General features: G+C 41.4%; 3 protein-coding genes and 2 pseudogenes across 7 annotated transcripts; 4 read left to right on the top strand and 1 right to left on the bottom strand.

Moving 5' to 3' along the window:
* The first annotated feature begins 2,658 nt into the window (after positions 1–2,658).
* On the top strand, positions 2,659–39,930 carry TCEA3 (transcription elongation factor A3). Of its 2 annotated transcripts, none has more exons than XM_063104517.1 (11): positions 2,659–2,886; positions 7,721–7,783; positions 8,523–8,628; positions 9,150–9,294; positions 15,882–15,944; positions 26,447–26,610; positions 26,781–26,842; positions 29,745–29,894; positions 34,654–34,800; positions 36,778–36,849; positions 39,804–39,930. In XM_063104517.1, the coding sequence occupies exons 1-11, from the start codon at positions 2,818–2,820 to the stop codon at positions 39,810–39,812; spliced, it is 1,050 nt and encodes a 349-aa protein (XP_062960587.1). In that variant the 5' UTR covers positions 2,659–2,817; the 3' UTR covers positions 39,813–39,930. The 2 variants fall into 2 exon arrangements, with proteins under 2 accessions (XP_062960587.1, XP_062960589.1); XM_063104519.1 differs by having other exon boundaries at positions 2,798–2,886; positions 7,656–7,783.
* Positions 39,931–47,720: 7,790 nt separating this feature from the next.
* On the top strand, positions 47,721–56,809 carry ZNF436 (zinc finger protein 436). Of its 2 annotated transcripts, none has more exons than XM_063105085.1 (4): positions 47,721–48,184; positions 49,464–49,556; positions 50,355–50,481; positions 52,905–56,809. In XM_063105085.1, the coding sequence occupies exons 2-4, from the start codon at positions 49,524–49,526 to the stop codon at positions 54,155–54,157; spliced, it is 1,413 nt and encodes a 470-aa protein (XP_062961155.1). In that variant the 5' UTR covers positions 47,721–48,184; positions 49,464–49,523; the 3' UTR covers positions 54,158–56,809. The 2 variants fall into 2 exon arrangements, with proteins under 2 accessions (XP_062961155.1, XP_062961156.1); XM_063105086.1 differs by lacking the exon at positions 47,721–48,184 and adding an exon at positions 48,739–48,804.
* Positions 56,810–58,477: 1,668 nt separating this feature from the next.
* On the bottom strand, positions 58,478–58,596 carry LOC134385435 (5S ribosomal RNA; annotated as a pseudogene).
* A 10,926-nt stretch (positions 58,597–69,522) lies between these two features.
* Positions 69,523–101,032, top strand: HNRNPR (heterogeneous nuclear ribonucleoprotein R). Of its 3 annotated transcripts, none has more exons than XM_063105184.1 (11): positions 69,527–69,615; positions 72,819–72,984; positions 75,254–75,372; positions 76,131–76,238; positions 78,318–78,431; positions 87,605–87,781; positions 89,392–89,527; positions 92,044–92,249; positions 96,297–96,446; positions 99,367–99,488; positions 99,752–101,032. In XM_063105184.1, exons 2-11 carry the CDS (start codon positions 72,828–72,830, stop codon positions 100,362–100,364), a joined length of 1,902 nt encoding a protein of 633 aa, XP_062961254.1. In that variant the 5' UTR covers positions 69,527–69,615; positions 72,819–72,827; the 3' UTR covers positions 100,365–101,032. The 3 variants fall into 3 exon arrangements, with proteins under 3 accessions (XP_062961255.1, XP_062961254.1, XP_062961253.1); XM_063105183.1 differs by having other exon boundaries at positions 72,816–72,984; XM_063105185.1 differs by lacking the exon at positions 72,819–72,984 and having other exon boundaries at positions 69,523–69,615.
* On the top strand, positions 98,889–99,002 carry LOC134385418 (U6atac minor spliceosomal RNA; annotated as a pseudogene).
* Positions 101,033–121,657: the final 20,625 nt, after the last annotated feature.

The following is a 121,657-nucleotide window of genomic DNA, read 5'->3' as shown; positions in this document are numbered from 1 at the left end:
TGAAAAAGAGGAGGTCAAAAAGCCATAAAGGATTCGTTAATGCGAGGTTACCACTATGGGCAACAAAGGCTTAGTCTTGTTCGGGACATTTGAGAGATGGTATTGATTAGAACATGCCTTCAAGTTGTTCCATCGAGAGTAAAAAAAATGGGGTACTTACCATGAACTCTGGTCCCATTGGCAGGGGGGCGGTCCTTTCTGGGGGTATCAATTCCCTGACTGCCCCAAAGCTCTTAGAGTGATGTGGGAAGCTGACAGGCATGTCCATGAATTGTCTGCAGGTGGACAGGTAGGTGGAAGGATATGGGGGGTACCAATAGGATCTGATATAGTCAAGTATCGCAACCCTGAGTGTCACCCTCTCTGGGCCCCAGTCTTCCCATCTGTACAATAAAGGGATTGGACTCAATGTTTTCTTTGGGTCCTTCAAGACCTGATGATGGAGTTTTGGCTTCTTTTGACATCACAAAGCTTAGGATGGGGACTGGATGGAAGTTTGAGGAAAACCAAATCTGTTTTTTTTTTTAAAGAAAGTAGTCCTAAGTAACCACAAGCAGAGGCGCTTGGTTGGTGGTTGGCTAAGAGGCCTTCCAGAATCCCAAACCAATGCAGAGTAACCTCATAAATGTGTCCTACAACTCTGTGTGGTCAGGTCCCACCCACCACTTCTCACTCTGTGCTGTGGCCACACTGATTTTTTGATTCCTCCAACACTGACATGCCAAGCACCCTCCCATCCCTAAAGTTTGTACATTCAGAACTCCAGGAAGACTGTTTCATTCCTCTCTGGATGCTCAGTGCTAGAACTGCCTGGCACATAGTAGGTGCTCAATAAATATATGTTGAATAAATGAATGCTTCCTCCTCTCTGTATTAGTCCATTTCTGTGGCTTATAACAGAATACCTGAAACTAGGTAATTTATACATGAATGAAATTTATTTTTTACAGTTTCAGAGGCTGGGAAATCCAAAGTCCAGGGGACACATCTGGTGAGGGCCTTCTGGGTGGGAAATCTCTACAGCCACACAGGGTATCACATGTTGAGAATGAGCTGAGCAAGAGAGAACTAAACTTCTCACTTGTTCTCCTTATAAAGCCATCAGAACCACTCCCATGACCACCCATTACTCCATGAATGGGTCAATCCATTCACCAGGGCACAGTCCTCTCAATCCAGTCACCTCTTAAAAGACCCAGTTTTTCAATTACCATAATAGGATTTCCCACTCTCTTAACTCTTACAATGGAGGTCGTCTCCAATACATGAACTTTTGGGGGACACATTTGACCCATAGCACTCTCTTACATAAACACTCGCTTCGTTTTCCCCCAACTCTCACTCTGCACTTTAGCCCAGTTTGGACCTCGTTACATCAGTGAAGATGATACCCTAACTGGTACAGAGCCCCTCAAATGTGTCTTTAAGGTGTCCTCCACTTCTTACTGAGCCTCACCCCAGCTGTGATAAATACAGTCATTGATCATACCCGTATTTGCTTAAGGTTTCTCTTGCCCATAGACTGAGTCTCAAGCTTGCTGGGACTGAGTCTGTCTTGTTCATTGCTTGGACACTCAATGCATATTTGTTGAATGAATGAAGAAAACCCACCCCGTCCTACCTTGATCCCAGTCACACAGCAGTTAGAAGACAGGAGTCCACTCCAGGCTGTTTCTGTGACCCAGGCTGGGATGGAGTTCTCTCAGGAAAGGCTGGAGTTTTCCCTGGACACCCTAAGCTACAGCTCCTCAAACCGCACACACTGTGGACCATTTTTCTTGAGTCCCCACTCCCCTCACATGTAGATCATTTTCTGTCCATTAAACTCACTCCTTTAGGAAGGGAACTGGGTCTGCAAGGGATACTTAGAAGGTCCTTCCACAGGAAGGCAGTTGTGTGCACAGCTGGGGGAAGTGAGCACAATTGTGTTTCCTCCCCTCCAAACCCAAGTCCATTGGGGAGGCGGTGGCCTGACCCTGAATAAATAAAGGACACCCGAGCACATGAATCAGTATTTTTCAAAGTTTGATGCACTTAAGAAAGTCTCAGGCCCTCATTACTCTGAGTATAGTCCTGGGAGCCGCAGCACCCCCAGCACTTTGGAGCTTGTTAGAAATGAAAAAACCCCACTGCAACAAACAGCGAGCAAGCCGTGAGCTCCGGGGTATACAGACCGAAACAGAGCCTGGATGCACGCGTATGCACAGACCGTGTGCACGAAGGAGTGAACAGAAGTTAGAGCAGAACTGAATTTAATGATCTTCACAAAAATGTCATTCCAGTACACCAAGTTGCCTCCGCTTGGGCATAGGCACGGAGCTGGGTCATCCCGCTTTGAGCTGCAACGCTGCAGAGACGCGGGAGCCCAGAACTCTTCCTGGAGCTCCTAGGGCACCCTCAGGCGTCCTCCGCGCCGCGACTGCCTTTTGTGGCACAGGACAACTGCCACCCCGCTCGTCGGAGAGCCTGCTCTCCAAATCTCCCTCCAGCCTCCACCGCCCGCCGCACCCCTGGAAGGGCCGGAGGTGACGGGCCCCCTCTTGCAGCCTCGTCCCTCCCGTGAGGCCCAAGCAGCCGGCGCGGGCAATCTTCGCCCGGGCGAGTCCTTGAAGTCTATATTTAGTGCACGTCACCCTCCCCCCCACTGTTGGGAGGCGGGCCGGGAGGGGGTGGGGGGAGCGCCCCGCCCCTGCCAGGCGTGCGTGTCGTGTGTTTGGGGCCCGGGCGGGTTGCGCGCCCTCCGCCTTGGCGCCCGCTGCCCCCGAGGCCCGGCTGCTGTCCCGGTGCCCCTCGCCCCGCCGGGCGTCGCGGGCCACCATGGGCCAGGAAGAAGAGCTGCTGAGGATCGCCAAAAAGCTGGAGAAGATGGTAGCCAGGAAGCACACGGTGAGGCTGCAGAGTCTCGGCCAGGGCCCCCGCCCCGGGAGGTGCGGCGCGAGTGGGCCCCGGAGCCTGGGGGCGCGTGCTGGCTGGACGCCGGGCAGGCACGTGCGGGACTCAGGGACCTGAGGGAGGCGCGGCTGGGGCAGGGCCCGGGCCCCCTTTGGGACACTTGCTGGGCACTTCAGGGTGGGCGTGTGCCTGGCCCAGGGCGCCGGAGGGGTCGTGCGGGCTCCGGAGGCGCCGCCTGTGCCCTTCCCTCTGGACGGGAGCGTTCACCCCTGGGCAGCTTGTGCAGCGCCGGGGAAAGCCAGCGACGAGACCTGGACGTGGGAAAGGACTTTTGGAGTCCAGGCACCCACGGCGTGTGCAAAGCCCGGGGAGCGGCGGCGACGGCCAGATCTCGGGTGGGCCGAGAAGGGGCAGAGAATCGGGTGGGAAGAGGTGCTGAGCCGCGCTGGGGTGGACCTGCGGGAGAGGAGACAAGGGCCACGGATCCCGAAACCCCAGAGCGCGGGCCGCCAGGGGCGGTTCTGTTTGCAACTTTCCCTTTCCTTGGCGGCGGGGAGGGGCCCGGCCGGCGCGGGCCGAACAGGTGCTGGGGCCCGGCCGGCGGGGGAAGGGGGCCGGGGCCGATGCCTGGGCTGCGGGGGCGGGGGGAGGAGCAGGCCTCGGAGCTCCGTGGGAATCAGGGCCCACAGCCCTACCTGAGGGTCTTGGGAACCCGGAGTGCAGGCCCGCCTGGAAGTTAATGTTTGATCCTTCCTGTGATCTTTGCCTCAGGCTGGTGGCTACACAGTCGGTTGGTCGGTCGCCTGGCCAGAGTAAATTTGGCCTTGAGTCCAAGATAAGGGAGGGGAACCCGGTGGGTTTGCCCCTTCCCTCTGCCCTGCCCCAGGGTTCTCTTCCTCCCCCTATCCATAGCCATGTGCTGCAGCAGGACTTGCATTTCCAGTACTTTCTGCCACCCTAAGAGTTTGGGAAAGGAAGAGACCCTAAGGGAGGTGTTAAAGCCAGTAAGAGTGGCCAAAGCCAGAGGGAGGGGCCACTGGAACCATGGAGTGTCAGGAAGCCCTAAAGTAGACACTTGGCAGTAAAGAGTTGGTGTTCACATAGGGGCGAGAGCCTCAGCTTTTTTATCTGTAAGGAAATGAGATTACCTGCCTTGGGGGGAAGGGCGTGGTGAGGATTGAAGAGATGAGATAGGTGTGTGTGGTAGAAGCTAGTGCAAGGGCCCTGCTTCTGCAGAGTCAGGTGAAACACAGGAAGGTACGGGGGACACCTGCAGAGTACTGGGAGCTTCTCACCTTCACATCATTCCCAGCCTCCCTCCGCCCCATTCCAGCTTCCTCCAAGATCCTCAGGAAGGGTGAGCCTCAGGTTATGTGGGGCACTATCCCAGCTGGGGGTGCAGAGCCCAGCCAGGTATTCTGAGCTGAACTCCATTTCCAGTAGACAGGTTATCCTAGCCCAGCCCTTTGCTGACCCAGGCTTGCGCCAGGAAGGAAATTCTGGGCCTTTGGGTGAGAGGGGTGGGGTGGGGAAGCTTAGGAAATCTGGGGAAAGGCAGCTGGGTTGGGGTAGGGCTCTGGCTAAAGAGGAAGGGACCTGCCCTGGCCTCCCCCTCACTCCTTTTATGGCTTAGGCAAGCCACTTTACAATCCCTCTCCGGGCCTCTGTTTCCTTTTCTGTGAAATGGGAAGAGGAAATGGTATCCATTGGGATGAGTTCCTGTGGAAGTACCTGGAACTGTCTCCAGGAAGGATACAAGTCTGGCCGCAGGATCCCTGTATTGTGGAGCCAGTTCACAGCCACGTCTGTGCCTGGGCTCTGGCAGCATATGGGTGGGCACAGAGCTCTGGGCATCTGACCCAGAAAGGTGGGGCCTGCTCTGGGAATGAAAGAGGGCCCGCCCAGCGGTGGTTAGGCTGAGGAGGACACACTTCCTGTAATAAGACGGATCCTCCACGTTGCAGCTCATGCCCAGGGTTTACTGCCAATTGCTGAAGTCTCAGTACCTTAGGGCTTTGTCAGATGCTGTGAGTGTGCACCAACTGTACAGGTTCAAACATACAGCCAAGCACCAACAGTCACAGCTACACAAGCACATACTTACACATCGACAGACAGCTACACACACACAGCCACACACAACAGTAGCTAAACAAGCAACTACAGACCTAACTGCCTATGAGACATGCTGCTGACACTGACATGACACACACCATTCTAGTTACAGAAAGATACACAAAGATAGCTACACACATGTATGCACACAACACAGCTACACCCAGACATGCAAAGCTAGACTTAGCAAACAGCCACATTTACAAGTCAGACATTATAACAGCATCATCCCACAAAAACAAATAGACACAGTTGTGCCTCAAGTTGCAAACTCACACCTCCACACCTGGACCAGAGGGACTGCCAGCTCCACATCCCATATGTGCATCAGAGAGACACCCCTGGCAATGTTTGTACAAAGTTTTGTGAATCCAGCTGCAACCCAGGCCTATGGCTATTCTTCAATATGACCCAGTTATACAGCTGTGACATAGAGGCACACACCCAGTGGTGAGCTGGAACTGGCTTAACACCGATTGTTGAATTTTCAGGATTTTTGCAAGCTTGTTGTTAAACACAGCCATTATAAAAAAATTAAATTATCTGCTTACAATTAAGTGTATTATATTTAAAACAAAGGTAATAAATACTGCACAATCACCACTTCATAATTATTTTGTTACATTTTTCTATTATCTACGGCTTAGAGGTAACTTCTATTATAGCTATATGGTGGAAATATGAGTATTATATGATGGTAGGGTACTGCACATCTCTTCCCACTTCCTCTTTCAGTTCAGTGACAGCATGTTGGTAGCTTGAAATTGACCATGGGAGGAGTATTCACACCACGGAAATTGGCAAACACTACAAATCGGTTTTTTTTCCTTGAGAACTGGTTGTTAATTGTTGACCAGCACGCCACTGCACTTACCCATGCTGATATTCCATACTATACATGTCTAGACAGACGTATGCTCGTACCTACACAGTTTGTATAGCCCCAGCGGCCTGAGTTTGAATCCCAGCTCATCTCCTTACAAAGTGTGTAACCTTTGGCAAATTATTTCACCTGTTTCTTGCATTCCCTTCTGTGAAAATGGGATAATAATTCTGTAAAAATGGGCATAATAAATAGGACCTACCTCATAGGGTCATTGTGATAGTTAAATGTGATAATGCAAGTAAAATACTTAGAGTGCCCAGCACATAGTAAGCCTTTAATTAATGTTACACATGGAGTTGTATGCCCACAAGTTCATTTACACACACATCCGCAGGTCACGCCTCTGGAAACATACTGTGAACCCAAGTTGTAAGGGAGGCTGAGGACTGACAGAGGGCAGCCCCTGGGATGTGGTCCAGGTCCGGGCAGGGTGGAGGATGACACTGGAACCAAACAGTGAAGGCCAAGGGAAGGGACGTACAGGACATTGTCAGCTGGTGTCCCCAGTGAATCCATCTCAGGACAGGAGGCCAATGCTGGCTTCTAAGAAGAGAATGGGAGGAAGGGGAAGGCTGAAATGAATCAGGGGGTATTCAGGGCCTGGAAGCCAGCAAATTTTCAAATTTGAGCCTCCATTTTCCCTCTCCCGCTTTCTGCTTTCTGCTTTATTCATTCAAGATTTCCTGCACTTGGGGCACTGGGCCCTATGCCAAGCCCTAAGATTTCAGAGATTAAAACAGTTCTCCTTACCCTAGAGAAATGAAAGTATCTGTCCACACAAAGACCTGAACATGAATGTTCATAGCTTTATGTGTAGTAGCCCCAGAAGTTTCTCCCAAACTGGAAACTACCCAAAAGTCCCATCGACAGGTAAATGGATAAACAAATTGTGATACATACATGCAATGGAAAACTACTCAGCAATAAAAAGGAACTATGGATTGAATCTCAAAATAATTATGCTGAGTGAAAGAAGCAAGATTTTAAAAAAAGAGTTCATCCCATACTCTTCATATAAAATCTTTAAAAACACAAGGTCACCTATAGTGACAGAATTGTGTCTGCCTGGGATTGGGTGTGGAGGGCTGTGTGGATTGCAAAGGGGCACAAGAAAACTTTTAGGGATGTGGTTGTGTTCCTGTCTTGACTGTGGTGATGGTTTCATGGGTGTATCGAAACTCATCAAATCATGCACAACAATATGTGCAGTTTCTAGTATGTCATCTGTACCTCAATAAAACCGCTTTTTTTTTTTTAAGAGATGACCGGTAAGGGGATCTTAACCCTTGACTTGGTGTTGTCAGCACCACGCTCAGCCAGTGAGCAAACCGGCCATCCCTACATGAGATCCGAACCCGTGGCCTTGGTGTTATCAGCACCACACTCTCCCAAGTGAGCCACAGGTCGGCCCAATAAAACTGCTTTTTAAAGAAAGCCCACAGTCCTCACCCTGCAGAAGCTTATGGTTGGGAAGCGAGAGGAGACTACAGGCACACAAGCAGTAACAATAAGCCAGGAACTAATTCATTCTGGAGGAAGAGCTGGGGAAAGGGGAGGGCACGCTTGGAGAAGGCAGAGCAGAACCCAAGGGTGGAGGTCAGGGTGAATAGTTGGGGCTGGAGCCTGGCTCAGAGGGGTTTGGACCCAGCTGGGTGATAGGAGATAAAGCTGGAGAGTTGGTCTGAGACAGATCTTTCCCTTCTCTCTCCTTCCTGCCTGTCCTTCCACCACTTGTCTGCATCTTCTTGTCCCCCACCCCCAGACCCCACAGTAGTCAAAGAGAGGCTCTGGCCCAGGCCTCACTTGTGACCTTGTGGCCTCCCACAGGAAGGGGCCCTGGACCTGCTGAAGAAGTTGAACAGCTGTCAGATGTCCATCCAGCTCCTGCAGGTGGGCTGGGGGTGGTAAGCCCTTGGGGGAGTGCCTCTGGGAGTAGACCTTGTGGAGGAGGGAAAGATCCCAGTGGGGGAGACTCCCAATGGTAGGGTCTGGGAGGAATTTCCAAGGGGAGGCCTGGGAGAGGGGGATCTTGAGGTACAGACCTCTGAGGGTAGGGACTGAGGAAGACACTGAGGCATCTTGTGGGGGGCAGGATACCTTCCAGGCTCAGGGGGTCCTTGAGCTTTCCTTGAATAACCCAAGTCCCAGGCTCTGAGCCTGTAGGATCCTAGAGTCCAGTGATCCAGGGAAAGGAAAAAGTCCTCCCCTTTTTAAATCCTCTCTGCATTGCCCACATAGCCCCCAAACTTTATCAGAAACTCCTGGCTCTGAAAAATTAGTGCAGACCCAAGATGTAATAGCCAGAGCTGTGTCTGAGTTGAAACTTGAGCTCAAAGACAAGCCAGGTCTGGGAATAGGGAGAGATCTTCATCATCAGCCACAGCCCCACCTCAGCTTTTCACCAAAGCCACGGTTATCCATCAGTGTAGGGACTGAGCCTTGGGCACTGGACCCCACGCAGGGTGGCAAGTCAGGGCTTCAGTTATACAGCCTGGCTTCTTACCTCAGCCATGGGTCAGGGCTAGGACTCTGGCGGTGGGATGTTTGAGCTTGGGAAGGTCCTGCCAAGAAGGGCAGCCAAACCTGCGTATCCATTCCGAGACCAGCCCTTAACCCTCTCACTTTGCAGACCACCAGGATTGGAGTTGCTGTTAATGGGGTCCGAAAGCACTGCTCAGACAAGGAGGTGGTGTCCTTGGCCAAAGTCCTCATCAAAAACTGGAAACGGCTGCTGGGTGAGAGGGAGCAAGGTTGACCTGAGCCACGTTTTTCTCCTAGCACCTGGGATAGGACAGTGTCTGGCTCATAACAAGCACTCATTGTGTTTGCTGAGTGACTTAATTAATGACAGATGTCCTCTGAGTCAGGGAGTTAGTGGAGAGTGCCAGTATTTGTGTACACAAATGTGAGATTTGTACATGTGTAAGTTTTTCTGCACATGTGCATATGTATTTCTGTTTGTGTGCTCATGTGTTTGTATATATAGGACATGTCTATATATGCACATTTGTATGAATATGTGCAGAGATGTGTGTGCTGATGTATTTATGTCCCTGTGTGAGAATGCGTATTTGCACACACATGTGCCATGCTGTATGTGCATTTGTGTGTAAATGTATATTTTTGTGTGTGCATATTTCAGGGGTGTGTGCAGCGGTACAAGTCAAGCCCTTTGCTCCTTCCTCCCAAAGGTCATGCTGGGTTCTGCTGAGATAGAGCTGAGTTGAGAGAGTCAGTGACACACTTTTGTTTCCAGACTCCCCTGGACCGCCCAGAGGAGAAAAAGGAGAGGAAAGAGAAAAAGCAAAGAAGAAGGAAAAAGGACTTGACTGTTCATATTGGAAGTCAGGAGAAGGCCTTTCGCCACCAAGGAAAAAACGAGGAGAAGACTCCAAAAACAGGTATTTTATTCTGGGATGGAGAAAAGTGGGCTGACACTGTCACATTCTCTGCCAGAAGCTCAGTTTATATTATTTCATTCAAGCCTCGCAACCCCAGGGGTAGATGTTGTTATCACCTCATTCAGTGCCCCCTCTGGGGGTCTTCTTTGGCTCAACCCGACACTCACAAGACCCAAATGGTGGCTCTGGCCTCACTAAGAAGGAAGCAGGGACAGGAAACGCTGTGTCAGTGGAGCAGCATCAGGCATTTCCCATCAGTGAAAGTTCTCATAGGAGACCACACAGCGGTCCAGAGCTGGTCTCTGGTTCACCCAGGTGACTCCCCAGGTGCAGGAAAACAAGACCATGATGGGTGAGAACCCCATGGCTTAGAAGTCGCGTGTCCCAAATCTTGTAACAGCCCCATAGACAAAGCTTCTGGGATCCCAGCCAGGGCTGTGCCCACTACAAGATTCACTGCACTCAGGGCAGCCCAAAGACTGTGGTTTTCCACTAATTATTTATAGTTCATACATAGATAGCCTTTCCTAGACACAATTTACCCATCAGGTATCATTTGCACTATATGCAATGTTGCCTAGTTGTACAGCTGACATTCCACCTTCGTCAGGTTTCTAGGGTAAAAGGGGCTAGGAAATTTTTGTCTGTAGAGAAGTGTTTTTTGTTAACTCTTTTTTTCTTTTTTTTCCTTTTTGGCGGCCGGCCAGTATAGGGATCAAACCCTGGATCTTGGTGTTATCAACACCATGTTCTAACCAACTGAATAACTGGCCAGTCTGTTTTGTTAACTCTTTACTCAACATTCGCATTTAGTGATGAGAAAGTCAAAAGTCAGGGAACAGAGACTTTCTCAAGATCCCACAGCTATTACTTGATAGGGTGGGATTCAGATCTTCGTCAGGCCTCCACACCTCTGCTGAGAGGAATGCAACAGCTGTTTGTCTCAAGTGTGTGTCCATTCCTCTTTGCCTACCCCAGCCAGGGTGTTCCCCAAATTACATGAGTCTCAGATAGACCCCAAATGCCTTATCCACCATGGTAGATAAAAGCCTTCATGGATGTATAAATAAGTCCACCTATTCCCTATGGAGATAGAAGTTCACTTAACTTCTTGGGGGGTCTCCATTTGTTCATCTAGTAGACAAAGGATGGTACCAGATAATACGGAAGACACCATCCGTGAGATATCCACATTTTTAACGTACATGCCTTTTGACCCAATGTATCCACTACAAGGAATTCATTTTAAGAAATCCATCAGATTACAAAACAAATATTATATATAATATAATAATTTTCTGCTGGTGTTTCTGAGACATTTTTGAACTCTGAATCCTTTTTTAATGAATGTCTATTATAATTGTGTAGAGAAAGTGCTTTGCAGAAAACTCTTTAGGAAATGAGGCTGTAAGAGGAGTATTTCTTGGGCCGAGCCTGTGGCGCACACGGGAGAGTGCGGCGCTGGGAGCGCCGTGACGCTCCTGCCGCGGGTTCGGATCCTATATAGGAATGGCCGGTGCACTCACTGGCTGAGTGCCGGTCACGAAAAAGACAAAAAAAAAAAAAAAAAAAAGAGGAGTATTTCTTCACCAGGAGGGAGATATACCTCCACTGCCGCAATCCCATTTTGGGTTGTAAAAAAAAAAAAAATAACTGTAGGGACAGAGCTGCTAAATATCCTTCAGTGATCAGAATCGTCCCACACATTGAAGAACTATTTATTAAGTTCAAAATGCCAATACGGCCCCATGGAGAAGCACTGCAGGATAGAAAAATATTTAACGACACGGGGAAATGTTCACTAAGTATTAAGAGAAGCTTTGTACGATATATATAGTATGATCCTATTTTTATAAATATTAAATAAGTGAAGTTTATGTATATGCATAGGAAAAAAGACTAGAAAGTTAATAGTAATTATTACTGGGTGATAGGATTGAGAGGTTTCTTTTTTTCCCTCTTTTTGCAAATTTCTGTCTTTCTATGTTTTCCTGATAAATATGTACTAATCTTGAAATAAAAAATGAAACTATTTTTTGAAAAACAAAGATACATTTGTGCAATTATAATTGAGAAGATCTTCACATTCTGTATTATACAATAACATTTTAAAATCTGTATTGTTGGGGGGTTTTCCACAATGATCCTGTATTGCTTTTGAAATCAGAACAAATAATAGCACTTTTAAAAAATAAACAAGTAAGAGTGATAAAACCCTGTTGTAGAAATAACGGAAAATACAGAAAAGTAAAAAAAAAAAAAATCACCCCCCTTCCCGCCACCCAAAGACAATCACTCTTAATATTTTGGTATATGAGGTTTTTTCTAAACTTACCACCAATTTTATAGTCTGCTTTTTAAAATATAATACTTGTCAAATGGTTCTGTAACATTTTCTATGTTCATGCCTTTCATTTTGCAATCGTATCCCACTCAGAAAACTCCTACTTGGCATTTAATTTTCCACATGGATATGTTTTCTTTCCTCTCTTTTTTGGGGGGGAGGGCGGAGGCTGGTCAGTGCAGGGATCGAACCCTGGATCTTGGTATTATCAGCACCACGCTGTAACCAGCTGAGCTAACCGGCCCACATGAGTATGTTTTGTTTCCCCAAAGAGGTTAGAAGGTTGGCTGGAAGGGACCCCTGACTGTCTCCACAGTGCCAAGCACAGAGTGAACCTTTACTGCATATGGCCAGACCCAGTCGTACCGTTGCAGTCCCCTGTAGACTCCCTACTGTTCATGCTCTGGCTGGTCTGGCCATGTCTGGAGCACATGTTTGATTCTAAGCACCTTGGCAAATGAAGGGACAGGATGGGGAGGGGTCTTGTGAGATGAAGTTGAAAGACTAGAGACTGAAATATTAATAGAGGAGACCACATGGGATATGGGACTAGTCTATAGAATGGGAAGTGTAGACATCCGAGTAAAGATGGCAGCTTGAACACATGCATTTTCTTTGCTGCATCCCCAAACTCTACTAAGTGGTCCGTAAAAAGTATTTCTTTAAAGGCCTGCAAGGACAGCAGGTGTGGGAGGGAAGACAATTAACTGGAAAGCAGAAAGCCAGGCTCGATCACTTACTCTCACCCGTAGTCTCTGACACTGGTATTGTGGCCTGAAAAATGGACATCATTGTCTCAACTATTTTGTATTATATTTATCTTATCATACAAGTAATTACTTACATGCTCATTGTAGAAAGTTGACAAAATACAAATAGGAAAATAAAAAATTATTCATTATCGGGAGACAAGCACTCATATATGCCTATAATTATTGTGTTTATATATAAATTACATATAAATCATATATATACATCTAGACTTTTTTCTATGTGTCACTACCCATAAAGTACTTATTTTAATAAAATGGAATTTTACTCTGTATACTATTTGGTAGCCTTTTCACATACATATATTTATTTCAAAGTAAGTCATGTTTAGTGTAAAAAGTTTAGAAAATCAAACACAAAAAGAAAGTAATAGAAATAGCCACTGTTAGCATTTCGATGTATATCTTTCTGGTCTTTTAAGAAAATGTATGTATACATGTATATTTTCTTAATAAAATTGGAAGCGCACTATATATACTGTTTTGTAATCAGCATTTTGCATTTAACAGCATCTTGAATGTTTTCCTGGGATGCTGAATTGTTTCACAGCCATGAAGCTCTGAAAGGAAGCTGTCCCCAGGGCTGAGCAGAGGGTGGGGACGTATCTCCCCATCCTGCTGAGAGAAGCAAGTTGGCAGGGGTCCTATTTCAGCTCACTCGATGAACTTCCTTTTTCATTTTCCTCATGATAATTCATTATCATTATTTATTATACAAACACGATAACCACTTAGTGAAATTTAAAATAAAAAAGGAGAAATATTTGAACACAGCGTACCACCTCTGACAAATGAAGCAGCTTTTCTCTTCTTTTCTCTTCCCTCCCAGTCCTGGTCTACCTACCTACATACATAATTTTTCTATTCTTGTAGGCAGCGTGTACAAACAATTACATCTCCTTTTTATTTATCTTGCCGTTCTAAGCATTTTTTCATGTTCCTGAATAGTTTTCATAACAATCATTTGCAATAACTGCAGAATATTTTTGATTTGTTCTAAAAAGAAAAGCAATGAGGCAAAGCCAGAAAGTGGTGGGTCTCTGGGATGGAGGCTCACGTCTTCCCTCCCCTCTCCCGCTGGAGGAATTCCAGCTTCCTGCTCAGGCCTGCACCTGCTTATCCTCAAGGGGCATTCAGGGAGGAACCCCACAGGGGAACAACCAGGGCCCGGGATGGGAGTGGAGGGGCATGTGAAGGAGGGTCTCTCTTTCCATCTCCCCCTCTGCTGCCTCACCCCTGTGTTTAAGCTGGGGTGAGGGTCTGGAGCTGGACGGCTCTGGTCCACAGGACAAGTAGGGCCCCTGAGGCTGCCTCACTCACTGTCTCCAAGACCATCCGGAGGATGAGGTAGAAGCTAGAAATCCATGCAGGAACATTGCACAATCTGGAGAACAAGATCGTCTGGGCAAGCTGGAGATCACATGTGTAGGGTTATGAAGCACTGAGGACTTCTTGGTGCTGGGAACCGCTCTAGGGACATACATGATCTAATGTCTTCTTCCCAGCCAGCCCCGAAGATATAGATCATTTCCTCCCCATTTGACAGGTGAAGGTACCAATGCTCAGGGAAGAAATCCTGCCCAGGGGTAGGGCTGGGATTACAACTCAGGTCACTGACTCCGTTTTTAGAATTATAATGTTAGATATATTTTTGTATGAGTGTAGAAAAAGTCCTGGTAGGAAAGGCTCAAACTTAATAGCTGTTAAGTTTTGCCACCTTTTTACTTTTTATATTTCTTTTTCCACCTTTTTTCCTTTTTATATTCCTGTACTGTTTGACTTCACAGCATTCGGCAACAAATATTTATAGAGGTCCTCCTCCGTGCCCGGCACTATTCTATGTGCTTGGGATAAGTCATTGAATATATCAGATTGGTTTCTCCAGAAGTAGACCCTGACACATGGATTCAAGTGCAAGTGGTTTATTTGGGAACTGATTCAGGAAATGCAGATGGAGAAACAGGGAAGTGAGACGGGGAGGGAAGGAAGCCAGCCCAGGGTGTGTTTGTGAGCAGCTTACTGCTGTGGGCAACCAGGGCTTATATCCTGTTGGGAAACTCTGGGTGACAATGGAGAGGACACCTCAAGTTGACCCACTTGAGGGTCGAGGAAGCTGGGGTATTTATCCACCAATTCCCATGTGTCTGATTGAGGGCTGCTCCGGGGTTAACTCCCCAGCACTTGCAGCCTGCCTGGCTGGCAGAGGCCAGGGGAACTTGCAGGAGGCCCTTGGGTCCTGGGGCACTGAGAGAGGAAGTGCCCAAGGGAAAATGGGCTCAGTACAGGCACTGTCTACCACAGTGAAGAAAACCTGCCAAACCCTGCTCTTGTGGAATTTACATGGGGGGAGGGGGGCAGACAATAAATATGATAAGTGAATTATAGAGTATGTTAGAAGGTGACACGCTGTGGAATTAAAAGGAGAGTAGAGAGGGTTGGCCGGCTATGTTGTAACACCAAGGTTAAGGGTTTGAATTCCCATATCAGCCAGCCACCAAAAGACAAACAAACAAAAACCTAAGTGAGATGGCGAGTGAGAGTTGCAATTTGCAAACAGATTTAATTTTATAACACTAATCAAAAGAAAAACTACATTGTATATCTTTTTTTTTTTTAAAAGATGACCGGTAAGGGGATCTTAACCCTTGACTTGGTGTTGTCAGCACCGAGCTCACCCAGTGAGCGAACCAGCCATCCCTATATGGGATCCGAACCCGTGGCCTTGGTGTTATCAGCACCACACTCTCCCGAGTGAGCCACGGGCCGGCCCTACATTGTACATCTTAAAGAGAACATTGCTATGTACATTTTGGAAAATGAAAAAAAGATTTTTTTTCACTTTTAATTCCATTACCCCAACGTAACAGTGGTTAGCATTTGGTGAATTTTCTCTCAATCTTTTTTTTGCTCTAGGGCATTGGTTTTCTTGCATGACTTTAGGCTCAGCCTACATCTAATTTTGTCCTCTGCTTTTTCACTTGCCGTTTGAAGTGTGCCAGCTCTTCTGTCTCCAAGGCCCATGTGCTTTTCCTCTCCTCTTCCTAATGTGCCCTGCAGGGGAAGCTGACACTGATCTCGGTTTCTCTGGCTCCAAATGAATAGAGGCCATTCCCAGGAATCCAATCTCCATGAACTTCAGCTAGCCAACGCCTGCCTAACAGCAAGGAGGAGAGGGGCCTGCTGAGAACTAGTTATTAATAATTAGTAATTACATGACATAACACATGTGACGTATCTGGCACATATTAGGTACTTGGCAGATATTGGTTTTCTCCCCTTGATGGAGGATAGGTCAGGGTGACCAACCAGTGCCACCTGGAGCTCCCTCTCCCAGGCAGCTGTTGTCAGGTGGGCTCCCTTATCTTCAGCCCAGCAGTCTCCTGTCCAGGATGCTTTCTCTCCAGCCTCTTTTGGGGGATCAGTACTGATGCTAGCTTACAAGAGAGTCTCATCTCCAATTTTTCTTCTTTCAGGAGAGACTCTATGGACTCAAAGTCTTCTGCAACCTCCTCTCCAAAAAGGCCATCGATGGAAAGGTAACGAAGCCACAGATTTCTCCCTCCCAATGGTCCTGTTCAGCAGGTGTCCTGCTTTATGTTATAATGGAAGAAGCCCAAGGCAGGGGAAAGGAGGAAACATATAATATGTTGCCTCCAAATTCTAGGACCCACACAGTAAGACCGAATGGGCCCCTGAATCAGAGTGTGGCTCCTTCACTGGGGTGACTGACCAGTTACTGTTGTGCCAGGCATTGGCCGGGGAACATTTTCAAGGTCAAGTTGAACCCAGTGAGGACAGAGATCTTGAAAGCCTGTACGTATGTGGAGTGGGATTTCTGGATTTGGGTTGAACTGGTTATGGTGTCTACCCCTGTTTTAGTCCATTTTATGTTGCTATAACAGAAATACCTGAGACTGGGTAATTTATAAGGAAAAGAGGTTTATTTGGCTTACAATTCTGGGACAGCTGCATCTGGCATGGGCCTCAGACTGCTTCTACTCGTGGCGGAAAGTGGCAGGCAGCCGGCGGGTACAAGCAGATCACGTGGCAAGAAGAAGCAAGAGAGAGAGAGAGAGAAAGTGCCAGGGCCTTTTTAAGCAACGAGCTCTCGCGGGAACTAATAGAGCGAGAACTCACATGACTCAATCAGTTTCCAACACTGCAGCATTGGAGATCAAATTTCCACATGAGTTTTGGAGGAGACAACACATCCAAACTCCATCAACCCCAAAGTAGAATAAATCATCAAGTCATTCATTCATCAGATATTTATTGAGGGCCTACTATGTGCCAGCAACTGTTCTAAGTGCCAGGGATACAGAAATGAACAAAAGAAACAAAAATACCTGTGCTCATGGGGCCTGTATTTTAGTGGGGGAGACAGGAAATACATATAATAAGTAAATTATACAGTGGTTTAGAAGGTCACAAGTGCTGTGGAAAACAATAGAGGAGAAGAGGGGGATGGGAGAAGGATGTTCCTCAGGGTGGTCAGAAAAAGCCTCATCCAGGAGGTGACCTTTGAGCAAAAGCTTGAAAGAGGAAAGGGAGTTAGCCATGCAGATGTTGGGATCATTCCAAGCCAGGGCCCCGAGACGAGAGTGTGCCCGACAGAGTCCAAGAACACTGAGCCGATGGCTCTGCGGCAGATCAAGTGATGGGGGAAGGTTGAGGCAGTGGGTGGAACCAGAGCCCCTGGAGGGTATTGAGCACAGGAATTATATCACTGCATTTATCAGGGTCGCGCAGGCTGCTGTGCTGGGAATGGATCATTGGGGCAGGGGCAGAAACAGACCAGCCAGGAGGCTGTTGCAATCATTCAGATAAGACATGAGAGAGGCTTGGGTCAGGGTGGTAGGTGGGGAGAAGTGGTGGATTCGGGATATATTTTGAAGGGAGAGTTGACAGAATTTCCTGACAGATTGAATGTTGGGTATGAGAGAAAAAAAGGAGTCAAGAATGATTCCAAGATTTTTTGCTTGAGCATCTGCAAGGATGGAGTTGCCATTAATTGGTATGGGGAAGACTGTGTATAAGTCAGGCCCGGGGTGGAATATCCAGAGTTCAGGTTTAGATATGCTGGATTTGAGGTGTGTGTTAGTCATTCAAGTGGAGAAGTCAAATAATCAGTTGGATTATATGAGGCTGGGATTCAGGAAGAAAGTCTGGGCTGGAAATATGCATTTCAGAGTCATGAGTGTGTAGCTGGCATTTACAGCCACAAACCTGGATGGGATCACCAAGAGAGATTGTGGAAAAGGAGTAAGTGTGAGCTGTGGTCCAAGAGGGTGGTCAGAGGTCAGAGCAGGAGAAGCAGGGCCCAGGCGAGAGTGGCGTAGGCAAGGAAGTGGCTTAGACGTGAATCAAGGTGAATGATTACGGTCTAGGGGCCATACTGGATTCTGAGGTGACCTGGTGGGACAGTAAGGGTGTTGGTTCTGGGACAGTGTGTGTGGGAGCTTCACAGTTATTTTAAGCCTAATGTGCCAGTAACACTGCCACTGGAAAGAAGAGTAAAGGCACAAAACTTAGGTCATTTAGGAGCTTGTGAAAATGAAACAGACCTGAGGTGCTGATGGGGCTGCTGCGTTGCACAACTCCAACGTGGCAGCCGAGCACCAGCTCCAGCTGATGAGTGGAGGCTCCCCGGAGTGCTGGTTGCAGAGGGAGTCTGGCTGTATCCTGCCTCTGCAGGAAAGAGTTCTGCAGTCAGTTAGTGATGGCTGCTGTGGGTGAGGCCTGGGAGTGGAGGCTCCAGTGTCATCCTGGTTCTACACCGGTGGTCCTCAACAGGGGTCATTTAGAAATTTGTGGAGGCATTTTTGATTGTCACCATGACTAAGGCCAGGTTGGGGGGTGTCTAAGTGGGCAGACACTACTGGCATTTAGGAGGCAGGGGCCAGAGATGCTAAGTGTCCAGAATGTGAAGCATAGCCCTATGTAACAGAGAGTTGTCCTATCCCAAAATGAAACACTGACCACTAATCCATTTCTGGGCTTGATGCTGTAATAGAAACATTCAACATTTGTGTGAGGATTTAAACCTCCAGACTGCTCTCCTGGTTTTGCCTTCATGACCTTGAAGCATCCTGGCTCCCTCCTTTAGTGCATTCTTTTTCTGAAGGTCAGTCAAGCAGAAGATTTTTTTTTTTTAAAGATGACCGGTAAGGGGATCTCAACCCTTGACTTGGTGTTGTCAGCACCACGCTCAGCCAGTGAGCGAACCGGCCATCCCTATATGGGATCCGAACCCAGGGCCTTGGTGTTATTAGCACCGCACTCTCCCGAGTGAGCCACGGGCCGGCCCAGAAGATTTTTTTTTTTTAAAGATGACCGGTAAGGGGATCTTAACCCTTGACTTGGTGTTGTCAGCACCACACTCACCCATGGAGCTAACCAGCCATCCCTATATGGGATCTGAACCCGTGGCCTTGGTGTTGTCAGCACCACACGCTCCCGAGTGAGCCACAGGCCGGCCCAAGCAGAAGATATTGTCCTTCCAGCAGTTGTGCCATTTCTTGCTGTATTGTTCAGTATTGGGGGTGGGCAACCAAAACGGACACAAGCAAGTCTTGTATAGTCATGTTATCTTCTAATCAGACTGTTTCCTCTCTACCTCTCTATTTTATCTTTCTCTTTTATTCATTCATTTATTTGACAAGCACATTTGTCAAGCACCTCCTTGCAAACTTAACATCCTCCAGGGGTCAAGGATATACACATATACTGGGTGACTAGTGGAGACCATGGCAAACCAGGGAGTATGTGCCTATCTGAAGGGGGCAGCCACTACCCAGCCCCACCTGATTGTTGCTTTATGGAAATTCAGATGTTCTAATTTTTTAAGAAAAGCTGGATATCTAGATTTTAATATGAAACTCCCAATTTTAAATATAGGCTACATATTCATATTTTTCTTTCTTTCTTTCTTTCTTTTTTTTTTGGCAGCTGGCCAGCACATAGATTCGAACTCTTGACCCTGGTGTTATCAGTATTACACTCTCCCAAGTGAGCTAACCAGCCAGCCCATAGTCATATTTTTCTAAGACACAATAGGGCAGACAGAACATATTTACAGCCCACCCATTTGCAACCTCTACGGCCAGGCAAAGATTGAAACTCAAGATCTATGCCTTCATGGAGCTAAGCACTAATGCAGAGGCAGATGCCCAAGTGCTTCTTTTTAGAAGGGGTAGATATAACACACAATGGGAACAGAGGGAGAGTGTATGAATATGACTTCAAAGTGAAGGGAGACTTCACGGAAGAGAGAGTATTTGAGCTGAGAACTGAAAGATGAATAGGAATTTGCCTGGTAGACAAGCCAGGAGAGGCATCCCAAGCAGAGAGAATGGCACATGCAAAAGCGTGGCAGCGTGAGTGAGCATGGTGCTCTGGGAACTGCAGCTGGAGTACCAGGAAACAGACCACGAAGGGCCCCGGGCACTGTGATCACAGGGGAAAAAGTTGCACTTCATCAGCCGCCTGGCTGTCAGGAACTGTTTGAACTTTGCGGAGCAGTCACTGCACGCTTGGTGGTGCAGTAACTGAAATGCCCTCGAGGTGGCGGGCAGAAGCAGCGAGCCGGGGCTCCGGATGCCTCTGCTTGGATCTAGGGCGGGAGGATTTTCGGAGGGTGGCGCTGGCACATCGGGGAACAGAAAGAAGCTGTTGATAAATCCAGCTCCCCAGCCACACCCCTGCTGATGATGCCCTCTCTGCAGTTTGGCACAGTTCAATCATGTGCATTGAAAGCAAAATGAGCGTGGCTGCCTGAAGTGCCACGCTGACACAAATTCCAGCCAGCCAGCCAGCTCCTAGCTGAGCAGGAGGGATGGGGCTGCATGTGTCCTGCCAGGAAGGTAGGGGAAAAATGCTCTGCAGCCCAGCTTTGCTCTCGTAAGAGACTCTGCAAAAGTCTCTTTTAGAGACACAGTGAGATGTGTTGAAATGAATTTGGAAGGCAGGCAGACCTAGGTTTATGGTCTGACTCTACCATTTACTAGTTGGATGGATGATCCTAGACAAGTCAGTTCAGCTTTATGAGTCTCAGTCTACTGATATGTAAAGTGGGGATAATTTTGATCCCCTCTCAAGATCATTGTGAGGATCAAATGAGGTAATGAAATGCCTAGCACTGTTCTCAATTCATACAAGTGCTCCATAAATGCATAATGCTGGGCTGGCCCGTGGCTCATTCGGGAGAGTGCGGTGCTAATAACACCAAGGCCCCGGGTTCGGATCCCATATACAGATGGCCGGTTCGCTCACTGGCTGAGCGTGGTGCTGACAACACCAAGTCAAGGGTTAAGATCCCCTTACCAGTCATCTTTAAAAAAAATAAAATAAAATAAAATAAAAAATAAAAAAAATAAATGCATAATGCTTAATAATAATAATATGCAATTTGGTTCTCTATGTAAATTAATTAATACTCTGTCATTGAAATTCTCTTAGGTGCTTTAATCCTTTCAACAACCCCATAAGATGGGAAGTATTGTTATTCACATTTTATACGTGAGAAAACTGAGGCACCTAGAGGTTAAGGAACTTACCTGAGGTCACATATCTGCAAAGTGGAATTTGGCTCCAGAGGCTGAGTTCTTAATAAATAAACCACTTCAGTGTAGGCATTCGAAAAATGACAACTGTTATTATTGTTTGTTATTATGCCTCCTTTAAAGCACCATGCAGGCTGGCCAGTTAGCTCCATTGGTTTGAGCGCAGCCTTATAACCTCAAGATCACAGATTCGGATCCCTATGCTGGCCAGCTGCCAAAAAAATAAAAATAAAGCAGCATGCTATAGGCTCCCCCTGGCGGCTTCCCTCTGCTGAGTCTTAGACGTTAAGGATGTGGGATGGGACACACAGGTCAGTGAGGCACCATCCCTGCTGTAGGAGATAGGGTTGGCCCAGATCATGGGAGTGGACAGATGCTAGCTCAGAGAGAGATCCTTTTCTTAAGTGGAGCCACTGACCTTCCACAGAAAACCTGCCTTATCTCTCCATCCCCAATTCAGCTCTGTCTGGACCCCCTGGATGTGCTTCTCATCTCTATGGGGTCAACTCCCTCAATTCATCAGGTATTCATTCATTCATTTATTCATTCAACAAAGATTTAGCAAGTGCCTACCTAGAGCACTGTTCCAGGTGTTGAATACAGTGTTGAATCAGCAACAGGGTCCCTATACTCTTGAACCTGTAATCTGGATGTTTATAAACACATAAACAAGTTAATTACAGACTTAGATAAGTACTATGGAAGAAAGGAATCAGGTGATGTGCTAGAGAGAGGGCAGGGACAGTCTGCCTTGGCTGGGGTGATCAGTGAAGACCTCCCTGAGGACATGACATGTGAGCTGAGACCCAGAAGAGGAAGAGCATTCGAGGAGGAGGGACCAGCAAGTGCAAAGGCACTGCGGAGGGAGCAATGGGTGTGTTTAAGGAACAGAAAGAAGCAGTGCTGCAAGGGGCTTCAGTGAACCAGGGGGCCAGCAAGGCATGAGATTAGAACAGAAGAGGGGGAGCAGGGGTCAGACGTGGAGGGTCTGGAAAGCCATGGTGAGGAGTTTGACTTTATGCTGAAAATAATTGGAAGTTGTTAGAGGGACGGAAGCAGGGGAGTGACTTGGTCAGCTGTGAATTTTTGAAACTCCCCTCTGGCTGCTGTATGGCAAATGGATTGTAAGGGGGGCAAGAAGACACAGGAAACCAGCTTTGGGGCTTCTGTGACTAAGCAGGCAAGAGTCAAGTGGCCAGGACCAGGACTGGGGCAGGGAGATCCATTTTGGTTGTAGCAATCCCTAGTCCATACCCTTCCCAGCCTTTCCTCACCCAAACCTTCCCCTCCTGCTGAAATCAAGTGGAGAACTCCAGAAAGATCCAGTTGGATCTCAACTTCCCTATCCTTCTGCCCTGCTGCCAGGACACCCAGTTGTCAGGCAGGGTTGGGTGGTATCAGGAATAAATTAATCTAGAACAATAAATTTCAAACTGCATTAAAAATAAATAAATAAGGGCCGGCCCCATGGCGCACTCGGGAGAGTGCAGCGCTTGGGAGCGCAGCAGCGCTCCCGCCGCGGGTTCAGATCCTATATAGGAATGGCCGGTGCGCTCACTGGCTGAGCGCGGTGCGGGCGACCGCACACCAAGGGTTGCGATCCCCTTACCGGTCACAAAAAGACAAATAAATAAATAAATAAATAAATAAAAAGTAAAGACTCCTTTTGGACAAATTTTTTTTTATTTTTTTTTATTTTTTTTTTTATTTTTATTTTTTTTTTCGTGACCGGCGCTCAGCCAGGGTGTGCACTGGTCATTCTTATATAGGATCCGAACCCGCGGCGGGAGCGTCGCCGCGCTGTTAGCGCAGCACGCTACCGAGTGCGCCACGGGCTCAGCCCAACAAATTTTTTTTTTTTTTTTTTTTTTAATTCAAAATGTAAACCTTATAAGAGCCAAGCCCACCATCCCCAGTCCACCTCCCCCATGTAGCTGCATGGAGACACCTTTGAAGGACCTCAGGGCTCCAGAGAACACAAAAATCCCAGTGGTCTAGGGATCTGTGATGACCGAGAGGATCCGAGGTCAGGCCGAACAGCAAGAGTTGGGGGCCAAGGAGGTCACCAGCAGAGTCCACACTGAGAGTGCTCAGGAGAATGTCAGATGGGATTCTCTCATAACCTCAGGTTTTTCATTCTGGGAAGCCTGGGCTACTCTGTCAGCCTCACTTTCAGATACACCTCCTTAGTCCTAAAAGACCTTGTCAGAAGGGCAGCATCCTCTTCTTCCTGAAGGGAAGAAGTGCATCCATAGCCTAAAAGTGAACATGAGAAGCAGCTACGGATCCAGGCCCCAGGGCTGCCTGGTGCAGCTGCCCAGGCTGTGCACTGTGCAACTCCAGGAGGTACCCTGGTAATAGTGTGAATAGCGCCCCCTGGACTTAGAAAACACAGCAGTCCAACAACAAAAACAAAAAAGGCAGAGGCGGGGTGGGGAGTTGGTCGGTTAGCTCACTTGGTGGAGTGTGGTGCTTATAACTTCAGGGTTAAGGGTTTAGATCCCCATACTGGCCAGCCGCCAAAAAAAAAAAAAAAAAGAAAAAGAAAACACAGCAGCCCTTTGAGCCCTTCCACAAGAGTTCGGTATGGTAAGACCCTGGACTGAAAGAGGGAACTCAAATTTTTCAGCTGCGATGAATCAGTTTATCCTGAGCGAGCAGGGGGCTGGCTGGCAGGTCCAGATGGTTGCTGAAAGAGAAGATGGGAAGAGCTTCAGGGATAAAGGCAGAGACCTCCTGACTGTGTGGCCCCCCAAGAATAGTGCAGAAACACTCGGAAAGGGAGGGAGTTGGACAGCTATCACAGTCACTTCACTTGTCCAAGGCTCCATTCTCTCATATGTAAAACAGGGACGGTAACTTATGACTTCCAGGGTTACTGAGAAGAATAAATCATAAACACACGGTAAATGGTGGCTTTTGTTATTACCATCCTTAACAAGCCCCAGATCCTTTCTCTCCAACTCCTTTTCCCTCCATCAGTTCCCTCACCCTCACGCTTCAGCTACCCCTCAACATTGCCCATGCAAACCATGGACTTCCACGCTTCCACGGATCTCCGCCAAGAATGTATTATCCTGTCCCCTCCCCTGAATGGCCAACTCCTACTCGCCATCCCTTGCTGAATTTTGGGGGCAGAATTTCATTGTAGCATGACCTGTTTAGCCTTTCTTAAGCCACTGGTTATGCATGGCACCATGAAGCTGATTGGCACAGGCAACCACAGGGACATTGGGCAATGCCTCTTGCTCTATCACCAGCACCCTCTTCACCAGGACCCAAGAGGGACCAATGATATTTGGAGTCTGAGATTTGCACTGGTTTTATTGGTTGTACTTTTTTTTCTTTTTTATTGTAGGAGAATATATTTAACAAAATTAGCCATTTTAACCTTTTTTTCAGCATGAGTAAAATGAGTTACTTTATCATTTCAAGTGGATTAAGATTTGCCAAATATATACACTAGAACAAATTAGTTATTATTGTATATGTCAGGTTTCCTTGCTGCTCTTATTTATTGAACTTACTATATAGATTTTTTTCTTGTGTTAAAATATATTATATAACGTAACATTTACTCATTTTAACCATCAAGTGTATGGTCGGTTCAGTGGCATGAAGTACATGCATGTGGTTGCACAACCATCATCACCTGCCATCTCCAGAACTTTTTTCATCTTCCTGAACTGAAACTCTTTATCCATTAAACAGCTGCTCCTCATTCCCTCCTCATCCCAGCCCTTGACAACTGCCACTCTACTTTCTGTCTCTCTGAATCTGACTATTCTAGATACTTCCTATACGTGGAATCATATAATATTTGTCATTTCATGTCTGGCTTATTTCACTTATCATAATGTCTTCATAGTTCATCCATGTTGTAGTATGTGTCAGAATTTCATTCCTTTTTATGGCTGAGTGATAGACCGTTGCATGTATACGCCACATTTTGTTTATCCATTGTCAGTGGATATTTGGGTTTCTTCCACCATTTGCCAAAAACTCCTTGAGAACAGGAGGACAGGAAGCCTGTTTGACCATCAGCACAGAGCGAACACTCGTGACCATCAAATGTGAAAAAGTCTTTCTCATGACAGAAGTAGATATATTCTTCATGGAAGATTTAGAACACAAGCATAAGCAAAAGAAGAAAATGAAAATCTCCTATAATCCCATCTCAGAAAGATCATTGCTGTCAATATGGTGTTATGGACCGAATGTTTGTGACCTCCCAAAATTCATATGTTGAAGCCCCAAACCCCAATGTGACTATTTGGAGATAGGGCCTTTATGGAGGTAATTAAGGTTAAATGAAGTCATAAGTGTGGAGCCCTGATCCAATAGGATTAGTGTCCCTGTAAGAAGAGACACCAGAGAGCTTGATCCCTCTCCCCGTGTGAAGACAGCTAGAAGGTGGCCATTTGCAAGCCAGGAAGAGAGCCCTCACCAGAAACTGAATTGACTGGCACCTTGATCTTGGGCTTCCCACCCTCCAGAACTGTAAGAAATAAATTTCCGTAGTTGAAGCCACCCAGTCTGTGATATTTTGTTATGGCAGCCCAAGCTAAGACTCGTGGTAAGCCAATCATCTGCTCATAATACATACGTATTTGTGTTTTTCAAAACCCAAACCAAGATGGGATCATTGTTGGACAGTATATCATAGAGCTAAGGGCATGGGCATTGGAATCAGATAGAGCTGGGTTCAAATCTCAGTGCTGTTATAAACTTAGGCAAATCTCAATGGTGTAACTCTCTAGGTTTGTTTTCTCATCTGTAAATGGGGATGATGAGAATATCTATCTCCTGAGATTAAGTTAGGAAGTGCTTGTAAAGTGCCTGGTACAGTTCTGGCATCTTGTAAATGCCAGCCCTCTTAAATGGTGGTAGGTAGTCACTATTCACTAGACTGTAAGCTCCTTGAGGGAGGGAGCTTTTCTGATGTATCTGCTTTATCCCTTGTCCTTGGTATGGTACCTGGAGAATAGGTGCCTAATAAATATTTTTTGAATGAGTGAATAAATGGTCCATATATTTATGAGAGTTTATATAGAGAGCAGCTAGCACAGTGCACAGTAGACTGTAGCATAATCATTGGTGGTGTAACACTATTCTTTAATGAGTGGAGCGCAGTGGTTGGTTAAGAGCTAGGGCACCGGAGTTCAACTGCTTGGGTCTGAATTCTGTTTCTACTAGTTGCAGATGTGTGACCTGAGTCACGTGCATCTTCAAATGCATCTTCCTCTAAAATGCACTTTAAAATACACTCTAAAATGGGGATAAGAATAGTATCAACCTCATGGGATTGTTATGAGGATTAAATGAGTTGATCCATGTCAAGTGCCTAAAATAGTACATGCCCCATAGGGTTGTTATGAGGATTAAAGGAGATCATCTGTAAAAAGCAGAATGGTACTCAATAAATGTTTTTTTTTTTCCTTAATGTCAAAATGTCTATTACTGATTGTCATCCTCAGATCAAACAGCAGCAAATCGAAAGTGGAGACCCCCAAGACCCCCAGCAGCCCCTTGACCCCCACGTTTGCCCCCTCTATCTGCCTCCTGGCTCCCTGCTATCTCACAGGGGACTCTGTCCGGGACAAGTGTGTGGAGATGCTGTCAGCGGCCCTGAAGGCAGACGGTGAGAAGGCCTTGGCCAGGGATGGGGGAGGGAAAGGGGCTCTCAAGGGCAGGTGAGATTCAGTCTTTCCTAGCACCCTGTAACAGCACAGGACCGCAGTAGTCCCTGGCACAAGCAGACTTCACTGCCAAGGCTCTGGCTGATGTCTGTATTTCTTGAATCTCTTTTAGACGATTACAAGGACTATGGAGTTGACTGTGACAAGATGGCATCAGAAATCGAAGATCATATCCTTGAACCGTGCTGGGGCTGTAGGTGTCTGGACTGTCTAGCAGCGGGCCTCCTACATGCAAGGGACCTGGGACAGTGAGGGGGTGGGAGAAGGGCTCTGGGAACAGACCCCTGCTCTGCCCCTGAACCATAGTTCTTAATTCTAGCTAACATTTATTATTAAATTTTGCACCTGCCAGCCCCTCGTTAAGCTGTTTGCAAGTAGTACCTCATTCAGATTGAAACACCACCACAAGGTAGGTTCTCTGATTTATCCAGTTTTACAGGTGAGAGGTAACTGAGGCTCAGAGAGGTTAAGTCACTGGCCAAAGCTCATGCAACTAATAGCAGTGGCAGAGTTGGGATTTGAACCCAGGAAGTGTGACTTAGAACCTGAGGGCTCAACTTCTGTGCTAGACAGGCTGTGCCATAACATGCCTCGGTTGGTCAAGTTGTCACCTCCTGGATCAGAGCAGACAGAGAGGATGGCATTTCTCATGTTCAGCCTCCTCGCTTCCATCCTTGAAGGTAACAGCTCCCATTCGGACTCCCTCATGTGTACCAGGCACTGTGCTGGGCAGTTGGCATTTCCGTCCTCGGCTCACAACAATCTCTGTGAGGCAGGGGCTGTTGTTTCCATTTTACAGATAAGGAAACTGAGGCTCAGGAACTAGTGGATGTCAGAGCTGGACTGAAAACGTTGTTCTTTGGATTCCACATACTGAACTCTTCATATGCCCCATTCCCCCACTTCCCATCTGAAAGGGGCCTTGCGCAGACAGAGAAGGTGACCACCACTGTGATATGGGTTTATTGCACTGAAAGATTTTTGGCTTGGAGGAAAAAAATTTCTCCCCACTGTGCCCCTGCTAAATGAATGCATGGAATTTCTTTTACTGGAGACAAAAGTTTTCATGTCAAAGATAAAGGGGTGTGGAGGGAGGGGGACAGAATGAGGGGAGAGGGAGTCTAAGTGTCACACTGAGGTACAAGTGACCCTTTTGAGGCTTCCTGGGCTCTACTTGGAGAGCTTACCTGGGGGTCCATTGGGAGGGCCAGGGGCCAATCCGCAGATAACTAACTTGCCTGCTTTCATCTCCTGCCTAAGGCCCACCCTGATACTCCCCAACACATATGCTGGTAGTTTCCCTCTACCATCATTTAATGTTTAACCAGCAATACCTGAACAAGTCTTGAACCATCCAATACCTCAACAAGTATGTTTTCATAATTTCCTGTTAATTCTAGAACACAGAGCAAGAAGTATCAGGATGACTATGAACTTTATCTTCATTTTCTCTGGAATAGTTGTCCCTCCAAGCATGTTCCTTCCACCCTCAAACCCAGTTTGAAGCAAAAGTGGATGGTCCAGTGCCTATTCCCCTCCCGGCCTCCCCTCCTCATTTGCTGCCTCCACCGAACTCCCTTTCTAAAGGAGAGGAAATCAAAGCTGCAGCAAGCCCTTTAGCTCTTTCCTCTTAGCTGGTGGGAGGTCAGGGAGAGGATAAACTTGGGGGCTTGACTGCTCAGTGTCCTAAAAAAGATCTGGCCTCTTTGGAGCAACCCTAGACTTACATGGCAGCTGTGCGGCCTGCGTGTGCTCCTCCGGGGGACCAGTGACCCTGGGTCTGCTCTCCACCTCGTTCTCTCCCGAGGTCTTGGCAAATGAAGGAGTCAGGAAGAGGCTGATGAAAGTATCACCAGCAATGCTGTCCCCTCATACCAGGAATCCCAAATGGCAGATTTTTAACACATTTTTTGGCTTTCAAGTGTATTATGGCATATTCTTTTCTTTTCACACTTTTGTTATACAAACAACAACAGAAAAAAGAAATAATGCCACCTGCCCTCCCACCACTTCTAGCAAGTCAGCTGTTCCCATTTTCTCGCATTCCTCGCAGTCTCTGTCTTGCACTTGGTTTTTCCCAGCAACAGCTTTGTCTTCCTGATCCCACTTGGCTCAGGAGACCAAGAAAATGAGGCTGTGTTCCCTGAGCTCCTCCACAGGGCGGAGGGGGGTGGGAGGCCTGTCTGGGATGCAGTGTTTGGACAGAAACTCACTGTGGTCGGTGGCCAGGGGTGATTTCCTGCCGGGTGAGTGGAGAGAGCATTACTGTTAGGAGGGGGTCTGGCTTCCAGCCCTGTCTCTGCCAGGAATTTGCCCTGTGACCTTGAGCAAGGGCCCACACCCTTTCTAACCCTCAGCGTCCTCACCTATTAATGGGAGACATAGTAACTCTGACCAGCAGTTCCCAAAGTGGATTCCATGGGTTGGTAATAGGTATTAGTAGGGAAAAGGAGGGTGGGAGAGGTTCTGTGATCGAATATGTTGACAACATGAGATTAAACAAAGCTCAACGATTTCTTTATTGCAATACTTCTTAGAGCCTTAAACATCTTTTCCTCTGACAGTTGGACTCACAACCTCCAAGGGCCCTTACAGACTAGAGGTTATCTTCATCATTGTCATCATCGTCATCTTAGACCATAAATGTTGAACACTCGATATGTCCCAGACACCATGCAAGTGCATCATGTGGCTTAGCTCCTTGAATCCTTGCAACAGCCCTGTATTTTATAAGTAAGGAAACTGAGGCACAGAGAAGTCATGTGACTCACCTGAGGTGACACAAGAGGCTCAGATAAATCCAGAGTGTCTGTTCCCAGGGTCCCTGACACCATTGTGCTTGCTATGGTCTGATCTCACTTTGGAAGCTGTTTTTTGTCTTTGATACTTGGTTAACCCCAAATGCCCCAGTGAGACCCCCACTTGGAGAGTAAGAGGCCACAAATGTACCTGACCCCTGTAGCAGTCCAAGGAGAGGAAGAGATGGCCCTGGGGCTCCTCAGGCTTCAGGGTGAGGCTCACATCCTTCTGTGCCCCTCCACAAGTGGCTGGCTGGCCCTTAACCATGTCACATATCTACCAGGAGCTCAAGAGCACGGACATGAAGTACCGGAACCGCGTGCGCAGCCGGATCAGCAACCTCAAGGACCCCAGGAACCCTGGCCTGAGGCGGAACGTACTCAGCGGAGCCATCTCAGCAGGGCTCATTGCCAAGATGACAGCAGAGGTGAGGGAAGGGCCAGGCCCGTTTAGCTTTGCCCAGATCTGAGAGGCAGTGGTTTGTGACTCAGCAGAGATGAGCCAGGAGGCTTTTTCAACCGGACCCATCTCAGCCTCCCCACGGGCTTCTGGATCATCAGGACAGTTAAACACAGCTAATATGTACCAAGTGCTGTGCTAAACATTTGAAGCACACTGGCCAATTTTATCTTCACACCAAACGAGATAGAAATCCCCATTTTACAGACAAGGATACTGAGGCTCAGAGGAGTGAACTGATTTGCCTGTGCACACAGCTAGAAAGTGTTGAAGCCAGCAAGCATGCTCTCTGGCCCCAGAGGAGCTGCTCTTCGCTGCTTCATGTCTCCCTCTTCTCTTATTCAGTCCTGTATGCCAGTATCCAGCTTTGGGACTAGGCCAGAACAAGAGTCCAAGGGGGGGAAACAGACACATTTACAAATATATATAATACAGGGCTGGCCAGTTAGCTCGGCTGGTTAAAGCAGAGCCTTGTAACAATTATGAATAATACAGAGTGATAAGTGCCCTGATAAAGCCACCATACGGACTTATAGGAGGGAAGCATTGACCCAACTTAGAGGGTACAATAGGGGAAGGAAAAGGGAACACCCCTATATGAAGAATGGTACGGTAGGTGACGCTCAGGAGCTGTGCCACACTGCCTGAGTTTGAGTTTCGCCTCTGCCACTTAGCTGTGTGATCTTGGACAAGCCACTTAACCTCTCTGTGCCTCAGTTTCCTCATCTGTAAAACAGGGGTAATAATACTAGCTGTCTCGTGGAGGATTAAATGCGTTAACGTAGGTGAAGTGTAGTGAAGTGTGTAGAAGGTTGATACACATAAAGCCCTCTCCAGAATTAGTACATGACAGGCTCATTCACCGATCATTTTATGTAACCCTCATCACAATGCTATGAAAGAGGAAATACCCCCGTTTTCTAGATGAGAAGACTGAGGCCACACACAACAAGTAAGTGACAGATGAGGACTTGATCCCAGAACTGTTCATTTCAGAACCTACATCTTGGAAAGACCTTTTGCACACCCTCAGGTACGGGTGGCTCTTTACTGCCAGAACTAATTGAGGGGATTTCCTGCAAGCACCTAGAGATTGAAGAACTGAAGTGACCCAGAGAACTGGAGTGGAAATGGGTTGGGGTCCTGGAGTCCGGGTGAGCCTCGGGTGTTTGGGAACCCTCTGAAACTGTTGGCAAGGGTATGTGTGTTTGTGCTGTGTGTGTAGTGGGTGTGTGTGATGTGTGGAGTGTGTTTGGTGTTTAGTATATGTGTGTGGAGTATACGATGTGTGGAGTGTGTGTGTATGTAGTGTTGGTGATTGTGGGATGTGTTTGGTATATGGTTAGAGTATGTGTGGTGTATGTACGTATGTGTGTTATGTAGTGAGTGTATGGACATTTTTCTGAGGAGAGGGTTCACTTTTTCTCAAGTACCCAAAACAACAAAGAGACAGACTTTAGGATAAAATGGGGCACTTGGCACAGTTGGACCAATGTTATCTTTCTGTTTTTTTTTTTTTTTTTTTTTTGTCTTTTTCGTGATCGGCACTCAGCCAGTGAGTGCACCGGCCATTCCTATATAGGATCCGAACCCGCGGCAGCGGCGGGAGCGTCGCCGCGCTCCCAGCGCCGCACTCTCCCGAGTGCACCACGGGCTCGGCCCAATGTTATCTTTCTGGTTAATGTAAAAGATCTGAGCTTTTTAGGCCAATAGCAATGTATGCCCAAAGTTATATTTTCTTTTTTTTCTTTCTTTTTCTTTTGTGCCCAGAGTTATAAATTGCATCGTGGCTTTAGACTGTGTCTTAGTCAGTTCAGGCTACCATAACAAAAACACCACAGACTGGGTGGCTTATAAACAGCAGACATTTATTTCTTGGGACAGTCCAAGATCAAGGTGTCTGGCGAGGGTCTGCTTCCTCACAGACAGCCATCTTCTACTGTAACTTCACATGGTAGAAGGAGGGAGGGGTCTCTCTCAGGCCTTTTCTTATAAGGGCACTAAACCCATTCATGAGGGCAGAGTCCTCATGATCTAATTGCCTTCCAAAGACCCCACCCCCTAATACCATCACCTTGGAGGTTAGGATTTCAACATATGGATCCCAAGGAGACCTTAGTCCTGGGGTCTTTTGCCCCAGGCAGGAAGTTTCTTAAGACATATAGGACATTTTTTGCTTCAATAAGAAATGTAACAACTTGGGGATGGGCTGCCCGCTGTGCTGTGGCTCAGAAGACAGGCAGCGCCCATCAGGGAGAGCCTGGCCAGCAGATGCCCATATGGATGGACGGATGTCTCCCTAACTCCCTTTTTAAGTCTCTTTCCTTGTTCACCTGACTCCTCATTCTTCCTTTTCCTCTTTTTCCTCCCTACCCAGACATATCAAAGAATGCAATAGATTCTGAGATATCCATTAGACCTATCGAGTGGACATACTGTCCTGTCAGACCCATGAGGAGAGGGGTCTTGTCTGTTCACTGTTCACCCAGCATCGAGAACAATGTGTGGCATGTCACACGTGCTCAACAAATATCTATCGAATTCACATTTGGTGCCCTTCTATAACAGTATATACAATGTGAGGATCCACGGTCATCTCATCTCCTATACTTATCTCCCTCATTTTCAGCCTTATTTTTTATATTGTTGTATTACTCCATGTGTCTTTGATGCTGTCTCATTCTAAATGAGGCAGGGCAGAAATAGGTAAATGGGTTGGTGGGTAGATTTTTCTGTTCTCTATTTCTTAGCTGGCACCCAAGACTCCCCTTCCACAATCTGGCTTCGGCCATGTCTCACACACTCCTCAACTTGAACCCACCCCAAATACCCTTCCCCACACATGGCTATTCTTGGCCTGTGATCTTTTGTGTCTACTATCCTATTTGTCTGGAATGGGCCACCCCACCTTGGGAACTCCTGTATTTCAAGATTGGTTAAGGTATCAGCTTCTTCATGACCCAACCCTACCCCAAGCAGTTAGCTGCCAGACTCTGCTTCCCCCTGCACTTTTTGTACCTTTGCTTTAGTACTTACGTCTCATGTAAATGATTGGCTACCCTACCAGCTTAGCATTACCTGGGGGCAGGAACTAAATCCTCATATCTGAATCCTTAGAACTCAGAGATGGTGGTGTGCCAGTTTCTACCAGCTCAAGAGAGCTGATTATGTGTAGCTCTTCCCAACTCTGCATTCAGTTATATCACATTAGTAGTTGAAATTGGCCATGGTGGGAAATTTATACCATGTAAGTTGACAAATGCTATGAATCAGACACCGCCAAGGCCAAAGCCAGTTTACAAGCATGCAGATGCAGTTAAAGACATTTAATAAATTGGCATCCAATAAGTTTTGAATGAACGAATGCATTGTGCTCTGGAAAATCTCCCCCAAATTAAAGTCAGCTGCTTTTTACTTATACGGCCCTGTGTTGACTTATTTTTCTATATACTCTTGCCATTGGTTATGACCTAGCTCTTGAATTTAACACAGTAGGACTTAAACATTAGTGTGCACAAGAATAGCTTGGGGACAGTAGTAAAAATTCATATTCTTGGGCCTGCCCTTAGTGTTTCAGATTCATAGGAATCTGCATTTTATCAAGAAGCTCAAGTGGTTATCATGCAGGGTCGGCACAGTAAAATCATTTGACCTTTATGCCAACTCTGTTCTCCATGGTTTAAGGAGTCAGGATCAATAGCAATAATTAAAATGTTTAGCCACCACAAAAATCCTCATTTTTTTTTTTTTAAAGATGACCAGTAAGGGGATCTTAACCCTTGACTTGGTGTTGTCAGCACCACGCTCTCCCATGAGAGCTAACCGGCCATCCCTATAGGGGGATCCGAACCCACGGCCTTGGTGTTATCGGCACCATACTCTCCTGTGAGCCACGGGCTGGCCCACAAAATCCTCATTTTAACATTAGCTTCAAACATCTTCCTTCCCCCCAAACCAACCCTTCTTAACTAGAGCTCTCCAGTTTTAGTGTCCTCCTATCTACTCTCCTCTGGCAGAGGTTTAAGGGGGATCAAATGGCCAGGGAGATGGTTACAGAAGGGAAGAGCCTGGATAATGCAGACACTGAATGTCTTCAGTGTGCTGGTGGGAGACAGGAGACTGTTCTGCAGGAACTTAGAAAAAGGCGTTCTGCGATGCATGTTCACAGGTGAGCAGTTAGTTGTGCGAATCCAGGAGCTTTAGAGTCCTGCTGGGGTGCAGGTAGCAGCAGCAAGTCATGCATAGGTGAGCCAAGGTTCCCACTAGGCTTGGCAGTGACCACAGCTCAAACAGGCACTGGGTCAAGCCCAGATGGAAGAATAAGGGGAATATCATAGATCAAGTGTGCAGTGGTCAAGTCAGCTCACGCAGGAAGGTTGAGACCAAGGTCTTTGCAGGCAGGGTGAGCACCAGATCTGAGGAAATGTGCATAAGAGTGCTAATCCTGAGGCAGAGGCTATTTGCCTGCTGCTCTCCTGTACATGCCCGACTGACCTTGGTCCAGCCACAGTCCCCAGGTGTGACCTTCCAGCCAGGGTGGAATGGGGACTCTTTGGGTACAGTCTTTTCCCAGCTGGCGCAGGACCAGGAGTCCAGGCCTCACTCCAGCTCCTTATACTCAGTTCAGCATATTCCCTCTTGCTCTGTTCAGGCTCTCTAGAAACTGGGAGTGTGGCAGGGCCCCTTTGGACTCCCCAGCCCTGAAGGGCAGACTTGTTTCTCTCCAGGAAATGGCCAGTGATGAGCTGAGGGAGTTGAGGAATGCCATGACCCAGGAGGCCATCCGTGAGCACCAGATGGCCAAGACTGGTGGCACCACCACTGACCTCTTCCAGTGCAGCAAATGCAAGAAAAAGAACTGCACCTATAACCAGGTATGGACCGGGGTGGGGCGGATGGAGTGGAGGAGGCCACAGGGGCATAGAGGTGGAAAACCAGAGAGAAGCTTAGGGAAGAGTCAGAGGGGAGAAAAGGCTAAAAGCCTCCAGGCTTCAGAGAACGTGGTGCACCTGTGGCTTCTAGAAAATGTTCTCCTGCATATAGCATGTAGAATCACCTAGATATGTGTCTACGAAGTTTGGCCAGTGTGTTCCAGCTTGCCCTGAAGTGAGAATAAGAACCAAACTTACAGGGCACAGAACTATAGAGTCACAGATGGTTGGAAGTGAACTTAGCAATGTGAAACTCAGCTCGCTCATTATACGTATTGGAAAACTGAGGCCCAGACGGGACAAACAGGCTTTGCACCTTTGCACTGGCAAAGCGGGCCAGTGGCAGAGATAGTAACAAACCCAGATCCAGGCCTTTTTGGCTGCAGTACAGCCAACTTGGTCAATAAAGCCCTGAGTCAGATTTAGCCCTGAGTCCTAAGGGTGAAGACCACTGCCCTGGTATGGGGAGCCGTGGAAGGCCATGGAGGCCTTGTCTCTTAAAACCAGAGACTGGGTTGCACATGTGGTGCCTTGGGGCACCAATATTCTTGGATTCTTTTGTTTTGGTTTTTTCTTGCAGCTGGCTGGTATGGGGATCTGAACCCTTGACCTTGGTATTATCAGCAACATGCTCCAACCAAGTGAGCTGATCAGCCAGTGCCTGTTCTCGGATTCTGATTGGTGTCTAGTCATTCTAGAACTCTATTTATTCCTCCATCTGCTCAGCAAGCCAGATTTCTTTTTTTCTTTTTTTAAAGATGACCAGTAAGGGGATCTTAACCCTTGGCTTGGTGTTGTCGGCACCACGCTCAGCCAGTGAGCTAACCGGCCATCTCTATATAGGATCCGAACCCGTGGCCTTGGTGTTATCAGCACCACACTCTCCCGAGTGAGCCACGGGCCGGCCCCTAAGCCAGATTTTTCAAGAGCGCCTTGCCTGCGGTGCTCTGTGGCTACAGCAGAAATACAGTCAGCCTTGGCATTCGGAGGATCCCTCAGAGAATTCTGATTCAGGAATTTGGGGATGTTTGTGCAAGCTGCTGTCCCCCAAGCACATTTCCATGTGGCGTGGTGTGCTTCCTGTGCATTGCCACCCTCCAGAAGTAAACTGCCCGTTAGCACAGTTTTCTCTCCCACAGAGAAACCCTATTGTTACCCTTTCTCAGGGGTCACTACTTTCCAGTGACAAGGCTGTGTTAAGCTCTTTCCCCCGGCAGACTGCTGGGCTCACTCAGCCAGGGGATTCCTCCCACATCTAAAATTCCCAGCTGACATCATTCATAGCTAAAGGTCAGCAGAATAACAACTTGTCACGTGTCATGACCGACCAGGGTTGGCCTTAGAAAGTCAGAACAGCAACTATTAAATCTGGAAATGCCAGGGCTTTGCTGTGGAAAACCCAGTTCCCACACCTGAATGATGAGGTTAAGGGATGAGAAAGTAGAAAATATAGCATTAAGTAGTCCCAGTGATCTTCAAATCCCTTTTCTCTCTGGGCCTCAGTTTTTCCACCTATAAAATAAGGAAGATGAACTAGATGATCTTTAAAAGTACTTCCAGCTCACTCAAGTTCTGATCAGTGAGGCATGTCCAATAGGGTGTATTCAGGGATGAGTCAGGGAATACTTCCTGTAGGAGATGAGTCTTGAGGCAAGAGAAGAAAGATCAATTCAGAAGGATCAAGAGTGAAAGTGCAAAGGCCAGGTTGAGCCGGTGAGATACTGGGAGTGAGCTGATGGACTGCCAGAGGACAGCAAAGTACACATTATGGAGTTGTCAGTGATAAGGGAGTTGCCAAAGTGGGGTGGGAATATCAGTGCCAACCTCTGGGATTTGGGCCTACTCCTAAAGAAAGTGGGAGCCATGGCAGATCTTAGAGCAGGGGTGTGACTTCATGAGTGGGTCTTCTCTCTCTCTCAGGTGCAGACACGCAGCGCTGATGAACCCATGACCACCTTTGTTTTATGCAATGAATGTGGCAATCGCTGGAAGGTCTGTATGTCTGTATCTTTCTCCCTCCCCTGACATCCACAGACCCTGCCCCACATAAGGAGTAGTATACTGACAGCCCGAAGGGGCCTGGTGCATAAGGGGCTTGCCAGCCTACACAGAGTAGGCCTGCAGAGTCAGAGATAGTGGTGGGCTGTTGCTGGGGAGGTGGGGAGAGAGTGCATGTGCATGTTTTAGTTTCAGAAGGGCACCCAGCTGGGGTGGGGGCAGCAGCCCACATTTTGTCTCAGGGTGGGCAAGTCTGTCATTTCAGCACAGATGGAATTGGCTTCCTGAGATCCACAGAGGGGAGGAAAAACAATAGCACTATGCATTTGGACCACACGTCTTTGCAAAATGCTTTAACAGATGGTTTTCCTTCAAATCTGGCTGGTCACAGCTAGGGATGATAGACAGGCAGGCTGAGACCTGTCAGAGGGGAGTTGCCCCCAAATGCTCCCAAGTCATCCTCCCCTTCTAAGGCAGCTCTGAAAAAGCCTTACATTACCCAAGGCTGTAACCCAGGCTTCTCCAGCTCCTGCAAAGGCAAAGGTTTTGTATTCAGGCATGGGAGCCAAGCAAAGACTCCTCCCAGAGTGCTCCTTCCTGCCACATCTCCTGAAAGAACTGGCTGTCATGATGTGATGAATGTGTTTCCAGTGCCATCTGACTTGCACGTGTGCTGTGTGATGTCTGGGCCACCAGGCAGGCTACAGGTGCTCCAAAAGTTCTAAGGTACTTAGCAAGGAGTCTAAGACTGAACATGGAACTGGGAGTCTAGAGCCCCGGCTTCAGGTCCCATTCTGCTCTATTTACTTTGAGAATGTCACTCACCTCCCTGAGCAAAAGGGTGATGATAATGCCTTTCTCCCAGGGTTGATGTGAAGATGATGTGATGATGATGATGATGATTGGTGTCTGGCCTGTACAGGAATCCAAACCTTTGACCTTTGTGTTACAGGGCTGTGCTCTAACCAACTGAGCTAACTGGCCATCCCCTATGTGAAGATTATTTTGTTGTGAGGATTATTATTTTGTGAACAACTACAAGAAATATTCCTTTATAATATTATTCTTTTGGACTGGCTGGTTAGCTCAATTGGTTAGATCCTGGAGCTGATGACACCAAGGTCCAGGGTTCAATCCTTGTACCAGCTAGCTGCCAAAGAAAAAACAACAACAACAAAGGATAATATTCTCAGTTTCAGATGAGGAAATTGAGCTGCAGAAATAGAAGAAATAAAAACAGTGAGGGTAGGGCCGAGCCCGTGGCGCACTTGGTAGAGTGCTGCGCTGGGAGCGCGGCGACGCTCCCGCTGTGGGTTCGGATCCTATATAGGACTGACCGGTGCACTCACTGGCTGAGTGCCGGTCACGAAAAAACGACAAAAAAAAAAAAAAAAAAAAAACAGTGAGGGTAAAGTCACACAGTTCGGAGCACTGAAAGACAATGCTCCGAATTTCTGTTCAATTTATTTTTCTTACTAAAGAACTTGATAGCCCTTACTGGGGCATCATTAAAACTACCTTTGTTTTTTTTTTTTTTTTTAAAGATGACCGGTAGGGCCGGCCCCGTGGCTCACTCAGGAGAGTGCGGCGCTGGTAGCGCCAAGGCCATGGGTTCGGATCCTATATAGGGATGGCTGGTGCGCTCACTGGCTGAGCGTCGTGCAGACCACACCGTGCCGAGGGTTACGACCCCCTTACCGGTCAGAAAAAAAAATAAAAATAAAAAAAATAAAATAAAGATGACCAGTAAGGGAATCTTAACCCTTGACTTGGTGTTGTCAGCACCACGCTCTCCCAAGTGAGCCATGGGCCGGCCTAGAACTACCATATTTTTAAAGTAAAAGCCAGACAGCTATGTACTTTTCCTTTATTCACTTATGGAGCACTTAAGCATAGGGTCAGTAGAGTAGCCTAGTGGTCTAGAGCACGGGCCACTTTGCCATGAGGTTCAAATCCTAGCTTTCCCACTTACCAAGTGGCTTACCTAAGTGCTCTAGGCCTGGATTTCCTCATCTCTAAAATGCGTATATTAATATCTAGCCCATAGAACTGTTTTGAGGATTAGAGAAGGCAATACATGTTAAGTATTAACAGGGCCTCTGATAGCTCACGTGGCATCTTTGTCAAATTAGAAAAAGTTGTCCCTTCGTCTAGGCAGGCACAGCCTTGTGCCAGGGTACAGAGCAAACAGAGCATGGGTTGAGTTTCAGCTTCAACTCGTCCCTTTGACCAGGCTTTTTTGTGAAGTCAACAATTTGTACAACCATACAAAAAAAGCACATATATTCCTGGTACATAAACACCACTATTCTTACTCTTTTGAGTGTCATCTACTAGTTTTACGGGAGTTTGGGCAAATCATATAACCTTTCTGAGATGCTTCCTTACCTGTAAAAATGGGTGATACTAGTGCCTAGCTCATAAGATGATTCTAAAGGTGAAATGAGTTAATACATGTGAATACTAACTACCACAGAGTAAGTGCTCAATAAACAGTAGCTCTAGTGATTGTTACTATCCGGGAAAGGACCAGCTCCAAACCCAGCTCCTCCTCCCTGACTCCTATTACTTGGAGAGAGAGGATGCACTACAGGTGGCAGCTACATGCTTCTGACAACATTCTCAGATAGTGTCCATTGCCATGGGGGAAACCTAAAGTCTAACCAAGTGATTAGTAATAATCACAGTGATATTCTCAACCATAAATTGAGAGCCCACCCTGTGCCTCGCATTGAACTGCCATTCATTTGTTACCACACTCACCAGCATTATGATCCCATTTTACAGATGAGTGATTTGCTCTAGGGCACACAGCCAATAATGGCAGAGCTGGGGTTTGGACTCTAGTCTGTGTGGCTTCAGACCCCCCCTTCTTTTTCATGTTCCTCCATAGCCTCCTTGGATGATGCAGGGAAACCTCTCAAATTGTTGCCTTTTTGGTTTTGTAGTTCTGCTGAAGGAGCAGCTGGCCAGGATTGCAGTGAACAAGGTGAGGAAGAACAGAAAGGAAGCACTAAACTGTCTAAACTGGAGAAACAATAAAAATTAAAATGAAGAAAAATACTGAACTGTAAATGGGATGGTAGGAATTCTTTTGCAAATTAATAACAGTTGGCTAATAAGGGGGGGCCTAACTGGGGTATGATGCTAAGAATCTGTGTTGACAAACCTCTTGTACAAACTCAGAGACTTCAGAGCCTCAGACTTGAGGTGTCTTATCTTTGACAGTGGGCTAGCGGACCTTTGCTTTGAGTTCCTTCCCTCGCATTTGAACTCTCAGCCTTTCCTGAAGTGAAAAATGCCAGGTTGACACAAACTTTACCCCATCCCACCCCAGAATTCCTTGTGCACAATAGTTGATACTGTTTGGCTTCGGCAGATACAACTTGTACACCATGTAGAAAGACTTCTTTCCAACTCCCTGTTTCTTCCCAAACTCTCTGCTATTCCCTGTTCATTGATGGCTCTGGGGGCCTTTGAGGATTTGAGACCAGTTCCCTCCAGGCAGGGAACAGATCCTCTTGAGCTCAGGCTTTCTGAATGAAGATTATAAGCAGTGCCCCAACTTCCATGGCCCCTTGGAGGTCCTCAGCCTCAGAGCCCACCCAGAGCCCTAGCAATGTGTTCTTTACAGCTCCATCTGTGGTCCGAGCTTCTGAGGAAGTCTGCAGAGCACAGGGACCTTGTCATGCATCTCCCATGATGATATCAGCTTGCTTTTTATGATGATAGGAACTTTAGACAAAGATGAAAACTTCTAGAAAAGCCTTAGGGCAGCTGTAGGGGTAACTACAGCCCGAGTTCCTGATATACCCTGGGCAGCATCCACTCTGGAGTTGGTTACTGTCTTCTTCCATCCATCGAGTGCCTTCTGCTATAGGTGAAGTCTGTAAATAAACTATGTACAGGGCTGGCTGGTTAGCTCAGCTGGTTGGAGTATGGTGTTATAACACCAAGGTCAAGGGTTTGGATCCCCACACCAGCCAGCCACCAAAAATTTTTTAAAAAAATAAGCTATTTACAGAAATCTGCCACCATCTTCAGCTTTTAAACAATTAGATTTGGGATGGGTCCCTTGGAAAGACTGAAAATCCTTTCACAGAAAATACAACACACATGGCTCATAAATGGCAGAACCAGGACTGAAATCCACGTCTTCTGTTTCCTGTCATTGTGCTTAATGCTATAAGAGATCCAGAGCTATACACCATGCTCACCCCCTACCTTCTAGGAGTTCACAGCATGGCAGGGAAAGAAACCATAGGCACAGGCTTCCATACCAGATGGGATGTGATAAATGCCACAGTTGAGGTACGAATATTATCTGCAGAAGTGCAGAGGGAGGTTGCGTAGAAACCCAGGTGCTTCCTAAACTTTAATATGGGTGGGAATCCCCTGGAGATCATGCTAAAGTGCAGATTCTAATTCTATGGGTCTGGGGTGGAGCCTGAGATTTTTTATTTCTAACAAGCTCCCAGGTGATACCAATGCTGCTGGTCCACAGACCACACTCTGAGGAGTAAGGGTATAGCTATCCAGATTTTTCTCTGCACTACCTAACCCTACATCCAAATGTCTAAAAGCCCAAAGCAAAACAAAATAGCAACCAGTGTCAATTTAATAATGTCAATAAAGGTTACTTTTGGGTGAATTTTTAAAAGGTGACACCCTGGGGCAATTTTCACTAGTCACGGTCTAAATATCCATGTGTTCATGGTGTCATAGGGATTTAAAACATAGGAAAAAAAACAAAACTGAATCTCCACCCTCAATAACCTTACTGTTTTCCAAGGAGATGAGTCAGATTAAACAGCAAAAGAACAAGTCGGCTCAAGTCCACACATCTATACAGAACACGTCTGCTTCACAAAAGGACACAGAAAAGCATGAATAGTCTACAGACTGCATTAATCAGCAGGAGTCAATACCCTCCCAATGGGTCTTCCTTTGGCCACACTGACCCACCCAAATCCATGCTCTCCTCTGCAACTGACCAGAATAGGCTTTTCAGAATTGCAAATCTGGTCATATTAGTCCCCCCACTCTCCCACTCCCATCGAAAACCTTCCATTTTTTTCACTTGCCCTTGGCAGGGCCTACAAGGCCCCACGGAGCTGGCCTCTGCCTTGTCCCTGCACTTTGTGCTCCAGCCACGTTGGCCCTCCCTCAGGTCTTTGTGGCATGCTGTGTCCCTCCTTGTCACCGGATCTTTCCACATGCTGCTGGCTGGAACACATGGTTTAACCCTATCTGTTCCTTCATATTAAAGATGAAGAGGGTGTGAACTATAAGTGAGTTAGCATTAACTTTTGCCACCCAGGAAGGCTTCCTAGGGGAGGGAGATTGTTACCTTACAGGAGGAAAAAGACAAGCTTAGGTGAGGAGAAACAGAGAGGCAACGTGCTTGGCATGAAGGAGAGAAGGTCACACAGCAATGCTGTGACCAAGAGACCTTGAAAAGAAAAGTCCACTCAAGATCCTACGACCAATTTACAAGATACTTTCAAAAGGTTATAGGAGCCTAAAAGCCTATGTAGAATAAGTCTTGTTATTAGCCTCATCCAGACTGCTCTGTCTTTAGTCCTGATTTTTCTTTAGCTTAAGACTTGCATCACCACGTGCCTGTTTGGATATCTCCTCCCAAGTACTCTGCTGGCACTCAGTACAATTAATCTGAAACTGAACTCACATCTTCTCTTTCTTGAGTCTCCTCTCCTGTTTTCCCTATTTCTGTGAACTCGTTCATTCCTTAGACCCACCTGTGACTTTTTTCCTTGCCCTCTTCACTTTATCAGTTACTAATTCTACAGTCTCTCCTTTGTTCCCTTGTCCAATCTCTCTCTCCACTGCTACCAACATTAACATTGTTTTTTGGATTTTGTTTTGTTTTGTTTTTCACTTTTTTTGGCAGCGGGCATATACAGGATCGAACCCTGGACCTTCGTGTTATCATCACCAGGCTCTAACCAACTGAGCTAACTGGCTAGCCAAGGTTTTCTTTTTTCTAGGACTGGTGCAAAGGCCTTCTACTGGTCTCCCAACTCAAAACACTCCCTATCCTACCTGCATGGCTCGGAGCATCATTTCCCCCCATCATCTTCAGCAGATTTCTACCAGCTATCAAATTAAATTCAGCCTCCTTGGTTTGACTTTCAAAGCTGCCCTCCGCCTGTTTGTTTGTTTTGTTTTTTGAGGGGCTTGAAGGCTTTTATTTGTCTGACTGGTCTGGTGGACACTTGCGCCCTGCCTGTCTTTGGCGGTTCATCTTCCACCCCTGCTGTCCTTTGTGCTCAGCCTAAGGGAGGTATTTGCCCTGTTCTTGAATATGCAATGGGCCTTCCCACCTCTGACTGCTTATTTTGCTTCCTCTTCCATTCTTCAAGGCTCACCTCAGATGCACATCTTCTGTGAAGTCTCTGGTCCCCTGGCAACATGAGATGGTTCCAGAGAATTCCCACAGCACTGTAAAACCTCCCAGCACACGTTGCTTTCTACCATGGCAATGATGACTCCTTTAATATTTCTTTGACAATGTCGATTATATCTATTAATCATCGAGCATTTACTAGCTGGGTTTCTTGGGCACACTATATAACTTCTTCATGCTTCCTTTTTTCATCTGTAAAATAATGCTAATAATAGCTCCTAGCTCAAAGAGTTGTTTTGAAAATTCACTAAGTTAACACAAGGAGAGCACTTAGAATCATGCCTGACACACAGTGATGGATTACTAAATGTTAGCTATAGTTATTCAGATGAGTGTAGGAAGCACTTCACATCAATCATCTCAACTAACCCTCAGATCCCGTGAACCAGGTTACTATTATTATACTTTTTAAAAAAAGTTGTAGCAAAATATACATAACATAAACCATCTTGACTTTTTAAATTATTATTTTAATTTATCAATATACAGTATAGTTGATTTTTGTGTCCCTTTACCAATTCCTCCTTTTCCTCCCTCCCTCTCTCCCCTCCCCCCCATCAACATCATATCTGTTCACTTGTCTTAATTGTTGTGATTGTTGTGTCTTTTTCCCCGTCCCCCATCTTGACTATTTTTAAGTGTACAGTTCAGTAGGGTTAAGTGCATTCACATTATTGTGCAACCAGTCTCCAGAAATCTTCATCTTGCAAAGCTGAAACTTTACACCCATTACACAACTCCTCATTTCTCTCTCTCCCACAGCCCCTAGCATCCACTAGTCTACTTTCTGTCTATATGAATTTGTATTATTGTAGTTTTTACACACCCAGAAAACCAAGGTTCTGTGAGTACTCTGTTTCTAGAAGACAGAATCTGGATTTCAACCCAGGATCCTGGTCATGCTCCGAGCAACTTTGAAATATGGCTTCACCTCTCAGAGCATCTGTGATGTGTTTTATCTCCCCACATAAGAATGATGGCCACCGTGTGCCGAGGCCCTCCTCTGCACCATTCTCTCATTTAATCCTCACAGCAGCCCTGCAGTCCCTGTGAGGGGTGATGTCCTGTTTCCCAGCTCAGTGTCTGGCACAGAATAGGATTCAGTGAATATGGGCTTATTTGGTGTCTTGAAGTGGCTAAACAATACTAATTAAGGTTGTTGTACATTTTTAATGCAATTGTTTACACTTTTTGAAATATTGGTGCTGTTTGGAGAAAGTCAACTGAAAAGCACGAGGTCATAGAGAGCTACCCAATCCTCTCCACTCCACCCTCCTCCTGCAGTCTGCTCTTCTCACCCCAGGCCGCCCCCAGCCTGCATCTCATCTCCAGCTTTGCTGATCCACAGCCAAAGGCAGAGACAAACAGGCCAGAAGGCAAGGGGACATAAGAGACTGTCCCTGCTCTGCTTCCTCCTCCTGCTGCTCCACCCCCACACTCTGGCCATTCTTGAACATGCTCTGTCCTTTAACACCTCTGTGCCATTGCACATGCTGTTCTTGAAGACTGGAATGCTTTCCCTCCTATCTTCTCCACCTACAGAACTATTACAGTCTTTGCAAGCCAGCTCAGATGTCACCTCCTCCGTGAAGCCTCCTCCCCTCCTTCACAGCTGGGAGTCCACCCCCTCCTGGGTACTGACTAGCTCACCCCTTACCATAGCATTTGGACTACAATGACTGTTTGCAAGTCAATGTGTCCCTCATGTCCCAACTCCTTGTGCAGTAATGAGCAGACTTCAATTTTTTAAGGTTCCCAGTCTATTTGAAAAAGATGACAAATAGGATTATAAACATTGAGGTGTATTTTTATTTATTTATTTATTTTCACTGGCCAGTACAGGGATTGAACCCTGGACCCTGGTGTTATCAGCACCACATTCTAACCAAATAAACTAACCAGCCAGCTCTCAAGGAACATTTTAATTTTTTTTACAATTTATTTATTTTTAATTTTTTTAATTGATTATACATATTTTGGGGGTTCAACACTGACGTATGTTGATCAAATCAATATTATTTGCATATACATGATTACAAATCTTACTTATTCTTTATGCCCCTTTTCCAATCTCTCCCCATCCCTGTCTTCCTCCCCCCTTCCACCTCTGATAACCATAGATTTCTTCTCTCCGTCTGAAAGAGTAATGGTTACTCTACTGATTTGTTGCCTAGATGATCTGTCCAGTGCTGAAGAGGTGTGTTCAGGTCCCCCTCTATTACCATAGAGTAGATGCTTCTTCTGTCACTCTGGAATGGGCTTTGTGGAGAGAGACAAACTCTTCTTTTCTTTGGTCTCTGTTGTTTACTCTCTTTGCGTCAATGCACTTGAGTGGCTTGCAGGACATCTACACAGCGATTGTGGTGTCTAGCCACTTTTGTGGCAGCCGTGGCTATTGTGGTGGATGTGGTGGGCCCCCCCCCCCATGGAAGTGGTGTTTTTGGCATGCTCCTTGCCTGGATGCAGAAGGAGGGATCAGTCTCGGATCCATGCCTCAGCACCCCAGGTGGGCCCCGTGGCAGCAGTGAGTGGCATGTCAAGGCACATTTTTAAATATCTAACAAATTAATGCTTCTGATACAAAAAAATTACCACATAATTGTGCTGCTCACAAGATAATTATAGGATTTTAACTTGCAGTGCTCCACAGGCACGGTGGTCTGGTAATAGGACACAAGTTTTAGAATATACAGAGAGGGTCTTTGATCAAATTAACCAGTAGCTCCAATATAATGTATAATCTCATTTGGAGGTAATGTCAAAAGCCTAAATTGGAGACCCTGGCCAAATGGCTCTCCTGGGCCCTTTCCTTAGTGATAGGCTGTTCTGCTACCTCTGCATACAGAAGGTGCTCACTGTTTGCTGAATGATGGGAACAAACAATACCTTCCAAGTTCATTACTGAAAACCCACATACAATAAGTATTCCTGAGAAACACCGAAGTCCTGAACAATGGGGCAGGAAGCCACTTCCTCCTCCAGTGACCCCAGCCCTCAGAGTCCAGCTGAAGGCTGCAACAGGAAGCCCATCAGCCACTGTCTTTCCTCCCCCTTTTCCCCACTCCCCCCAGGGGCTATAAATGCAGTCATGCTTTCCATCTGCTCTCAGCCTCTCTTCTCCACCCTCTTGGAGGGTCTCAGGTGAAGAAAGAAAAGAGTACTTACAGAAGAAGGCAAGCAGCCAACCGGGCTTGGAGAGCTGTCCTGCCCCCAGGCAGGCCTGAGGAATAAAAGAAACAGTGAGAGCACAAAGAAGGGCTTACAGCACTACAGCAAGGGGAGAAAAGGGCCTAAGAAAATTTACAAAGCAGTCTGTCAGAGAAGGGATGAAAAGGGAGCTGTGCAGGGCTGAGGGCCTCAAGCCTCAAGCCCTCATCTCACCTCAGGCCCAGTTAGAAACCTGCAATTGCTCAGCCCAAAGTCTGAACCAGTCCCCCTTGTCCTTGTTCCAAGGAGTTTGGTTATTAACCCCTGACCCAGAGGTTTCAACTTGCTGGGTTTGAGGTGGGAGGCTTCATCTTGCTGGGTTTCTGGCAGCCCCAAGGACTTCTCCTCTACTAGGCTCAACACACCATTCACTTGAACCCACCACCAAACTGGCCCAACTTCCAGCTCTGTCTGAATTTCCCGCAGAAACACAATATGAGGATAAGGTCACCCACAGATCCTCACAGCTATTGAGTAACTTTGATTTCCCAGATTTTCTGAGCAATTGAATATGCCCATAGGCCTTTCTAGAAATCTCCCCTGCCACCAAAGGTAGGATTAATAACAGAGTGCTCACTCTGTGCAGAGTGCTTTATGTCACCTCACTTAGTCCTCACATCCTTAGGTATTATTATCCCCATTTTACAGAAAGGGAAATGGAGAGATTAAATGACTTTCCAAAGGATACCCAGCCTGGATTCCAACCCAGGTCCGCCTGACCTTGATGTCCACATTCTTTCTGCTACGGATACTGCCTCTTGGGAATCCTCCAGGATTCCATTTTATGTGGTGCCCAAATCAACTTTATGTGGGGTAGGATGGTACCATTTTGTGGCATCTAAAGAATTCCTAGCCCACAGCTGGGATTGGGAAGGGGAGTAGGAGTGAGAGAGTCTGCATTATGGCTGAATAGGGTCCTACTAGTTCTTCTTTTTAGACACTTGAGTAATTTAACCATAAATAACTGGGCACTGGGAACAGGATACTCACTAATAAAAGCATGGCCTGAAGTCATGCTTGAAAAAAAAAAATTCAAGTCCCTTAGTGGGTGGATGTATCTGCAAAACAAAAGAAAAGCCCCTTTCCCAGCCCAGGCAGAGAAGTCTCCTGTACAGTTAAAGACAACAGGCTTCCGGGCACGTAGCCAAGGTTCTGGGGATATTTATAACTTGAAGAGGGTGGGAGTCCCCAATAAGCTGCTATATTCTTTTTCCATCACTTCCCTCTCCAAGGCTACAGTGAGCTAGAAGCTCTTCCCCACGCAGAATGCCTGCTTTCCCTAGTGTTCGACTTCCATTGTCTAATTCCTTCACCCTGGCTGGGGAAAGGGAAGGCTGCAAGTCCTTCCGTTCAGAGGAACTCCAGCTGAATGCAGCTTAGCTGCTGGTGGTATTTCTTGGCCAGCTGCTGTGGTCTCAGGGATCTGCCTATGAGCCTGCGGTTTCTGAGCTGCCTGTGAGTCTGAGGTCTCCGGAATCTGAGAATCTTCGGGATCAGTCTACAATCTCATTTTGCCTTCAAGTCTACGGATTCGAGATCGACCTGCAGGTCTGAGATCTCCGGGACCTGCCAGTGATCTCTAGACTCTTTCCGAACGTCAGAGGTCTGAAAGGACTCTGTCTGCGGCTTTGGGATCAGTTTAAAGCCTCTCGGATCTTGGAGCCTGTGAGCTAGTGGATCATTTGCGGTCAGGAGGTATGTCTGTTCGTTCCCAACTCGGGTTTTCGGCCTCCTACCTTCAGCCGAACAGGGACAGCTAACATCCCGAGGTCCTGCCCGGCTCAGGCCCTGAGAGGTCCAGGGTCCCTTCGGCGCGGTAGGCCTGCAGGAACCCTATTAGCAGACAAGCCCTCTGGAATGAAAAGGACAGCCAGACCCCGCCCTGAGACTTGGCCATCTCCTCCTCAAGCACCCGATCCCCCATCCCGTTTCTGATTTCCCTCAGGGCTTTCGATTCCCGTCAGCTGAGCGCAGCTCAGTCCGCCTCTCAAGGGGCGCTTTCTTTAGAAGGACGCAGTCGGACACCCCTACGGGACACCGCCAGGCCCAGCCGCAGTCCACACTCGCGAGGCGGACGGGCGGCGCGGGGCCTCCTGGGAGTCGTAGTCTGCGTGGCAGGGTGCGAACGCCGCAGAGGCTACTGGGAGATGTAGTGCGTGGGCGGGGCTCAAAGTTCCGCTCGGCCTCCGAGTCTTCCCTGGGGAGTGGGCGGCTGCCGCTTTTCTCTCTGGCCTGGGCTGTCAGATGAGGGCTAATCCCAGCGGAGCTCAGCACAGGCCAGCACTTAAATTAGGACCGACATCGCGGATAATGAGGTCTGACTCAAAGGAAGCTTCTAGGGATGTGAGGAAAAGCAGGGCAATCTCCCTGACTTAAACAGGCTATGGTCTCCAAGAGCAGAAAGCGGGAGATACTCCGCCCTGGCTCGGAGGACGCGCTTCCTTCTCCGCCCTTTTGTTCTTTTCCCTCCTCGGATCTTGGCCTCTCACTGGCTTTTGTACGCCGGGGTGGAACACAAATTCCCGGCAGCCACGGGGGCAGCGCAGGCGCGATGGAGGAGCTCGGCCACGCTGCAGGAGGCGGGCCTAGGGCTCGGCATCTAATTGGCAGAGCGTTCTCCGAGCTTTGCTCGCTGATTGGCCGAGGCAGCTGCCGGAAAGGACCCAGCCTCGACATGGAAGAGCAGAGGCGTTATGTGGGCTGGGCTGAGAGCCTCCTCCCCGAGACAGCATCGGCCTGACCCCCCCGCCCCTGAGGGGCCCAGCCAGGGGGCTGTCCTAGTAGATTCCAGCATTGCCTCCACCCCGTGGTGGCGGAGACACAGAGGGCGGGTGGGGCTCGGGGGTCAGAGAGGGGAGTGACGCGTCCCGGGTTCAGGGACCTCCCCGCCCGCCTTGCGGCCAGAACTCCAGCCCTGGGGAGTGGGCAGGGCCTGTTGTACCGTGCCTCACGCCCAGCTTTTCGCCTCCTTCAGCGCTGTCTGCTGTCTGCTTTTCCTGCCCTTTCTCCCTGGAGGCGAACCCTTGTGCCCGCGATGGCAGCCACCCTGCTCATGGCTGGGTCCCAGGTAAGCTGGGGGTGGCTTCTTGGACCTTGCCTCTGCTTACCCACCTCGTCTGTCATTTGTCTGCTCTGCAAACTCCTGTGGGAAATTCTCTGGGATTAGTAATTCGTTCGCTTGAGTTTTCTGCCTCCAGGGGCCTAGTACCAGGCCATTATAGCCACATACAAGCATATACCAAACACTTGCTGTATGCATTTAAGTACTGGGGGGGGTAAAAAAAGGAGGAGACCGGCGCTACCCGCCTGCTTACAATGTGCAAGGAGAAAGACGCATCCGGTTAACCGTGACACAATGTGATAAATGCTCTATTTGCTATAGGAACAAAATGCTGTGGTGTAGGAACCAAGAAGTGGGAGTAATAAATTCCATCGGGGGCATAACAGCTAGGAGCGGAGCAGAGGGGTGGGGGGCACTGAAGAAACAGTCGGTACTGGAGCAGGACCACAAAGAATAGTAGAATTTCACTAGTCTGAGAAAGATATTTTAGGAAGAGAGTAACATTGTGAGTAAAGGTATGGAGTGATGTAAGTGCTAAAAGGGTTCTGAGAAAGGCATGCCTAGAGGATAAGGTTCCCCAAGTGGGGCAGGGATCTTTGGTTATGGGACCAGAGCAGTCAGCTCATAAATTGTTCCCTTCTTTTCCACATCTCTTTTTCATTTGTTTATTTCTTTGGATTCTGCAGATTAGACTTAATACATTTTGCCTCCTCAATATTTCTAACCATGTCTCTAATTTCAAGAAGAAAAACTGGTACTAACCTCCTAGATACCAAGTAATGAGGAAGCATTGTGTGATTTCAGGCACCTGTGACATTTGAAGATATGGCCATGTACCTCACCCGAGAAGAATGGAGACCTCTGGACCCTACGCAAAGGGACCTATACAGGGATGTTATGCAGGAGAATTATGGAAATGTTGTCTCATTAGGTAAGGATTCTACCTTTCTTCACCCCCACATTTTTGAGACTGTGTCAAAATAGCTTAGCTCTTTCGACACAGCTTAGTTGATTTTTTTAAAGCACTTAATTGGATATTGGCTTGAGTTGAGTCCTCAGGCAAATCTTTGTGGGGTTTTTTTTTTTTTTTTTTTTAAAAGATGACCGGTAAGGAGATCTTAACCCTTGACTTGGTGTTGTCAGCACCATGCTTTCCCAAGTGAGCTAACCAGCCATCCCTATATAGGGATCCGAACCCGTGGCCTTGGTGTTAACAGCATCACACTCTCCCAAGTGAGCCACGGGCTGGCCCTTCAGGCAAATCTTTGAATATGGGAATGTCCACATCATATTGTCTAAAAAGAAAAAATGTTTCTGCACGTTTCAGAAACGTTCAGATTTCTTGTTCCCTGAGTTATTTGCCATTCTCCAGCTTGTTTGTACAGATCACTGACCAAACAGGTCTGACATAATGGTGCTTGCCAGGATATAAATGCCCCTGTAAATGGTGCTTTCACTCTAGGGCACTAGAAGATGAGGGAGTTCTAACCCAGGTTCATGGGAAGGCAAAAGACAGCTTTTTGTGTTTATTTTGGCTTCAGAGCCCTAGCTTTATCTTGAGTTCTTTATCTGAGTAGGTTCTTGTCTAGATATTTTTCAGAGTTGATTATAGATTTTGAGTGTGTCAGATGTTGTCCCAGAAGAATCCTGAAATAGTGAGATCACAAATTCTATTAGAGAGGGCAACCTATTTTTTTTTTCATGGTTTGCAAAGTTGTCATGTCTCTTAGCTATACTTTGTTGTGGATGTAACTAAAACAAACAGTATATTCTCGAGCTGGAGTCTTTTGACTCACTTTGTCTCCTGTTAAGACTTGACAGAAGTTAGCAAGCTTGCATGGTTCATTAGGTCCTCTGCCACTCATTAGGACTAATACTTTTGTTGAAATCTTTATTCCATAGGTTTTCGCAGAACAAAAGATGACTCTGAGGGCTTTCCTTTTCAAATTGGACTTTCTCTGATGTCCCAAGTTTCTTGGATCCTTCCTTTAGAAAAGCAACCATAAATAAAGTTATCTACCCACATCTATTGCAGTCTATAGCCCAAGTATTCTACTCAATCCAACAAAAAACAAGAAATGAGAATTTTTTTAAATGTAAATTTATATTCCTATAGCCCAAGGAGCATTTGCAGAAGGATGGAAGCACCAGAAAACTGGTTTCTTGCCCAACCAATATTTATAAGCCTTCTTTACCTCAGGATTCCTCAAGAACCTTTACTTTTTTCTTATCAGGCATTGTGGGTTTCTAAGGAGAGGATATTGTATGCACCATTTACCAAACTAATTTATCCATGGACTCTTTTCTTCCAACATACCTACTAACATCTTTCTGAAGAGGGTACTAAGAAACCCAATTTGGACAATGCAGTGTCTGGTAGAAAGTTCCTTGTAGACAGTGGTTGTATATTTTGATTTTCATTTGAAGACTAGATATGAAATATATTTAGTCACTGTCAAGAATGTTCTGAGCCAGACATCTTCTGTACCTTCTTCAACCTTCCCACTCCTATTTTCATTAAAAGACCACTAGAAAGTAGAAAGTAGCATTCGGCAGTCTCTATTTCTGTCACCTAAAACATGACATAGATAGTTAAAAATCTGCTTTTCTCCGTACTACCGTAGTTAGGTTCTTAGTAAATCTTTTTGTTGTTGTTGTTGCTGGCCTGTAGGGGGATCCAAACCTATGACCCTCGGTGGTCGTTAGTAAATCTTTTTTTTTTTTTTTTTTTAAAGATGATTGGTAAGGAGATCTTAACACTTGATTTGGTGTTGTCAGCACCACGCTCTCCCAAGTGAGCTAACCGGCCATCCCTATATAAGGATCTGAACCCTTGGCCTTGGTGTTATCAACACCACACTCTCCCAAGTGAGCCACGGGCTGGCCCTTCATTAGTAAATCTTATATGATGATAATGATGAAAACTTGACAAGTTAAAAAAAAAAAATACACATACACATATAAAATTTCAAGGCTCTAGGCTGTTAGAGATTCTAATTTAGAGTCTCTTATGTTTTCCATTTCTGGTTGTTTTCTTCTTTCGAAATGCTAGGAATATGCAGTTTTCTTAAAGAACCATTAACTATAGTGACATAGAGCTTGACCTTTTTATCAGACACACCTGGGTTTGAAACCTGGCTCTATCATTTACTGCTTTAACCTTAGGCAAGTTATTTCACTTGTCTGGATTTTGGATTTCTCATTCATAAAATAGAGATATACTGCCTGACTCTCAGGATGGTTGTGATAATGAATAAAGTGATTCATATAAAGAATTTAGTATAGTGCCTAGCACACAGTAGATAATTGTTTTGTGCATTTACCAATCTTATTATTACTTACTGTTTCTTGCAGATTTTGAGATCAGGAGTGAGAACGAGGTGAATCCAAAGCAAGAGATTAGTGAAGATGTAGAATTTGGGACCACATCTGAAAGACCTGTTAGGAATGCTGAGGAAAATCCTGAAAGTGAAGAGGCCTTTGAAAGTGGGGATAGGTCAGAAAGACAGTGGGGAGATTTAACAGCAGAAGAGTGGGTAAGCTATCCTCTCCAGCAAGTCACTGATCTGCTTGCCCAGAAAGAAGTCCACACAGGCATCCGATATCATATATGCTCTCATTGTGGAAAGGCCTTCAGTCAGATCTCAGACCTTAATCGACATCAGAAAACCCACACTGGAGATAGACCCTATAAGTGTTATGAATGTGGAAAGGGCTTCAGTCGTAGCTCACACCTTATTCAGCATCAAAGAACACATACTGGAGAGAGACCCTATGACTGTAATGAGTGTGGGAAAAGTTTTGGAAGAAGCTCTCACCTCATTCAGCATCAGACAATCCACACTGGAGAGAAGCCTCACAAATGTAATGAGTGTGGGAAAAGTTTCTGCCGGCTCTCTCACCTCATCCAGCACCAAAGGACACATAGTGGAGAGAAACCCTATGAGTGCGAGGAGTGTGGGAAAAGTTTCAGCCGGAGCTCTCACCTAGCTCAACACCAAAGGACCCACACAGGTGAGAAGCCTTATGAGTGTAACGAATGTGGGCGAGGCTTCAGTGAGAGATCTGATCTCATCAAACACTATCGGGTCCACACAGGAGAGAGGCCCTACAAGTGTGATGAGTGTGGGAAGAATTTTAGTCAGAACTCTGACCTTGTGCGCCATCGCAGAGCCCATACGGGAGAAAAACCATACCACTGTAATGAATGTGGGGAGAATTTCAGCCGCATCTCACATTTGGTTCAGCATCAGAGAACCCACACTGGGGAGAAGCCATATGAATGCAATGCTTGTGGGAAAAGCTTCAGCCGGAGCTCTCATCTCATCACACACCAGAAAATTCACACTGGAGAAAAGCCCTATGAGTGTAATGAATGTTGGCGAAGCTTTGGTGAAAGGTCAGATCTAATTAAACACCAGAGAACCCACACAGGAGAGAAGCCCTACGAGTGTGTGCAGTGTGGAAAAGGTTTTACCCAGAGCTCCAACCTCATCACACATCAAAGAGTTCATACGGGAGAGAAGCCTTATGAATGTACTGAATGCGAAAAGAGTTTCAGCCGGAGCTCAGCTCTTATTAAACATAAGCGAGTTCATACTGACTAAGTCCTGTAATTATGATGACTGAGAAATGATTCATTTGAAGGTACAATTTTATTTGCTATCAGTGAGCTCCCTCATGACTGAGCTTCTTTTACTGTACTGACTTTCCTAGTTGTGGGCCACAATTTAAAACATCAAAGAAGACAAGCCATTTGAAATTCTCAGCACCACACTCTACCAAGTGAGCCACAGGCCGGCCTGCCATTTGAAATTCTGACCCACGGCATTGAGAACTTTATCCCTTCCTCCAAGATAGTGATTTTTCTTCACTAAATATTAAAGGATTATTTCCGCAAAATCAGCCCCACAAGTAACTGGAAATCTGAAGAACAGGGAACAAATGCTGGTAAATGCCCAGGGCTGGAAATGGAGTAAATCTTTAAAAGTTTTTTCTCCCATCCTGGCCCAAAGAACTGTGCTGGGGGACTCTAATAGGCTAGTCACAGCTGCTTTGCAAGAAGGCAACTAGAGACTCAGCCTGAGTTGCCACACCTATTTACACACCATGGTAGTTGGGCACACACCTTCCCCTCCAAAGGGCTCTTTCCTTGAGTTGCTCATACCTTTGTATCTGAGAGCAAGATTCTGCATGATGAAGGCAATGATCATAACTTTGCTTCTTCTTATTGTTTCTAATTAACTTGTTTAAAGTTTGCATCTTTGTGAAAGCTAACTGAAGATACAGTTTGAAAGGAAAAATGAGACACAGGTTTGGGGACCAAGGACCCATCAATGGTGTGACTTTAGCAAGAGATGCCCACTGTTGTTATTGCCATTAATCAGATGTATGAATTTTCTTTGGGGATTGCAATAGGGAACATTGTAGGGAAAATATCTTCAAGGAAAGATAGGACCATAAGTGATGGTGGTGAATAAGGAACAAGTGGAATTGACCCCTTCAGGGAAGGAAGCAAGGAGTCCCTTCCCAATGAATGTAGGTCATTTCTGTGTTGTTTCCCCTCTAATCTTTAAGATCAATTCTCCCTGTACTGCTAACTCTAGGATTTGATAAGAGCCACATCTTAGTGTTTATCTTAGCTTGCATAAGGGCATGTGTATGTACAGTGATATGTGTATTCCTGTGGTTTTTCTAATAGCAGAAACTGAATTCACACAGAATTAGCATGTTCTTGGGTGATATGGATCATGTGACAGAACTACAGACATAACTCCAATGTGAGAAATCTTTTTAAAAAATCATGAAAAAATTGAACACTAGTGCTATAGTATGCATCTCCCAATAAGGTCTGCCTTAGTACAGAACTAAGCACTTGTTTGTATGTGTACATCAGTTGTGGGAGATAATGACCAGACAGGTTGATTGTCCTGTTCTCAGACTGAATTATCTCCTATGGCAATGAAGAGCCCTTTGGCCTAGTCAGAAGGAATTAATAAACCCACATAGGAATGTATTTCCATCCTCCTAGCCTACAGATATAAGCAGTTAAAATGTGAGTTGACTCAATTTAAGCCCAATAGTGTCAGTTCTCCTTATCTCAGCCCAAACAGGAATGGAATTAAGAAATATCCCAGATGGGCCGAGCCCATGACGCACTCGGGAGAGTGCGGCGCTGGGAGCGCGGCGACGCTCCTGCTGCCGCGGGTTCGGATCCTATATAGGAATGGCCGGTGCACTCACTGGCTGAGTGCCGGTCACGAAAAAGACAAAAAAAAAAAAAAAAAAAAGAAATATCCCAGATGTGATGCTTATCCAAGTATGCGGGGTGGGAGGAATTGATACTGAGGAGATGGGACTGGAGTAAGGAATGTATTTTGAGAGTGCCCCTGTTTATTTCTACTGTGCTTTATAGTGAATGTTGTAACATTTAAAAAATGCTTTTGCCATAGTTCTTTGGGACTTGGTGTTAAAGGAGCCAGTGGTCTCTCTTGGGTAGTTTACTAGAATGTGTTATTGTGACCCACAGCTCTGTGGGACTGCATCACTTGCAAATGACACAACTTCAAAAGTAACACAACGAAAAACCACTTCACTGAGGGGGTTTCTTCATGTTGCCACTCCTATTTAAATACAAACTCTGGCAGAGAGCATGTTTTTTGTTCTATACAAAACCTAGCACACTGTGGATATTCATATTTTAATTTGTTAGGTGACTTATGTGTTCTTGGTAACTAAACTCAAATATGTCTTTTCCTGTATCAGTGTTGCTGATGGCTTTAATGAATATCAAAATTTTCCTGTTGCTTCTGTGAGCCACTACAGGTGTCATCTTGGGAGTGGCCATGACCTAATTGTATTTCACCCCCTTTTCCTTCTCTGCTCTTGCCCCAACCCAACCTGTTCTTGCTGCGGCTTTTGGCTTCTTAGAGGTGAAAGGCTTGAGAAAAGTCTTCTAAAGTGCCCAGCCATCTCTCCATACACGTACAATCCAGCTGGGAAGTTAAAAGGGCAAGGGCCACACCAGTTCTGTCTCCTCTTTTTCTGCCAATTGCTGCCCACTGCTGTGCTGAACTTTATGTAGAAGTTATGCATCAGCTCTATTTGCTGATGCTTTTTGCATGCCTTCTGCTCCCAAGTCCCTGGATGCTTCTGCACATACTCTGAACACTTTGTGCCTGTTTTCTATGGTTGTAGAGAGTGAATGAACCATTACGTATGTAGAGCAGTTTTCCTTATGGTATTGATCACAGTTATCCTAGTGTCTATCTACATTGTATTATTCTAACAGTCTTCTATAATTAAAAGTATAATTTTTAAAATCAAAAAAACTGAGAATTATTTTAGTAATCCAGCACCAATTCATATAACAACTTTTTATCAGATTCATGAAAATTGGGCACAATTGTCCTTACATTGATGCATTTTGTACAGATATACAGATATTTTGTACAGATGTTGTGGATATTAGGGAGAACGGTGTCTTGAGCCTTCTGTATATTGCCATAATCAGGAAAGATGCAAAAACCTGTTCAGTTTCCTATGAAGGTTATGCTGGTGGCAGAAGCAACATGGAAATATTTGGTATGAATGACTCATTAGCTTTGGAGTAGGGGAAAAAAATCTAAAAGGAAAAAAAGGCTTTGTTGTTTTAAGGAGATATTTTGGGGCATACATTAAGAATACTAAAACGATTTCTACTGCACTGGGATTGGGTTCCCAGAACAGAGATACCTCTTAGAAACAATGAAAGATTTTCTATTCGTGATATAGTTGCACAGTCTGCCCAAGGCAGGGATTTTGTATCACCAGGATGTGACCACAATTTTCAAATTACTTATAAGTAATTTTCTCTTATGAAATCTTTTCTTTAAATGGAGAGCTATCATAGGCAGAGGTAAGGGGGTAAAGTGTTTTATATTGAGGAAAATTATAAATGTGAAGGAAATTTTTGAATTAGCCCTATAGCCAAGACTCAGGGGAAAAAAATGTTTTATCAAAACACTTCTTAAGCCTCTATTTCTCCTTTCAACATGTTCAGCATTTTTGATTGCTGGGAAGGAAAGTTAAAGGAAAATTTCCCTCCCTCCCCAAAAGATGACCGGTAAGGGGATCTTAACCCTTGGCTTGGTGTTGTCAGCACCACACTCAGCCATTGAGCCAACCGGCCATCCTTATATAGGATCCGAACCCGTGGCCTTGGTGTTATCAGCACCGCACTCTCCCAAGTGAGCCATGGGCCGGCCCAAGGAAAATGTTAATTAACCTGGAGAAGTGTAGCTCAAGAGCCTCTTCTCTAAAGGTATTTGATATGTTAATCTTTTGCCATTATTACTATTATTGAGCAAATTTCTTTCTGCCTGAACTGTTTTCTGGGAGGTTAGAGGCAGGTTAAGCCTGTATCTCTATGCTGTTAGGACACCACTAAGTGCACTGAAATGATAATTTGCCAAATGGTTCCCCGGTGCTTCAGAAGTTAGTATTGCTCCCAAAGGAGTTCCTATGCCCTTGGAGAAATGAACTCTTTGGAAGCGTTTGTTAGATACCCAAGTCTGTGGGAGAGTAGCAGACTTAGGCTTATTTATAGGAAATTTCAATATAGAAAAGACTGGTAAGATCATTAGTGAAAATAACTGAGTAAAATTAATGGAAGAAAATTACCCTGTAATGACCTAAAATGGTTTTGTGGGAAATCCCATTGTATCATGTTTTCCTAAATGCTTTGTTTTCAAAGTTTGCATCATTTTCAGCTTCTTCAAAGGTGGTTTTGTTTTATTTTATTTTTCCTACTGGGAGAGATTGCGGCTGATGACACCAAAATCACACCAGCCCCCGCAACTGCTTTCTGGACAGCTCCACTTGAAAATTACCCAGGCACCTTGAAATCAAACCCCAAACCAACTCAACTTGCTACTTTTTTTCTTTAAAGCCTACAGCACCCAGTATTCCCAGGCAGTCTCACAGCTAAGTACTAACCAGGCCCAACCCTACTTAACTTCCGAGATCAGACAAGATCAGGCACATTCAGGGTGGTATGGGGATAGACTCCAATTGCCACTTTCTTCAACCACTCCCCACCTGTTTCTCCTAACTCAGTCATTGCCTAGTTATCCAAGCTAGAAACTTGCTTATCATTCTTAACTCTTGCTTCTTTAGTAACCGTCCCCAAATCAATAATGAATATTAATAGTATAAATAGCCATTCAGTCATATCTTTTCCACCTCCTAAATATTTCTTAAATCCATCTACTTCTCTCTACTGTCACCACTTACCATGTGACTTTGGGCAATTACTAAGCTTTGCTGTTCCTTGTATTCCCCAATGGGGTTAATTATATCTACTTCATAGAGTTGCAAAGAGTAAATGAGATAATGGAGCTCAAAATATTAGCAGCAATTATTCAGACCATCACTGAGCCACATCTTACTCACTGAAATGACCTCCTAATGAGTCTACTCTTTTCTACTTTGATACCCTTCAGTCTACTCTTTCTTTCTGCAGCTAGAACGATCTTTGTGAAAGGCAAATCCCTTCATGCCATTCTTCTGTGTAAAACCCTTGTATGCTTCCCATTGCTAGGAGCATGCATTGAAACTCTTTCCATGTAACTTATGAGGAGTTCATTCACGATCTGGCCTCTGCTGCCCTCCCCAGCTCTGGTTCTCTCCACTTTCACTGCACTTGCAACACTCCAAGCTACATCTCTTTCTCTCCACTCTTCTGGCCAGCTCCTACTCATCCTTCAGGTCCCAAGCTGGACTTGTTCTAGGAAACCTTTTCTGATCTCACAAGACTGGATCAGGTGTTTCTTTTCTGCTTTCCCTGGGCTTATCTCAATCAAAGCACTTTATCTCAATTTTGTAGTAGCCTGCTTACTTTCTTGTCTCCTCCATTAAACTTTGATATCCCTGAAGAAGTCACTGTGTCTTGCTCCCGATTGTATCTTCAACCCTAGCAAATGTTTGACCTAGAGTAGGCAAGCAACAAATATTTCCTGAATAAATAAGAGGAGAATATGTATAAACTTCATTCCATTCGGCAGGGCTGATAACTTTATTTCTGATTTGTCACCATACCAAGCTAGTCCTAAAAAAACTTTCTTTTCTTTTCCTTTTTTTTTTGGCAGCTGGTCAGTTTGGGGATCCGAAACCTTGACCTTGATGGTATAACACCACAATCTAGCCAACTGAGCTAACTGGCCAGCCCATTAAAAAAACAAAACCAAAAAAACCCTAAAATTCTGTCATTGGTATATCTGGTGGGGACTTATGCAAGAGGAAGAAGACTCCCAGAGGTGATGTCATCCATCTAAGACCCCTCCAGGTGAAATAAAGACAGACCTGCCCCTGGCTGCTCCTCTACTTAACCCTCCAAAGACAGCAATGATTCACTGTTACCTAGGAATAGACTTTTTCCATGGCAACTTTGAAATGTGTTGCAAGGCAGGCCCCCAATACAGAGAGCTTGGGCAGGATTATAAACTCCCTGTTCTCAGTTTGGCATTTGGTTAATCTCTGAATTCTCCAACCAAGTACATAAACCAATGGTTGTTAACATTTGGGGGAGGACCCAGATTCCTTTGAGAATCTAATGAAAGTTTTGGATCATTTGTTATTTTTATTGAGTTCTGAGAGCTCTTTGTATATTTTGGATATGAGTCCTTTATCAGATAAATAATTTACAACTATTTCTCCCACTCTTTGACCTATCTTTTCATTCTCTTAATAGTGTCTTCCAAGGAACCAAAGTCTCAAATTTTAAGTCCCATTTTCTGATAGGATTTTTACTCACAGTTTCCTTTTCTAAATCTCTGCCTCAATAGCTCTTGAGGCATAAAACTTAAATCTTTGGTTTTTAGGCAAGGGAGGCAAGAAGATGCTTTCTGAACTTCATTCTTGTTTGGTTATATCCACCCTTTATTGAAGTTGGGGTTTTGTCCCAGGTAGCACTGCCATTAGACCAGGGCAATGGAGTTGCCTCCTTGGGCTCTGATTTGGCCCTCCTCCACTTGCACCTTTCCCCATGGGACCAAGGAAACCTGCCTATGCAGAGCTTACCTTTCCCCCTCCTATATCACAAACTCCAGGTGTCCAGGACTTTAGAATTCTTTGCCCAAACAAACAGTTCACTTCCAAGCCTCTTTCCCATGTTCGTTCTCTTCAGGGCAGATCAAGATGCCTTTGTGTATCCCTAGTGTTGTCAACCAGTACCCAAGGGGAGACAATGGGGAGTTGAAGAAACACACTTATGGGATCAGGAGGGCTACACAGGCTGATGACCTGTAAAGCATCTTAGTTTATTTTATTTTATTATTATTATTATTTTTGCCATTTTTGTGACCAGCCGCACCGCGCTCAGCCAGTGAGCGCACTGGCCATCCCTACGTAGGATCCGAACCTGCGGCCGCTGCACTCCCAGCACTGGTGCCGCACTCTCCCGAGTGAGCCACAGGGTCGGCTTCTTAGTTTATTTTAGGTTCTTTATTATAAGCCAGTAAAAATAACAAATTGTACTGATTAAGTCAGTTATGTCTGGTACAAAGCTATTTATAGAACATTCACTGCTGCCACAGTGCTTGAAGGTTCATAGCTAACTGTTTATCAGCCAAATAAGAGCATAAGCTCCTCATTTACAAAGCTCTCAGGGTCCCGGGTTCAATCAAAGGTCAGACCTCAAGGAGAGGGGGAAGGGGGAAGCAGGCAAAACCGGAAGCCAGCCTTGCTGGCCTACTCCCTAGAACAGCAAGGACTCTGTCAGCTTGCTATTCAATATCCTACACCCTAGGGTATGGGGGGCATGGACAGAGCTTGGACCTGCAGGTTGGGTTGCCACATATGGGGCATGAGCATCCTCCTGGAATGGGACAGAAACAGAATAGGAAAAGAAGGGAGCTGGCTTCCATCTGTGCTCTTGCTTTAGTCCTGGTTTCTTTTTTTTTTTTTTTTTTTGGTCGTTTTTTCGTGACCGGCACTCAGCCAGTGAGTGCACTGGTCAGTCCTATATAGGATCCGAACCCGCGGCGGGAGCGTGGCTGCGCTGCCAGCGCAGCACTCTACCAAGTGCGCCACGGGCTCGGCCCTAGTCCTGGTTTCTAGGTATACTATCAAACACTTTCATGAGTGATTTATGATAAAGAGTCAGAATGTATGAAATCCAGATTTCTGAGGTAAGTAATTTGTTAGATAGACAAGTATCAGGACACACTAAAAGGGGGATTTCTGGGCTGAGGATAAAGATTACAAGTGAATTAAGTCATTTAACAAGGATTTGTTGAGCACCAACTTATGTGCCTGGCATAAGACTGAGCAAGACAGGGCCGACCCCGTGGCTCACTCGGGAGAGTGTGGCGCTGGGAGTGCAGCAGCGCTCCGGCTGCGGGTTCAGATCCTATATAGGGATGGCCAGTGCGCTCACTGGCTGAGCACAGGAGGGTTGCGATCCCCTTACTGGTCACAAAAAAAAAAAAAAAAGACTGAGCGAGACAAAGATTCAGCCCTTATTGAAGTTGTATTTTGGTGAGGGAGATGGACAGTAAACAAAGACATAAATAATGTTAGGTGATAAGAGCTCTGAAGAAAAAGAAGAGTGAATGGGGACTGCCTTTAGCTAGGGTGGTCATGGAAAACCTCTCTAAAGAGGTGACATTTCAGCAGTGTTCTGAATGAATTGTCAGGATAGCTGGGCGGGGGAAGTATTCTAGGTACTCAATTAACTGAAGAGCAAATTAAAGGTGCTGAGGCAGCAGATGGCACACTGGAGGAATGGCATGTGGGCGGTCGGTATGGGTGGGACTCAGTGAAGAAGGGATTGAGTGGTAGGAGATAAAAATCATCTTTAGATACTAGTCCTTGAATTTGAGCATACATTCATATGCCCAGCAGGCAGTTGGAAACAAGCCCAAAGCTCAGGTCCAAAAATGATACTGTAGATAAAGAAATGGGAATAGCTAATATGGAGATGGAAGTAGTAAAAATCATGTGAATGAACGAGATGACCCTGACAGAGCATGAGAACAGTGTCAAGGATGGAATCCTGGGAACACCAACGATGGGCAGAGGAGAGGACCCAGAAGGAAGTATTACAGAACCCAGAGAAGAACTAGGAGAGGAGAGTAGCAGCACCAAGGCCTTGGCGTAAGTCAAGATGTCCAAATGCAGCTAAGATGTCTAGGGAGATAATGGTATCTGAGTCTCTTTGTGAATGGAAAAGCTCTAAGTATAAGGTAGTATTGTTATTATTATCATTAGAGAGCGCTTGCCGCCTTCTTCCAATGGATATTTTAACTTAATGGTAATGATTATATATAGTCTATTAAAAACCAATTCTTACTATTTTATTGAATTTTCAAAACATACACAAGTTATACTGAGTGCTGTTATTACTCCATGGCACACTGGTGTTGGGAACAGGACTTACAATCCCTGTAGAATCTGATTTGTAGAACTGTATATTTAACTTGTGTATTTGAATATGGGTAACAATGCTTATTTTAGAATTCTATTGGATTTTAGTTAAAAGCTTACACTAACACCTCCATAAAAGATTTTTGACATATGGTTCTTCTGCCTGTCGACAGGGAAGATTTAAAATAATTAGAACTCAATAGAGTTACATACAATAGTCTCCTAGAATTTGATTTCTGGAACTTAGGTGACAGGCACTGCTGCTGCTGCCTGTGCCTGTCTCTTTTAAACAGCTGCAGAGTTCAGTGTCAGTGGATGGGTGCACCAAGGTCCTGGTGATGGATTGCCAGGGAATTCCACTGTTGTCAAGTGGAAGAATGTAGTGACCAAGTGTGTTCAGCACAATTTTTTTTTTTTTTTTTTTTTTTTTTTTTGGTGGCTGGCTGGTACAAGGATCAAACCATGGCCCTTGGTGTTATCAGCACCACACTCTAACCAACAGAGCTAACAGGCCAGCCCCTCAACACTCTTAAGCTGGATTTAACAATCCTAACTACTTAAAAGTTGATTCTTGCTTTCTTGAGTTTGATTGGAGGATTAGAAGGTTGGAAAGGAGAGCTCACTTTGCTATTTTTTTTTTTTTTTGCTTTTTCCATTATCCCTCAATAGAAACCAAGGAGCATGGAGATCTCACATGAAAAATTAAGGACTAAAAGAACTTCAAACTCAGAGCCTACATGGCTGATCTGGTGGTAGTGGGTTATTGGAACTTATTAACAATAGTTCCACTAAAGTTGGTATACAACTCCCCACTGCTAAATTTGACTGACTTAAAAAAAATCAGAGCCTACGAGCATAAGGTTTGGGAATATGAAGGCTTAAAAAGAGATGGGTTTAACTTTACTGGTTTTCGTTAATCTCTTCTGGCTGTGTAGTATAATGTGATTAAGAGAATAAAATTATAGTTACACCAGATTTTGAGTTCCAGCTCTGATTTGGGCCTTAGTCTCTTCATCTGCAAAAGGGAAATAATATTTTTGGTACTTTCCTCATGTATTATATCATTTAATGCTCAATACAATTGGCATTGTAGGTGTAACATGGTAAGTGGTTAACAAATATTAACTAGTATGAAGTTCAAAGGGTTAAACCTTTTTTATTTTCAGGGTTTTTTTTTTTTTTTATTCTTCTTAGGGTATCATCTTTATGAAACATTTTCTTTTTTCTTTCTTTTCTTTTCTGTTTTTTTTTTTTTTTTTTTTTTTTTTTTGCAGCTGGTCAGTACAGGGATTGAACCCTGGACCTTGGTGTTATCAGCACCATGCTTTAACCAACTAAGTTAACCGGCTGAGACATTTTTTTTTTCTAACAAACCTACCTAAAAGATTATTGCTCTCCAAAGTTGAGACCTTGTGAGGCCACAATTTTCTTCTTAGATACTGTCATTTATCAGAACAAGTTAAAATTGCTTTGTGAAGCCAATTTGCAAAGCATACAAAGAAAATGTTCTCATCTTATATCCCAGCAGGCTTCGGACCCTAGATAGTATTTTTTAACTCATTCATCAGATTGATCATAATATTTTTTGTTTGTTTTTGTTGTTTTTTGATCCTAAGCCTTGACTTGGTGGTGTCAGCACCACGCTCTCCCCAGTGAGCTAACCGGCCATCCCTATATAGGGATCTGAACCTGTGGCCTTGGTGTTATCAGCACCACACTCTCCAAAGTGAGCCACGGGCTGGCCCTCATAATGATTTTTTGACTGGTAAAAATATGTACCTTCTACATGTAAGGAATCTGCCAACACTGAGACTACAGGTGAAAAGTAGCTTGGTGAAGTAGCTTCCGAGTTACATAGACCTGTGTTTGAGTCTTAGTTGAGCTGTGAGGCATGGCTGTGAACAAATGTTTTAACCTCTCTGAGCCTTATTTCCTCAAAGAAATGGGATACTATTACTAAGGTTTCAGGTTTCTTATTCATCGTATCAGAAATCTTCTTTGCCAGATTCTTCTGAGCCTTCTACCACACGAGCCTTGCCTGTTCCATATAAGGATCAACAATAGCACATGTAGAACAGTTGGCAAACAAAAGAGAAAAAATAAAGAAATAAAAAAAGAACAAAGAAAAAAAAAACAAAAAAAAAAGAAAAGGATAAAAGATAAAATAGAACACGACACACAGTAGGAGCTGAAAAAAAAAAAAGGTAGTGATGATTGTTTACAATGATGTGCCACTAAGATGGAAATATACTTTCTTTCCATTTTATTTTATTTTATTTATTTTTTAAAAAGATGACCTGTAAGGGGATCTTAACCCTTCACTTGGTGTTGTCAGCACCACATTCTCCCAAGTGAGCTAACTGGCCATCCCTATATAGGGATCCAAACCCACGGCCTTGGTGTTATCAGCACCACACTCTCCCAAGTGAGCCACGGGCCGGCCCTTTTCTTTCTATTTTAAAATGGCTTTGATAGGACTGAGCCCGTGGCTCACTCGGGAGAGTGTGGCGCTGGGAGCGCCGAGGCCGCGGGTTCAGATCCCATATAGGGATGGCCGGTTTGCTCACTGGGTGAGCGTGGTGCTGACAACACCAAGTCAAGGGTTAAGATCCCCTTACCGGTCATCTTTTGAAAAAAAATAAAAATAAAAAAATAAAATGGCTTTGATAAATTTGAGAACTAGAAGGGAATTCAGTGAGCCAGCTCAAGGATAATCTTCAAAAGAAAAAAATGGTACAAAAATGATGATAAAGCAGGCATGCAACAACATCTTGGGGTAAGTCAACTACAAGCTATTGCAAATAATCCACGTGGCACTTTTTTCATTTTCATTTTTAATTTTTTTGGTGGCTGGCTGGTATAGGGATCCAAATCTGTGATTTTGGTGTTAAAAGGCTGAGCTCTAACCAACTGAGCTAGCTGGCCACTCCTGTTTTGTTTTGAAAAAGCATCATTTGGAGCCGGCCCGTGGCTCACTTGGGAGAGTGCGGTGCTGGTAACACCAAGGCCATGGGTTTGGATTCTATATAGGGATGGCCGATTAGCTCACTGAGCGTGGTGCTGACAACACCAAGCCAAGGGTTAAGATCCCCTTACCGGTCATCTTTTTTTTTTTTTAAAGGCATCATTTTAGGAGGTATAAATGAAAGACACACAGCCCTTAGCCCTTAGTCAGTCTTGGCTGGAGCACCATCATTTTGGCAAGTGACTTAAAATAATAAAACTTATTAAAGTTTAATGAAGAAAAAAAGCAGTTTTACTTGACAATGGGAGAATTCAAGGTAGAACTGACATTTTCAAGTACAGCTAGGTAGAGGATTTTTGGCACCGAAATGTCAGCAAGGGTTGGTTGTTGATGCCATTTCCACTAACACTCTACACAGTGGTCTTTATTCATTTTCCATTTCCTCATTTCTCTCTCCTCTTTCTTCTTTTCTACATTGTTTCTTTTTTCCCTTTCCCTTGCCTGTGTCTTTGAAGTGTGGCTATTTATCCCTATTAGTGGCAAATGAAAGCTTTTGAAGAGACTGAATTGATGTAATCTTGTTTGGAGTCTGAAAAATAGACTAAATGCTTCTTTTAGCATCATGAAAAGGACAAACAAGACAAAGATTAATCTGAGGATCCAGTAAGAAGGTTTGGTAACTTTAAACATTCTCTGTTACTTCAGGTCGTAAATAGTAAAAAGCAAAGCTTAACTTTGAATATTCTGGTGCCCAGTTGAATATTCAAATTGAATAAGCTTCAATTTGAATATTCAGTTGTTGTAAGAAGCAAAAGCATATTTATTGTCATATCAACTCAGATCACATATTTGGTCTGTGACAGAGAAGGGTTGTACAAGGGCCTGGCTGGACCGTTAAATAATTTCAAAAGACTAGGGATATAGCTGGATCTCCCTTAGCAAGCCATTGTTCTGTTTATACTTGTCCTACCTTGTCAGCTAGAATGTAAGCTCTTAGAGGACAAAGAGTATATTTTATTCATTTTATACTCTTTTTTTTTTTTGGTGGTTGGCTGGTATGGAGATCTGAACCCTTGATCTTGGTGTTATCAGCACCATGCTGTACCAACACAAGCTACCAATTGAGCTAACCAGCCAACCCCTATACTTTCTACTCTTAACACAATGATTTGTATATAGAGGTCATGCAATGAATATTTTTGGAATAGTGAATTCATGAATACCTATATAATTTTTTTTTTTTTTTTTTTTTTGGCGGCTGGCTGGCATATAATTTTTTTGATGACCATACTTTCTAAATAAAAAAGTCAAGATACATGGTCTGAGAAGGTGGCGTATACCTATGAGGACTGTGTGGTAGAGTGCTTGAAATAGCCCAGAAAATAGTGGGTTATAGAATCTTTTAAAATTACAGTATCTAGCCTAGGAGTTCTTATCCTGTGGCCAATGGACTTGAAGGGAGTCTCTAAATAGAATTCAGGGATCCTTCAACTTGGTTGTGAAAAAAATAACATCTTTGTTTTCATCAATGTCCAACTGAAATTTACCATTTATTTTTCTTTGTGAATGTAGGCAACAAACCACAGTAGAATTAGTGATACCTTTCACTCTCTCACCAATAGAAATCAAACATTTTCATATCACATTATAGTTGTCATGGATTTCTTGAAACATCTCATCACCTTAAAATTTCAGTAGTTATTAGAACTGCTGCAGGACCTTGATATTTAAGGTGTTAATAAAGAAAAAGATTACTATATCACCAATTTGTTTTTTAAACATATTTACTGGGCCGAGCCCGTGGCGCACCCGGTAGAGTGCTGCGCTGAGAGCGCAGCGACGCTCCCGCTGCGGGTTCGGATCCTATATAGGACTGGCCGGTGCACTCACTGGCTGAGTGCCAGTCACGAAAAAGACAAAAAAAAAAAAAAAAAAAAACATATTTACTAATTGTATTTCGATATAAAGTTTGTTTTATTTGTTTTTTTGGTAATGCTATGTATTTTTTGTATTTAAAAACCCAGATAGCTTTTACCAGACTTCCAAATGGCAGGAAAGGTTAATTTCACCTGTTTGCTTTCACTTTTTTTGTTGTTGTTGGCGACTGGCCACTTAGGGGATCTGAACCACAAAATAGGATAAGAACCCTGGGGCTAGAGGCAGATTTATGTAAAGGTGATAACGTTTAAGCTTCAGGGTCATTCCCTTTAAAAAATTTTTTTTTCTTTTTTGTGGTGGCAGGCCCGTACATGGATGGAATCCTGGACCTTGGTGTTACCAGCACCACGCTCTAACCACCAACTGAGCTAACCAGCCAGCCCAGGGTCCTTGATTTCTATAAAATCCTTCCAAAACTCTGTTCCTAAATTTGTATTTGTCATTTTTTTTCTTAAGGATCCCAGCATTTCTGTTAAGTTTCATACCCCATCCATAAAACTTAGAACCACCGGTTTAGCTCGGTACTGAGCACATAATAAGCTCTCAATAATTAAGTTTTGGTTTATAGATTCTGAGAAATTTAATGATCCTCCAGTGCATCAGGAAATCCTGCAGACCACTGCTGACCTTCTCCACTCCCTAAGGGTGAGGTTGGGGCTGGGAAAGAAGGGCTGGCTCTACAGAAAGTGAGTTTAGAGGGTTTCTGCGGGATGAGATAGGTTTGGATTAAGTTAAGGACAAGGAAGAAATCAGTAAGAGTGGAAGGTGAGAAACAGATTTAGGAATCACAAAAATTAGTCTCCTTTGGGAATTAACTGACTCTTTTGGCTTTATAGATGGATATCTCTGCCCTGCTACTTTGCGAAAATCAATTAGCTCCAAACCCTGTGGGGGGAAAAGGTCCCTATTCTGTTACTTGTGTTACACATTGCTGTTTAGTCATGTCCACTTCAGCAATTTCCCTCCCAGTCTGAGCTGAAACCAACGATGTATGGAAGAGAGGAGCCAGGGAGGGAAGGAGACAGTTTTCTGATCGTTCCAAGGGAAGATCTTCTTACAAAAGTCTCCAGCAAAACGACGAGGCGAAGCATCTTTAAACCGTGTTGTATCTACAGCCAAAAAAAATGACCTAGAGTGTCCCGGACGCGTGGCGATGGGCGTGTCTGGGGCGAACGCTGGCCGCGGACGCGCAAGGGAGGATTGGGGGGCACGGCGGCGCCGGCCACCCGACGGGAGCGCCACGGCAGAGCCGGGCAGGCGCGGACACAGGGGGCGGGGCTCCGGAGGCGGCCACGCGGCGGCAGGCCCATATAATCGGCCTCGCACGGGCAGCAAACGAGGAGGGAGGAGCTTCGGCCACCCAAGGCCTGGTGCCCCGTAGCCTCGCGGATACCTGGGGTTTCCACCGCAGACCCCTTTGTGTGCCTGCCCCCGCCCCGGAGGCGACCCAGCCACTGGCGCTGAGTACCCTCATTGGCTCAGCCGACGGCTTCATCGATTGGCTCTCGAGTCGTCCGGCGTGGTAGGCTTCGCCTCGCTACTATTGGTCGCCTGAGCTGCCTGTCAGGCTGCCTCGCGAAGTGATTGCCCGGCAGCTCGGAGTCCCTGGAAGCAGTTCCGGGAAACCCCGCGTGCTGCCGGGATCGCATCTCTGTCTGTGTGGGGGGGAGGGGGTGGCGCGCGCGCCATTTCTAGTCGTTTTCAAAGCGCCTCGCGCTGATTCTCACGGGCTCGGTCGTCAGCCTCTGCTCTGCCCTGGTGAGTCTCGCGCCGGCCCGTAGGGGGGAGAGGCCAGGAGCCCCGATCCGACCCGACTCGGCTCGGCGCCTTGCCCCTAGTTTCGTTTTCGCTCCAAAGTCCCGGGGTGGGGGTGGGGATGGGCTGGGGGCGGCTTCTGCCTCGTCCGGCCGCGCAGCTGCGGACCTCGACCCGCTGAGGCGCCTCTCCGCCCTTGCTCATCCTCTCCTGCTCCTCCAACCCCGTCCCATGGTCTGGCCCGCTGGGCACCTTCCACGCGGCCTTGCCAGGGCCGGCCGTGCTTTTCCCGCCTCCGCCCGCCGCTCCACGCGGCCCGGCCCGGCGGAGGGCCTGAGGCGCCCACGGCCCCATCGCTTCTCCCTGCCGGAGCCACTTCTCTCCCGTCTCGGCCGGCCTCGCCACGAGTAGGATGTGTTGATAATCGGCACGGGCCTGAGGGGGTGGGGTGGGCAGAAGGCGGAGTGCAAATCCCAGGGTTACCTGAGCTGGGAGAAAACTTTTGTGTGAGCAGAAGCCTAAAGGTCGATTTGTGTGGGACGCCTCCTTCCCCTCCTCCATTCTGCATGCTGCGAGCCGAGATTTGAAGGAAAAAATGACTACTAGAGGCCGTGAGACTTAGGCTTCAAGCAGCGCCTGAGACACATAATTCTGAAAATGTCATAGGCTCACTAAATTGGAAAAGGCTGGTTTTTTTCCTGTACGGTAGTAACCGTATTGCCAAAATTTAAAAATTAAAGCCGAGGGGTTCTTGAAAGGTTCAGTCCTTTCACACTACCTATTTGAGATTTTTGCTGTCCTCAAGAGGCTTGAATTTATCTCATGAGTCAGTCGTAGGATAAGGGATTGACACTCTTAAGCCATGAGATAAACGTTAGTTTTCATTTCGTTGGTTCTTTTAAAAGCCCGTCTCTTAATATGAAGAATTTGCACGAACATGTTCAGAAAAAGTCAGGGAGGAGCTAGTGTTGACTTCCCAAATCTCCCAGCAGCCCTTTTAAATCTTACTTAAATTTCTACATTTTGCAGAAAAGTTTGGATCAAATGACTCCAGTCATATTAGTATATTTGCTGCATCCAGAAATATGGTTTGGCTGTGTGGCATTGTGTTGAATTGACATGAGTTTTAAATGGTCCCGTATGACATAAAAGCCTTTTTTAAATGGGCATTTTGTATTAATCTTGAAGAGAGAGGTTTTTCCTTGATCTGAAGGTTTTATTTTTCTGGAATCCAATTATTTTGTTTTTTGTTAAAGTTTACAAACTTTTTTTGAAAATTTTAACCATTTTCAATATCAACTTGTAGAGCCTTTGCAATGAAATAGTAGTCAAATATTTCGTCTTGTGCTTAATACACAACTTGTCTTTTTACTTTACACATACTTAAAAATAAAACCCACCTTAACAGATGTTCATTGAACTTTTCTGTTAAAAATTTGCCTCTTTTCTGTGACTAATAGTATTCCCAGGAGCAATGCCGTAAGGGTCTTGTGGCACTGAGAACTTTTGAGTTCTGACGATCTTATCGTTAAGTATTTAGGGGTGGGGGAGCATGGGAACACAGAACCATATATGTTCACAAAGAGATTTTGGATTTTATGATGCATCTTGATAGAAATAGGTTGTATTAATCAGTAAACGTATTCATTTCACACGGTGTAGTTTCTTGATCAAACATTGCCAGTTTCGGATGTTTCCGTTTTTGCTGGTTCATCAAAATTTAAGGCTTGCCTTGAGAAAAATTTATCCACTCAGTTTAATTTAACCACAGTCTGCGTCTACATAGACATGAGAGGGCCATCAAGTCTTAATAATGTTTTGTAATCGTGAGAAGTCATGATATTGTTTATCTTATTTTCAGAGTAACCCTTTCTGCATTTTTCTTTCTTCCTACTCTTTATTACCACCTTCCCCTCTTGGTCTTCCTCTCTTAGATTAATTTCAACTAAATGTCAGTGGACTTTGAAATGAAAAGAAGTTGGTTTAAGCCAGAAAACTGCACCTGGTGCATTTGCACAGTGTTTGATAAGCAGTCTGGAAGTGTGGTTGTCTTAGTGCTTTTAGGAGACTTGTGTTTTCCTTATAGCTGACTAGGGATCTTGAGTTTCATCAAGAAAAGTAGGCTTTTTCTTGAGATCCACCTTCATGTCTTTTATTTCAGTATGTGTTGCAGTGTCTTTATTCTGCCTATTTATTATCTTTATCACATTATAATTTCACCACAGACGAATGCACTTTAACTTTAATTCCCTGGCTTTTGAGGCAGTATAGAGACTGGCCTGGTATGGTTTTATTATTTATTCTCTCTCTCTCTTCAGGGAATTGGTCCATTTCAGCATTACATACAGGCTGAACATACAAAATGATTTTTGGTAGGTTAATCTGAGAGATCTGACCGAAGTTTGTCCAAATTAGGTAATGTTTGTTGAAATTATTTGGAAGAAGTTAGTTGTCTATTCTTCAATGTTTTTGCATCTTTATTTTACTGACAAGAAAAATTCAACATGTACTCATGATTTTTTTTTTTTAAAGCGACTTCAACTATAGCTCACTTATGTGGATTTAAAACAATCATTTAGCTTTTAAACTTGGTCATTTTTTCTTTTAAATCTGTGAATGGGAACAGCAAATTAATTCTAGAACAAAAAATAATGTCAAGTTGCATTTTTATATTTTAAGTGAGATGGAGAAAAACCCAAACCACCAGCGTGTTGAACTAGGACAACAGGGCATTTATTTCACAGCTATATTATATTTGAAGCAGAGCTAGGAAAATGCGAAAGTACTTAAAACTTGGTTAAGTGGTCTGTGGGTGTTCATTCTGTTTTTATACCAAACTTTAAAACTGTAAAAGAATTGAGAGCTGAGAGGCTTTTAGGATTTTGTGGTGATTTGTTGATCTGCTCACCAGGACACAACAGCTGCTTTTGTTAATCAGCAATTCTGCCTTTAGTAAATTAAAGCCTTTATTTACCCTAGTGTACGTGAAGTTCCTTAAAGAGCTAATGCTTCATGTACATTTTATATGGTTTTACAGGATTATTATTGCAAATTTAGGTCAGATGCATCACAAAAGGCATAAAATACTATTTTGATAGAGGTTATTAGCAGCATGTATACAAATTAGTTTAGATAAATCATGCATTGTCCTACAAACTAGTTATTTCTGGCTTAATGTAATATAGCTCCTGAATTTTTTCCAGCAGCATAATAAAATGGCTAATCAGGTGAATGGTAATGCGGTACAGTTAAAAGAAGAGGAAGAACCAATGGATACTTCCAGTGTAACTCACACAGAACACTACAAGACACTGATAGAGGCAGGCCTCCCACAGAAGGTGGCAGAAAGACTTGATGAAATATTTCAGACAGGTATAATATGCATTTCTTGTTTCTGACTGGTTATGAAAGTGAGGGCAAACCACGTTGAATTTTATAGATTTTTAAGGTTTAATAATACTTACTGTTTCTGATCTGTGTAGAGCTGAATGTTTACTTTCCCTTCATTGAGAGCATATTGGGTTTGACTTTGATATTCTTATTTCATTATTTTGAAGACTTCTTAGTGTTGAATATGCAGTCTTAGTTGTTTCAGAACAGTACATCAATTTGTCTTAGATTTACCACTAATTAAAATGTTTCAGCACACCAAATTTTGCATTTTTCTTAATCTGAATCAGTCATCATTTTGCTTTTACTTTTCTACTGTTAGCTTCTTAAAGTGATTGTTAAATTAGCTTAGGTCTGACTAGGTGGCATAATAGGAAACGTTAGACTGTATCGTCTGAAACGATAATAAATGTCAGTCTCCTTGAGAGTTTGTGGCCTGTCTACTTTCTAATAGACAGAAATCCACACCTCTGGGTAATTTGGAAGTTTTTGGTTTGTAACAGCTGTTTTTTTTTTCCAATCCAGAAATCCCATGATCAAGTGCTTAAGCAAATTTGAACATTTTAATATGGTTGGTTGTAAGTGGTTTGAAGTTTTAAAGAGGGAGAGAAATACTTACCCTTAGGGAATGTTGTTCATAAATAAATATGTCCTCCTTTGGGGCCATAGATGGAAACTTTCTTCCTCAGTGTTTTGTGTGCTTATTCAGATTCTGAGAGAGAGAGGATTGAATTATCTCACTTACAAATGTGTCTTAAGTATGGTAGTAACAAATAGCTGTGTTTTTTTGTGTGTGTTTTTGTTTTGTTTTGTTTTTTGTCCTTAAAATTTTTTTAAATCTGGGAAGCTCAGAATAATTTTAGATACTAAAATGACTTATAAAAATAACTCCTGGGTGATGGTCCTATTTGAAAATCAGTCCTCAGGAACTTTCTGTGTCATTCTGCCATAGAAAATTGGCAGTGATCTGCTTAGAGATACTCTCTTGTAGAGTGTTTTGTTATTGATAAGAGGCTGATGGTTTGGGTGTAGGCTTGGATTGACATAATGCATTGATGGGTGGTGTCCTGAGTTGTGGCTTTGGGTGGTGGTATGGAATATTAAGTAAGGAAATCCAATTATTTAGGCATGCTCATTTTGAGCTTTTAAAACCAATCATGGCAACATCTTAAAAACTTTGCAAGTGGCATTACATTTATTTAAAATTTATTTACAGTATGGAATAAAGTTATTTTTGGCTTTACCAAACGAGTCACTTTTGATGTTAGTTCATGTGGCCTTGGGGGTTTTAATCTGCCAACTATTTCCATTTTACTTTGGATCAATTCTGAATTATATTCCTTATATATATAGAGAGAGAAATGTAACACAAACTTGACCGGTTTAAGACATTGTATTTTAAACTTAACAGATGTTCTGTGTGCAGTTAAATATAGTACATATATAGAATGCAGTGCATATATTTTCTGTGTAGTTTACTTGTGAGTCCATAAAGTCTTTATTGCTATTTGGGAAAGACTGTCATTATTGATAGTGTTGTGAATGCCATGACTTCTTTTAAGTCTCAGCTTGTCACCTCAGAAGAACAAAGAATGCTTTAAAATAATACTTTCAGAATTGATTAATCAAGCTGCACTTGCATTTGTAGAAATTAAAATTATGCCTTTCCACATTCTGACTGCAGCAAAGTAGATGCTCAGATAAACAAATGCATTTTAGTTTATCTGTGGTGCTAAGGAGGGAAAGCCTTTAACACTTTTTGGAGAGTGGAAAGAATTATTTGGTAAAGTTGGTTCTCATATTTTCCCCCACCTCTTATGTGGTTAGCAACAACTATAACAGTCCATAATTTGAAGGTTTAACCTTGGGAGATTTACAGTGTATTCCTACTGCTCTAACATAAACCAGAATTTGTTATATTGATGTTTAATTTGTAGTACAGTGTGTACATCAGATTTAACTTCCAAGACTTCCACCTTTTGGGGAGTGGGAAATGGATGTTAGGATGTTTGCTTTTTTTGGAAATGGAGATTAAAATTCATGTTTATAGATGTTGACATTTTTATTTTCAAATTTGTACTCGATCTTTCTATATAGTATTTGTATAGCTGTGTATTTATTTAACATATAGTTAAATAAAAATGTAGTTTGTTAACAATACCATTGAATGTAACAATTCTTGATTAAACATCAGTAGAACAGTTTACTCCTTTGTTGCAATAATGTTTCTCCTTTTCAATTTAATTTTTAGGATTGGTAGCTTATGTCGATCTTGATGAAAGAGCAATTGATGCTCTCAGGGAATTTAATGAAGAAGGAGCTCTGTCTGTACTTCAGCAGTTCAAGGAAAGTGACTTATCACATGTTCAGGTAAGGTCATTACTCAGAAGTATCTTCGAACGATTAAATAAATGATCTGACATTATTCTACTATTGCTTTTTTTTTTTTTCCCCTGCATAGAACTGTTTTTTGTTTGTGACTACCTCTGCTTTAAAAAATTAGTTTAAAGTAACAAAGGTTTGCTTGTGGCAAGGTTTCAGAAGGACAAGTATACAGCAGGTCTCCCCTCTACCCCTTTGTGCAGTAAGTTATTTTAAAAACTTAAAATTAAAGCCAAGTTTTGATGATGATTATTATTAGGTTTCTATATGTTTAAATTGCTCAGATTTTTAAAAACATTTTTGGGTTATCTGATCCTCTTCTGTTATCTTGGAGGGAAATGTAGGTGGTAGGAATAGTTTCAGACTTCTGGCAAAGATAGTCCAGGTGCAGGTAAATATCAACAAATGGAAGACTGTTTTCCCAGGGAAGAAGGTAAGCTCCCTGTCTTCCTGCAGTCTGTTCCAGTCTCTGGTACATTATAATCACTCAGCAAATATTCGTTGAATGAATGAATGAGTAAATATTTTGTTAAAATTCTGGTCTTCTGAAATTTAATTTTATTTATTTTTTCTTTTTTTTGCGGCTGGCTGGTATAGGGATCTGAACCCATGACCTTGGTGTTCATCAAGGCTGTGTGCTCTAACCGCCTGAGCTAACTGGCCAGCCCTAAGTTTAATTATGTATTTGATTTGACCCTTCAGAGATTCCTGGTGATTCTTTTTATTGAATTACTTGTTTGTTCTAGAACAAAAGTGCATTTTTATGTGGAGTTATGAAGACCTACAGGCAAAGAGAGAAACAGGGGAGCAAGGTGCAAGAGTCCACAAAGGGACCTGATGAAGCAAAAATCAAGGTAACACTTGACTTGGGTAGTTGTAATGAAATTAAATTTAATGGTGAGATGAAATGTTCTTTCCGTTCTATAACATTTTTTATAGTTCCTTTTTTTAAACTAGTGTTTAGAAATGAAATCATTTAGGGGAAATTGCATTACAAGAAGAATTTTGGGGGCCACCAACATTCAGTTGTATGTTTGATGTAAAGCCCTAATTCATACTCTTCCTTCAGTCCTTGTTCTTCTGGCCATGAATGACATATGTTTATCATTGCTTCTGATAATAGTTTCCTTGGATTGATCCAGTAGTGTTTCTTGGTTCAATTTCTTTCCAAGCACTTCGTTTCATTTCTTTTGGTAAAGAGGTGTTATAACTGCTTTCCTTCTTTTGAATTTTCATTTACTTACGTTTTTTTATTTGTAAAATGGGAATAGTGATACCCACACTATTGAATACCTCACAGAATTTTTGTGAGGATTAAATAAATTAACATGGGTAAAGCACTTAGAATAATGCCTGGAATATAGCAAGAACTATGTAACTATGAACCATTATTACTGTTATTGTTATTTAGGTAAATTGCTCTGAAAAGTAAATATAAGGCTTTTAAGGAAAGACCAGTGAACCTACCTTAGTCAAATGGATATTGATGTCTTGCTGCAGTGGTAGACTTTTTAATTGAAATAGTTGTTTCATGTTGAAGTTGTCAGTGTAGGTGGTTTATATTTTAGACAGGAAATACAATTTCTAGTTCCTGTCTTGTAACTAACTTATATTGAGTGCCTTTACACCATTTTTTCCTTATCTGTAAAATGGCATAATCTTATTCTTTTAAGATTTTTAAATAATTAAATATGTGAGAATTCTATTTGAGGTAAAAGTCTGTTTTTTAAAAAAATCTTTGAATCGGTCTGTATTATTTCCTTAAAGCTGGCTATTTGCTCTTGGTAATATATATATAGTATTGTATATTATGTATTATACAATCAATATGTAAATATGTAATATACATATTATGTATATATTTTATACATGTTTCTATGTTTAAAAGTAGAGAGCTTTGTTTAAGTCAAAGGTAGAAAAATGGAAGGCCCAAGGCATGAATCCCTGTGGAATCACAGGTTTTGTTGAACTTGATGTCTAAAATCTCTTATTGCTCTAACATTGTGTAATTTTAAAATCTAGAAGGGTAAAATTCTCCCCTTTCTAGATAGATTGCATTTCTTTGTTTGCCATTGTACCTTTGTTCTTTAGGCCATTCATATAAATGTTGCCTCAATTATAACACAAGCTCCATGAGGGCAAGGACATTATCTTCTTTTCTATGATTCTCCTTAATACCTAATAAAATGTTGTGAGGAAGGTTGGTAATCAGGAAACGTAAGGTTTTATTTATTTTTTTGAAACCTGAGTATACTCATTTGGTAATTGGCAAATATTTTTAGTTTATCTTATGTGAGAAATAGTCTGGTTCTTGATAGCAGGAGTACCAAACAAAAGGATCAAACAAAATAAATTTTAAATTGTGAAACTTTGAGTGCAATAGAATATCAGGGTAGGAAGAGATGGATGTGGATAATAATAAATGAGAGAAGCTGCATGAAGGAGCTTCAGAAGTTCCACTTCTGAGTTTTTAAGGATGGAGAACATTTTATTTGATAAGAATCACTGGTGGAAACAAATATGTATGTAAAGGGGACGGGTGAGGAAAGTGGACTAATTGAAGTACAGAGGGTGAAAGATGAGGACTACTATCGTACATAAGTATGAATAGGTAATACAGGGTCAGTTTATGTAGAATTTTTAATCTTTGCTCTTTTTTAAATGCTTCCATCTGTAACAGAAAAGTGAGTGGTATGTGTTTAGAGACAGTTTGCCTACAACTTTTTCCATTAGATGTGTAAAAAGGAGCAGTAAAATTAAGTGGGATCAACATGTGTAGGAGAGGAACCAGTGTGAATTTTGACTTTTTTGTTTCAACTTAACTATAAAATACCTATCCTAAGGTGTTGGGGTGCCTTTTGGAAAAAATTAATATACTGATTTGTGTGTGTGACTTAATATTCAAGTGTAAACAGATGTATAATTATCTCTAGGCCTTGCTTGAGAGGACTGGTTATACTCTGGATGTAACCACAGGACAGAGGAAATATGGTGGTCCTCCACCAGACAGTGTGTACTCTGGAGTGCAACCTGGAATTGGAACAGAAGTAAGTGTTCTTTAGCTGTTTGCCAAAATCTTTCCAGTTTATAAACTGTTCTATCTACTATATGATGGGGGAAAATATTTGATTCTTCTTAAAGTGTAGTAATTGTTGTTTTGGATATCTGTATTTTGCTGCCATTGTGAGCAAGGATAATCTTGTAACTGGTAGATATCCAAACACCTTGTAAAGGAATGTAGAGCTCTTGAAACTGGTTGCTAAACCATACTACTTGCAACACACCATTTTAGGTGCTTGGGGTGAGGTTATTAGAAAGAAGCAATTGCTTTATTTTGTTTTTTGTTTTTTGGTTTTTTGTTTGTTTGTTTGTTTAATTTTGAATAGTGTTTATTCTCCCTCCTTATCTCCCGCATCACATAGAAAGTACTTAGTATTTACTGAGAGACATTATTGATGGGAATGGGTTGTACAAGGGAAAAGATGTGGAATAAGATAAAAGGTTGAGCCCATTGGTTCATACTTAAAACAAAGAAGCAATTTCTCTACCATCTGTGCCTTCATAAAGGTTTCTCCATGTGGCTTTGGCTAACCTGTTCTAATCCTTGAAATGGAGAAAACTGTGTGCCAAAATGTAATCTCTGTTACAGCAGGGACCTTTTCTGATTTGGTGTCTCCATTTTCTATATTTAGTATCTAGCATAATGCCAGGAACATAGTAGGCACACAATATTTGATGAATGATTATGGTCTTTTTCTTTGAAAACTGAAATCGTGGCCTTGTAACTTAATATTTAAACTACATTAAATAATAATTTTATATGATTTTCTTTAAAACAAAGTGATGGGGGTAAGCTTCCTTAAATGATGATGTCAGTTCAGCATTTAGGTGGGATAAAATATACTGTGAATTTACTCTATAGATGAGCACTCATTAACAGACATTTTTGCAAAGCATTGTCATGAGATGAGAAGTATATTAGGATGATAAGTATTAATTCTGAAATGTATTTTTTTAGTGTGCCTAAACTCTCAGACCTAATCTGGTTACAGTATCTTTGTATTCTCCAGCTAGTATTATAAAATTGTTTTGGGAAGCAAGTTGTTTTAATTTGTTTCCATTAGCATAAATGTAATATCTGAGGAGTTTATGGCTATGTAATAAATTACTATTTGTTTGAAGAACATAGCGTTGATGTTCTGCAGAGTAATTAAAAGGAAATGGAAGAGTGTTCTCATTCTTTGGTTTATTAATGGAGGTGTGACAGAACCAGTGTATTTAAAAAGTATACGTATTACAACTATATGACTTTGTAGCACCTGAATTTACATGTGAAGAGAAGATGATGAGTTTGTAAAATAGCAAATTTAAATAGGAGGTGGATAATAGCAAAAACCTAGCAGATACCCAAAAGACTGTTGAGTGGCATGGTCACTTCTGTCGATTCCCTCCCCTCTCCTAGAGGACTTCCTTTGTTACTGGTGAAATAGTGGATGGATAGATTGTAGATAGCCAAAAACTTCTCCAAGCCTTGATGGCTGGTGAATAAAGAACTGTTATTTACTAGAATCTGTTGGTTCTGGAGGGGGAGGGTTACCTGAGTGCTTATTACTCTAAACAGCTCACTGGAGCCAGGATGGCTCAGAGACCAACAAGCTAATAAAAGGAAAATACTTCTGTTTCATTTTACTTAAGTAAAAATTGAGCTTAAAAACTTTAAAAGGAGCAGAGCTGAAGTAGTTTTTGAAAACTGTATTTTTTGCCTTTTGAATTCTTTTTAAGTTCTAAGTTAAATTGATCCTGAAATGAGGCCATTTCCTGTTTCTCAGATAAACCAGTATTTTCAGTGGTCTGTATCTTCATGGACCCTGGTGGTTATAATATTGGGAACTTTAACCACAGATTTGTTGATGTTTCTTTTAAAGTAAAATAATATTTGTAATAGAAAGTCTGTAAGTTGGACTTTCAACATCCAACTAATATTTAGGGTACAAGTAGCTTTTTCTTATGAATCCTTTCTGTAAACTGATTAGTCAATTCTTTAATTACTTTTCCTGAAAATATAGATATTTCACTTTAGTTTTGCTTAATGAAGCAAACCTGTCTGGTTCTAAAAATATAGGCACAAGTGTAATATAAATAGAATAATAATCTGACACATAGCTGTGTGTCAGATATATTTTCATAGTGGCACTGTGTGTGTTCTTTCTTTGCTTTACATATATTTGTAATGGCAAGGGAGAAAATATGAATGGTGAAAGATGTAATTATTAAACACAGTTGTATTACATTAATAGAAAGGATATAAAGCAGAACTTCCCAGAACAGTTTTTATTTTTTATGTTTTTTATTTTTTTATTTTTTAAAAAAGATGACCAGTAAGGGGATCTTAACCCTTGGCTTGGTGTTGTCAGCACCACGCTCAGCCAGTGAGCGAACTGGCCATCCCTATATAGGATCCGAACCCATGGCCTTGATGTTATTATCACCGCACGCTCCCGAGTGAGCCACAGGCCGGCCCCTACCAGAACAGTTTTTAAATCCTCAAATATGAATATACTCAAATATAAAAATACTTTAGGACTGGCTGGTTAAGCTCAGTTGGTTAGAGTGCAGCCTTATAACATGAGGGTCACAGGTTCAAATTCCCGTACTGGCCAGGTGCAAACAAACTAACTAGACAAGGCCAGAGAGCCAATGCACACCAAAAAATACATCTCAAAATTAATACCAATTATTCTTGTGTATTTCTTGCCTCTGGATACCTTTTATCAGAAGCTCTCTTTTAGTGCTATGACCTGTTAATGCATGCTCTTTCATAGGGTTGATATACAGGGCAGTATAGCTGAAGCTGGTAAATAATAGTCAGATTCTAGATACTGTAAAGGCAGATCTAACAGTATTTATTGGCAGGCTGGATATGGGGTTATGAGATAAAGGAGCCAAGGATGACTTCAAGGCTTTTGACCTGAGCAGTTGAAAGGGTGGAGTTGCAGTTTACTGAAATGAGGATGACTGTAGAGAAGAGCAAGTTAACAGGGTTGAAAGATAGTAGTCCAGTCCCGGACATGTTACAAGTTAGATGTCTCTTAGACATCCAGGTGGAGCCGTTGAGTGAACAGTTGCTTATATGAGCCCAGAGTTCATGGGCAAGTTCTAGCTGGAGATTATAAATGTGGGAGGTATAAGCATTTAAGTGGTATTTAAAACCTATCAGTTTGGGTGTGGTCACCAAGGAAGTGTCTGTAGGTAGAGGAAAGGTCTGAGGCTTGAGCTCCACAGCCCTCCATCACTTAGAGTTGGAGAAAATGAGGAGGAACTAGGAAAGGAAACTGAGAAGAAAGATCTAATGAGGTAAGAGAAAAACCAGAAGTGTAGGTCCCAGAAGTCAACCGAAGAAAGTTTTCACAGAAGGGGGACTGGTCAGTTATATCACAGTTTCCAGTTAAGATGAGGACTGAGAATTGACTCTTGGTTGTGGTAACAGAGGTCATTAGTCACTTTGACAAGAATGGTGGTGAAAGCCAGATTCAGAAAAGAATCGAGAGAGTGGGAGGTAAGGAATTTGAGACAGCAAGTATATATAGCTCTTTTGAGGAATTTTGCTACAAAGGGCAGCGGAGAAATGGAACAGTAGCAGAAGGGGTTATATAGTCAAGATCTATTTCTCTTTCAATTTTAATGGAGAAATTATAACATTTTTGTGTGCTGATAGGAGTGAAAGGAAAGAAAACTACTTTTCCCCAGTAGAAAAGGAAAATTGATGATAAAATTATTGCTGGAAAAAGTATCCTTGAGTAGGAAGGAGAGTAAGGATGGGATCTTGTGCAGAAGTTAAAAGTATGAGGTAAATATTTATTCATACATTCAAAGAAGAACAGGTACTATGTCCCAGTCACTGTGTTCAATGCTGGGAATAAAATAAGAAACAAGACATGGCCTCTGCTTGCACAGCAATTTAACCCTCTTGCTGATATTATTCCCAGATGAGGAAATTGAGACTCACTGATTGAGACTTGCCCAAGGTAACTAAAATGTAGATTTGAATCCAACCTAAAAACTTGCCATTTCTTACATTCTCACCACTTTTATCACTATCACCCTACTATGCCAAGCCACCGTCATCTCTTGCCTGGAGTGCCCTGTTAACCTGACTGGTCAGCCTTTTTCTCCATACAACTCATTTCCTACCCAGTTGCCAGAATGTTTATTGCAGAACATAAATTATGCCCAGTCATTTGTCTGTTTAAAACATTCTGACAGCTTTCCAACACATCCACCTGGGATAAAGTACAAACTCCTAACCATGGTTTCACTTAATCTGGTTTCTCTCTCTGCCCACCACTGTCACCGGAATGGACTTTCCATTCTAGTCATTAGGCTACTTGCTGTTCTTCAGATATGTCCAGTGTGCTCTCATCTCACAGCCTTTTGTACTTGTTCTCTCAGCTTGGAATGCTCTTTCCTCAGGTTTTTACTTAATTTTCTCAGATGTCAGCTCAAATTTACCTCCTTAGAGAGGCTCTTCTAGTTAAAACACAACTTTGTTACTTATCCCTTCCTCCTGGTGTTTTTGTTCTTATCATTGAATACATCCTGAAGTCATATTGTGTGTGTGTGTGTGTGTGTCTTTTAATTTTTCTGTCTCTATCGGTAGAATATATGCTTCATGAATGCCTAGACCTTGTCTGTGGGTGGTCTCTGTATTTCTAGAATCTAGAAAAATATATGGCAGTGAGTCCAAAGTATACATGATTACTTGTCTCATGAAAGATTTGAACAAGTTCTGTGAGTAGGGAGGGAGTCTGTATAGGCTAGGCATTATACATTGGGGCAACTTCAAACTGATAGTTAAAAGATTAATTGGATATGGATGGTAATGGGAGGGATTGAAAATATCTGATGGTTCTGTTTATGGAAGTATTTCCTCAGGTGCAAAGGGGGTGGGGAGAAGAGCAGCAGAAAATAATATTCTCCCAAAGATAAATGGGGAAAATCAGAGGAGCCAGTTAATGGGGGGTGGGTTTTAGTCATTTTGATTTTTGGAAAAAGGAAACACTTGTTACAAGCATATCTTCATCGTAGGCTGTTTAGAAAATATAATTAAGGAAGAAGTTTAAATAGAACAATTTTTTCATGCATTTATAGCCACTGTTAGCATTATTCCGATATATATTCATCCTTGTCTGTATGTACATTTATAACATCTATCTATCTATATATTTAAATATATATATAGATTCAAAAACCAAAAAATTGGCAACCATAGACTTATTGATGATTTGAGATAAAATTAGGATAACCAAGAGGAAATGTTTAAGAGGCAGTTGGAGATACAGAATTAGCTCTTAGGATGTAGATCTGGGAAATGGTTGTATAGTTGTAGATTTTGGTAATGGATGTGATCTTTAAAAGTGAAGAAAATACAGTGAAGAATAGGAGATAGAGCCATAACTCTGGGACACACACAGATTATTAGGTGGGTGGAGGAAGCACCATGGAAAGGATATAGGAGCGGTAATTACAGGTACAAAGACCAGGTTAGTGAAGTATTCTGAATACTTAAGGGAAGAGAAATTTGAGAAGGTAGCATCACCAGTATTACTGCTTGTAGAGAAGGCAAGGATGAGGGGAACTGAGGTGGGAAAAAGACTTTTGAATTTCATCATTAGAAGTCCATTAATGGGGCTTCCGGTCAAGATGGTGGAATAGACGGTCCCCAATGTCACTCTCTCCCACAAATCAAGCAATTTACAAGTATAAAAAAGCAACAGCAGCCAAGCTGGGGCCACTGGAGCTCAGGGGAAGAGGAGAGACCTACAGAGTTCATGAAGGTGGGAGAAGCAATGATGAGAGAAAGAAAAAAGCTCCAACCATTTTGTGCCACGGCCACTTTAAGGCTTGAGCTCTGAGTGCACAGAGCAGGAGCCAGCAAAAGCTGCAGCTGTGCCCCTCAGATGGAGTTGCTTGGAGGTGGCAGGGAAGAAGAGGGCCTTGGTGGCCCCCAGGCCAGCAAGACCACTAATAGGCTTCCCATGGACCCACATAGGAGTGAGGAGCCACAACAATTAAAAAGAAGAAGCCACTCAGAGGCCGATGAGTCATCGCAAGGGACCGGCACACGGCCCCTCCCATGGGAAATGTTTGTAGCACAGGTGGTGGGGGAGACAGGCCCATCAGGGAAACACTGGGGCACAGCAAGGATGGCTGATCTGTCCCCCAAGCAGCAAAGGACCAGTCAGAGGAGAATGGTCAGAAATATAGAATTGCATGGGGTGCAGTTTGATGAAAAAACTCAGTCCCACATCAGTTTTTTTTTTTTTTTGGTCCTTTTCGTGTCCGGCACCCAGCCAGTGAGTGCACCGGCCATCCCCATATATGATCCGAACCCGGGGCGGGAGCATCGCTGCGCTCCCAGCGCTGCACTCTCCCGAGTGCACCACGGGCTCGGCCCTCCCACATCAGAGTTTCTACACAACCCAGGTGCATCAGGTCTCTGGAGAGCCAGAAGTGCCTATGAAGCGAACCATTACAACCTGAGCTGCACAAAAAGCCTTCCTTAGGGAAGCAGCAATAAAGCAGCAGTGTACCTAAAACACATAGCTAAAGTACTGGTCCTCACAGGAAGTTCCTTCATTTTAAAAGTAAGCAAAGGACAAAAAATTAGTTCTGTCCCAGGCACACCGCTAGCACCTTGGGGCCCACCCGGGGACCTGAGGTATGGAGCCAGGGACCGGAGCACTTCCCCTCCCCCAACCAGGCATACCACCAGTGCCAAGGAACATGTCAAAAACATCACCTCCATGTGGGTGGCCCACCACAGCCACCACAGTAACCATGGTGGCTGCGAAAGCAGTTAGACGCCACAACTACCACGCACATGGTCCACCAGCCACTAGAGTGCATTGACACAAGGAGAGTCATCAGCAGAGAGCAAAGAAAAGAAAATTCTCTCCACAAAGCCCATTCCAGAGTGACAAAAGAAGCATCTGCTCTACATAATGTTGGGGGACCCGAACAAACCTCTCAGCATTGCGCAGATCATCTAGGCAACAGATCAACAGAGTAACCATTACTCTTTCAGTAGGAGAGAAGAAATCTAGGGTAATTAGAGGGGGGAGCGATGGGGAGAGACTAGACAAGGGGCATAAAGAATAAATATGATTTGTAACAATATATATGCTCGTAATATTGATTTGATTAACATATTAACATATCTCAACCCCCAAAATATGTATAATCAATTATGATTCAATAAAAATTTTAAAAAGTCCATTAATCATATATGGGCACACAGTTTGGAGTTAGAGGAAGAAGCCAGTTTTAGAGTGTTAAAGAGAGTATAGATGCCACATGCTTTTCAGTGAGTTTTGTTAGATAATTCTGCAAGGACATCACTGAAATCACATACACAGTATTTTGTATCTTTAATAAGATTTGTTGGGGGTTTTTTTTGGCAGCTGGCTGGTATGGGGATCCAAACCCTCTTGGATACCTAATAGGGATGATACCATAGATGTCTTATTTATACTTCTCTGTAGCTTCAAGTATTAAGCATATAGTAGATGTATTGAAAATAATAACTGCATGAGTGGGGAACAAAACAGATGTAGACCATGTGTTCAAAACAGTTAACAGTGAAAGGAAACATATATAATATAGGCTAAAGTGAGGTGGGTTTTATTGTATGTATTTTGTTTTGTTACGATAGGTTTGGATTGTTTGAAGACAGAGGAAGGAACCAGTGGGAAGAGAAGGATGTACTGAGCAAAATAGGAGAGTTGAAGGAATAAAGGTTTGCAATTATTTCCAGAAGAAGGTGGCAAGAAGAAATGGGCTTATTTGTTAGGGTTAAGGAGTTAACCTTGGAAGGAAGGTAAAATCTTCTCTCATATTTGATGGAAAGAAGTGAAAGTAGATATTGAGAGAGGTTTTTAAGGCTGAGAAGAAGGAATATGGGGAAACCAATGACTTTCATATGATCTCCTTGGAATGAGGCTTAGTGAATGAGGACTGGGGACCTTAAGAAGATAGAAGAATTGGAATAGCTGTTGAGTGAGAATAATGCTAGGGATCAAATAAACAAGTTTTACCAGATAGCATTGAGGGTGAGTCTGATCATTTTGGAAAGGATTGTCTCAAGAGAGCACAGCTGTTATAGACCTTAAATTCAGAAACTTAATATCCAGTAATAAAATTGCCTGTGGTTCAGGTCACTATTCAAAATGTGAAATATTAATGTAGGTGAGTTTCACCAGAAAATTTCTCTCATGCAAATACTAATTTACTCTTTCAGACTTTGTATGTGGATTGCAAATGTTTTAACATAAAAGATTGTTTTTAATGTTGCTGACATTGCACAGGCTTGAAGAAAATTTTAGTCTGACATTAAATACTGAGAGGGTTTTTGTTTTTATTTTATTGTTATTGTATTAATGATACAATTAAATTATATTTTAATCCTATGTACTGTATAAATTCATAATTAAAGATCACAAGTTCTTCAAATGGTGAAGAATTTTTTTTAATACCTTAAAATTTAATATCCTGATAGAGAAAGGGATAGATTTAAGGACTGGAGTTTCTGAAAAATATTGTGGTTGCTGTTCAAATAGTAAAGATTTGGGGCCGGCCCATGGCTCACTCGGGAGAGTGCGGTGCTGATAACAGCAAGGCCACGGGTTCAGATCCCATATAGGGATGGCCGGTTGGCTCACTGGGTGAGTGTGGTGCTGACAACACCAAGTCAAGGGTTAAGATCCCCTTACTGGTCATCTTTAAAAAAAAAAAAAAAAAAAAAAACAGTAAAGATTTTAGAGTTGAGGAGAAAACTTGGGGAAGGCCACATTAATCTTTCATTCAATTATTGTTTTTTTAAAAAATGCAGATATTGTATTAACATGAAGACACATGCATGCCCTTTACTTTGTTTTTATAAGAAAAAGTAATTATAAAAATTCAAAATTTATAATGATAGTATAAACTTTGCACAGTCTTATCAGTTTCCATTTTTCAATATAGAATATTGTTCTTTGTTGATAACCTAAAGTTATTATAATAAAAATCAGGGTTAGCTCTGCAAGTCAACAGCAAGATTCAAGTTGTCCTCATCCTTCCATAACCATCTTCTGCACCCACACCCTAAAAAAAGAACAGCTAGGCTTTATGGTTCTAAATTTAAATGCTTATGTTGGATTCTAATAAGGAAGTTTTATTTCAGGTCTTTGTAGGTAAAATACCAAGAGATTTGTATGAGGATGAATTGGTGCCCCTTTTTGAGAAGGCTGGTCCCATTTGGGATCTACGTCTTATGATGGATCCACTGTCTGGTCAGAACAGAGGGTATGCTTTTATCACTTTCTGTGGAAAGGAAGCTGCACAGGAGGCTGTTAAACTGGTATGTGATAAACAAATATCCACTGTCTAGCAAGTCACTATTTGAGGAAATAAACCTCAGTTAAAAAATGTTTGCAGTTAACATTGTCTTATTTTCTTTAGTCTTTGCTTTGAATGTTTTTACATTGACTGAGTTGGTATGTGACCTTTGCTTTATTTTTTCTCACTAAAGTAAAAAAGAAATGGAAATACTCAAGAAATAATGTGTTACAGAAAGTTTCCCATAATTCTAAGAAGTTATCCATCAGATTGATTAGTATCAAAAATTTCATTTGAATATTTGGCTTCTGTAGTTCTTTTTTTGGTTTTAGACAAAGAGGATGTCCATTCTTGATGTTAAACTTTAGGATAGGATTCTTAAAGTAATGAAGGCTGGGATGGGTTCTGGGGACCATAACAGTAGGTGACAGTGACTTTTAGGACTCAGTTCAGGAAATGGTTGTGAATCATTTTATTTTTGTTACTGCCTAATCATACAGTTATTTATTTTCTAAATGTATTCTTGTTCTTTTCTACATTTTTCTTTCCAGGCCTTTGAGTCCTCTCTGTCTTTAATCTCTCTCCTTTTCTACTATTTTATAGCCAATTTTCTAACAATTTCCTTTCTCTAGGTTTTTTTTTTTTTTAACCACTTTGTGCTTATTGCACAGTAACAAAGTTCTGCAAATTAAGTATATCTTCACTTCTACTGTATTAAGGCACACCTAACTCAGTATTTTAAACTAACCGTCATTTTTGGCATACATCTAAGGTCCTCACTTAGTCTAGTTCTAGCCCTTCTAGAACTAATAATCCATTTCACCAAGGCTTTTGGTTTCATTAGTGGGCTCTGAATTTGTTCCACTCCTCACTTGACCCAGCTTGTAGTTTTTATTATGGGTTTTTCCTTTAAACTTGCTTATTTAACATTAAATTTTCAAAACTTTATTTCCTTATTTTTGGTAACATATGGGTGATTTTATTTTATTTTTTTAATAATCATGTCTTATAGTAAATTAATGGGTAGGTAACGTCAAAACACAAGAAGCTAAAATATATTAAGGAAACCGTCACTATAGTGATTTACCTTTTTTTATTCCTATTTTTTCATAAAATTTTGAAAGAATTGTGTTCGATGGACAATTTAAAACTTTATGTTTACATTTAGAATTTTATGTTTTGTGTAGAATGTGAAATTCTTCTATTTCTTTTACATTGATTAAACATAGTTGTTAACTCTTTATGTACTGTTATTTTGACTATGGCTCATCTATATCTAATTTCATTCCCAAGGACCCTGAATGATTAGTCTCAGGTACTTTTTCTGAAAATCTCTGGCAAAAAACTTTCAGATAAAATTGAAATATGAAATAAGATATTTTAAAAAATAAAGTGAATAACTTTGAGTCCTTTTATATGGAAGGCAGTGAAGGTTTACAAAACCAAATTAAAACAGGAGACCATAACAATGAAGTTTAAAATATGCATTCATACTATGGCAAGCATGAGGGAACTCGGTGAGTTCATGAAGCAGGGAGCGTTCGGCCTTAAATTGTTGAATATTTTAGATTAAGATCAGTTGTTCTGAGTTTGGGGTGGTTTTGGGGTCTCTGGTTCTTTTCTTCCTTGCAGTGTGACAGCTATGAAATTCGCCCTGGTAAACACCTTGGAGTGTGCATTTCTGTGGCAAACAACAGACTTTTTGTTGGATCCATTCCGAAGAATAAGACTAAAGAAAACATTTTGGAAGAATTCAGTAAAGTCACAGGTAAAACAAAAATGTATTTCAAAATTAATTTTGGGAATTTGTTGTACTATTTATAAGTGCTAAAAAAAAATATATATATATATATATATATATGGAGGTGTATATCACACTAAGAATTAAAGTCTTCCATAACTAAATTGCTTCCTTTCTGTTTTATACTGGTTTGGACTAAGCAAGTTTTCTCATATCCTTAATTTCTTAAATGTTCCATTCATTTCTTTGTTTTAATTGAATCTTGGTTTTTGCCAGAGCCTTTGCTCTGTGGCCCTCAAGTGAAGACTTTTTTCTCCCTGACGTTCAGTGTACCTTAGGGCCAAGAGGATGAAAGTTCTACTTCCTCCTACCTGTTGCCTTGTCTAGGTTAGATTTTTTTCAATTTCCAACTCTAAATCCATGGAATTAATTTGGAAGAACGTTTTATATCACAGGTCATTTATGTATAACTGAAACAATTTAATAAAACCATACTTCCATTTATTGCACATGATTTATTATTTTGTATTCCATTTCATTTTTTTAAATGCCAAGATCCACTGATACTACCTATGATTTAAAAACACTGTTTTACATCACTGCCTCCCCTTGTGAAAACCACTATTCATTTACATTTTTGTCATCCAGTAATATTCTCTTTTCCCCTTCCTTAAAGCTGTTATCTATTGCTCTTCTGGTTTCATCCTTTTATTTATTAATCTGAAGATTGATTCTGGCTTATAGTCTTCTTCTTCTGCCCTAAATCGACTTGTTCTTTAGTACCTTTAATATCTGTGCAGATGAACCATCCAAGACTCTAGACTCCTAGTTCTGTGATCACCTCATCTCTAGTTCTTTACTTCAGCTCCACCATATCCAGATTACCTTCTGGATCTTGTCACCAGAAATTCTACCCACTCTGAAATCTTGATTTCTAGCATTCCACTTTGTAACCACTGCTACTACCCATTATAATTGTTTTGGTCAAATACCCTTACTGGCACAGTTCTTTGACCTCATCACTCTTTTATTATCTACCAGCTCTTTTCTGGCTTCATGTCCACTTATGCATTCCTTCAGCTGATGTTTATTAAAGTGCCTGTTAAGTCCTGGCATTGTGCTGTGTGCGAGATACAGTGGTAGATGAGACCTATTCTCTGCCCTCACAGAGCCTACATTCTGGGAAAGGAGATAAGACAAAAAAAAATTTAAAAATATTTACACACTGTGATAAAGCACTGTGAATGGGGAAATGCAAGATGTTTAGCTAGGGAATACCTACTATCCCTGTTTTGACAGTTATGGAAGATTTTTACGGTAAGGTGGCATTTCAATCAAGACCAAAAGAGTGGAGGAGGATGTAGCATACAAAGAGCAAAAGGAAGTGCATTCCAAGAGAGCAACTTATGCCAAGGCTTCAAGGCAAGAAAAAATTCAGTATATTAAAGTAACTGAGAGAAGGACAATGTTGTTCAAAGGTAGAGTTAGAATAGAATTGTATGAGAGGAAGTACGCAGGGCTTTTGTAGACTATGTAAGGAGTTTAGATTTTATTGTATATACAATGAGAAGGTATTTGAAAGTCTTAAGCAGAGAATAACATGTTTCATGTTTACAGAATATTATTCTTTCTGCTATGTGGATGAAGACTTGGAGAGGGGGTCAAGCGTAGAAGCTGGGAAATTAGTTGAGGCTGTCATAGTTCACATAAAAGATTGGACTAGGATAATAGCAATAGAGATAGAAGTAAATGGGTTTGGTATTGGATAGGGGAGATGAAGTAAAGGAAGAAATGAAGAATGTCTCATTGATTTCTGGCTTGACAGCTGGGTGGATGGCACTGTTTATTAGGGAATTATAGGGAATAGTTTTTGGCATTGTGCAATTTTGGACATGTTAAATTTGAAATGTCTAAGGCATCAAAAGGGATATGTCAGGCAAACAGGCACTTCTGGAGCTTGGAGAAGTCTGGCCTAGAAATAAAAATCTAAACATTTATGAGAGTATAGATAGTATTTAAAAGTAGGGCTAGCTGACATTACCTAGAAAGAATATATATAGAGAGGCAAGGGCAAAGGACTAAGACCAGAGGGACGCTAATATTTAGCAATCACTTTGATTCTTGCTAAAACACTAACATTTAAGTTAGATTCAAGGAAGATTTTTGGCCATGATTAGTTGATGAAAGTTCTCTTGGATTTATATTAATTTGGTTGTTAAGGTCCTTGATAGTCCTTTTATAAATTATGAGGTCACGTTATATCAAATACTCTAAAACACTGTACAATGTTAAATGTCAAAATACAGTAGTTGGACCTGTAGTGTATGGCTATACCTATAGGACCCCTAAAATCAAAAGGGAACATGAAATACTGTCTCAAACCCCATAACTAATTATGCTGATCTGATTGCTAGGTAATTAGTGGCTTATTTTGAGGCTTCTCCAATTATTTTTTGCTCATCAGCAAGTGGAATTAGGTCTGCCTAATCGTTAGATGTGTGGTGGATGCTTTTGGCTTATATATCTGGATGTTGGTTTAACAGAGGGTTTGGTGGACGTTATTCTCTATCATCAACCCGATGACAAAAAGAAGAATCGGGGGTTCTGCTTCCTTGAATATGAGGATCACAAGTCAGCAGCACAAGCCAGACGCCGGCTGATGAGTGGAAAAGTAAAAGTATGGGGAAATGTAGTTACAGTTGAATGGGCTGACCCTGTGGAAGAACCAGATCCAGAAGTCATGGCTAAGGTAAATGCAGTTGCTTGGGGTGGGGGTAGGGTTATCATTTAAATTTTGTACTCAGAATAAAGCTCAAATTTTTCTAGTTTTATGATAAATACAAATTGTAGCTCTTGACCTTAATTAACTGTTTAGGCAAGGAGCTACTTTAACACTGAAGTTAACAGCCTGTCTTGCTATTCAGGCGTTTTCATTAACCATCCCCTTTCCTGCCAATTAAATGTGCAAAAGGAACCAAAATGAAATCCCTTCAATTAAGTGTTTTCATATACACTGAATATCTGTTTAGTGTTAGGCACTAAGAGGGATATAGAGGTAATAAAATGACAAGATCTTGATGAGTAAAGAGAGAAATAATGTTTTGGAGATTATAAATTATAACCTTCATTGACCATAGTATGACTTTTATCACATGGCCATGAATTATATTTTATTTAGATTTATAGCTAATTTTTCTTTTTCTTTTTTTAAGCTTTTCTTTTTTTAATGGTCAAGTTCCCTTAGAGTATTGTCCCCATGAAGAAAGGTATAGGATTGTCATGTTTGCTGTTATTTGGTAGTGGCAAAATATGCATGGCAAGTCCTGTGGAGGGCCCTCAGTTTCCTCCTAAGCCCTGTCCTTGCATTGCTAGGATATTTGCCTGGTAAATGCTGGTGCCATGAGTCCTGGTTCTTAGGCTTTCCTTTGGGTGACTCCTAGGATTGAAGGGACACGTCAGAGTCCCTGCTGCAGAGTCTCTGCTGTTTGCAGTGAGTTCTTGAGTATTTTGTTTATGTCTGTTCCCTTCTTGGGGAAGCAGCAACTCTATGGATGACCATGAATTAGTGGCTGGATTCTTCTTGACTGAGAAGTCTTTCCCACAAGCTTTTTATTCCAGATTTTGGAGAGGCAAGTCCTCGCTCTGACTAATTTAGAGAAGTATTGCAGTTTATACTAGTATGGTAAAGTCTTTGTGGGCAAAGACCTCTTTGAGTTAAGCAGAAAAGATTCATTGAGAATGAACCAGAGAGGCTCTCAAAAGTGCTGCTCAGTATCTTTTGTCTCATATTCCTTTAGTATATGGGTGTCTAGGAAAGGGACTGGGGACCTAAATAGCCCTTATTTTTAATTTTTACTTTTTTCCTAGCTTGATTTTTATTTCCAGTTGTTTATTCTACAATACAATTATGACTTTGGACAAATTACTGAACTTGGATGTCATCTATTTTATTGAGGCTGGATAAATCTATAAGATCCACTACAACTTTGAGACTACCTGTAGATACTAAGCATAGCCTGTATTGCTTTTTCTATACAAACATTTAGGGGCCAGCCCGTGGCTCACTCGGTAGGGTACGGTGCTGATAACACCAAGGCCACCGGTTCGGATCCTGTATAGGGATGGCCGGTTGGCTCACTGGCTGAGCGTGGTGCTGACAAACATTTAAAAATAGCGTTATAGATATATTACACATTATAAGGGAGGAATAAAATCCCCTGAAAATCTAAAGTGTAGCTAGTAATTTGCTTATCCATCACTTTTCACGTACCCCTGGTAAACATTTCAGATGGAAATTCATCCTAAATCTCTTTTTAGGGTTAGAAACCTTGAGATTTTATTACTAGTAACTATTCTTCTTTCTGTATCAAAAACAGGTTTCAGAGTGAAGGAGGCCTCTATAAACTGGGGATCAAGTATAAACTGACTCCTTTATTGTTTTTTAATTGAAAGAAAAAGTTTATTCATTAGAGTAAAGCTTCTGCTGTTCACTCTGTCAGTGTTAAAGTTCACTGAAGATTCTTTGCAAAGTTGGGTCAGTTTTCTAATCAACCAGAACCTAAGAGCCTATAAGTATCTCTCTTAAAGGGACCCTTTTTTTCTGTTGAACATTTTTAAACATAATTTCAACAAGTAATTTTTGTGTACTATGTTATGGTTCCATCACAGAAAAGAATAAAAGATCTGCGTTGAGGTAACCAAAAAAAAAAAAAAAGTAAATAAACCAGTGGGGGCCTGTCTAATGTAGAGGCTAGACCTCAATATAACAACATTGAGAAAAATAAAGGGAAAGAAGTAGAGGTGAAAATGTTAGTTTTTTCCTGTTGAATCATTGTCTTCTCCCCAGATCCTTATTCCTATAGCCCTTTATCTGAGGTACAATTAGTTCAGTGGACTTGTTAATTTTTTGTTTGAATAGGTGATGTTTCTTTTGTTCAGAAATCAAAAGTTACACAGAAAGGTATAGACAGAGAGGTCATACTTATACACCTATCCCCGGGGCTACTATATGTCCCTTTCCCCTATAAAGCATCCCGTTTTAGTAATCTGTGCGTTATTCCTTTAGTGTTTCCTTAGGCACACATGAGTATATATTCTTATTTTCCTTAGTTCTTACATGAATGGTTGCTAGTAGCCTACTGTATTCACTGATCTATATTTGCTTTACTTACCATCCTGTTTCATCAGCTATAGGGAAATAACACTACTATTGTATGTACCACTGAGATATTATAAAATGCTGCCAGTTACACTATAGCACAGTGCTTACTTATCACATTGACTGTAAGTTGTATCCCTATTTTGGAGATGTAAAAATGGGGGGAATGTGTCTCACTGATAGTGTATCTTGGCAATTTTTCTATGTCAGCTCACAGAGCTCTTCCTTATTTTTTGTGGCTACGTAATATTCCATTTATGGAAACACCACAGTATATTCAGCTAGCTGGACATCGAGTTGTTTCTAATCTTTTGTTATTATAATATAAGGGTACTTCAAAAAGTTCATGGAAATTCATGTCTTTTAATTCCATTTTTCCATGAGTTTTTTGAAGTACCTTGTACTGTAAATGAATAAGGTTGTATCGTGTCAATTGATACAAGTGCAGATACATTTGTAGGATGGATTCTTAAGGGTAGAATTGTAGACAAAGGGTAAATGCATCTGTAATTATTAAACTATTGCCACAGTCCCCTCTGTAGGAGGTGTACCATTTTATACTCCCAGCAGCAAAACACAAGAGGTCTATTTTCCTCATCCTTGACGAAACAGTGTATGATCAAACTTTTGGATTTTGCCAGTCTGATAACAGATGGTATTTCAATGCTGTTAATGATTTGCTTCTCTTACTATTCGCATGAGTTTGAGCTTTAAATATATTTTGAGGACCATATGTGTTTCTTTGTCTGAACCACACATTCATAAATTTTGCCTGTTTTTCTTTTCAGTTGAGCTTTTTCTTATTTTCTGGTGCTCTGATATATATCTTTGTGATATAAGTTGCAAGTATTTGTTCCCTATTTATCATTTGTCTTTTGACGTTTTATGGTATTTTTTGCCTTGTAGAAATTGATTTTTAGTAATTGAATATATCACTCTTTCATGGCTTGTAAATTTTAAGTCACAAGGCCATCCCCACTCCAGTATTGGATAAAGGAGTCACCCTTATTTTCTTCTAATACTTTCATAGCTTCCTCCCACCCCCCTTCCTTTCATTATTTAAATTTTTTATCTATTTGGAGTTTATCCTGGTATATAGTGTGAGATATGGTCCAACTTTTATCTTTTTTTCTGATTAACACTATGCTGATTCAGTCATTTAAGCATTATAGTTTGTTTATATCCAACAGGGCTAGTCTGTAAATTTTGCTCTTATTTTTTTCCTGGCTGTTCTTTCTTGTTTATTTTTTCATATGAACTTTAGAAGGTTATCCAGTTCTAAGGGGAAAAAAACAAAACAGAAAAACTTGTTGTTTGGGGAGGGGGTACTTAGGGACCATGTTAATTTATGAATCAACCTAGTAATAATTACGTGTTGGTTTGAAGGTTCTGTTCACAGTGTTAGGTTCTTTAATGACAGGGTGGGAGAAGACAGGAACCAACAATTATATAAATTGGCAACTAATATCAGAATCATTTTCTCGGCAGATTCTCATACTTCCTATGACAGCACTTTTAGCACTGAATGTTTTAGAGAAGGAAACCTTATGCCATGAAAACAGGAAGAAATACTTAAATATAAGACTTCAGCCAAAATTAAGTAAGCCAATGCCAAATTTGTGTATTTGTTGCTCTTAGGTGAAAGTTTTATTTGTGAGAAACTTGGCTACTACAGTGACAGAAGAAATATTGGAAAAGTCATTTTCTGAATTTGGAAAACTTGAAAGAGTGAAGAAGTTGAAAGATTATGCATTTGTTCATTTTGAAGACAGAGGAGCAGCTGTTAAGGTAGAAATTTTGAGATTTTGCTTCTTGATATTTGAATTTTGTTGTTGAAACTTGTTAAACACAAAGTGACTTTAAAAATTGAAATAAATCCTTATTTATAAGTGGGACTAAAAAATAAATAACAATCACAATAATACATTGAACTTTCAAAAAAAGATAACAGAACTGAGGTTGCCAGAGGTGAGAAAGGGGCAGGAGTGGGGGGTAAGGGAGGAATTGGTAAGGGGTCACGAAAATCGATTACATTGTATAATGTTGAATATACTAATTATCGTGATTTGAACATCACATATTGCACACAAGTATTGATATTCAGTGCTGTACTTCACAGATATGTACAATCAACTATGTTTCAATTTTTAAAAAACTGAAATAACATTGGTTTTTGGCTTTTGCTAAGCTTTGGAATTTTCATCTCTGTAAAGTCGTAGAGGTATAACAGGTTAAGACTACATTTCAAAGCCAGATTATTATTGAGGTTTTGAACTTAGGCAAGTTATTTTTTTATCTCTATTTTGTAAGCCTAAGGTTTGATAGCATGATGCCTTGTAAATATTACAAGGTATACTAATTAGTCATCATAAATAATAAATAAATAGATAGTGAATGTATTATAGCTACTCTTTTTATCTCAGTTTTGTATTGTTATTATTTTTTTGATTGGGGTGGGGTGGGGAGACAGCTGGCCAGTACGCATTATCTTTTAATTCCATTTTTCCAAGAAATGTTGGGGGGGGGTGCAGCTGGTGGGTTAGGGGATCCGAACCCTTGGCCTTGATGTTGTAACACTGTGGTCTAACCAACTAACCTAACTGGCCAGCCCTTACCTCAGTTTTGTGAACCTATGAAAGAAACTGAGTAGTACATGACTTTACATATAAGTACAGCATATTTAATTCAATAGATGTGTTGTAATGGTGCGGTTAGTTCTTCATAGTTTTGCCTTTATTCATTTTAGAGTTAGAATTGCATTGACTGTTTTGCTAATTTCAGTAATTGTTAGAAATATTTCTTGTACATAATAGTTGATTTACTCCTTGATCATAGTTTGACTGGTATAGAATTAGTTGGTTTGTTTGTTGATAGAAGCTAATTAGTGAGGCTGTATTATTCATAAAATTCACACCTTAGTACAGAATTTAATGTTTGGCTTCTGAAATTTCCAGTGGTATAGAACACAGATAGGTAATAACGTCATACATTCTAAATATTCCTTTTGATTCAGTTGGTATTAAATAACTGGTTTTCCTTATTTAAAATATTTATAAGAATGGGTAGGATGGTTTACCAAAGAAGGCTATGAAATTATAGAATTTCTTTTTTTTTTTTTTTTTTAAAGATGACCGGTAAGGGGATCTTAACCCTTGACTTGGTGTTGTCAGCACCACGCTCAGCCAGTGAGCGAACCGGCCATCCCTGTATGGGATCCGAACCCGGGGCCTTGGTGTTATCAGCACCACACTCTCCCGAGTGAGCCACAGGCCGGCCCGAAATTATAGAATTTCAGGCTGGCCGGTTAGCCTACTTGGTTAGAGCATGTTGCTGATAACACCAAGGTCAAGGGTTCAGATCCCCTTACTGGCCAGCTGCCAAAAATAAAACAAGCAAAAAAAGAGAAATTACAGAATTTCTAGTCCAGGAACTGGAAGTCAACTCCAGGATCATCAGGGCAGAGTAGATATTCCATTCTTTTATTTATACTAGGAAACTTTTGTAGACTTGTTTAGTTGCTTTAGCTGAAGCAGTCCAAAGGTGAAGTAGTAAATGGGGAACATTGAAATCTAAAGAAAGACTATTTTTGTCTAGATACTTATAAATCACTGAAGGCTCTTCATGGAGAGAACATTTTATTTTGTATGCCCAGAGGGGATAAAAGTTGTATAGGGAAACAATATGGTGAGGAGGGGACATTTTGTTACTGAGTACCTGAACCTTGGAATATGTGGCACAGGTTGTTAGGTGGAACAGCATGAATAAAGGACTAGAACATGGAATGCTTGATTACTGCTTTCTAGGAGATTGCTTGAGTCTTCGTTAGTCCAGGTCTTTTCTGGGCTCTGTGCTTTTAATTATTCAGGCAAAGTATGAGGCCACTTCCAGAAGTTCATGGCAAGATTCGTATTATCTTTTAATTCTATTTTTCCATGAACTTCTTTGAAGTACCCACATATGTTCCAGGTTAAGGGTTGCAAGGGTTTTTTTGTCAGTATCTTGTTGAATTTCACTGATAACCTCATTTTGTGTTTCAAATCCTTGAAATTTTTGTGTAAGAACCGTGTAAGACCTGTATTTTTTAGGAGGTGGGGCAGTGGCTGGCCAGTACAGGATCGAACCCTGGACCTTGGTGTTGTCCGCACCATGTTCTAACCAACTGATTTAACCAGACAGCCCCCAAGAACTGTATGCTAAATGCTACATGTTTATTTAAAAATACGAATCCTCAGGTTGTATGAAAGGAGAGGTTAGCACTCCCCTTGACAGGAATGAAAGAGGCTGTTGGGTCTGACCAAAAAAAGAAAAAGAAAGATATGAATCCTGAAAAGTTAAGTAGTTTTTGTGTTGTTTGTATAAATACTGGCATTTTCCCTTGATATGGACTTGTATTTTTGGTATGGCTAAGCTTTAAGAACTTAGCTATTTGGAATTAAGGAGCCATGATAGGCAGCTCTTTTAAATTTTAAAATATAATAGCAGGACACCAATTTTGTTCTCAAAGTAGCTTACATATAAGATGATAAGGTTAAGAGAGAAGTTACTTTTTTGTGTGTTTTTTTGTTTTTACTTTCTGGCTAGATTCATCTTTGGCAAATTAAGATAATTGTGAAGTAAATTGTTTATTAGGTATATCAAATGATAATTTGTGTTCTGTTTTAAAATACTGTTACTTGTAAAATAAAGTTGTTTTTCTAATTTTGTATAGGCTATGGATGAAATGAATGGCAAAGAAATAGAAGGGGAAGAAATTGAAATAGTCTTAGCCAAGCCACCAGACAAGAAAAGGAAAGAGCGTCAAGCTGCTAGACAGGCCTCCAGAAGCACTGCGTGAGTCTGCATTTTAATAGATACAACTTTGAACAAAAGTAAATAACTTGAAGGCTGGCTGGTTAGCTAATAAATTAGTTAGAGCACAGCCTTGTAACATCAAGGTCATGGGTTCTGATGCCCGTACCAGCCAGCCATCAAAAAACAAAACAAAACAAAAAAAGTAAATAACTTGATAACGGAGATCAGGTTAATAAGACAAAATCCGGAAGAGTTTTGAAGTAAACTAATTTTTTTCTTTTCTCCCTTCCCTCCATTGCTAGGTATGAAGATTATTACTATCACCCTCCTCCTCGCATGCCACCTCCAATTAGAGGTCGGGGTCGTGGTGGGGGGAGAGGTGGATATGGCTACCCTCCAGATTACTATGGCTATGAAGATTACTATGATGATTACTATGGTTATGATTATCACGACTATCGTGGAGGCTATGAAGATCCCTACTACGGCTATGATGATGGCTATGCAGTAAGAGGAAGAGGAGGAGGAAGGGGAGGGCGAGGTGCTCCACCACCACCAAGGGGGCGGGGAGCACCACCTCCAAGAGGTAGAGCTGGCTATTCACAGAGGGGGGCACCTTTGGGACCACCAAGAGGCTCTAGGGGTGGCAGAGGGGGTCCTGCCCAACAGCAGAGAGGCCGTGGTTCCCGTGGAGCTCGGGGCAATCGTGGGGGCAATGTAGGAGGCAAGAGAAAGGCAGATGGGTACAACCAACCTGATTCCAAGCGTCGTCAGACCAACAACCAACAGAACTGGGGTTCCCAACCCATCGCTCAGCAGCCGCTTCAGCAAGGTGGTGACTATTCTGGTAACTATGGTTACAATAATGACAACCAGGAATTTTATCAGGATACTTATGGGCAACAGTGGAAATAGACAAGTGAGGGCTTGAAAATGATATTGGCAAGATACGATTGGCTCTAGATCTACATTCTTCAAAAAAAAAAAATTGGCTTAACTGTTTCATCTTTAAGTAGCAGTTTGCTGCCATTTGTATTGGGCTGAAGAAATCACTATTGTGTATATACTCAAGTCTTTTTATTTTTCCTCTTTTCGTAAATGCTCTTGGACATTACTGGGCTTGCAGAGTTCCCTTATTCTGGGGGTTACAATGCTTTTATCGTTTCAGGCTTCATTTTAGCTTCAAAACAAGCTGGGCACAATGTTAAATCATGATTTTGCAGAATCTTTGGTTTCGGACAGTTTCAATTTTTTGGATTTGGGATAGATTACATAGGAGTATGGAGTATGCTGTAAATAAAAATACAAGCTAGTGCTTTGTCTTAGTAGTTTTAAGAAATTAAAGCAAACAAATTTAAGTTTTCTTGTATTGAAAATAACCTATGATTGTATGTTTTGCATTCCTAGAAGTAGGTTAACTGTGTTTTTAAATTGTTATAACTTCACACCTTTTTGAAATCTGCCCTACAAAATTTGTTTGGCTTAAACGTCAAAGCCGTGACAATTTGTTCTTTGATGTGATTGTATTTCCAATTTCTTGTTCATGTAAGATTTCAATAAAACTCAAAAATCTATTCAAAACATTACCTATTTCAAATTCAATTGTGTCCTAAAACATTATTTTATTCGTAATCCTTGCAAGGAATATTATTTTCAAAGTATAACTGCCTATGTGAGTGATCAAATTCATGCAAAATTTCTTGTCTAGTCCTACATGTATTGTGGATATCAAAATGAAGATTAGTCTAAATTCAAGTATTTATTCCAAATAGCACTTCATTGATTGGTGTTTTTTCATAGTCTCTTCTAATTTCGAAATTTTATCCTTTATTTATTTATTTTTAAAAAGTTTCAAAGGCTTTTGAACATTCTTGCAGGCATTGGATAATTTGTATTAAAACAAGTAAAATGGGGCTGGGGAAGCAGACTGCAATTTATTTTGACCCACATTCTTTCTATAAAGGATAATTTGTGGCTGAAGACCTTATTTGTTGCATAAATGAATGTACGTACAGGGAAAACTGTTAGTACTGTGGCGTCAGTTGCATTGCGGACTTCAGTTTTAGTATACATGTGACTACACTTCAGTTATAGGTTTAGGAGTATAATTTTTTATTGCTACGTAAATTTGCTTTGAGAAACACACTCATGCCTTGTAAAAGAGGCTTAAAAGTATCTAGTAGTCATACCTCTGACTTTCTGTTAACACATCTTTTATTTTTATTTTTTCACTATCTCTAATGGCTAAGTTTTTTGTTGGCCAAGTTACAACATCTGTTTCCTTTAGAAATTCCAATTTATTTAAATGACTTTTTTGCTTGAGGATGAGAGGAACAAAAGAATCTAAACTTTACAGTGCAGAAAAGTCTGGATCACTTTCAAGTTACTATCAAATTTTCCCTTCCATTTCATTCTTAGGTGGTTCTAAAATGTTTATATAGTGATAAAAATATAAGCCATTGTCGAATAATTAAAATGGACACTCCATTATTTTGTGTTTTGTTCCTGTTTGGTGTCTTTTGTGACAGCAATATTAGATTTCAAAATCATGAGCCACTTAATTCCTTGTGAGCTTGGTTAGACCATATTTTGGATTTCATGGCTTCTCCATTTCAAATAAGAAAACTAATATTTGCTGATGAAAATCTATGTATTTCATTTCTTTTTGAAAGTATACTCATTACAGAGTATGGTAACTTAACAGGCCTTTCTTAATGTTCCTTTTATATTTTTGGAAACTGATGAAGGAATTATGGTCTGTTGTATAGAAGTTTTGAGTTATCATGAGTGTTTATTTGGTAAGGCTTTATTCAGTTGTTTTTCTTAACACCCTTGTATACAAGTAAAGACACCAAACATTCTTTAAATGCTGCTTTTAAACTTTGAAAATATAATTTGAAGCTGTAACTATACGTCTAAATTAGACTTAAATAAAAACTTGATTTTTTTTTTTTTAACAAGATCTACAAATAAAATTTGGGTTGCTTGTATTTCTTAAAAATTAGATATTATAAGCTACAAAGTTGTCATAAAGAAAATTGGGGATGGGAATAGAAGTGATTCTGAAAAAGTTATTTACTGTGTTTCCCTCATCCATCCTAGAATATAAACCCTAGCAAAAACAAAAGAATAAAACCTGTTTTCCATGTCAAAATCCTTTCCTTTAATCACAGATTATATTTTGACTTTAAAGTGGCCATCTCCTTTGTTCCTCTTACCAGCTGAAAATATATCTACAGAGGTGTCCCTCTGATGTTTGCTTTATAGGTTTTTGTGGCTATTTAGCCAAAAAGCATAACCCTATTAACATTAAATCCCACTTTAGAGCTGTTCCTCTTTGATGTCTTATAAATTATCACTGTAGCAGCATTCAGAAAATAGATTCAGAACTCATCTTTTCAGAGAAATAAATCTAAGCCTGAAAAATATCAATTGAGGGAGGTCTTTATTCTAGATTTGCATTAGTTTTTTTTTTTAATACACAAAAATTACAAACTCTGAGGAATTTGGTTTTCTGCCATTGTATTTTTTTGTTCCCCAGCTGAATTGATTTGGCTTTATTTAGGAGCCTGTTTCAGTAAAGTGTGTTGGGAAATATATTTATATTGTGGTAGATCTCTTTTTTGTAGGTATCTGCCTGAGATTGACAAATATACCCCCTTCAGATAATGGAATGCTAATTTTTATTTGATCACTCATTTATAGCAGTTGCTTAAATGTATGTATTCATATGAAGGTGTTTTAATCTTTTAAAAGCAAAAAAGTTCTAATAAGTTGCCAGATTTCTGATAAATCCAGGTTTATTTGATCAAAAGATATGTAAAATGAGTTATGTTCTGTAGTTAAAGGAATTCAGTATAATACTTGTTCAGTTTTCTTAAATACTGGGGTTATTCTGCATAAGAAAGCCCAATGCTTTCTGTTAGTAGATAATTTTTCTGTCACTTGACTGAAATCTGATTTAGGAGGTGAACCCTCTTTTTAAAAAGGTCAGCATGCATCAAAACAAATTACATATTTTAAATTCCAAAAGAAGGGACATAAAATTCCACTCCTAGCATAAAGTCATATAATATTCTTGAAACTCATTATATCATTTGCTTCCTGCCCATTTGAATATAATCATACCTACGTTTTATTAATTGTATATTATTTGTAAAACCAAACCCTTCCAGTAAATACTTGCTATAAGGCTATTATCATTTATACAGACTACTAAATTTGTTAAAATTTGCTGTTTTGATTTTCCAAGGAGAATTTTATTACATTAAGCTATCCAGTATTCTTAAAGAAAACCAGCTGAAGTTAATGTGAGTGTTGTCCTTTATTATTTGGAGTCTCAAGAGAGCAGCTAAGAAAAAGCCTTATAGAAAGAGTGCACTGGATTTATAAGTGTGTTTATGTTTCTCTAAGAATGGGAGCTTCTGTTAACTTAGGGGTGGTATTCTCAGTAAACCAGTGGATTGGATGACTGGAGAATCCAGAATAAATCCTTTGACCAGATATGTTTACGTTAGAAGATTGTTGATTAGGTCTTGCTTTTGAAATGGAAACACCAAGGTTTAAAAATATTGCGTATTTAATATATTGGCCAGTAATGTAAATATTTAATTTGAAGTAGTTACTGTTAATCTTACTAGAAAAGGTTTTTTTCTTTTTAAATACATATATATGTATATATTTTTTTATTTAGAGGTTACCAGAAGCTCTGGTTTGGTTTTGTTTTGTATTTGTTTTTTAGTCATTTTCAGATGTTATCCAGAAATCTGCAAGTATACTTTTCCTGTTTTAACTCCTTCCTTTTATCACCTGACTATCAGGGAAGCGAGGTTGAGGCTGCCCTGACCTGACATGTCATGATGTCGACTTGCTAGGTGGGGTTCGCTGGGGACGATAACCAGTGGAATTGTTGGTAAGAACTTTTTTTTTCCTATTTTTTTTTATTAGTGGGCATTAAGTGTGGGAGAATCCCATATCCTGTAAGTGGACAGTTATGTCAGCCTTGTAGAAAAGTAAGACTTTTAAAATTCTGTTCTTAATAGGAACATATAATAAGTACTTCACATATTCTCAAATTGGTAGCAGATCAGCAGAAAAGCCTGCAAGTATGAAGTAATGAAATACTCAGGGTATCTTTTTAGTGATCAAGGTAGACCCTTTATAATCTAAAAAGTCTCTTGGAGGGACAATAAATTTGCTTTATTTTACTGTGATTTCAGTCCCTCTAATACCATGTATATTACATTTTTATTGGGTAGGGTAGCATATAATGCATCTTGAGGTGTTTATTGCACACTAATTGTAGTGAAAACAGGAAGGTGTTGATAGAATGGAAGGTTTAAACACTAGAAGATTTTTATTTTTAAAAATCTTCCAAAATAAACCTTAATGTAAAAAGAAACTTAAAAGTTTTAGCAATTTCACAAACAATAGTGGGCTCAATTTAGAGATTACATTGATGTAATGACTTTGGGTCAAGAGGGAATTACATAGCTGAAATATTAAGACCTTGAACAAAGCAGAAACACAAACCTATTAACTTGTGTTTTGTCCGAAACCCAGGACAGTTGATAGGACTAATAGATATTAGTACAATTGAGTCAGTATTTAGATAATTGCTAAAGATTAAAATCTCTCATCTTACACTCTGTTGGTGATTCCATGGGTAAAGTATAAATTGAGGAAATTAAATTTAATAACTAGGCATATCTGACCATACCATATAAAAAATAACTGTAATATAAACACTGATTAAAAGTAACTATGGATTTTCATTCTGAAGAACCTCCTCAGTATTCTTATAGTACTGTACCTTCTTTATTTGTTGGAGGTATCAGTATAGAAAGAATCTCCTAGGTGTTAAACATGTGCTAGTCAGTGTCATGAATAGAAACCTTTATGTATCAGTTTGCTATAGACTAGCTGTATATCACTACAATGAAATTATGCTTTAAGAATTGCATTGGTTGCAGTGTTGTGTTGAGGTACTTGTTTCTTTTCTGACACATATTATGCATGTATCAGTGCTAGAAAAGGTCAGAGTATAGAAATTCAAAGATTGCACTAAGTAACATACTCCTTGGGGAATTTTATGGTAAGCACTCAAGTAATTCTGATGAGTTCACATAAGTTAAGGAAGCTGTACACACTTAACAACAAAATACATTTCATGGGACCAAAAAAAGGAGGTATTCTGGAGATGAACTTAAATTGCTCAGATATAAATAAATGTTCTCATTTTATGTAGTAACTGTCAGGATCCCATGAATGTTGCTTATCTTGATTTCTTACATGAGGGTCGGGCAAAAGGGACTTCTAGTCTGTTCAATAACAGGTAGAATTGTACTTTAATGAATCTTATTGTGATGTTTAGTACTATGTTCTAAGGCTGTTTCTATAATTGGACTGAAAGCTCCTGCAAACATTAAATTGCTGGTGTGTATACAGTAGCATGAGAAATATCAAAAATAGGGACTTTTGCAAGACCTTTTTCATTTACTCATCAGTTTAATAAAAATCATGCTTTTGGTACAGTGTTCATGTACCATAACTGTATTGGAATATTTGTACAATGTTAAATACTTTTAATAAAATTTATCATGTTCAAAATGTTGTGTTGGTGATTTTGGGTGGGGTATGATGGGGTCGATTGTGCAAAACAGATTGAATAGTTATGTAATTGAGGCTTTTGTAGTCAAATGGAGTTTCTATCCTCAAATTCAGTATTAGATATTTGGTACATGTTCAAAGGAAGGTAGTGAAGGACTGGGAGAATAAAAATAAAAGGGCTGAACTCCTGGGGTTTATTAAATTGTCAGAAAGTAGCTTTGCTGGGCTTAGAGCTGGGTCTGTAGGTGTCAGATAGAAATGTTGGCTTTGGCATAACAGGCTACTGATAAAGGTTTTCTGATGAAATTGTGTCATAACCACATTGGAAATGATCCTAGACAACCTACAGAGGTGGACAAATGGAAACACTTGTACAGTGCTTTCAGTAGGCTTTTTATTGTCCCAGTGTCCTTGAGCCTTTGACATAACATGTCACAAGTGAAGGAGAAGTGGTGAGGGAATATTTGAAGAAGGCTGTGTTGAAGGGTTTGGATGCACCATCAGGAGATATTGCCAGGGTACGGGAAGTACCATATAAAGAATTCTCTGTTTCTTAAAGTAAACTTGATAAGGTTTCTGTTTTCATGCTGATCCTATTCTGTGGCAGGTAGCCTTAATGCAGTATTTTTCTTGAGGGTATACTCAGTTCCTCACTGGTCAAAAAAGTATAAATTCTGCAACCCAAAATGGAGATTTACTTGAAATAATGTGTTTATTCCACTGTGGACAGTGCCATTAATAACAAAGGTTTAAGAGAAAGGTGATAGGGACCAAATGATCTATAAACAAATTTTAAAAATATTTATTTTCTTGTTTGGTGGCTGGCCAGTACAGGTATCCTAACCCATGACCTTGGGGTTACAAGGCTGCACTCTAACCAACTGAGCTAACCTGCCAACCCCCATCAAATTTATTAAGAAAGAATAGTAATATATATAATCTACCTTATCTCTTTTGAATGAAGACTGTTAAATAAATTTGAGTTATGAGGAAGAAACTGATTACCATATGGTTTTAACATAAGAAAAGGTAGACAGAATACATCTCCTTGGTTAGTATTTTCCAGAGTTTACTCTTTAAAAAAATTTTTTTTTCTTTTGTCCTGAAATCAAAAGATCAGTCCCTGGAACAGGAAGGAATGTACTAACAGTAAAAATACCTAAACTTGGGCACCTTTAGGTGTTGGTAGAGCTGGAGATTGGGTGGAAGGTGGGGCAGCTCACTGATTTCTGGTTTATTTTTTCTGAAAATAAAGAAAGGTTTCTTTTGACAAACATTTTAAGCTTAGGTTTTATTGGTATCTTTTGGCTCTACCTAAAGCCCTGATCTTATTTAGTTTATTTTTAGGAATAACAAGATTTTATTAGATATTTTTCTGTGGGGTATATTCACATATTCACACAGGTGAATATCTTCCACATATAACTATGAAAAAAAATCACATTTCTGTTTCTCTAGTCTTTAAATTTGTGACTGATAACAAGAACCATGTATAGACATTTTCTCAGAAAACTAATAAGCAGAGTAGTGTATTATTAAACTTATTTACTTTAAATATCAAAACAGTGGCTTTTAGAACTAGATGTCTGTTTATTAAGAGGGCAGGAGGTTAGTCATAAAATTACAAAACTTAGTCATACCTTTTAAAATAAAATGGTGTTTTCCACGGATGAGGATCAGTATTGTCAAGTATAATAGCACTGGTGAAAAAAGGTGCTCAGCTTCAAGTTTTCAGATACGTAAAGGGAAAAATATTTCCTTAAATTTGAAAATAATGCATTATTGCAGATCTCTTAATACTTTACAGAGCACTTTTTAATAGAATTTGGAAACATTTCTGTATAAGTGTTCTTGGGGAATTAATTTTATACCCCAGGAATCCTTTATAAAGTTTGGTTGCTTAGGTTTTTAAGTATATTAAGCAGAAATGAATATATTTTGAAAGGCCTTTACAGTTTTTATCAACTAGATAACTGTTTTGAAAATTTTTTCTTATATTGATCAAACTAGCATTAAAACAAGTTTTGTTTTCATTTGAACCTATTATAATGATGCTTGTATATTTGGCTACTGCTCAAGTATGTGAATTGGTTTTGTCAGAAGGACTTGGGTGTCCTTCTGGCAACTTATGGTATAATTAAGTATTTATACTTTAAGCATTTTTAAGTATAGGTACGTGTTTAGCATTGGCTTGTCCTACTGGAATTTTCCGTGTTTCCTGTTAACAAATAGAACCTTATCATATTAACCATATTTAAATATAATCTGCATAGAGTTGGTGTGGAAAACAATTTGATCTAAATACAACTAACAATAAGTATTGTTATTGAAACTTCTTTTTAAATCATGAGGAGTAATATAGATGTTCATTAGTTATTTCTATTTGACTGATTTAAACGTGAAAGAAAAAATAAATGAGACCATTTGTTGCACATATCAAAATGATTTTGAAGTAACTTCTAGTAGTTATTTTAATGTTCTAGTTAAGCTGTTTCGGTCACAATTGACTTTCAAAGGTGCTGCTCAAACTTGAAGTGGGTTAGAATACCTGGGGATTTTGTTAAGAATGTAGACTCTGGGCTGGCCAGTTAGTTGAGTTAGTTAGACTGTGGTGTTGTAACACCAAGGTCAAGGGTTCAGATCCCTGTACCAGCTAGCCACCAAAAAAAATGCAGATTCTAAGAACACAGGCTGAACTGTTTAAAAAAAAGAAAAGACGATGCTAATTCAATACATCTGAGGTAAAGCAAGAATCTGCATTTCTAACAAGCTCCTAGGTGATGCCAGTGTTCTTGACTATACTTTTGAATAGCAGGGTCATAGATTATCTCATATTTCAGGGGATTTCAAAAAATAGACCTTAGTAGAAAAGATATCAACAACAGGTGTTTGCAGTGATTTGCCTGGATTTAGTTGGTCTGAGATTAAAAACTATGGTAAGGGTCACAACAAGTGTTAATCGTGCTTAGGATCCCAAGGAAAGGTTAGGAGCAAGGACTGCAAGAAAATGAGATGAGTTTAGAAAAACAGTTTTTAATAGTTTCAGGGAATTGCTAGGAAATAACAATGGGAAGTAAAAAGCAAAAAAGACCAGGCGGCTGAGGAAATGTGTATGAGTTAGATGTTTATTTAGGAATTAGATCAGAAAACAAGTTATAGAAGATAAAAATAACTTAAAGCTCAGAAAGGTAACATTAACAGGTTACTAAAAAATACCTGTGTGGTTGGTTAGGAATCTAACTTTGCTCATCAAAAAAGATAAATACTCATTAATTAGATCAAAATAAAATGAGTGGTGAAAAGCTAAAGCAGATTAATAAAGAAAATCATTGAAGATGAATTTTTAAAAACAACTTTCAGGGCCGAGCCTGTGGCGCACTCGGGAGGGTGCTGCGCTGGGAGCGCGGCGATGCTCCCAGCGGCCGCGGGTTCGGATCCTATATAGGAATGGCCGGTACACTCACTGGCTGAGTGCCGGTCACGAAAAAGAAAAAAAAAAAAAAAAAACAACTTTCATGGATTAAGAGCAACAGGTGGGAAATGCTCATGAAAACTGTAAGTGGCAAGTGTCTTATATACATATAAAGGGGCAGAATGTGATCCTAGATAACTAATAAAACACCTGATTTTCAACTCTAAAACTTTATTTTGAAAAAAAAAAGAATAGATGAAGTGTGGGAAACAAATACTTTGCTGTTTACTTTTTTTACGATGAGTTTTTTTAAATGGTAGGTTAATAACACGTACTATGATATATATTCTATGTACCAGGCTCTGTGCTAAGGTGGCATTTTACATTCTGTGTATTATGTAATCCACAACCCTGCAAGGTAGGTGTTATTGTCCCTACTTTACATATAAGTTCAGAGAAATGAGGTTAAGTAATTGTATTTGTAGCTAGTGGTTGCCCATCTATAAAGTGGGAAAGCCAGTATTCAAACCTTGTTCTACCTAACTCCAAGTGTATATTCTTAACTACTAGGTTAGAAATAGGCCAATGTGAGGTTAGAATTAAATGGTAAATTTTATGTTTACTTTAAAGCTCTTTCATTTATGTCTGAAATAAAGCCAAAGCCAAACTAACTTGGAGCAAAATGGTTTGGTCTGAGATTAAGTATTACTAAGGTGTTTTTTCCCTTGTGTTTTGTGTTGATAGTTGTCATTTATTTTGCTTTTATTCCTTAATTTATTTATAAAAATTTAGGCCAAAATATCATTGGAGTTTGGTCTCTAAGAAAGCCAGTTTTTTTTGTTGTCTTTTTTTGCTTTGTGACTGGAACCCTTGGCTTGGTGTCACCTGCACCGCGCTCAGCCAGTGAGCACACCGGCCATCCCTATACAGGATCCGAACCTGCGGCTGCTGCATTCCCAGAGCCTCTGCGCTCCCAGAGCCTCTGCGCTCCCAGCGCCGCACTCTCCCGAGTGAGCCACGGGTTCGGCCCAGAAAGCCAGTTTTACCTGGGCTTTCTTAGGCTTTACACCTTATTTGAAAAAGAATGCCACTTTCCAAATGACTTAAAATTTTTAAGTTCCCTCTAAAATATCTTATTCACCACATTTAAATTTGTCTTTATTCCTGAGTTAGATCTATATATAGTAAATTTTAAGCGTTTTGTTTTATTTATTTATTTTTTAAAGATGACCAGTAAGGGGATCTTAACCCTTGACTTGGTATTGTCAGCACCATGCTCACCCAGTGAGCTAACTGGCCATCCCTATATGGGATCTGAACCTGTGGCCTTGGTGTTATCAACACCACACTCTCCTGAGTGAGCCACGGGCCAGCCCAAAGTTTTAAGCATTTTAAAGTGCTAGTATATTACGCTGTCCCATCATCTAATTTTTAATTTCAGTCCTACATTTTTCAGGGCCATGGTGAAAGAGTTTGTTAAAGTGATTAGAGCACAGCCTTATGACACCAAGGTCACAAGTTTGGATACTCATACCGGTTAGACACCAAAAAAAAAAAAAAGAATTTGTTAAAGACCTTCTCTTATCATACCTCAGAGGGTGCTTGCATGTGTGTATGCAAGATTCAGAATTACACATAACAGAAGCCAGTATACTTAGACCTAAAATTGGTGATGTGGAGAACCTACTTTCCTTATGCATTCTTTTTGTTTGTTTTGTTTTTGTTTTTGTTTTTGTTTTTGACTGGTAAAGGGATCGCAACCGCACTCTCCTGAGTGAGCCATGGGGCCAGCCCTCCTTATGCGTTCTTATAGAAAGTGTTATATTCTCTGATACAGAAAGATCATTTTAAAACTTTTTAAGTAAGGTAATAATGGCTTTATATTAATTAGGGTATTTTCTTCTCTGCTATTTTATGTCATAAAACTTGTGTCATGTAGAAAACAGTATAGTTAATAGATACCAGTATTTTTCTTACAAGCCTGTTAATTCATAAGGACTATAATATTTCGCTTCTAGAATTCTGTGTAATTTGGTTCATTGCTAAAGTAATTGTGTATTTCAGAACAGAATTAGAAAATCCTCAGTACTCACTAGTCCTGAATTTAAGGTCATCATCACAGTAATATTGAGATACTATTAGGGAGGAGCTGAAGCCTCATTATTTACCTGCCTAAGCTGTCAGATCAGTTCTTTGAATTTATAACTATCATCAGTAAATCTGGCTCTAGGAAAATTAGCTCTCCTTAACAGAATTTTCACAAGGCTGGTTTTGTTTGGAGTAAAGTAAATATCTGCCAGAGGGAGATTATAAGTGATGTGAAATAGTACATTAATAAGAAATCTGGCTGATATTTTCTGAAAAGTCACCATTGTTGCTCTTTTAAAAATAACATTTGTATGACAGTTTTAGTGTTCTTTACGTTTTAATCTGGGAAATAGGTCAAAGCAATGATGAATACTTCATAAAACTACCTGAAGATTCTGCCTGGGGCAGAATATTTAAACGTATGTAGATGTATGACATAATAGCCTTGAAGAAAGAAGTTTTAAGTAACTGTACTCCAGCAGCTGAACACTTAGCATAAATTATTCTCAGTATATAATTTATGTGATCTTGCTTACCAATAAACATTTAAGAAAAATGTTTCAGTAATTCTAATAAGATAATAAACCCTAATTGAAGCTTCATCTTGTCTTGCAATGTTGAGAATTCTTAATTCTAATCCTGTTTTTATTAATGTAATATGTTTTTCACCTTAAGATGAGATTGCAAAAACTATATGACAATTGCTAGTTTATTTCTCCACAGTGTGAGCTTTCAATATGATACTAGGAACTACCAAAAATTCCCAACCTGAATTTTGTTCTTGAGAAGTAAAAAAGTAATTAACTTTTTTTTTCTTTTCAGTAAGTACAGTAACATCTGGACCAACCCGTTAATGCTTAGAAAGGGATATCATTAAATGGATTGATTTGTACATCATCAACCAAATGTAGATAATCCACCAAAAGTTAGCTATTTATTGAAAATGCTAAGTCTAGTTTATAACTAACATTGATAATTATTAGTGTAGCTTATTCATATCATAGCCATTGAGTGTTTGTTTCAGGAGTTAGGAATACAAAATTAGTAAGTCATGGTCATTGTCTTCAAAAAATTTAGAGATGATAACGGGGCAATAATAGATTTATAAATAGTAGTGAAAATCATCAAGCCAAATCGTCCTAAGCAGTTTTTAAGAGCTTGAGCCTATATAGTTCAAATTTTATTTAAAGGAAAATTTAAATATAGAGTGACTGAGACTATATGAAACTGATGGAACAAATGTAAGTGTAGGTTTCTTATATTTCTATCTGTTTTTCCGTTACTGAAAATTTTAGCCTTTAAGTGAGAAATCTCTGGTCAAGGATAAATTAATGAGCAGTTCTCTGAATCATTTCTTCCCTCCCTGAAGACAAATGGACATACAGATAGATGTTGCTTGGTTAAAATGGAATAGAATTACTTAAAATAACTTTTTTCTTCATTCCTTGTAACTCAGAAGGTTTCCTGTGAGATCAGCCTGTTTCATCCTCCATTATGTCTTATGAAACTACGTTATGTAATGTCTGATATATATTTTTTGTCAGTAGTATTATAGGACATTAATACGTTTGACAGGAGTAACTGCTGTGTTGATTTCTTTAGAAAGAAAAGATATGATAACAGCTTCTTTTTATAAAAGCAAACAAGCAAACAAAACAGTCAGGACTACGTGTCTCATAGAATACGTGGTTTAACCCAGTGGCTTTCCAGCCTTTTATTCTCCATTTATTTATTGTTTTTCACCCATAAACATTTTCTTTTTTAAAGCATTCTAAGACCTATAACTGCCATCTGGAACTTTCAGTCAGCATGAGAGAACTGAAGTTAACACATTGAACTTGTTATAATTTCTCTCAAAAACAAACTTGACAAAAGAGCTAATACTGAAAATTTCCAGTGTACTGTCATTGCCAGAAATGCCTTATGTTAACTTATTTAAACTTTAGACCAACCCTGTAAAAACAAGTATAAATGTGTATACTGAGACATATTTTGGTCCAAGGTCTTCCAACTAGAAGTGATCCATCTGGTACTGAACCTAGGTGGGTCTGATACCAGAACTCACATTTTAAACACTGCTTTGTATTGCCTTCTTGATTTTTACTTGTTCTATGAGGTCTTATTAGGTAAATATCATTAGGCTTTGAAATACTGAAAAACTTGGATATTACTATCAGTTAGGCTAATGGCTTCTCCAGCTCAGAACTATAGGTGAGGCCAGTGACTCGTTTTATAGAAATAAAAACAGGAATTATTTCGTGTTGTGATATTAAGATTAATGTTAGCCTCTGAATAGCTCAGAAACTTCCCTTTTGTAAATAATTACTATCAGTAGCCTTCATTAATTGAACAGTGCCTTTAATATTCACATTTTCTTAAACTGTACTTTTTTTGTACTTGTGGCTTTTGTCACAAGTTTACTAAACATCTTGTGATTTTGTGATTTAAGATTTCCTTTTACCATTATTTGGATTTTTTTTTTTTTTTTTTTTTGGTGGCTGGCCAGAACAGGGATCTAGAACCCTTGACCTTGGTGTTTCAAGGCTGTGTTCTAGCCAGCTGAGCTAACCAGTCAGCTGCTTTTGTCAGTTTTAAATTATCTCCTAGTTAGAATGTTTCAAGATTTGTTTTAAGTTATTTCTAATAAAATGGAGACAGGCTGTGGTATTTTATCTGAAGCTATTATGATTTTCTATGGAATTCAATTTTATTGACAACTTTTTCTTTCCAGGAATGTAAATGCCACTTTATTTCTGCGAATTCTTCTTAGTTGCCCTGTTTTGTGGCTTTCCTAGCTTTCTTTTATGTCTTTGAAGTGGCTACTGGAAGTATGTCTTGTACATATATAACCATGGCTTTGTGTAGTGTTGATTATCCTTTTTTAAAAAAACACTTTCCAGATTACCCCCCTCCCCCATTGTTATGGTTCTGTTTGTGTGTATTTTAGAAGGGGGATATTATTGTTCCCATATCACTTCATAACTAATGTGATTTGCCTAGGCTAGGGTTATAGTAAAGATAAAGAGGGTTAGAACCTATTTCCTGATAGTTTTTCACTCACCTTGACTCCTGGAGAAAGCCTGTAGTGGAGTGCATGAGCAAAGTAAAGTGGCACTTTGATTTCCTGTTACCTTTGGAAAAATCTGTTCTCTGATAGCAACAGAGAGAGAGGGAGTGAGTGAGTGAGTGTGTGTGTGTGTATGATAAATAGCCAGCAATATCAGATATTAATCAAATTGAGACTGGCTGTAGTTATACTTAACACCAAGAACAACTTGAGAATTCCAAATAGATATCTGACTAACCCCTCAGTTGCTCCGGGGTTTCATATAGTCATGTCCTGCCTAGGAAATTCATAATCACAGATCAGTTTAGTTACTGTTCAGTCAAAGCCAGTGTGCTAATACTAGCAATAATCTTTAGGCCATTTCAGTTGCCTTTTTTTTCCCCAATCATTGTCCTTGATCTTTTGTTATTTTTCACACAATTGAGTAAACTTTTCAAAACTCTTTTCTAGCTTTTGCTGACTCTGTTCAATCCATAATTCTGTGTATTTTCTTGTCCTCTGTGATACCTCCTTCCCATGTCTTTTGTCCCTCTTGAGGGACTTTGTTCACTGTGACGACTATACTGGATTTTATATCCTCCCAAATCATACCTCTATCGTAATCTTTCACTCTCTGATCCCATATGTGCTTCCAGATTACATGAAACATGATAATGTTGAAAACATTTGTTCATTTAACAAATGTTTATAGTATGAATACCTATGTTCCTGGCACTCTGCAAGCATGGGGTTCCTGGTACTCTGCAGACAGGGGGAACATCTGGCAAAGGGAACCAAAATTTATAGACATAGCCTTGAAAGAATTATGTGTTTTGGGAGCACCTCTTGATCCCACAGTTTACAATTTTAATAGCTCTTCTGTTGGATTTTCTGTTAATCAGGTCATGCTGATTCTTCTTTACCGTGTCTTTTCCTTAATTTCTCCAGTCATTAACCCAGTATTCTAAGATGGCATTTCTTAACCTTTTCCTGAAGTAGAATAACTTAGAAGCAATGTAGAAAAAAATATCAAACCAGCCGTAAGAAATAACAGCTGTATTTTAGTACTTGATTAGAGTTCTAATCAGTCGATTGGAAAAGTTGCATTCAAAGATTCTAGGAGTTCAGCAATACTTTTTAAGTGAATTATTTTATTAATTACAGCATTTATATCAGATTCAGACTTTAATTTTAGAAGGCCACTTTATGCTAGATATTCTAGGTAGTGAGAATATAGTAGTAAGATAGTCTCTCCCCTTGTGGAGCTAATGTTCTGTTAAAGCAGACAGAAAATTAATTCACATCTAGCCTGCATGATGTACCTCAAAATCCAAGACCTAAGTTAGGAAGCATTGCTATCGGCCTTAAATGTCATTTCCTAGATTATTACAACCTCTAATTATCCTGCCTAATCTCTCTTACTACTCTATTTGTCCTACACAATCATCATAAATAATTACCACACAAACATCAACATTGTCATTATGTCATGATGTCAAATCTAAATTCTTGAAATTTGAGACTGTTTTCCCCTGGCAGCTTATCTTTCCTTTCAAACCTCTTATTCCTTTCCTAATCTATGATTCCGCTTAAGCCTTTACTGTTAGTCTTAGGAAAGTTATACCATATGCAAAATGATTTCTAGGCTCCTACTGGTGGTCCTATTCAAGGAGCATTTGGAATCATATTTGGACTGAACCTTACTATCTAGATGCTTTGGATAACAAAATCTGCATTAGTAGAAAATGCAGAAGGGTCGCAATTAGTCATGAGAGTTTGCATTTAGAGGTTTTGAAGCCAAAGTTAGTAACTTAAAGGGAATTCCAGAAGATTCTCTGCTCTTAACTATTGTAGAGCAGTCTCTTACTTCACAGTTGTCAAAATCCCAGTTCACGAAAGTTCACAGACCAAATGGCAGAACAGCTCAGTTGGCCAGTCCTGGCCTACTCCTAAAAATTGCATAGGTACATGGATATCACATGCTGTTGTATTTAGATAACATATGCTGTTGTATTTTCTGAAAGCAAAGTATTGTAATGTGTTATTGTGGTCTGTGTCCATATTGCTGCAGTCATCCATGCTGTGGGTGAAACTGTTTAAGAGAGTTCTTTACATTAATCATGATAATAAACTTCTTTAGACAAAGTTTGTTAGATGTGCCTATTTTGATCTTTGACTTGATATCTAGTCCAACCCCGCTCCCCCCACACATATACCATACATATGCATAACTTCCATTCATTGAGTTCCTACTGTGTGCCAGACACATGAAGCTAGGTGCTTTATATTATCTTTAATATTCACAATAATCCTGAGCTACATGGTAGTATCCCTGTTTTACCAGTGGGAAAACAAGCCCAGAGAGGTTAAATGATGGTTGTACATATACAGCTAGTTTGTGACAAAGCAGGTACTAGAACTGAGAACTTAATCTTTCTACTTCCTTTTTTTTTCATTTTTATTTTTCTCTAGAAATATGTATATAGCTCTTTAGAGCTAGAGACAAAGCATTTTCTTAGTTTAGACTTATTGTGGGGAGTTTTGAATTACATACTAAAAAGAACAAAAGGCTTATTGTAGAATACAGTATAAGGTTTAAATTTATTTAATTAATTTGCGATTGTATGCTTTTATTGCCCCTGACCTTAGCATTGAAGAATACTTTCTTTTACACTTTTGTCATTATATATGTGTAGTTCTTTGTATGTGCAAAAGCTTGAGGTTTTTTTTTAAGAGGAAAAGAATAAAAGAAGTTAAGTTGGTTAAAGTAAGTATAGCCAGATGGATTTGACAATCCCCACAGCAAACTTGAACTTTGAATTCATTTATCATTTAGGATGCAGACACTCTACAAGGGCATACCACCTTCCACCTCTTTGTAATATCAATAGTTATTAATTGATGCCAAGCAAGAAGAGGAGTGCTACCTTATATTTGGGTGAACTGCTATGTAAACAGAACATTTTGAAGAATTTACTTGAGTCTGTTCTGAAGTTAAGTATCATTAGGTACATTGTCAGAACCTGAGCTTTGATCATCATGACTCCACTTTATAGATGAGAACACTGAGGTGCAGGGAGGTTTAATTAACTTTTTTTTTTAAATAAGTTTACACAGGTGGTGATTGAGCCATGATTCAAATATTAAAGAACTGATCTGCTAAAAAATAGTGCCCAAGAGTACTGCAGATGAAGGGTTTTTATTTTGTTTTATGTTTTAATTTAGGTGTTTTCTCTTTCTCTCCTCCCCTCAACTTTCTTCTATTTTATGATCTACTTTGGATATTTTCCCCCATGTTTAAGCTTTAACTTTTATTTTCTTTTCTCTCTTTTTTTCTTTTATTCCTTTTCAAAGGATTTCAGCATGCTTGGGAGCAGGAAACTGGAAGTTTATTCATAAGTTTAGAAATTTTATAAGACTTCGAAATAATTATACTTCATTGACCTAAGTCTTTTTTTTTTTTTTGCCTTTTTCGTGACCGGCACTCAGCCAGTGAGTGCACCAGCCATTCCTATATAGGATCCGAACCTGCGGCAGGAGCGTTGCTGCGCTCCCAGCGCTGCACTCTCCCGAGTACGCCACGGGCTCGGCCCATTGACCTAAGTCTTGTTTTAGAAAATTTTATTTTGGATTATGTTATTCAGGGGAGGGCTATTAAAGTGTTCTCTCTAGTCATTTATGATACATTTTTTCCTGGATGTCTGTCAGGAGGTGGTGTAGAGGTTTGGTAAGTAATACAGTTTGATTTTGTATGTCTCAAGGGTTTCTCATTCAGTCACATGTTTGAGTTTATCTTATTCTGGCCTTTTTCACTTGTGATTCTTTGTTCAGTATTAACTGAAAATCTTTGTGCTAATACTAATTTTGATGTTTTTTTTCCACTAGCATGTATTGGACCACTCAGACTTGAAGAAGGACATGGGTAAAAAGTAAAATGTGAAACATTTTCTAACATTAGGGTTATGAAAATTTTTTTATTGTTTAGTTGCATACTTGCCATATTCAATCTGAAAATTATTTACAAAACAATTTAAGGGGTATAGTTTATGCCAAAACAATTATAGGTATTTCTTTTGTTTGTTTGTTTTGGTGGCTGGCCAGTAAGGGGATCCAAACCCTTGACCTTGGTGTTATCATCACCACACTAACCAAGTGAGCTAACAGGCTAGCCCTGTATATTTGAATTCTCTTTTATTTTTACAGATGTAACACCAATTCTCTTAATCCTTAAGGTCATAAAGGTTGTCTCATGTTGCATCAGTCCATACTTAGGACTTTAATGTATTTTCCCTTTGTGTGAAATTTTCTGCAGAAGACTTGAATTACTTATTTGTAAAGTGAATAGCAAATGTTAATCTAAAATATATTTTGGAAGATTTTTTAGAACCAGGCCTGATTTGTCCCTGAATGCTTTTTTATTTCCCCAGAACCTTCATTGAATTTAAATACCATATATCTCTCACATACTGAGACAGGGCCACAGTGAACCCTGTATGTCCTTTTAAGTTCTTTTCAATGAATAGAAGTTGTAGAAGACCAATAAACCTTAGAAGTGACTTATTCTTTTATCTGCCTTATAAATTTGTTTTAAGACAGCCTTTATTTTAATATATTAACAAAATGTGCCACACATTTTTAAATTTTAAGGTTAATTTAGTGACACCAACAATATCAACACATTAATTATTCTGTCAAACAAGTGTTTTTTGAAAACTAGATATCATCAGTGTTTTCTACTTGAAGTTAACTTGAAGTTTGCTTAAACTCCATTTATTTGGAATAGAACTTCCTGGCTAATGATTGAAAAGGATTAGATTCTTCTGCAAAGTTTGTGAGAACACAGGCTTCTGCATATGCATAATGTATGTTCTCTCTTTTCCTACTTTGTCTTGATAATCAAATTTTTAAGAACAAGGCTCTGATGGCAATCTAGGAAAAGTTGAGAGAATATATCAAAAACATTCCATTTAGTACTTCCTGTTTATAGTAGCCTAAGTTAGCAAGATATAATTGAGAGTTTCACCAAACCTTTATCAGGCAGAAACATTAGTTCACTGAAGAATTTACTTTTTTTAAAAAAGTTTTAGAGAAGGTGCTGGTTGAGAGCAATCAGAAATAAAGATGGTAAGCATTATGTTGTACATGATAAATATATATGATTTGTATTTGTCAATTAAAAATTAACTTAAAAAAGAAAGATGGTAAAGCATCTTTGAAGTTAGTTTGTTGTCAGTAGGAATTTTCATCCGGTATATAAAAATTTTATGTCTATTCAATGGATGTTTATGAATTGACTTTTTTTTTTGGTGGCTGGCTGGTACTGGGATTCAAACCCTTGACCTTGGTTTTTAATACCAGGCTCTACCCAGCTGAGCTAACTGGCCAGCCCTTCAATTGACCTATTTCATAAAACAAAGAAAAATAGTATAAATAACACAAATTTGGCTATTGACATTTGAAAATGTTATGTCCATTTACTTTTTTTTTTTTTTTTTTTTTGTCTTTTTCGTGACCGGCACTTAGCCAGTGAGTGCACCGGCCAGTCCTATATAGGATCCGAACCCGCGGCAGGAGCGTCGTTGCACTCCCAGCGCGGCACTCTCCCGAGTGTGCCACGGGCTCGGCCCATGTCCATTTACTTTTAAGTGACATCCCAAATCACATAGCAGTAACTGTCAAAGTTCATTGAAATCCAGATTTTCTAACTTTGCTTCAGCATTTTTTAAGGAGTTATCTGCAAGTTCAGTTTAAATTGAAAATAATGGAACTGTGTTTGATAGAGTACGTGTTAGTATTTTTATGAAAGAGGAAGTGAGCAATAACTGATTTGCCAGTGATTAAAAGATAGTGGTGACATTCTTCTTTGAAAGGTTGGGTTAGAAATTTATTAGCCTTTGGCTCATGAAACTGCAGCAGCTCCAGTTACTGATCCCACACCTCTTCGTAAGAGGGAAGGTGGAATCACCCTTTCTGAAAATAACTTCCATTCACTTTGTCCCTTATAGGCTGCTGGTGACCATGGTTTCTAAGGTTCACTCTTGGGATCAAAGGCAAGAAAGAAGAAATGGAGGAGGGTGGTAACGTTGCAGCCCCGTTAATTTGATAATTTATATGAAAAGTAGTGTTTACTTTTACTACAGATCTGCCTCTAGTTTCAACACTAATTTTTTCCCTTAATTTCCAGGAACCTGGTGCAATGCCTTTTTCAAAGAAAGTGGGAAGAATGCCCACAAGTATTAGAAGAGGATTATGCAGGAAAAAAATATTTTCTCAAATTAAAAAAAAATGAGAACAGAGAAAAGTTTGCAGAGAATTGAGTGAGGGTCTGCATTAGGGAGGTAGGAAATGATATAAATAAGTATTAAGTAATTTGTATTCTGATTTGCTTTCTATGTGGATTACTTATGACTAACATGAAATGAGTGTTTCATTCCTTAAGCATGCTGTTGGGGAAGAATGGGAAGCCAGCCTAGAGGTGCAGCAAATGCTCTATATCCAGGTAGCAGAAATGGCTGTAACAGCACTGATATCCTTCAGTCTTACAGCAACACCATCTCCAAAGGAGGAATCTCTATAAATCATGAGTCCAATCACCTTCGCCATCATTAAAAGAGCATTTTGGTAGCTTTAGATTGTTGGGAAAGTATAGGGAAAAAAATTGAAATTATGGTCAAGGTTTTTTTTTCTGGTTTCTTATTCTCCTGATGTAATTTCACAAGTAAAGTAATCTTAACAGACACTTGATTATAATCTTTTAAAATGCAGTTTCATAAGCTGAGGCTGCAGAAATTACCATTTTTTAGGGCACAGTTTACATTTGGCCCTTTGTTTACTATCTCTAGAGCATGCCCAAATTGGCAGAGTGCCTCTGTCAAGTCAGTGGCCATTTTGCTTCAGTGTTAGCAAGTACTAGCCTACAGGTTCAGTTCTGCTCTTGACTTTGGCCCTTAATGGAGAACTGAGTCAAGGAAACTGAGTTGGAAGTATGGGTCCAAAGCCAGCAACTCAAAATATATATGAGTCTAGTATTTTTTTTTTTTCAAAAAACACGTT

The sequence above is a fragment of the Cynocephalus volans genome, chromosome 8, assembly GCF_027409185.1.
Source record: "Cynocephalus volans isolate mCynVol1 chromosome 8, mCynVol1.pri, whole genome shotgun sequence".
Taxonomy (NCBI): Eukaryota; Metazoa; Chordata; class Mammalia; order Dermoptera; family Cynocephalidae; genus Cynocephalus; species Cynocephalus volans.
This window is presented reverse-complemented; position numbering and strand designations above follow the sequence as displayed.

Bases quoted from the DNA above. Each gene is read 5' to 3' on its own strand.
- HNRNPR (XM_063105184.1), top strand. From the start codon at position 72,828: ATGGCTAATCAGGTGAATGGTAATGCGGTACAGTTAAAAGAAGAGGAA. The intron at 72,985-75,253 runs GTATAATATGCA...TTTAATTTTTAG, and splicing joins TGATGAAATATTTCAGACAG to GATTGGTAGCTTATGTCGAT. The intron at 92,250-96,296 runs GTAAATGCAGTT...TGTTGCTCTTAG, and splicing joins ATCCAGAAGTCATGGCTAAG to GTGAAAGTTTTATTTGTGAG.
- ZNF436 (XM_063105085.1), top strand. From the start codon at position 49,524: ATGGCAGCCACCCTGCTCATGGCTGGGTCCCAG. The intron at 49,557-50,354 runs GTAAGCTGGGGG...GTGTGATTTCAG, and splicing joins TGCTCATGGCTGGGTCCCAG to GCACCTGTGACATTTGAAGA. The intron at 50,482-52,904 runs GTAAGGATTCTA...TGTTTCTTGCAG, and splicing joins TGGAAATGTTGTCTCATTAG to ATTTTGAGATCAGGAGTGAG.
- TCEA3 (XM_063104517.1), top strand. From the start codon at position 2,818: ATGGGCCAGGAAGAAGAGCTGCTGAGGATCGCCAAAAAGCTGGAGAAG. The intron at 26,611-26,780 runs GTGAGAAGGCCT...AATCTCTTTTAG, and splicing joins AGCGGCCCTGAAGGCAGACG to ACGATTACAAGGACTATGGA. The intron at 34,801-36,777 runs GTATGGACCGGG...TCTCTCTCTCAG, and splicing joins AGAACTGCACCTATAACCAG to GTGCAGACACGCAGCGCTGA.